General features: G+C 36.5%; 7 protein-coding genes across 18 annotated transcripts; 5 read left to right on the top strand and 2 right to left on the bottom strand.

Moving 5' to 3' along the window:
• The first annotated feature begins 1,321 nt into the window (after window positions 1-1,321).
• Window positions 1,322-8,214, top strand: LOC106091924 (solute carrier family 25 member 44). 3 transcript variants are annotated; one of them, XM_013258628.2, is made up of 4 exons: window positions 1,322-1,427; window positions 2,020-2,888; window positions 2,943-3,070; window positions 6,966-8,214. In XM_013258628.2, exons 2-4 carry the CDS (start codon window positions 2,204-2,206, stop codon window positions 7,155-7,157), a joined length of 1,005 nt encoding a protein of 334 aa, XP_013114082.1. In that variant the 5' UTR covers window positions 1,322-1,427; window positions 2,020-2,203; the 3' UTR covers window positions 7,158-8,214. The 3 variants fall into 3 exon arrangements, with proteins under 3 accessions (XP_013114082.1, XP_013114083.1, XP_013114081.1); XM_013258629.2 differs by lacking the exon at window positions 1,322-1,427 and adding an exon at window positions 1,449-1,614; XM_013258627.2 differs by lacking the exon at window positions 1,322-1,427 and adding an exon at window positions 1,631-1,822.
• A 5,120-nt stretch (window positions 8,215-13,334) lies between these two features.
• LOC106091923 (cytoplasmic aconitate hydratase) lies at window positions 13,335-30,451 on the bottom strand. Of its 5 annotated transcripts, none has more exons than XM_059362631.1 (13): window positions 30,387-30,451; window positions 29,964-30,049; window positions 29,750-29,842; window positions 20,842-21,011; window positions 20,554-20,769; window positions 20,285-20,489; window positions 20,090-20,160; window positions 19,790-20,021; window positions 19,519-19,736; window positions 14,945-15,599; window positions 14,219-14,651; window positions 13,864-14,149; window positions 13,335-13,614 (listed from the first exon to the last, which is right to left on the bottom strand). In XM_059362631.1, exons 2-13 carry the CDS (start codon window positions 29,968-29,970, stop codon window positions 13,504-13,506), a joined length of 2,697 nt encoding a protein of 898 aa, XP_059218614.1. In that variant the 5' UTR covers window positions 29,971-30,049; window positions 30,387-30,451; the 3' UTR covers window positions 13,335-13,503. The 5 variants fall into 5 exon arrangements, with proteins under 5 accessions (XP_059218614.1, XP_059218617.1, XP_059218618.1 ...); XM_059362634.1 differs by having other exon boundaries at window positions 30,339-30,390; XM_059362635.1 differs by lacking the exon at window positions 30,387-30,451 and adding an exon at window positions 30,339-30,354 and having other exon boundaries at window positions 29,964-30,052.
• Window positions 30,452-32,934: 2,483 nt separating this feature from the next.
• Window positions 32,935-78,801, top strand: LOC106083768 (putative uncharacterized protein DDB_G0279653). Of its 2 annotated transcripts, none has more exons than XM_013247017.2 (3): window positions 32,935-33,603; window positions 66,340-67,260; window positions 69,588-70,979. In XM_013247017.2, the coding sequence occupies exons 1-3, from the start codon at window positions 33,399-33,401 to the stop codon at window positions 70,556-70,558; spliced, it is 2,097 nt and encodes a 698-aa protein (XP_013102471.2). In that variant the 5' UTR covers window positions 32,935-33,398; the 3' UTR covers window positions 70,559-70,979. The 2 variants fall into 2 exon arrangements, with proteins under 2 accessions (XP_013102471.2, XP_013102472.2); XM_013247018.2 differs by lacking the exon at window positions 69,588-70,979 and adding an exon at window positions 76,489-78,801 and having other exon boundaries at window positions 32,940-33,603.
• On the bottom strand, window positions 78,754-80,145 carry LOC106083769 (26S proteasome non-ATPase regulatory subunit 6). The gene has a single exon (XM_013247020.2). It carries the CDS (start codon window positions 80,030-80,032, stop codon window positions 78,863-78,865), a length of 1,170 nt encoding a protein of 389 aa, XP_013102474.2. The 5' UTR covers window positions 80,033-80,145; the 3' UTR covers window positions 78,754-78,862.
• Window positions 80,146-82,318: 2,173 nt separating this feature from the next.
• Window positions 82,319-97,083, top strand: LOC106083776 (AP-2 complex subunit mu). The gene is made up of 4 exons (XM_013247028.2): window positions 82,319-82,709; window positions 82,816-83,094; window positions 94,890-95,049; window positions 95,427-97,083. The coding sequence occupies exons 1-4, from the start codon at window positions 82,533-82,535 to the stop codon at window positions 96,122-96,124; spliced, it is 1,314 nt and encodes a 437-aa protein (XP_013102482.1). The 5' UTR covers window positions 82,319-82,532; the 3' UTR covers window positions 96,125-97,083.
• Window positions 97,084-102,222: 5,139 nt separating this feature from the next.
• Window positions 102,223-103,566, top strand: LOC106083757 (protein D3). The gene is made up of 2 exons (XM_013246987.2): window positions 102,223-102,875; window positions 103,305-103,566. The coding sequence occupies exons 1-2, from the start codon at window positions 102,481-102,483 to the stop codon at window positions 103,438-103,440; spliced, it is 531 nt and encodes a 176-aa protein (XP_013102441.1). The 5' UTR covers window positions 102,223-102,480; the 3' UTR covers window positions 103,441-103,566.
• A 9,278-nt stretch (window positions 103,567-112,844) lies between these two features.
• On the top strand, window positions 112,845-139,332 carry LOC106083772 (valacyclovir hydrolase). Of its 5 annotated transcripts, XM_059363542.1 has the most exons (3): window positions 118,330-118,433; window positions 118,538-119,166; window positions 139,198-139,332. In XM_059363542.1, exons 2-3 carry the CDS (start codon window positions 118,568-118,570, stop codon window positions 139,301-139,303), a joined length of 705 nt encoding a protein of 234 aa, XP_059219525.1. In that variant the 5' UTR covers window positions 118,330-118,433; window positions 118,538-118,567; the 3' UTR covers window positions 139,304-139,332. The 5 variants fall into 5 exon arrangements, with proteins under 5 accessions (XP_059219522.1, XP_059219523.1, XP_059219524.1 ...); XM_059363539.1 differs by lacking the exons at window positions 118,330-118,433; window positions 118,538-119,166 and adding an exon at window positions 112,845-113,744 and having other exon boundaries at window positions 139,166-139,332; XM_059363540.1 differs by lacking the exons at window positions 118,330-118,433; window positions 118,538-119,166 and adding an exon at window positions 112,847-113,744.
• The last annotated feature ends 2,416 nt before the right edge of the window (window positions 139,333-141,748 follow it).

Here is a 141,748-nt window from a genome sequence, read left to right on the forward strand (position 1 = left end):
TCTTCCTCTTTTAGTTTTGTCATTCAAATTGAATGATGACACCGATTTAAGCGGCAATAAGATCAGGATGCACTAATAATAAGAAGCCATACGAGCAGCTGAGTACATTTTTTCATTTTTGTTTTGATTTTGCAGTACATATAAATGTACTTCTAAATGTAGCATCATAAGCACAACAACAAATGTCTACCCTCAAAGAAACTACCTTGAGTGGCAAATGCCGTAAATTGAAATGTCAAAGTGATTTTAGAAATAAACTTTAAAACAACTTATCTTCTTCAAATGTGTTTTATATTTTTATTTTCATCATTACAACACTGTTCTGTTGCTTATATGTGGAATGGTTCAAATAGAACATCTTTCTAAAATTTTAGAAAAAAAAAATCTACGGCTGTGTTATCATCCTATTGTGTTATTAAGGTTTACTTGAAATTTTGATTTAACAGAAATAAAAAATTTAACTAATGAGGTCATGCGAACAGCTGGCATGACCTCAACTTATTAGTGCAAGAAGTTAAAGGTATGGTCATGCGTACAGCTGAGTACAATTGTTTTAATTTGACCAATTTCCTAATGTCAAACATTGATGTGCATGCTTTCATGTGAATGTATGTTGATTACATGGAAACAAAATACTGAGCGATGGTTGTATTTTTTTATTTTATTCAGGTTTGGTTTTTGTAAATTAAAAAAGTTTCGAGAAATTGAAAATATTTCTTGATATGGTGTCTCATTTGTAAAAGGAAATGCTTCGCTTTTCACTCAACATTAAATTTGGCTCTCATAGGTGGGTGAACAAAACAATAATAATATGAATTTCTCTTGACCAGGAAAATTATTAAACTTTTTTCTTCTTCTATCCTCTGCAGACATACTGCTGCCCAGCCGGCATTTGACATTACGAGTTGTAAACAATCCACCAGGGTTGCACAGAAAAATGTTGTTGTTGGGCAAATGACCCTAACTTCTAAGTTATTGTACCATTATCCTAATGCACGTCATATACGAATAGAGCGCGCTCTAGTCGGCATGTATTCTCATATGTATTGTACTTTTTTTATAGACTTGTGTCTAAAAGTATATTCGATGACATAAAGTTGCATATTTACTCCAATATCCATTTGTCATATTATTTTTTTTTTACGTTCCACACGATGTGTACAACTTGCAGAGTTGCTATTTTGGAAATCATATGTAACATGTCTTATCATGTAATAGGAGCTTTAGAATGGACATTTAGATGTAAATGGCCCATAAGGCCCCTTATGTTAATACTCTCTCTCTCACTCTCACTAACGTTTTTTTGAACATATGATATTAAACTGTCAAAATACAAAGTATAAGTATTTTTGGCGTAGCTACTGGAAAATCTATCTCTTTTTTCTCTTTCTTAAATAAAAATAATATTCATACAAAACATTTTCAGTGTAAGTAATTGTTGTGTATAAATGCACCCTCAGGAAAAGTAAATCGGAGTGTTAATGCGTTATGCGATTCGAAAACAATATTTACATACTTTCGTTACAACATCTTCACACTGGGGATTCGCAAGATATGTCGTCATAGTGTTTACGCACTAAAGTCGGTAACTACAGTCGACATCGGGAATGGATGGTATGTGTTCGTTGTATTGGCGAAGGGGCGGGCGGTTTGGTATTTGTTTTGCTTTACTCATGATTTGAGCAACATCGTAAGGCGCTGATGCAAAATCCAAAAATCATTCGACATAACAGATATACCGGAGGAGATGTTTCTACGAATTATATAACCAGGAACGGCCGAAGGAGTTTTCGAAATTTACTCATTTTGAGGGACGCTTTGGGTAGTGTAATGTAGTGAATTAAGTGCAAAGTCCGCTGTTCATTTCAAACTTGTTTCTTGTTTTCCAATGTCAGGGTCGTTGGCTATTCACCTTGGAGTGTATTGTTGCTTTGTTTTTGGCCAAAAAAAAACCAAAACAATGCTACTACATATATGTTGTATGCACAGATAATAGATATTATTTCCTTCTATTTCTAGAGCTTTTGCAAATACATCTACGCATTGAACACGAAAAGGAATTGTCTGCTTTTCTCGTCACAATTCTACTGTCCATATGAACTCGTGACCAGAGTTGTACCAGCTGCAGGGTTGTTGTTGTAAGTGAAGGCACTATTTAGTGGAACCACTTTGTGAGAGATCGACACAATCATACACCCTGAAAATGAGTCGCAGTGCGATTTCGGTGCCTTCCGGTGACAGTTCACGCAGTAATATGGATAGTACCTTCATACGTACCATCGAATGGGATATGATGAACAAGGCCAAATTCTTTCCACTCTCCATGTTGAGTTCATTCTCTGTCCGCTGCTGCCTATTTCCGTTAACAGTGATAAAAACACAGCTTCAGGTGCAACACAAAAGCGATGTGTACAAGGGTATGTTTGATTGTGCCTATAAAATTTACCGTTCTGAAGGCATTCCCGGTTTGTATCGCGGTTTCTGGATATCCTCTGTTCAAATTGTTTCCGGCGTTTTTTACATCAGCACCTATGAGGGGGTGCGGCATATATTGAAAGACCTAGGAGCTAGTCACAATGTCAAAGCCCTTGTAGGTGGAGGTTGTGCGTCTTTAGTCGGGCAAACAATCATTGTACCTTTCGATGTAATCTCCCAACATGCCATGGTCTTGGGTATGGCTCAACATGCCGGTAATGCAAAAGCCGATTTAAATCCACTTGGCATTGACACAGGTCCAGGACGAAGCCGCATTAACATATCCGTCGACATTGCAAAGGAGATAATGAGGAGAGATGGATTTCGAGGATTTTACCGGGGGTATACGGCCAGTTTAATGGCCTATGTTCCGAATTCGGCAATGTGGTGGGCTTTTTATCACTTGTATCAGGGTAAGTGAAATAAATATGATCGGCAAAGAAAATACTATATCATGTTTTGTTTAGATGAACTATGTCGAATATGTCCTCCTTGGGTGTCACATCTTCTAATTCAATGCGTTGCTGGCAGCTTGGGTGGATTCACAACAACGATACTCACCAATCCATTAGATATAGTTAGAGCAAGATTACAGGTATGTAAAATAAGCAACTCACTTGAATACTTTAGGCGGTTATACCGCCGATTACTTGGTAAAAAGATATCAGCAGCACCACAAAAACAAATTAATCCCATGGCAGCCGGTTGTACGTACCGGATTGACCCGTTGGAATATTTCATCGGCAAGGGCTGCCGCCTCATTGTAGAACACACTGCTACAACTACAACAACAACAACAAATTAAATTAACCTGAATATATGAAAGTTCTTCGTCGTCGGAATGATGAATGAGAACTATTTTTTTCTACAAAATGACTTATAGTTGGTGAGCTTGACAAAAACAACAATTAATATCCCGATACGGTATAATTATGAGTACCACACAGGTTGGTACTTTCAGATCCGACCTTTGTGGTGCTCATCGTTGTTATAAGAAGCTCACCTGAAAGCTACCGGGCGGGTACATAGGTTCCGAATGGTGGTATATTATCGGGTGTTTTCAATCAGACAATTAGTTATGTATGTATATCGAGTGAATAGTCTCAGTGAGAAGCTGGGTTGCACCGGCTCTTGCTTAAATACTGAGTGCCTATGATATTCAATATGATAAGACGAGTTATTGGCGCCTTCAAAATAACTAAATACCATCACCTTCCCGCGGCTTGGTGACTTATAGGAGCTTCTTCCACATAAAAAAATATTGTTACAACAACTATTAAAGGCTCTATTACACGGCATGTAGTTGTCGTATGACATGCCAAATTTACCATGTGTAGAGTTGTACCTGTTGTGTGATACAAATGAAACTAACATATTAAAATCACTTTTCAAATAGCAAATGCAAATTTTTTCGATTAGAGCATGCTCTATTCCTTCTGACAAAAACAAAAAGAAATCAGCTGTTATTGTTGTCAGTCAAACGAAATCAAATAAAATTAATTTAACCAGCTTTCTCACAAATTTTAAAATTTTTACAAATTTTACTCACAAATTTTACAATTTTTAGGTTATGTCATACGAAAATATCATACATGTGTGATAGCAAAAACGATGAATCGTAGGTAAATTGATAATTTTGACATACATACAGGATTCACTGAATAAGGTTAAGCCAAGCGATCAGCCGATATACTTTTTTTTTAATATTTGGCAGTACTTGGCATTGAGGATGTCAACTTGTTCTCTTTTTACATTCATTCTTTGTTTACGTTTTCTCCTATATGATGACATTTTCAATCGTCAGATTTGACATCCTTAATGATGTTTATGGGGCCTATCCACTTTGTGTTTTGCATGTGACCTAACCTTCTATTAGTGAATCCTGACATACATACATACATGTGAATACAAAAGTGACATGCCATAAGAAATCTACATGCCGTGTAATAGAGCCTTTATATACCAACTTTCATTCATTAGTTTTCGATTGGGTATGTGTCCGTTGTCCCTTAGCAAACAAAAGCTTGCTATGTAAATAATCCTACATTTCTTTTTGTATTTTACAATATTGCAATATAGTTGAAATTGAGACATTGTTTCTTATCACATAAGTATGCATTTGTGCCAATCAGGATGCACTTATAAGGTGAGGTCATGCGAACAGCTGAGTATAATTTTTTTTATTTTTGTTTTAATTTTGCTGTAAATCTAAATGTCAAAGGCTGGACAGCAAAGCTGTGACTTTTCTAAAATCTTAAAACGATGTTTTATTTGATCTGGTATTCCATACATAAGCAAAAAAAGGGTGTTGTAATGATGAGAATACAAATATAAAACACATTTAAAGAAGATAAGTTGTAAAACAAATTTTATTTCTAGCACCACTGACATTTCATTACGACATTTGCCACTCAGGGTAGTTTCTTTGGGGTGCACTTTTATTGTTGTGTAATTTTATTGAATGGGCTCTTATTGGGCTTTAAAATTACAAAATACAGAAAATAACATAAATAATGACGCTTTTTATCTTTTAATTGTACCAAGAGACCACACAGATAATTCGTAAGCCAGCGTTTCAAGCCTGGCTGGAGGGACGTGTTAACGATGTCCTCAAATAGTTTGGTATGGCTGACCGTGTCGAGTTCTTTCGATAGATCTAATGCCACGAGGACCGTTCTATCGCATGGCCTGGGCTGATGGAAGCCACGGCCATTGTCTTGACTACTGGTGAGAGAGAGGAGATCGGTCTGTACGACTCACCCTTGCTCGGGTCGTTTCCAGGCTTCAGTACCGAGATCACACTGCCATTTTCCAGACATAAGAGTGTTCAGAGACAGAATGAAGACAGTTGTAAGGTACTCAACTCCAGGTCTATTCAGATTCTTTAACATCAGAGTAGAGATTCCTTCAAGGTCCAACGCCTTGGATGACTTGGCGCCACGGATGACATTTTTAACTTCGTCCACGGTCCACGGCTAAATTTCTTCTGCTATGAAAGATTGTTCCATAGAACTTAAAAATATTTGACGTCTATAAACTTCACATAACAGCATATAGCAAGCATACCGATTATTCTTTTTATGGCGTTAACCAAATGGATAAAATTGTTGATTCGACAATTACAGCTTCTCATTTCCACCACAAGCATTATGCGTTCGTGCCACATACTTAATGTTATCTCATTCTATTGCCCTTATTCAACAGCGTGCTCCACATTGAAGTTCTCGATACTGTGACAAACGCACGCTTGAAGTTGATTAGGTATTGGTGTGTATGAAATTCTTCAGACTGTTTTATGATTATGTGCAGGGAGTAATGTGGTCGGCACAAGAACGTCCTGGCCGAAAACCTGACTGTTCCTACGCTGCAGAAGAAGCCTTGCCATCAATTTATTTATTACGTTTAGCAATGTAATCCCCCTCCAGTTTTACACTGGGTGAGGTCATCCTTCTTTGGGATTATGACCATGATCCCTCTCTTCCATTCCGAGGAGACAGCGTTTGTATCCCAAGTATATCTGATTGTTGGGGTGGTATATTCGCGTATCTCTGTAAAATATGCGCTTGACCAGCGAGGTGGAGGCGCGATATTCATCCTGGCTGCGGTTTTAGTTACACTTGATTTTGCCCGTAGCAGAGTGTTGCGTAGACGTTTCTGGTGTTTTCTTTTCTCTATAGTTTCGTTGCTTACCCATGGTTTTTTTGGATCGTCGAGCAATGGCTATGATAGAGGTGGCCGTCTCCGTACATACTGCTATTATGTTGGCCCATGTATGGGTGTTATTTTTCAGCTTCTCCGTTATTGTTTTTTTGGAGTCGAGTTGGGAATATAATTTAACCTTGGTAAAGTCTCGATGCTTCTGAGTTTTCAATTATAAACCGTGTTTTGAATCCATATGTCGTCATCGGGGGGTTGTCAGTTCTATTATTTCTTGTTGATGTTTCTGTAGTCGTGATTTTAGATGGGTGGCAGATTGAAACATCGCATCGGTACCTAGTGCTGGGGCTTTATAAACTTTGTTTTTCATTTATTTTAATATATCATTTTACAAAGAGTTACTGCAACTTAATAAACTACAAAAAGGCAATGTAAATGTTAAATTTCCAATTAACACTCCATTACGGAACAGGGAAGAACGTCTCACACATCAATGAATGCTGTCCGATTTAAATTTAAGTTCAATAATAATTATGAGGGACTTCCTTTTTTTAGCCGAGTCCGAACGGAGCGCCGCAGTGCGACACCTCTTTGGGCAGAAGTTTTTACATGACATAGTATCTCAGAAATTTCGCCAGCATTAGGAGGGGATAACCACCGCTGAAAATTTCTTATGATATTTTCGAATTTTTTAATGACCTTTTTAAAAGCCAACAATACATCATTGTACAATAATAAATAAACACAAAATATATACCATACCGATTGGTCGCTACAATTGTGTTAGCATTTTTTTTTGTAATATTTGTCTTTTTCACTTGCTTTCTTTTCAGGTGCAACGTCTCGAAAGTATGAGAGTAGCTTTCCGAGAACTGTGGCGGGAAGAAGGACTAAATTGTTTCTTCAAAGGATTGTCAGCCCGTTTAGTTCAGTCGGCTGCCTTCTCCTTTAGCATAATTTTAGGCTACGAAACTATTAAACGCATTGCAGTGGATGAACGTTATAAACACCAAATACGTTGGTAAAAACTCTAGAGCCCAACGAGAGAACTATAAACTACAGGTCCGGACCCACCAACTTAGCCTGGAATGCACAAATCAACAGACGATAAATGAATAACCCATGTTAATAATTAATCAGCAGAATACGGAATGCATTTAAAGATATACAAAAAGAAAAAAATTTTACCAGAATGCAACAAAAGAAACAAAACGCTACAAAATATCTGTTCATATGGGGTAACGACAAAGTTCTCCAGTGTGAATTTCCCTTTGCTGTTTTAAATAGTGTCAATGGAACAAAGCTCACCAAAGAGGTTAATTGGTAAAATATAAAAAAACAACAACAAAAATGTAAACAAATACAACTGGAATCCAATCATTGCTAATTTCATCCATTTCCTTTTATAAATAACTTTAGCTTTAGGCACGATGGTGACGATGATGAATGAACACATCTTGTGACACACAAAAAAGAAACTTTTGAATGTTTTTTAATTTTTTATTTTTGTAAATAACTAAATGTTGATCATTTCTATCTAACTATAAAAGAGAAACCAATACACATGCATACTGCATAGCTTTATTATACACATCTTTATATTTATTAGTTTATTGTCAGCTTTATGTAGCCAATTATACTAGAATGACGCTAAAACAAGGGCCAAAAATCCTTATTATTTATTTGGACATTTCTTTTATAATTATTATTATTGTTATATTGTTAAGTTTAAAGGCAGAATGCGTCTACCAATCCTTTTTCAATGGCTCAAGTGTTTTGTAAACAATTTTACTTTATTTGTTGCTATACCAAAACCCCACACTATGCATACTCTCATAACCTACCTACATACATACATACATTTATCTCTTAGATTATTTGTTACATGAGAAGTGATGCAAAATTTTGAAAATTTTGTAATTATTGTTAACCTTAAGTCAATGTACTATAATAAAATAGATGCGATAATAATAATAATAATAATATTATAACATTTATGTAGATTTTCCGTTTAGACAAATTGAAGTGAAATGAAAATAAAACAATTACAAAATATGTACAATAATTTATTAAAGCAAAAAACTAATATACAAAAAGTTACAACAACAAGCAACAGCAAAACAAATATTGTAATAAAGTACAAAACAAAAACAATTCCTAAAAAACATCTTTTCATTATTATTCATACCGATATTTCTATAATATGTCCACCAAAAAACGTTATGAATGCCATTTTCATGTCTGATTTGAAAACATTTTAGAACAACAGCATTCAACACTGTTCAAAGAAAAAGAATATGACGAAAGCGGTGCATTGCATTGCATGTCTTTTCTTTATCTCAATTAACACTCTCAAAGGCAATGAATATACCGCGAATGGTGTGAATCATTTTAGTATTGATTGAATAAAGCATTATAGCATTTAAAGGGAATATTTTTTTATACTTCGTTAATTTCTGTTGTATCCACCACCATAAAATGGGGAAAGGTGTTGGGGAAGAGAATGCCAAAAGACTTTGAGAATGCCTTTACTTGGCCAATGTGAGATTTAAATAAAAGGGATTTGGGAGCGGGTTTGTAAATGTGTTTGTTCAGTATAGACTCAAAAACGGCTAAACCGATTTTCTTGAAATTTTCACAGATTATGTAGTTACTACATACTTTATTACATTTTATCTTAAGCTCTTTCATTTTTTTTCATTTATCCCAGCGTTTCGTCAATTTTTGTTGACATCTTCAGGGGACACGTCTATTTTATTAAAATATTACTTAAGCTTTTAAAGTGCATCTCTTTCTCTCTTTGTTTTCTTTATCTAATATTTTGACATTTTCTATGTCTGCCCTATGTTCATAGTGCAGACTTAGAAAATATCAAAATATTAGATAAAGAAAACAAAGAGAGAAAGAGATACACTTTAGAAAGCTTAAGAATACAACAACAAATAAATAGATAAGACGATGAACTTGAAAGAGGACATAAACAATTAAAGACTTTTTGGCATAAACTTAACCAAATTTTTCTTGAAAGAATGTTCTAACTTCTTATATTTTCCTCCAAAATAACCTTTGTAAAATATAAAGCATCCAGTCTCGAATAATGTGCATTTGTATATTCTGTTCTGATTTTCAAGCGAAATGCTGTCAAATTCAATATTAAAAACACGTTGGCTAAAAATAGGCGGAAAAGTAGTTGTTGTACATTGAGGCGGCAGCCCTTGCCAATGAAGGAATTCATCGGGTAAATCCGGTACGTACAACCGGCGGAAAAGAAGTACGCTTATAGTGAGGGAAATGACAAAAAAATTATTGTGGCAACACCATTACCGGCATCATTTTTGTGTGTTTTGTTGGTTTCATTGGTTCGGTATTCTTTGTTTATTTGCAAAAAAAAGAAACAATATATGACGAGAACACAATAAGTGCAGAAAAAACATGTTTTGGTATTTGTTTTTTATGTTCGATTTTGCGAAATTTTTTCATGATTATTTTTTTAGATAATATTGGGTTGCCCAAAAAGTAATTGCGGATTTTTTAAAAGAAAGTAAATGCATTTTTAATAAAACTTAGAATGAACTTTAATCAAATATAATCTTTTTACACTTTTTTTCTAAAGCAAGCTAAAAGTAACAGCTGATAACTGACAGGAGAAAGAATGCAATTACAGAGACACAAGCTGTGAAAAAATTTGTCGACGCCAACTATATGAAAAATCCGCAATTACTTTTTGGGCAACCCAATAGGTTTTGAAACAAAAAACTTGCTGATTTCATAAAGAACATTCCCTAATAACTTTTGAAACAATTTTCATCAAAGTATTAAGTTATCATATATTGGAGGTCACCGTAGTGCAAGTGTTAGCATGTCGTATGACGCCGAACGCCTGGCGAGAACATCAGAAAATAAATTTCAGCGGTGGTTATCCCCGCCTGATGCTGGCGACATCTGTGAAGTTCTCCCCAAAGTGGTGTCGCACTGCAGCTGCAAAAAGTGGACCTCTTATCATTGAGCTCAAAATTTGAATCGAAGAGCACTCAATGATATGTAAAAAGTTTGCCCCAGTGAATTAGTGGAATTTTCATGGACAAATTTGCATTTGCATTATGTTATCATTGAGATTTTTGTAGTGTTTTCAAAAACTATCCAAATCTACACCAAGTGTTGTGATTTCTACATCCTTTTCAGTGAATTTTATTCCTGTTTAGGTTCAATATTTCTTTGTTGAGAAATTTTACGTGGCGGAAATACTCACAATTGTTCCCAGCATTTGGTGAACGGATAACCACCGCTGAAAAATGTTTTAAGATGTTCTCTCCCCGGCAGCATTTAAACCCGAACGCTTGGATGTGATGTTGTTGTACCAGTTTGTTGTGTTCTAGCTTTCGTCTGCTTGATTCTGTTGAGTGTCAGGAACCCTGCGACTAAGATGGGGTGCGTGCACAGGTATCTGGGCCTGAGTTGAGTGCTCTTCGCTTCCCTTACATGTCAGTTCGTAGTTGCTCTGCTTTAGTTTGTTTGTCGTTGTTCTTCTTCTCGAAAATATTCCTCGAAGTATTTCAATTGATTTGTATTGTTGTCATTTATTTGAAAATTGCAGCAATTCCAATCACGCTGGGAATGACCGCCCCCATAACTACTATACAATACAAAAAATGGTTTATAAGTAAAAATAAGTGAAATACTCATCCATAAAAACCCTAAGATCAGCTTTTCTCATCTTCATGGTAGTCCTTAGAATTGCAAAGCCTCAATGATTGTCTTGTAAAGAATTCGTGTCACCTGACAGTACTCGATATCCGCTATAACATATCGATCGTTTGGCAGAACCTTGCGCACTACATACGGATCCTTATAGCTAGGCAACAACGTCGGGGTCTTATTGACCCCGACGGTAATGTTCACATTCCGAATGACCACAAAATCTTGTTCGAAAGAGCCAACTACCTTTATCTTTTCTACTTACTTTTCCTCATTATATCTCCGCAACCGCTCTATTCTCACCTCTGCTTATGCCTAACCTGCACAATACCCTCCCTCCGGCCTGAAAACTTATGGTCCAAGTATACCGTCACTGTATTTAGCCAACATACCAATTGGAGTTCGGCTAGCTCTGTTAACCCTTTCCACCAGAGATTTGCCTGAGGGGAGTGAACCGCCAACTTAACATGCATAACATTGCGCTGCGACAATGTTATCTTTTATACACCTAACAGGTCTGCTATAATAATCAAGGTATATAGTCAGGGCCGCATTAATCTCCTTGGTACTAGTAGTTTTACGAACTTGGTGAAAGCATCTATCACCACCAGAATATCTTTACTTTTCAGTCAGTCCTTTCAGGTAGTGGCCTCAAATGATCTAAGTGTATAGTATGAAATGGGGTCGATTTCTTCAAGTTACTATGTAAGATCCTATTATTCAGTTTAAGCGGAGCGGAATACATAATATACAGTGGTGGAAAAAATAATAGGGACAGCAGTTACGAAGAATAACATTGCACAAAATGAGTAAGAAAACATGATTACTTCTGTAAAAGGCTGAAACTGATTATTCGTTGACCTTGTGACCTTTGAACGGTGAACATAACCTTAATACTAAATCTCACAACTGAGTAGTCATTCATTCATTGTTATATATTTATACTTTTTTTTTTTTTTTTTTTTTTTTTTTTTTTTTTTTTTTTTTTATTATTAATTTTTCAAAAACGTTATAATACTATATATACAATATATTTTAAATGTAAGTATCAATATTTAAAATGTGTTTTGAAAATGTACGGCATGGTTTTTGTAAACCGTCTGCCGGAGAAGTGAGTTTTATTTTTTAGCTAGTAATTAAATTCATTTATAAGAGTTCTTCTATAATTCATTGCCTCTCGTAAGAAATTAAATAGTCTAATCCAACAATTATCTTCACCGCCGTTTAAAACAGATATAATTTCTGTGTCTGATAGAATGCTTTTTTTGAAATTCTTGCTTCTAATTCTACTAAATATTGGACATACCCCTATGAAATGTTGCGTGGTTTCTATTTCTCCTAGGTTACAGATGGAGCACATTCGAGCTTGTTCTTCTCTGTAACTAACACCATTTAGCCCCATCGCACCAGCTCTAGCTCTCATTATATAAGATATTTGTATTTGACTAAATTTGTCATTACAATAAGATGAACCTACTGTGGGGTCAAGTAATTTGTATATTCGGCTTTCACTTTCTTGTGATTTTTGGTTATGGTGGAGGTAGTTGCTGTTTTGAAGTTCGCATGTTAATAGTTGGCAGGCTTCGTACCAATAAATTTTATCTGTGTTGACATTTTGGTGTTCTATTCCGTAACATTGCAATCGGTCTTTAAAATCTTTATACCAGGAGGTATTGTTCTGCATATATTTATACTTAAGAAAAAAAAATAGTTTTCCCTTTTCACATGCGTTTCACCAAATAGATATTTAGCTGACCGGCAGTTCACACGAAATAAGTTTTTCGAAGTCACAGTTCGAAAAATTAAAACATATGTTTTATCTGCAAATTCATACAATTTGCAGAAACAAATGCAAACAAAAGATAGAAAGAAGAAAACCCTTTCTTGTTGGCTGTTTTGTTGAGACCAAATTGTAGATGTATTCTTAAATCTCAATTTAGCGCTTACTGAAGTGATTTTTTGATCGAAAAACTAATGACACAAATAAAAACCAAACCAAAAGTGGTTATTTAACAGTTGTTTTGTGATTTAAAGGTGTATTTTCAATATAAGGAGGAATTCACATTGCTTTCATCATAAAATTTTTAGTGAAATGGTTTAACAGTTTTGTTTTGGTAAAATCTATCATACGGGTTACCTCATTTCATAAATATTTCACATTAGCTTGCACTTAAACTAAAAATATTTAACACTGTGTATCTCTGAAAAAATGTTTAGATATGTTTTATTATTTCACAACATGTGTGTCCAAAACTTTTTTAAAAGCGGTTCAGATTTCAAACTTAGCTATAGCTTCCACATATCTATTTCATCCGATATGCTCACCTCTAAAAATAATAGTATGACCATTGAATAATAGAGTATTGTATAGTCTGTCGTTCCGGCCCCACTTTTGACTTCCCTGACATGTTTTTTTCCAAATAGTTTTTCATTTGGCACCATATGTGTAAGTTTATTCTGAACATTTTTTAAGCTATAAAATATTTCAAATGAAACACACAGAGAAATTGGTGGTTAAACCATATTCATCACCACAATGTAGTATTTTTTATTTAATATGTTATCCTTAAAATTCATAAAAAAATCTGTGTATAATTTTGCATACAAAAATTATTTTAATTTTGTAATCATTTAGAGGTTTTTCGATGTTACCTCATTGCCGCTATCTTTCAGAGCTTAATGTAGCATTTTACGTATCATGTAGTTTAAGATACCACCATTGCGATAATATTCAATATCAACTTCCGTATCGAAGCGTAAAATAGTTTCGAACACGTTGCCATCAGCCTAAAAGAGAAAAATAATTTGAGACTCTGTGTGTTGGTACTTAGTTACTTAAGCTATCATGTTGGAAATGCGTAACTGAGTTCTATAAACCCAATAGGTGAAATTACGAGACCGTGGGTAACATTTGCTCCATCCTTGCACTCGTGGCGAGCGTTAGATTATATATTAATAAAGTTGCAAAAATATTTAGGCAGTTTTGTTGCGCATTTCCCAAGAAAACCATATGTGAATTGAAATATTTATATCTACCTCGACTTGAATCTTTTGTCCCGGTTTAATGTTGTCAGTTGGAATGTTTATGTTGTACTGCTCGCGGCCATTTAAGTTCAGAGATTCGGCATTTTGACCGGGCAAAAATTGCAATGGGACAATACCCATTCCGACGAGGTTAGAACGATGAATACGTTCATATGATTCTGCAATAACAGCTTTAATACCCAGAAGGAAAGGCCCCTTGGCAGCCCAATCGCGACTGGAGCCACTGCCATAATCCTTGCCAACGACCAAGACTAAGGGGGTTCCCTCTTCGCGATATCTTCGAATGGCAATCAAAAATAATTACACAAGTTCAATAGAAATTTCAGAAGGGAAAGAAAGAACTTACCTTTCAGCACAGTCGAAAATGTCCATTTCCTCTTGACTTGGAATGTGTATGGTGCGGGGTCCCGTCTTGGTAATTAATTTATTGACCAAACGTATATTGGCAAATGTGCCGCGTGCCATAATAGCATCATTTCCACGACGTGAACCGTACGAGTTGAAATCTTTGGAGGTCAACTTGCGTTCCGACAGGAAACGAGCTGCTGGAGAGTTACGTGCAATAGACCCAGCTGGTGAAATGTGGTCGGTTGTTACACTGTCGCCCAAAAACAACAAACAGCGAGCACTTTTAATGCTGTTCAACTTTGGCAGCTCACGGGTCATTCCTTCAAAGAAGGGCGGACGTTTAATATAGGTGGATTCCTCATTCCAGGGATATAATTTATCTTCTGATACTTCTAATGTCTGCCAATCCTCGGAGCCAAGTTCAATTTTACCTGTAAAGAGGCAGAGGTTTGTACATTTTTGAAGAGCTCGTACAATTGTTTATGTCACAGGGTCACTTTATATGCAAGACAACGACACGTCAGAGTCAAGTTTTCGGCGTTTGTTTTTTATATGAAATAAGCCAATGATTATCGAGATCATTTCCTTATTGTTGTACATTAAATTTTCTGAGGGTAAAGTGTTTTTTTTATTCCCTACTTGTTTTTAGACTTTTTTCTTGAAGTTGTATAGGCATCTCGTTATTTTGCATTTAAGTACGCTATAAGTGTTTTGCGGAACTTACTGTAAACTTCTTGGAACATGGCTGGAATCACATGCTTATTCTCGACTTCCTGTATCTCCGAACGAGTGGGCCAAATATCCCGAAGGTAAACATTCTCGCCATTTGCATCGGTACCCAATGGTTCGGTTTCGAAATCAATATCTACTCGTCCAGCTATTGCATAAGCTATCACCAGAAGGGGGCTGGCCAAATAATTGGCACGTGTATTTGGATGAATGCGGCCCTCGAAGTTGCGGTTTCCGGACAAGACTCCGCAGCAAACCAAACCATTCTTTTCAATAGTGTTGACCACATTTTCATCCAAGGGTCCAGAGTTGCCAATGCACGTCATGCAACCATAACCCACAATGTTGAAACCTAGTTGCTCCAAGTACGGTATAACGCCCGATTCTTTCAGATAGTACGTAACCACCCCCGAACCGGGAGACAGGGACGTTTTGATGTAGGGCATAATGCTCAAACCCTTCTCAACGGCTTTCTTGGCCAACATTCCAGCGCCCAACATGACGGAGGGGTTTGAAGTGTTAGTACAACTTGTAATGGCTGCAATAACGACGGAGCCATGTTTGATGGTATAACTCTTTCCATCATCCCATTGGAATTGCCCAGAAGCTTCTAAGGCATCCGAAGGAATAGCAAAGCCTTTGAAACCAACCTAAAAGCAAAGAATCAAAGTGACACAAATTGTTTAGTTAGCAAAAATACCCATTATTTGTGCACAGAAGTGCATGGAGAAAACGGGTTCAATAACATTCTGTTTAATTGCCCAGAGAAACAAAAAAAAGTACTAGGTCAGTAAATTTTTTATTGTTGTTGTAATCATTTCCTAGATAGCATAGCGGAAGTTTGTGCAATTAATTAGAACGGCTAAAGGAAAATATATTTTTAATAATTTTTTCTTGTTTGGTTTATATAAAATTTCTCTTTAATATCAAGTAAATAAATATGTTTGTGCTTGTTAGATTGCCACGATTAACAGGATTAAAAATGTGAAGAAAACTGCTTGTAGAAACTACTAGTATGCACTCTATCTTAGTCGCAGAGTTCCTGGGTCTTGACACTCAACAGAATCAAGCAGACGAAAGATGGAAAACAATAAATTGCTACAACAACAACTAGTATGCCATATTTTAAGCGAAATCTTGTATCCACGTCAAGTTATACTTGTATCAAGAATCTAACGTCGACATTTTGAGTTAAGCCACCCCGCAAAATCCACAGGTGCGATCAAAATTTAATAGGTTTTAACAATATTAGATTACGATAATAGAAAATAGATACCAATAATAATTGTCTTTGTTGCCTAGGTGCATTCAAGATTATGCCTAAGCCAATAACACGGACGATTAACTGGATATTTGTCGAAGAATACCGCTGATGAAGGCATGCAATCCCGGAAACTACAGTCCGGTTAACTTTTCTACCGGTTTTAAAAACATTTTGATTTATTACCAAATGGAGATTTTATAAATAAATTAATAAAATCACTCACGGCTGCCTAATAATTAATAAGTTGGGCAACCAATGGTTTGGTAGTTACCCTGTGGTAGATGCCAAACCAAAAAAAACATGACGAACGCACATAGACAACTATGAAAAAAAACGTATCTACAAAAACAAAGAAAACGGGCATATAAATATTACATTTCCCAGGAAGCAGCAGAGATCATTGATAAAGTATTGTGAATACATTGTTAATTTGATAAGTTATAAATGAAATGTGAACCCGCAAAAGATCTATTGGTCGGTTGATCTTCCATTTATGATAATTAGCGAAAACTACGAAGGGACGGGAAAGGGATCACCAAGGATTTATAAATTAGGAAAAACACTTATAGTTAATAATAATATACGCACCAGAGAATTGAATAAGATCCTATATTTATCACTTAATCGCCAATGCGAAAGCAAGTCTATGTGGTGTATGCCAAATAAAAAACTCGTTAAAAACATGCTTAGAAGACAGTTGAATGAGCACGGGATAGCTGCGAGCACCACACAGTCTGGGCTTTGAGGTCCAATGTGTGTGGTGCTCATAGCTTTCGCGAGAAGCTTAGCTGCAAGCTAGCTTACGCGTCCACACGTTGCGGATAATGTAATGCTCCATACAGAGAAGCTGCAACAGTAGTCGTGCGGAGAGTCTCAAATAGACGCCCCGAAAGATTCAAAAACCGCAGAAGAACATTGTTTAAACGTACGTCAGTACAATGCCAGACATTAAATTTAAGACGATTAGGGGCCAACAAGCCTGACAAAACGGCCAGGCGGTCTGGAGAAGCTCCCTCCAATATGCGAATAAAAGCTACAGTAGTCAAGAATGGCGAAAGGACTTTTGCATGTAGATAATTTAGGTAGGAGAATAAAGCTTAAGTCCGCCATGTGATCAGGGTAAGGTCAAAGTTCTGACATTGCTGATTGTCTGTGACTGCCGTTGCAACTACTCCGTATGGAGCATTCCACTATCCGCAACCTGTAGACGCGACAAGTAGCTTGGAGCTAAGCTTCTCGTTGTTGTTGTTGTAGCAGTGTGTTATACACTGAGGCAGCAGCCCTTGCCGATGAAGAACTCCATCGAGTCAGTCCCTTTCGTACAACCGGCTGCCATGGAATTGAGTTAAAAATTCTGCCCGCCATATGCCTACAGAGGCAAATCGTGTGAGATAGGTTTGTATGAAAGCTTTATTTGTATGAACCATATTTGACTTTGTCCTCTACGTATCAAGACGTACAATCGGCACTTGGGAGCTATACCTAAACATGTACCGATTTGGCCCATTAACAATCCCCAGTGATCTACATCGATCCCATGGCAGCCGGTTTTACGTACCGCATTGACCCGATGGAGTCCTTCGTCGGCAAGGGCTGTCGTCTAAGGGTACAACACACTGCTACAACAACAGCAACCATCATTAATCCCGGCACGGGATGACAATGAACACCACACGGGTTACAACTCACAGTTCTGATTTGTGTGGTGTTCATTGTCATTACAAAAAGCTCAGCTGAGAGCTACCGAAGCGGGAGCGGAAAAAAGGTCCCACCTCCGGGTGCGTCCACAGATTGCTAATAATGGAATACTCCACAATTGCAGTTATAATTGCAGTTGCGGACAACCAGCGGCAACAAGTGGCGAACCTCAGAGAGTGGCTGGGCGGCACTGAGTGCCTATAATGCTCGATATAACAAGGCGAGAAATTGACGTCTTTAAATAACTTATGTTCATAATACTTTTCGGCGATCGAGCGATCCTATGGACCGAAACGACCTTGACGAGGATCGCAATCTCCACATGCAAGCATGCCGGTACCACAACAGCACCAAGAAAACTTATGATTTTGAAGAAGTTTGAAGCTAGTCGTAAAGCAATTTCACAACAGTTTAGTTTTATTCGTTTTAGGGAAAGATCTTTTAAAGACATCAAAAGATTAATGTTTAAATTTTGAAATGGGTAAAAAATAAAAACAGAGGGGTTGGTGAGAAAAGTTTTGCTAAAGTAATTTACAAGTTATGAGTTTCAAGTTCATGTTGCTAACTAAACGAACGTTTCTTTAATTAAAAAGGCAAAGCACAAAAAGTTCCAAGCAAAATTCAATTTTCTCCTCTCCTTGACTAAATACAACGTCGAGAAATTGTTAAGCAAGCATTCCAGCAAAAAAAAGCAGGTGATCTAAAAATTATAATCGAGAAGTGAAGAGACATGAAAAAATATACACGATATAGTGTTGAAGACCTGAATTGGATAAATTTCCATACCCAAGCAAGATTTTTGTCTGTTGATTTGTAATAACAATAAATGAAATTTAATGCCTACCTATGCATTAAAATGCTGGGGCTATTGGTTTTGCCCATTGGCAAGTGAAAAAAAAAAAAATGAAAATCATACCAACAAATTTGCCAACGGGTAACATGAGGCCACTAAATGGGTGCAAAAAACTGATGATGGCATTGAACGCGGAGTTTATAAGAAGGCATTCAATTTGCATATGGTGAACGTTTAGTTGAACCATGTCTGTAATAAGACACACTTCAAAGTCATTAGCTGCGGTTAAGGAGTGCGACCATACTTCATAGGAACACCAGGACTTGTGCAATATTAATTTCTATATAAATTATTTGGATATTTGGGAAGAATGAAGATCATAGAAGTTCGTGGTTGTCAGTGGAAAATGTGGTGTTCGACGTTGTCTTGGAGTTATTACAATTTCCCCCCCATTATATCGAGTTATCTAAGGAAATAGTAGCCGTGATTTTATGCCAACACCAAGAATCTGATATATCACAGTTGCTGTTTCTTTTGATAGCTCTGTGTTCTAAAGGCTCTTTTGTAAACCTCAAAGTGTGCGCAGTTAAAGTGAAATGTTTATCTAGAATCATAACGAGTGAATCAGTGAATACATGCAGTGTAACAAATTTCAAGTTATGGGATACACCAAGTTCAGTTTTGTCGAATTTCATGGAAAAAAGATTTTGTATACTGATTGAATGAATTGATAGCATCACTGGGCTTTGTTTATCTCATAATAACGGAATAAAAACAACGACCCGCGGTTGACAAGTGCATAATATTAACTTACGGGACTAACTAAACAGGATCGGAAGTCCTTCTTCATTTCGGACACAGAGACACGATCATGGGGTCGTTTAGGTCCCGACACTGAAGTTACCACAGTACTCAAATCAAGTGTAATGCTTTGGGTAAACTTGGGATCTTGTGATTCATTGGAGTAATCTCTCAATTGACGCGTGGCTTTTAAATATTGTCTAATGATGTCGATTTTCTTCTCCGAACGGTCTGAAAGAAAAAAAATCTAAATTGGCATTCAAATAAAAGTAAAGCTAGCATACTTGTCTGCTTCATATAGCTCAGAGTATTTTCATCGATTGGGAAATAACCCACTGTCGCACCGTATTCGGGACACATGTTGCTAATTGTAGCTCGATCGGCGATCGAAAGTTCAGCTACACCAGGACCATAGAATTCCACGAACTTTCCGACTACGCCTAGTTGACGTAAATGCTTGGTTATAGTCAAAACCAAGTCGGTGGATGTAACAAGCGGTCCCAATTTACCTACCAGCTGTATATATTAAAAAAAACTGTTCTCTCTCAGAATTCTAAATTTATTTTAGATATACTTTAACATACCTTGTACCCAATGACTTCAGGTAACAACATAGAAATCGATTGACCCAACATTACAGCCTCTGCTTCAATACCTAACATGAAAAGAAAAACAATAAAATTATTTTCAGTATGTCAATTTAATTTTTTTTTTTAAATTCCATGGATTAGTTGGTGGAAAACGATTAACTTGGTTAAGAGTTTAGTAAAATAACTCACCTCCAACTCCCCAACCCAATACGCCCAAGCCATTGATCATGGTGGTGTGCGAATCTGTGCCTACAACACTATCTGGATACAATATTTTGCCACCTTCAGCATCTGCTTCGAATACCACACGGGCCAAATACTCTAAGTTGACCTGATGAACAATGCCGGATCCAGGTGGAACAATTAACATGTTATTAAAAGCCCGTGCACCCCACTGTAAAAAAAAACAATCAGTTACACGATATTTTTGATTTAAACGCTTTTCTTGTTGCTTTAACCTTCAAGAATGTGAAACGCTCTTTGTTACGTTCGAATTCCAAATTTTGATTCTTAGACAATGCGTCGGCAGTTCGTGAGAAATCCACCTGCACTGAATGGTCGATAACCAAATCCGCAGGACATATGGGATTGATTTTCTCCGGATCACCGTTCAAGCCATATACAGCAGTGCGCATAGCCGCAAAGTCAACAACGGCAGGTACACCAGTGAAATCCTAAAAGTTGGAGAATATAAATTGGATAAACTCGAAACGGATGACTACAAATCGAAATAATTTGTTGCCTACCTGTAGAATCACACGAGCCGGCTTAAAAGATACTTCAACATCGTTTTGACCTTGCTTCAAATCCGGAGTCCAACTCAGTATACTTTGTACATCCTTCTCAAGCACATGGAAGTTATCACAATTTCGTACGGCAGATTCCAAAAGGATGCGGATAGAATACGGCAATTGATCTGCATGAATATTGATATATAGTTTTTTTAGTCTGTTTTTTCAGGATAACAAAAAAAAATAAAAAAGAACATTGTCGTTAAAAACCGAAAACTCGATTTTGATATTAGGGCTTTGGGTTTTGGAAAATGTTTCCTAGTATTCATCGTAGATTTCGATTTTGATGACCGCTTGATGGGTTTTTGTGGTCGTCACAAATTGACCCAGCGTCATGTACATGGCTGTCAGTAGTTGTGCCCTTGGTTATAAGTGAAGCGTTTCTTGATATTTTGGTAGCTACGGAGTCGTTGTCGTAACCGAATCATCACCTGTTGCATGCGCAACCACTCTCCAGAGACATCAGGCAAAAAGTTTTAGCTCGAAAGGCTCTTCGATATAAAAGGAGGCCTTAAGACCAATATATATCAATAAACAATACTTCCTCTTCCCCCTCCAACCCTTAACTCTCATAATTGCCAACGCAATGGTTGGTTACGTGAAAAAAAAATTGATTCGTACAGCACTCGTGAGGATAAGTTACCATGGACCACAGGGGCACGGCATCACGATCATTTCAAATGCAAAAATGGCTTGGCAACATCGTGGCTTCATTTCCTCATTTTGATGACATCTGAGGGGATGGACCGATCCGAAAGTAAAAATCATGTTTAAGTTTTCCAATATCAAAAAATGTGAACTACCAAAAAATGTCAACTACCAACGCCACATCCACCAACAACACAGGGTCATAAAATCAATTAAATTTTGCCACGAACACGAACCTTGTTTCAAATTTCGATATTTTGGCCACTGCTATAGAATCATTCAGGATATATAAACTGCGTTTCGAGAATTACATCCGTATGAAAAACATTAATACGAACCGAGGGTATTGCACAAACTTATTGCTCAACTCTAAAGGTGCAAAACAAATTCAAAATCGTCACAGCCTTAATAGGACCGAAAAGCGTAAGTGATCTTGGTTACGATGAACAACTGTTGCAGTCACAAAAACAAATTTCTGATTTTGCCGACATCGTTAGCAAAATTAGACTCAAAAGCAATGTCAAAAACAGATCAGTCGACATGTGGGGAAATTAACAAAATTTCATCAAAAATGTTAAACCATCAAAAGTAGTATAATCAAATCATGGCATGAAGCCAATCAATTTTAAAGCTTTGGGATTGGATGGACTGTGTCTAAAATGCGGTAAAAGCAGTCAATATGCTAAGGTTTTCCGCAGCAGTAAACTTAACCTCAAGTGCTCAGTATGTGGAAAAGGCGGTCACGTAGTCAAGATATGCATCAAAGCAAAAATGAATGAAAAGAGGGCCAATCAAGAGGAAGTAAGTAAAATTGAAAATGTTTAGCCTTATGGTGCATTAAGTGTTGTAGAAATATTGTAAATCAAAATGAATCAATAAAGAGCGATCAATTCTTCCTATACATTGAAATAAAAGGGAATTCAATCAAATTCGAAATCGATACTGGATCGGGTTTTACATTTATGCCCAGAGACAAATTTTTCAAATTAAATTTAAGCGTCCAACTTCTACCAACAAACATGGCAATTCGCTCATAGATGAGATTTATATTGTCCCAGAAGAGTGCACACCTATCCTTGGCCGAACTTGGATTCGGAAATTCAAACTTGATTTTAGCTCGATTATTTCCATTAACCTCGACCATAAAGATTATGAAGTTATCGACATCAATTTATTGAAAAGTAAATTTCAAGATATTTTCAAACTAAGATCGGATGTGTAAAAGAATTCACTTTTTCATTAAAGCTACGTGAAGGTGCTAAACTTATTTCTAACAGGGAACGGGACGTTCCATATGCCCTAGTTGAAAAAGTAAAGATAAAGTAATAAAGAACTTGACCAACTAGAAAAACCAGGCGTGATTTAAAAAACAGAAGTTTCTGTTTGGTGTTCACCACTGGTCGTAATTCCAAAAGCCGATGGAAATGTACGCTTGTGCATAGACTATAACTCGGTGTCGACGAAAGGTTTGTGGAAGCTCATAGCCCATTTTGGAAAATTGAGCACATATTTAACAGTCTAGGAGGTTCGCAATTTTTCTGTAGACTAGATTTGTACAAGGTATCACCACATACCTGTAGATGAACACTCATGCAAAGTACAAACTATGTCCACACATCGAGGTACATACAGAGTAAACCGTTTATCATTTGAAATAAAAACAGCGCCTTCTGAATTCAACAGAATAATTAATCAAATCTTACAAAGTATTCCTAAGACGGAAGCATACTTTGATGATATTATTATACACGCAGCCACTAAACATGAATATATATCGAACTTGTCTAAATGTTTGGAACAACTTTGTAAATATGATCTACATCTGAATCAACAAAAATTTTAATTGGGTCACACCATACAACAAAACAACATTTTAAAATAGAAAAGTAAAATTGTTTCAATTACCGACATGCCGAAGCCAATATCACCGAATGATGTACAGAAGTTCTTGGGAATGGTAACTTGTTATTACATAATATCGATAATATCCACAATTCCGTCGATCTTGCCACGGAGACCGTTGTAATTCAAATGATACACTCCCGGCACTGGCCTGTCAATATTGCGGCTGGGATGCTGCTTTTGCGTATGTTGCCGCACGGGAGAGGTCGGGGGCGTCACATATTCCGACGACGAGGACGCAGAAGCGACGACGACGACACTTGTGACCCTATGTTCGCACGGCACCTTTAGACTAGAGCAAAGTCGGAAATGTACCCACTCCATGCACCGATTACACCTCACCGACACCGACCGATGATGAAGTCGATTCTGGCAAATCGAACAGAACCAGGGTCCGGGGTTCTTTTCAATCCCGGCAGGGACCAGAGGCGTGCGGAGAAGGCACTCCGGGATGTGACTAACCCCTGACGAAAGAAGGACGAACGTGTACACTGAGGCGGCAGCCCTTGCCGATGAAGAAATGGTTGCAGGAAAATATTCACGAGTTAATTCCATTTTTTTTTGTCCAATTAATTTTTCAAACCACTGTAAACGACGCAAATGATAGTGAATACGATTATGCTAGAAATTGTCAAACGTTTAACGGAAACGTCAGATTGCTACTTGCAACACTTGGTGTTGCCTAGGCAGTAAACTTATATAGCAGCCTTAGTATCTATACGATTCTTAGAGAGTAGTCTAACATAAACTTGTAGTTCTAAATAAATCTTAAATCGTATGGCTTAAAGCAGCAAAATTGAGTCAATAAAAAAACAATTAACGCAGCCAGCGTAAACGCCAATATTTGGGCAAATTTCATAACATTTGTCAAAATTACCCAAATAACCATGTTTTGGTTCACCGACTTATTTTGGCAAACCCGACAAAAGAATAAAATTAATATTTGAACAAAAGTAATTTTCAAACATTTGCTTTAGAATATATTAACTAAATATACATAAACCAACAGGTTGAAGACAATGCCACATGAGCTCATTTATAGAGTAGAGGATAGTCGTTGTGAATTTTGAAAGATTAATAGCAACACAAAATGTGAATAAGCTCGATTTTCTGTACGTTGACTGAATATGGTGAGCTGTTGAAGAGTTACAAAACATTCTACATATTGTAGGAATTCTTCACCATTGACGCAACTAAGTTAATGAAAACAAAAAAGAGAAAATATATTTTTTTTAAAAAACTCGAAATTCCGGACTATTTTATGTTGGTAAAAACTATTACAGGTCGCCAAATATTTATAAAAATAATTTCAGATTCACGGATTCGAAAAAGCACAACACTTTTCCAATTTTGCATATGATGGCTGAAGGCTATATATACATATTTCTGACCTAGCCAACACTAAGTGTTGCCTGTTGCAATTTCACAATTCCATTGGAATAACCGTATTCAGAAAGTTTTAGTTAAAAAAAATTTATTTGGCAAAAAATGGAATTAACTCGTTAAGTTTTTTGTGCAATCATTTGTCACAACTTTCGACGTTGATTATCACGACAAGAACGCATTGATGAACTAAAATCTTTGAATGCCGATGAAGCACAGACCCATTGGATTGTGAAAAACGGATTTTGTGAATTCAATGGTGGCCTCCGCTTGCTCAAAGATTATTTCAGTATGCATCCGATATTGCATAAACGCCGGGTCCTTAAAAAAGGATTGATCTCGTTTGATCCCGCGTAGTTTGACAATAGCTCAAAAACTGGCTCGGGTCGATTGGTGCAAAAAATGATTGAAAAAATACAATGACGGTGATTCAAAATACGTTTATGTTGATGTAGCCACATTTACATGTGGAGGCAGCGATCCTTTTCAAGCTCCACAGGTGAGCAAGCTCGTAACGGCCCATAGGACCGATTGCCCTGTGAACGTTATGGCAATTGGTTATTTAAAGGCGCCAATAACTGGCCTTGTTATGATAGCATAGGCACTCAGTATTTATGCAAGAGCCGGTTTCCGGCTGGACTCACTTTATACCGCAGATTCTGCGCAACTGCATTTGTAGCTATTCCGTTTATTGAGCATCACACTATCTGCCACCAGTGGTAGCTCCCAATCCAGCTTCTCGTGATGCGTTGAAAACAGAAAACCATGAGATCCAATATTTGGCACTCAATCGCCACTTATGCCAAAGCAAGTTTATGTGTTGCATGCCACTTAAACATTAACAGCCGTATTCACAAAAATTAACTAATGAAGCTTTAAGGTGCACAATAGTTATTGAAAGGTTATTGTGCAATAAACCCACTTTAGAATTTCGCATTCAAAAACCAACAATAGTACGAACCTTCATTTTTCTTTGACAATCCTAAGCCATTTTAGTGCTAATGCCGAAGAAAAATGCTATTGCTTCGGTTTTGTGACGTTCGGTTCCAGATATTATCAAACTTATTTGTTAAACAATTATTGAAAAGAAGCTGTAATTCATAAAGAACACGGAACGCGATAGCTGTGAGCACCACACAGGCTGGAACATTGAGCTCCAATTTGTTGTCACGAGAAACTTGGCTGCGTGCTACCAAACACGTCTACGGGTTGCGGATAGTGGAATGCTCCATATGGAGTAGCTGTAATTGCAGTCGTGGACAATCAGCGGTCCCTTGGGCCGGAACGAGCTTGCTCACCTACAGAAGCTTAACAAGGATCGCCATCTCCACATGATAGAATAGTACGCTACATTTTTTCTTGCAGGATATTCGATCATATTTCCCCGTTTGTTGAAAGCTTTCTTGGTTGTTCAGTCAATGATGTAGAAATCTGATTATGTTCTACCAACCTTTATATTCCTTGATCCACAATTTCTGGTAAATGTGTTCTCATTTTCTCACTCTACTCGAGTTAATCAAATACTCATACCAAGAGTTCTACCCCATATGGATGGGAAGTTTTCTATAAGAGTAACACGTCAATTGAATGTACTTCCTAACTCTTTGCGTGTTTTCAATTGTACCAATGATACATATCGATAAAAACTTATTCGACACCTTGATGAGATGCAATAGGATGATTTCTCTTTTATTCATGTTTTTCTTTCCGTTTTTTCTTTTTGGTTCTGATTATAGTTATTTCAAATAAATAAATAAATCATAATAATAATAATAATAATAATAATAAAATTAAATAACTCCTTGTTGAAAATTAGTTTGATTGAATTTTACACAATCGTTGTTGAAAATTAGTAGATTTTGTAGAAATTTACACACTGAAAATTGTCATACAATTACGCTTAAGTTACCAATTTTTATATTTCATATAATTAATTTGAGAAGTTTTATGTTTAAGAGTAGTGTTTGTTGAAATTTTATTGAATGGGCTCCTATAGGGCTTTAAATGTTAAAAAAATTTTTGTGTTAATTAAAAACTTGGTATAAAATATATTTATCTACATATCGTAAGATCATTTTCCAAAGTCTCGGTTGAGCAACGTAGGAGGTCAATCCTGAATGGTACACTACTAAGTCTTTGGAGAACGGTTATTTAAAGGTGCTAATAACTCGGCTTGTCATATCGAGCAGCATAGGCACTCAGTATTTAAGCGAGAGTGAGAAGAGTGCCGGCCGGTCTCTCACTAAGACTATCCACTCGATAGCGCTGATCGCCCACGACTGCTCTTGCAGCTACTCCCTGTAGGGAGCTTCCCACCATCCGCAACCTGTGGATCAGCCCGTCAGCTCCCAGCAGCTACTTCTAATGACGATGTACATCACACAAATCGGAACTGAGAGTTCCATCCCGTATGGTGCTCATGGTCATTCAGTGCCTGGCCCTTGTATTGGTTTTCTAGTCTTCTAATGTTTAGTTTTAATTGAATATTCTTTACACTGTAAAATCTCAGACGTAAGATTTTTATTGCTTAATAGACAGCACGCCTACCCTGCAAACATTTTTCATAATTTTGGAACGGTGTTCGTTCTCGAGTTGAATTAAAGAATCTTCTGGAAGTTTTATATGCAATTTTTTTCTACTATATCTTTGGGCAATCTATTGTGTGAGTGGAAGTTTAAGTAACTCGTCGCGTCGATTATCAACTCATTGCGTTATAAACACTCTTCTAGGATATCATTGGACAATCCATAGCGGGTGCGAAAGTTTTAGCCACTCTTCGCGACGTTTCTATTACAACTCATTGCGCCATAATCCATTGAGTTTTAATTGTCCAGAGGATTTGTTTATCAATCGCCTGAGTTAACTTTTCGCGATTAGTGTTATTTTAATAACTGGCGTGTGTAGGATTTGTATTGAATTGTTATTCGATCTTTTGAGTGGACAACTTCCACAACTTCAAACACAATTTTTATTTGGTTTGTTTGACGATTGGTACTTAGTAAGCGTTTTTTTTTTTTTTTTAATTTTTTGTAGTAGTTACGTTTTCGACGAATTAACCTTAAAATATTAGGTTAGGTTGAAAAGAGCGTGCAGATATTAATCCGCCCCATGCCACTATGGACATATTCCTAAGCCAGTAATCGGCTTATTGTGCGCTCTAAAAACTATAAAGTAACCTCTAAAAAGAAATTTTTAAGTTAGGAATTCAGTGCTACTCACAAAATCCTTAATTGTTTTCAATACCACTCCCCTAAGTTGGTTCATGTCTGATATTGTGTCTCCACCTAGGTACCGGTATCTGTTTGGACGCAAAAGCCGGGCAATGACAAAGAAATGCTAAAACGTCTCATCATCTTCTCCGCATGCCCTACACATGCTATTACTTGCCGCACCTATTTTACTTAAGTGAGCTCGTAGTCCTATGTGTCCCGTTATGATACCAATAGCTATACTGATCTCCTTCTAGCTTCCTTTCAGCAATTGCCTCGTCTTCTCACGATCTGGATCCCCCATAGGATTTTCGCCGTCCTACCGACCGTTTCGCTGTTCCACAATATTGCATGCGCATTCGTCGCCCAATCCCTTAATTCGGTCTGCGTCGACCCGAAAGGCTTAACCGTCAGGTTAACCAAGTTTATTGACGCTAGTCCTCTGGCCTTCACCGCCAAATCGTCTGCTCTTTCATTTCCCCTTACTCCGTTATGGCCCGGCACCCAAACGATGCGGATTTTGCTATCCTCAGAGGCGTTAATCTGCTTTTTACACTGCAAGACTGTTCGAGATCTTACCGTCCTGGTTATTATTGCGCTTACGACAATTTTACTGTCGGTAAAGATGTTCACACTCGACGTCCTCGCGTTAGCACCACACCACTTCACGCATTCCAGATGGCAATACTAGGGTTCCGTCAATCCAAGACTGTGCCGATGGCATTAGTGCCTCGCACTCGACTTCAAGGTTCATCTCAGGTATCCGATCGGAAACCTCTTCCCTTCCCTCCAGGTTTCCTATCGTCGCCTCGATTATACCGCGATGGAATGAGCTGCTCCCATCCTCAGTCCATTCTCCCATCGCCTTAAGTCTCATAGCCGCAGTGGCTGCCTCACACTTATTTGTATGTCTATGGGTCGGACAAAATGAAAGATTCGCGGAAGGGGAATCGTCTACGACACTTAGATTAGTTTGGCCGCGATCATTATCTTCATCTGGAAGACTCACGAAAGATTATTTGGTAATCGAAAATGTTTGCAGTGTAGCGGTAGCTTACTATTCAAATTAGAATATTTCGACAAATATAACGCAATGAAAGCTTTAATTAGAATTGAGAGTGATTATATTACCTTATCACCTCATTCTCGATTTTCGCCCCATCATCTCTACTTTTGAAAGATTGCGAAAAAGTGGAAACATTTAAATTACTTTCACTTTTATTATTGTCATATAGGTATGTACATATTGGAAGGCTCTTTCTTAATAAATAGCGCATAACGACTATGATTTTTTCATATGGACATTGGTCTGATTTGTGGATTTGCTTGACATCAAGACTCCAAATATACTGATAAATATGTTTGGACAAAATCATTTTTTGACTTCGCAGACTTTTATGCGTGTGTACTGCTTTGTCAATTTATGCACCAAATGAAATTAATGAACTTCAATTTCTGTAAACAATTCGAATTTCCAAAAACGAGCAAAGTTCAGTAGGCTTTTTTCCAGGCATTCAGCACTTAGTTTTATGAATTCTTTGGCAATAAATTTCCCACCGCGTAGAAACCGATCAGTTACCCAAAGCAATATATCAAAATGCTGCCAAGCAGGAGGCTCATGCAACTTTAGCAATTCATGCTCTTATTACTGCGTATTTGATAAATATTTATAAGGCAACATGCCAGCTACATTAGCTAAACATCGCAGCCCATCTACTCACCATATTTTGGATCTATTGAGGCCAAATCAAAGTATTTGTATTCGACTCCGCCGTTTGCGAACGACTTTTGAAACTGAGCAAAAGGATTTAAACCTGAAAAACAATAAGTAAGATTATATAAGATCTTTTAATTTATTAGGCACCGATGACAATGATATCGCCCAGCCCTTTATAAAAAAAAAGGCAATGGCAGTGCTGGTAACTGGCAACTCACCGGCCATGATAAATTCCTAAACACCCCTTACTTTCACCGATTTATTTAAGTTTCAGCAATGTTCTAACAAACACAAACCAACGACACTACTTGATATATAGGACAATATTCAAAGCAGAAAATTGCCACGTTATTTGTAATTTAATATTTTTTGAATAATCAAAATAAAATAGTTAAAATAATGAATATGTTTATTAAGACTGGTACTATGTTCGTTTTTCACCGTTGAATACTTTTTTTGTAATTTAATTTTTAAACACTACACACAAAAAAAAACACTTTTATTAAAATTTTACCAAAAGAATGAAATTGGAGGTTTTTTGTCCTGAAATAAAAGTAATGGGCGAAAAATAACATGAAAAGCGAACGTAGTACCAGCCTTTAGATGTAAAAAAGAAGCGAGTGTCTGCGACGCGCTGTTACTTTGTTGAATGAATGAATTAAAATAGGCAAAAAGCTCTCGAAAAAATAGATGGAATGGAGGATTAACTTGTTAGTATTCTGCACTACATTTTAAAATTTATGCGGCGTCTGTCAGTTATCGTTACCGATAATCGATATCATGTCGAGTGGAAAAAACAAGCGAACTCTGCTGAGAGAACTTAAAGGGTGGTACTATATTCGCGCGAAATTTTTTCATGATTACTTTTTTTAGATAATAGATTTTGAAGCAAAAAAACTTGCTGATTTTATTCAGTAGGACATTTCTTCATTACTTATGACATGTCAGCTGTTTTGCTTTGCTTTATGAGAACACATGCAAACGATTACCGAACGTCTGTCGACCGTAACCGGAGAGTAGAATTCAGTGAAAACAAAATTTTACCTTCCGTTTCGGAAGGTAAAATTTTGAAGAAATTTCAAAACGAAAAATGTATATCTACAAAGTGTTATCTCCTTTTCTATGGTTTCTCAGTGAAATTTATTACAATTTATTGTTAATATTAAAGGTTGAAAGGGTAGCCCACCACAAAAGGTGGCCAGTATGACCTGTTGTGAAAATGTCAAGGGTATGGTATTCCAACACCTAGCAAAACGAAGGATAAAGGATCTTTCAAACGCAGGTCTATGAATTCGAGGTATTCTCAATTGCGCATTTTACTCGACCCAAAAAAATTGAACTTTACCGCCAAGGTGGATTTACAAAGGTAGTCTCACGCGAACAGCTGTTAACAGACGGCCAGGGCGAAACAATTAAAGGTGGTCTCATTTGTATAACAACCACAAATCATATGGTGCAATCCGCCATCTTGTCATCAAGCTTATCGTTCATTTCAGGTAGTGGCAGTTGCCCAACAACAAAATAATTGGTGAACTATCTGTCAAAATCAGTGGTTAGTGCAACTCTGATTTTGTGTATGTAACTAGTTCGCCCAATTTTTCGTTGTTTTGTGTGGTATGGTTCCTAACTATTGTATAATACACATACCCAACCAAAACTTATTGACAGATAGTGCACTTCGCAAGAAAAAATTGTTCTCAGCTGTTTACGGTACACTACCTGTATATTATGTCATGGTTTTTATTGTTGATTTCGTTGTTGTTGGATAAGTTCCTCAACATTCTTATTTAAAATATGAGAGCCGAAACTTTTGCTAGTGAAACGTACCGAGCTTTAAGTTGAAAAAGCAATCAAACAAATCCAGTTTTTCAAATCCTGGCGAGAAATTGTCAGCGGTTCAGTGGTTATCCCCTCCTAACGCTGGCGACACCTCTTCTCTCCAAAGAGGTGTCGCACTGCGGCACTCCGTTCGTGTTTCATGTTTCATTTACAATTTAAGGCTGGTACTACGTTTTTTTTTGCGGAAAAATTTCCGAAAATTGTTTTTTTTTTGTGGTTTTACAATGTTACCACATTGGATTTTTTTTAGGTTTCTTTGGTCAACATTTTGCCATTTACATTAAATGATAATATAGCATCAAACAATTTATCAGCTGCTTACACACAAATGTGAGTTTGTAGGTCGTATTCAATGTAGGTTGTTGTAATGAATTTAATGTATGTTGTTGTAATTTCAACCAAAACACACCCCTTCGTAATTAATAAATAATGAAAGAACAAATTTAAAAGAGACAAATGCAGCATTTTTTATAAAAATAATTAGATTTTGTAGTATTTTCACTATAATGGCTGCTTTAAAATCTATTATCTCAAAAAAGTAGTCAGTACCAGGCTTTATAAGTTAAATAAACACAACTTACCAAAAGCCTTTGACAGAATCTTCCACTTTTATCCAAATATTGTTGTTGTAATTGCAAGACCAAAAGCACAACACATTCTTTCACAAACCTTATTATCTGGTACAGATTGATTGAATTGCTTGTTATGAAAGAAATATTTATTTTTCTTTCGAGTATATTTATTTATATATAAAAAATACTTTCTTATAAATGCATCCACAAACACTTTTTTCCACCCAGAGTAAATACATGTGAGCAACATCACTAGCACTGACAAACACTCAGTTACAATTAGATGTTTAGCGATGACTTTTATTTTGCGTAAGAAATTGACTTGTTGCACAGCGACTGTGGTTGTGCTCTTAATGGGCGTCCCGAAATGTAAATTTTCCCCTGATGGAAAAACAAGTTATGACGAAACAAACACATTTCGGCAAATTTTTCCGTTTTTTTTAAGAGTTTCAACGCGAAAACCAAATGTAGTACCAGCCTTTATTTATGTGGAGTTTGAAAGTTGGTCACGTGGAAAGCCGAATAGAGTACCAACTGATCATGGAAAAGTTAACTTTTAGGTTTTAGACTTTTCCAGATCGACCGAGCAGTGACTCCAATTATTTCAATTTCAAAAAAGTGGACTTTTGAAAAGATTACCGTTTAAAAATGTTTCGTTTACACGAACCGTTATTACAAAAATTTGACGTGTCGGGCATTCACTGGAATTGAGAGCAAGGGCCATATCAACTAATCAATTTCTGTGAATGGATGGAAGCTAAAAACCAAAACAGAAACCTTTTTCTTCGGAAGAGTTTTTTTGAGTTTGGTTCATTCATCGGTTTCCATCTACCGTCATCATATCGTATTATTAACGGATTCTCCAATATTAAATAACTAAGGGCTAAATAAGAGAAAAAAATATTTTACATAATAAGATATTGAGATGTAAAAGTGGGAATATGAATCCATAATGAAGTGCAAAAAACCTTAATTAAATATAAATATTAAATATACAAAATAAAACAATAAAATTTAATAGCCATTGTACTCACAAATTTCGTGTTTTGTGCTGTGTTTGTTTATTTGTATATCATATGCGGCTCGAGATACTTTTCATTTTCCATACACACACAGTTTTTTTAGTCGTGTTCGCAAATTCCAAATGTCAGTGCAAAACGAAATAAGGCAAAACAATTAAAGTTACCACAAAGCGAAAGACCAAGAAGAAATTAGCTGCATTTAATACCAACACTCACTATCATGGATGACGAGTTCAAGCTGTGCTGGAAGAATTTCCAGGATAACATAGCTTCGGGGTTTCAAAGCTTATATGATCGAGGTGATTTGGTCGATGTTACACTGGCCTGTGATGGAAAACTACTGCAGGCGCACAAAATTGTCCTTGCCATATGCAGTCCATATTTTCAGGAGATATTTATAACGAATCCCTGCAAGCATCCAATAAGTAAGTCCATAAGAACTGCTCCATATTTTGATAAAATATATTACATTTAGCGGCGGTAAATGTATAAGCACGAAAAGCCCATAGAAGGCAAACTTTGTATGTATGTGATTCATTATTTCAGGGACCAGAATCAGGGTTAACTTTTCTTATGTTAATGATTACGGTTCAGACAAGGTTATGCCAATAATGAGGATTTCCCTTTTAATATAAGTGCCACAGAGAATGATGTAAACCATTTACCAAGTTTAAATGTTGTTACCAAGTTACCAAAGTTCGCAGAGCAATAAGTCGAATAATTGGTTGGTCCTCTGGTGACATCCCCTTGATCATTGTGAGTAAAAAGACCCTTTGTCTTCTTATGTTGATGGTCAAAGAGTAGCATTTGATGGAACTAAAGACTGTGTTTTGTAAAACCTACAGAAAATTTCAGAATTCGTAGATTGTGCAAATTTGCCCATGAACTTTCATTTAAGTAACGGCGGGGACACCAAGGGGAGCCGTTGGATTCAAGTTTAACCTCGTTGATAAGATACCTCCATTTTGTTACCGATTTTTAAGGACGTGCCGCAGGGCACTGCTTCGTAGATAAGTTTTGCACAACTGAATATCTCGCTCATGTCGCCAGCGTGAGTAAGGGGATGCCCAGGCCTTTAGCTTCCTCTCGTGAATCTAAAATTTCTGAGGATACATATTTACCTGTCAGTTCATACTATTGAAGCACGTGGGGTAGAAAAAACGAATAAAATATACCATTAGGTAATGTGTATGCATAGGTTAGATTACGTTAGAGAGCTAGTCTATTTTCCAAACAGGCTCAAACAATTTAAGTCCATTGTCCACAGAAGCAACAGACCAGGCATGGGATATCTTTGAGCGCCACAAAGGCTGAATATTTCAATTCAGATTCGTGTGGTGTTCACCGTTATCACGACAAGCTTAGCTAGGAGCTTCCAGGTGCGTCCACAGGTTGCGGAAAGTGGAATGCTTCGCGTACGGAGCAACTGCAATTGCAGTCACGGACAATCTACAGTATCAGTCGAAGAGTCTCAGTGAGAGGCCGGGCGTCAATAGCTCCTGCTTAGATACTGAGTGCGCATGAAGCTCGATATGGCAAGGCGAGTTATTGGCGTCTTTAAATAACCAATGGCCATAAATATCCCTCGCGATCGATCTTATTATGGTACCAGGTCTTTGGTTGGAATCGAACCCCGCGTCGACCTAAGTGACACTTGACAATGTTTAATAGTTAGAGGAGGAGGCGATTGTGGCACAGAGCTCAGCATGTCCGCCTGGGTTAAAACCCCGGTGTGAGCATCAGAAAAATTTCAGTGGTGGTAATCCCCTTACTAATGCTGGCTACATTTGTGAGGTATCCCCCTATGCTGCTCGCCGTTTGGAGAGACCTCTTATCATTGAGCTTAAACTTTAATCGAACATTCACTCATCGATATGAAAGAAGTATCCCCTGTTCGTTAGTGGAATTTGCATGGAAAATTTTAGAGCTGAGGTATAAAATATATGATGATGGTGCAAAATCTAAATGCCTTAGATGTGCTGGAGTTCTCTTGACAGGTTTTAAAAGTTTGTCAGTTGGACGGAAAATAGTTGGAGCTACCAAATTCTGATTTTTTATTCGATTTAATTGTTTTTTGTGCTCAAAATCCCCTTAAAAAAGTCTACAATATTTCTTCTGGCGACGGAGATATTCGACATTTCTTTTCGTGACTTGGATTGGTGACAATTTTTGCAGCTTGGCCGCAAGTAACGGAAAATAATTTTTGATCAAATTAAATTTCAAATTTCCGAATTGGACATTTTGATTTATGGGTTAATATTGTAAAAAAAGGAAGGAACACTAAAAAGAAATTAACTTCGTTATGAAACGAAACTTCCCGTTGCAGAATTGTTGTTTCTCTCATCATTCATGCTCTATAAAATTCACCTCGATATCTGAATTTCTTTTGAATAGGCATTATTTCTATTAAAACCTTAATTATAATATGAAGCACGGTTTCGACTTGAAGTGAATATTCTTGCAAGAAAACAAATCGTCATTGTCGTCGAATGCAATAACAATTTGTTTCTTTTGCATTCAATAAACACATTTGAGTGCATAAAACCAAAACAGTTTGGTATACAAATAGAATTATAATATTAGGTGACGTTGTAGACATATTCAATGTATGTAAATATGTATGGAATGGCATATCATGTTCACTAGAGCTTTGATAAGGCCTTTATTTTTGCAATTGATTGGATTCTATTTCAGGAAAATACAAATTCATTCTGTTGTCGGATAATATTGATAAAAATTTTGTAACTTTTTTCCGGTCACAATTTTTTCACATTTTCTCAACTGTGTACACATTTTTGAAGGTTTTGTTTTAATATAACGAAAGTAACATTTGTTTATTTTACACTCATTAGCAAACAAATCCATTGTAATAAAATGACATAAATTGACACACAATGGTCAGTCAAAAAAAAAAATAATTGAGAAGCCAGCCGGGTGATATTTCTAATATCCTCCTGATAATGTTTCAGTAAAAGCATGGAGCGATCGAAACAAGCTGCAACTTCACCCTTTTGCAAAACGACCATAAAAGCAAGCAATAATATAAGTAACGTTTCGAGATATTGAGGAGTTAGTGTGTTCCATATCATCAATTTCAATAGATTTGGTAAACTTAGAGTCCACTTTTCTCGAAAGAAAAATAAAGAGTAGGTAACAATGAATCGCTAGGCCGAGATTGTGTGCTTTACTATAGGTAAGGTGGGGTGGAATCCTATAGGCTTATCCTAGATAAATCGAATGAAACGTGTATAGAAGTTTTTACCAAATCTGAAGCGACATTCATATATTAGACGCATATATACAAACAACCCCGGAAATAGTTCACACCGAGTTTTGTTCAGATCGCTTGAAAATTGTGTTATATTATAAGTAAAATAACTTAGTCCTATGTAGGATTTATCTCTACAGGCAAATGCATGTTTTTTGTAGAGTCTTTAAGCACCATCCAAAAAAAAAACACCTAAAATTGGACCAAAGGAAGACTTCGCAAACTGAACAAATTTGGCGCCTCTCTAATTCCTTTGCCTTTTTTGGGTCCTGAAGCAACGAATGAACATGCGCAGAGGTATACGCATAGTTTTTGTGTTTTCTTTTAAAAGCAATGTATTGTAGTTTTCTGATTTAAGACAATATATAAAAGTAAAGATTAAGGACGAACACCGGCGGGCAAGACTGTATTTTACGGGGCAGTTCGCAAAATATCAAATATTTTGCATACCCCGCTATAACCACAAATATGAAGTCCGTGTTTGGGGCTCCGACCTGTGGAACCCCTAGGGGCCAAAACTAGCCCCCTCGGGGAGCTGTGTTCTAACCTAGGCAAAATGGGTGTCAAATGAAAGATGTTGATTACTAAATTACAAATATTTACGAAATTGGTATTGTTGTTTTTAATAAAACTCTATTTGCCTTCCAAATTTGGACAAATTAGCCTGCCTTTGACTGGGTTTGAAATTTATTCCTCTTCCAAAAGTCCAACAATGGGAAATAGCCAAAAGCATTTTAAATAAACCCCTATTTGCCTTCCAAAGTTGGAAAATTTTGCGACCCTTCGGCCGGGTTTGAGATTTTCTACTCCTCCTATTTTAAATAAAACTCTATTTGTCTTCCAAAGTTTTTTGTAAAAATGGGCGATTCTGTTCAAACATTTGTAATTTTTTATAGAAAAAAGCACCGCATGCAAAAATTCAATGTTTGTATGGAGTTTTTCAATTTAGAGTACTTTTAGAGATTAATTTTTTTCATATTCATAATCTACTCAAGACCCCTCAGGTTCGTAATCTTCTAATCATTACCTTTCATTTGATACCCATATTGTCTAGGTTAGAACGCAACTCCCCGAGGTGGGTTTTGGCCCCTAGGGGGTCTACGCACCCGAACCCCAAAAACGGACATCATATCCATGTCTAGAGGTCATTTTAGGGGGGTATGCAAAAAATTCGATTTCTTCGGGTGCAATGGGTGGCGGTCGTTCTCCAAGGACTACATTCACCCGGTAGCCAATTAACGCATCTGCTACCGTGTCTGCATGAATGTTGTTCAGGCCCGCTTGATATGCCGCTTGATCTAGAGGTTCTCTCTTGTAGCGCTGGACCTCACGCTCTAGATCGTGTAGATCTACCTTAAGGCTTCTGGGCGGTGGGTATCTATTCACAAGATGATGATTTGGATGATTTCTGCGATAACAGCCCAAAAGATATTGCTTAGACAGCATATAGTTATGTCTTCGCACTGGTAGGATCTTTGTCTCCTGATGGAGGTGGTCCACATGAGAACTGAGGAGACAGCCCGTCGCAGTTCGGAGGGCGGCATTCTGACAGATCTGAATATTATTCCACTGCGTGTCACAAAGTTGACGTGACCACACTGGCGCTGCATAACTTACCTCAGACCGGCCAATTGCTTTGTACGTGGTCAACAAGGTTTCTTTGTCTGCACCCCAAGTGCTGCCAGCGAGTGACTTGAGGACCTTGTTTCTACTTTCGACCGAATTGCAGATTGCTGTGGCATGTGGGGAGAAAGTGTAGGAGCTGTCAAATGTGACGCCAAGTATTTTGGGACACTTGATGGTCGGAATCATTACGTGTTCGTCTAATTTGGTTTTGTGTTTGCCGGTTGTTTGACTTATGTTACATTAGTATGAATGGCGCGCGTCTTGCAATCTCAATAGCTGTATTCCTTTCTTAGATCCTTTCCGATAGCCTTGGAAATTTTTAAATAAACGCAGAGACAGGTAAAATTAACAGCAGTGCGGTGCCAGACAGGAATGGATTCATTGCCTATAACCATTATGGGAGTCAATCGTACTGACGAAGTTATCTCCTATCAAATTTGTAACAAGCTTCCACAGTAGTCAATCAAGAACGGCGAGCAGACTATGTGCCTTTAGAGACTCCAATATGTAAATTAAGGAACAGGGCAAACTTCTCACATATCAATGAGTGCTGTACGATCCAAATTTAGGTTCAATGATCATTTGCCTCCTTTTTATAGCAGAGTCCAAAGGGCGTGCCACAGAGCGACACCAAGAACGGTGAGCAGACTATGTGCCTTTAGAGAATCCAAATTGCAAAGTAAGGAACAGGGCAAACTTCTCACATATCAATGAGTGCTGTACGATCCAAATTTAGGTTCTATGATAATTTGCCTCCTTTTTATAGCAGAGTCCGAAGGGCGTGCCACTGTGCGACACCTCTTTGGGGAGAAGTTTTTAAATGGCTTCTCAATTGCAAATACTCTTGACCGCCGTGGGAGGTTAACGGCTTTACCTATCTACCCTATCCTCGCGAAATAATGCTGCCTGATGCCTGTTGTTTCCTGTTATATTATTTTCATCTTGGAGATGGCAACGGGTTAAGCCTTTGGGAGTTGATGGCAAAGCGCACATATTTATTTTTTTATTAAGTGACACTAAAATTAAATAAAAATCTTGTTCTGATTGGTTGAAACACATTTGCCATGTTTACAAATTCGCCGATGCGGCCACCTTATTAATACGCCTTGAACAATTGCTTAGAACTTCTTGGGCAAAATAGGTTTTCATACTTTCCTCTATGAACTTACATATGTATTTATGCATATGCAATTATTTAACGCAAGGTTTTCTGATATGGAAATGCATAAATAAAAAAGAAAAAAAAAACAATTGAAAATAGTAAACCGAAAAAAAAATAGGAACAAGTACAGGTGATGACTCCACGTTGTCTATGTGAACTTTTGGCTTGTGAATATGCAATTGAATAATAATCTTAAAGACTTGGTAAAATGGTACCTCAAATCAATGCCTATAGTTTTGTGATTATTGTAATAGTTTATTATCAACTATCTATCGTTGGAACATATTAAAACGTAACATGGGTACATACAATATATTTTGACATTGATTAAACAACAGTCAGTTCTAAATTGAAGTGAAGGACGGACGGACGGACGGTCAGCGCACATTAATGATGTTTTTCTAGTATAGAAAGTATTAGACGTATTTTACACAGGAATAAATGCAGCACTCGTCTTTATTCTTACTTATTTGTCTAACTAACCCAACCGCCAACCACCTGTAGATACAGTGGCCGGCCATAAATATAGCATGTGCTTGCACGAACATTTGTGTGAGTGTGCGATAATTTGCTTTATCCACCGTTTGAAGGCTACTACACATCCAAACATCAACAACAATCGCCTTACGATTTATCAGCATAAGCCGTCAGTTAGTTACTACGATTTTACAACTAAGTGAGCTCCAACGTCTGCCCCTCTGTCAATACGCCAACTTTCCAATAAGCACATTCAGTGGTGGTATTGGTGGCGAGGCGATGATGGCAAGGCTCAACTTATGTCATTTCCAACAAAAACAAGAGACTGTTTGTTTGTTCTGCGAGTGATATTTGTGTCGAATTGTATGATATAAATCAACTTGGGTAATAAATTCAACTCTATCGAAAAACCCCTTAACTTAAAAACACAGTTTGCACTCGCTAAACAGTACGCGGTGTTGATAAATTTAAAAAATGGAACAAAATCAAGCAACGAATTTTACAATTTCATTTTCCGGCACGGAATAGCTGTGAGCACCACACTGGCTGGAACACTGAGGTCCGATCTGTGTGGTGTTCATTACTGTGATGAGAAGCTTAGCTGCGAGCTACCAGGCGTCTCCACAGGTTGCGGATAGTGGAATGCTCCATTAGGAGTAGCTGCAACGGCAACCGCGGACAATCAGCGGTATCAAGCGGAGAGTCTTAGTGAGAGGCCGGCGGCACCGGCTCTTGCGCAAATACTGAGTGTTATGATGCTTGATATGACAATGCGGGTTATTTGCTTCTTAAATAAAAAATGGCCATCCTGTTACAGCGGCGATCGGTCCGTTGGACCGGAATGAACTTGCTCGCCTGCAGGAGTTTGATGAGTATGCAAATGTGACTATGACAACGTCAGCAACAACAACAGGATAATCGAAATCAAATTAAATATATAATACGAAGGGGTATGGTATTTATAATGTGGTCTGCCATTATTCCGATTTGCTCTATATTACTGTCTAACATCCCATGGATAATTGCCAAACTGCATTGTTAGCCAGGTTAACCTGTGTCACGAAAATTCTACAATTATTGCTTGGTGTTGGAACTGATAAAACAGGCAACGAGACTCGGTCATAATAAACGGTTTTATTTGTTTATGCCCAATATTGTTTATAACATCAATTCAATAATTTTGCTACTTTATTTAATTTGAGAGATTTTCCGTAATAAACTTATATTTATCATTCATTGATTCTACTTTAGTTTTGTGATAGCAAAACTGATAATAGTCTTAAGAGTACAATATCGGCCAAATCTTTTCTTTACACAGCTAAGAATAGGTCACAGTTGCAAATGTATTAGTCAATAGTCGAAATAATGCTTAAGCTGGAAACAAGCGTCAATTGCAAAATGTGTTAATGGTCATTCTTCAATTAAATAAAAACGTTTTTCTAATTGTTTTTTTACATTTGAGTTGATTGTTCAATATTTTGGGGAATATAAGTTCGACGAGGATCGCTAACTCCACATGCAATATGGCTACAACAACAACAACTGTGAACATTCTATTAAGGAACAGGGGCAAAAAATATCATAATCAATTACAAATTATTGAAAATTTTCATATTTTTAATAATCGATTTTAAAATTATTGAATTTATTCCAAATTTTCAATTCAATTTTCAACTGATGCAATTAAAAAAAATTATTGAAACTTTGTTTTTTAAATATTAAATTAGTTTTTTAATTATCAATTAATTTTTTATGACCCAATAAAAAATTATTGATTTTTTTTTTAAATTTAAATAAATGTTTTAAATTAAAGACGATACAAATTTCAAACACATCCTTAAAAGAAAATTGGTTTTAAACATAGTCATAAGGAAAATACTTATGCGTTTTAATGTTGTTGTTGTTGTAGCAGTTTGTTGTGTTCTATTTTTCGTCTGTTTGATTCTGTTGAGAATCAGGACCCAGGAACTCTGCGACTAAGATGGGGTGCGTCCAGAAGGATCTGGGTTTGAGTCGATTGGGTCTGGCTGGGCAGTTAAAAAGGGGAAGTGTATCGTATGGTCCCTGGTTAGGGTATAGGTTAAGTTAGGTCTCGGATTAAGTGGCATTCTGCCAGTAGACGCAATCAGATGTTTTCCATCATTGTAATACAACAGAAACAGGAGAAGGAAGATGCCTTCAATTTACAATGGTTGAACCATCTAAAGCGCTTTAAAAACCCCATCAACTTGCGAACATCCGCTAAATCAGACAGGTTCTCAAAGAAATGAGAACCTAAGGTGGAATTCGCTCTACCGTAGCCTAAGAGTGCTTGGAAACTTTCCCTTACACATTTTTGTTCCAGAGATCAAACGTCGTAATAACGTATCGCCTCTTGTCTTAAAAAATTCATCTGGTGGTTCATCAATTCCAGCTCATTTGAATTCTGTCCGGATTACATCTGTGTGGAGGAAAATACTATATCCCCTTGCTTTTTGTAGAAACAGATACATACCGTTTATGCTATTCAATAACAATTTTAATTCATGCAATCTCTTTTACCAATCACATGTCATGAGTCAATACACAATAGAATTTCAATGTAAAAAATTATCAAAGCAGTTATTCACTTTTTTTAAAATGTTATTATTAGTTGATTGGTAAAAATAAGTCAATATTTTTTCTGTGTAGTAACCCTGTTGCAACAAGCCCATTCACAAATACGACCAATAGCAGAATCTAAATTTTATACACAACTTTCTGTAGAAATATTTGCACTAGTGCTAAATAATTGAAAATCATTGGCATATATAGTTAAGTCGACATTTTTGTATACAACGATACACATCGATTACATACAACATGAAAAAGATGGCCCCAAATAGATCCTTGGGGTACAGTTGCTTTACTTAAGTTGATAGTTGAGCTATGACCACGGCATAAAACAAACTGCCTACGATCACAAAGAAAATATGACATATGCTTATACGAATAATGCGAAACATTAAATTCATGTTCATGTTTGTGGTAAAGAAGATTATGATCGAAAGAACCAAATGCCTTCCTTAAATCAAGTACAGCAATAACAGCAGTATTCCAAGTATTGTAAGTGTCGTAGTGTTATGAATTTTCCTGAAGCCTGAGGCAGGAGGCAACTATAGCGATTATGGTGATCAATTAAAGGATAATTAATTAAAATTTCAAAGATCTTAGACAGCGCAGGTAGAATGGGTATTGGCCGATAATCTGAAAAGTTAAAAACGGAAGTATTCTTTTTTCTTAGCGGTGTTACCCGTGCTAGTTCTAGCCAAAAGAAATTTACATGTCATTATAATGGTATTAAAAAGGTATATAAATAAATAATATTTTCACGTAAATCAGTATTGTATTTCCCTGTAGTCATACCACGCCGGTCTATCAAATCTAATCAAGTTTGTTCTTTCAGAAACATGAGCATGAACAACCTATATACAATGTTATTGAGAAGCTGCAATTGCGAATAGGTGTTCGTTAGTTTCGTAAATTGGCCAAAAGTGGTTAAAACAGAAGAGTCACATATTCTGGTATATCATGAGCGGGTGGTATTAGATATTTCACCAACATAAAGGCATAGTTACACTTTAGTGCAGAAAATTGAATTGGTTACTACTAATAAAAGCAACGGAATCACTAACCAGGGTATAGTCTATTAAAGAAAATTATTTCCGTGAAAGGTAGTAGTATGTGGGAATATTGTGGTGTAGAACAGATAAATAAAATTGAATCAAATTTGTTTGAGAACTGAGTATTTTCTGGGGTTTAAAATATCATAGTTGAAATAACCAATAAAAACAATTTTTGAGAATCTAGATCACCAAGAGCTGCTTCAAGAGCGTCAATGTTGCCATTAGGTAAGCAAATAATCCCAATGACAATAGAAGGAAACTGTCCAGAAGTAATGTTAACAAATAAGGTTTCACAGGGCACGTGGCTCGGAAACAGCTAATAACACCTTGAGTTTCAGATTTTTCGAGAAATGAAGTCCAACACCAACACTGGTGTGCGTACCGCATCGGTCATTCCGAAAAAAAAAATTATCCGGATATAGTGGGTACATATGGCTTAAGCCATGTGTCAGAAATACCTACAATATTAAGTTGATCACTACTTAATAAGTTTTTGATATCTAATAAGTGTTTTATTATATATCTAATAATAATAAAATTGTATTCGGATATAGTGGGAACATATGGCTTAAGCCATGTGTCAGAAATACCTACAATATTAAGTTGACCACTACTTAATAAGTTATTTATATCTTAATAAGTATTTTATATCTATCTATATATCTAATCAAATTTAGTTGGTGAATGTCTAGGTTTTATATTGATATGCAATTTATGTTAAAACACAAACTTCATATCCTAACCCACCCTAACTTATCTAGATTTAATTTGCTATAATGCTAAAATCAATGTGCAACAGGCGTTCCAAATCGCAGAATCCCCATCACAGCTGACTGTGGTACAGTGTTTGTCGACCTGCGCGACGATGAGTCGTTGAATCTGATTCTCAACGTTATTGAATGATTTGGAAACTTATTATATGTTACATTGGCAGCTGGCATAAAGGAAATAAAGCGAAAGCCTTTGACGTGCATTTGTTTAATTAAATTTCAAATTTTAGGTTACCCTTTGTCATTAAAATCTTATTTATTTGAAATGTATACGACAATTCAGTGGGGTGTTGCAACTCTGAAATTTCCCAATATTTAATCAGCTTAGTTTAAGTCTTTAGCGAAGGTCATCCATATTGCAACAATGCTGACTCTTTTACTCAGTGTCGTATTAGTTGTCTCCTCTCAATTTTCCAAACATTGTTATAGTTCTCAGTGTTTTAACACAGTAAAAATGATAAAGATATGGACGATTGACAGATGATATATGAATATGCTTTTCAAAATGGTCAATAATACACAGTAACACGGCAAGAGGCTACTGCTAAATTCAGAATATTCAAGAATAGACTTGACCAGCTAAAGTCCATGCACATAAATACATACATATTTAGTAGTACCTCCAAAGATAAATGATATTTTCATTTTTGATTTTATAAATAATAATATGTAATACAAACTCTAACACATTATAGTTGTATATGTATTTGTGGAGTGTGTGTGCGTGTACAAGTCACAATAAGTATTTATTTGTTTACCACATGGACTATGGAATGGATATCATATCACACACATTCGTTCGCACTCGACGACTTTATCTGATCGAAATGCAATAAAAAATGTTATTTTATCTTTCAAGTGTAGTAGCAAAGGTGCGGATGGATTGTTAGCCACCAGTAGAGCTACTACCATTACCAATTTCCAATTTTTGTTGTTTTTTTTTTGTTCTATTCGAAGATAAAGAATATTAATAAACCTTATAAATAACATTAAGTAAAACACAAATACAACAAATTTATTAACAATACAAACTCAAAATCGAAGCAACTTGATTTGGCTCTGTTCTTAGCCTCTTCAGCACTACACTACACTACCCTAATGAACAACTATAAAACATCCTCATGAAGATGTGTTATTATTTGCAGTTGGTCCGTTGAAAAGAACTTGAAAAAGGAATAGAAAAACAAGAACACAAGCTTCAAATCGGAAAAGATTGTGAATGTATTAGGGCTTTGGACATTATTATCAAAGATAAATGCTAACTGTCCCCTTGTCCTTTAAGCTCAACTTTAGATGACAGATTTGTGTTTGTAAATTAGACTTGATGTTAAAGCAGTTATTAACTCTAAAAAAATAGCGGTTTTGAGTATCATATTTTGTATAACTTCGACCTCTATTCGAGTAAGCATAGAATCCATAGATACTGGATGATTTCAACGATAATGCATCACACATTTTTCACAATTCAATTGGGAGTTTATGCGAATGCATTACGGGCTGAAATTGAATGTTTGCGTCAATAATTATTTACAATCAAACCATCGTTCCCAAACTTTGCAAATTGGTATTTCTTATCAAAAAAATTTTACAAATGATTTGTAACATTCAGATTTAGGTATATATATATATATATATATATATATATATATATATATATATATATATATATATATATATATATATGAATGTTACAAATCATTTGTAAAATTTTTTTGATAAGAAATACCGATTTGCAAAGTTTGGGAACGATGGTTTGATTGTACTGTTATGGCTATATTAACTATAATTTGGATCCGATTGTTGTTTTTGATATTTGAAGTTGCATCCAAATCGAATCAGCTTTAGATATAGCATCCATATATATATTTTATCCGATTTACGGGTTTTTACCTACTGTAGCCACAATTTTGGTCCGATCATTACAAAATTTGGTATGCGTGTGCAAATTTCGGTTCAGATATAGATACAGTTCCCATATATATCTTTCCTCCAATATGCCCTTTTTCGGCCATTAAATAACAATTTGCAGGTATGTGCAGGCAAATTTTACACCACGCAAAAGTAACTCTCACACGAACAATAAATAGTAAAGGCCCTATTCACAAAACTTAATCAATCCTTAAAATAGTTTTATTTCACGTTTCTATAAAGGAAATCTCTACATAAAGTGTAAAGTGTAGTGTAAAGTGTATGAAATTGTCAATAGCTCTTGTCAACAACTCTAGTTCTATTCCAAATAAAATAGGAAAAGTGTTGATATTTTCACAAACCAACATCACTGTTTAAACCCCAAACGCAACTATTAAAACAAAAATATAATAAAAATGTTTACCATATTTTTACATTTTTAATCATCTCTGCTTTTAGAATCCATATAAAAAAATGTCTTAAATAATATATAACCAACCACCTGTTGTTTAAATTTTGTAAACATTAATTAGCAGCTGTTTAGTTATAATCACAGTTGCCAAATTTTATAATTACTTGTGATTGTTACTATCCAAGAACAATCCCATAACAGCCGATGGAGTCTTTCATCGGCAAGCGCTGTGTACAACACACTGCTACAACAACAACGCCTCTCCAGGTGTCAATTTCGACCGGTATCTCAGTAACAAATGCTTCAATGTTGTCATCCAATGCGTCAATTGAAGCCGTCTTGTCTGTATAGACATGATCTTTAACATAGCCCCACAAAAAATAATCTAATCTTGAGCAGTCCCGAACGTGAAATAAAATGTTCACTAAACTGGCCTTTCAATAAGTCCATTGTTATGCTGTGTGGCATGTGGCACCGTCTTGTTGATACCATTTGTTATGCAAGTCAAGTGTTGTATTAGTACTAGTTTTGGATCCCTCAACATCCTTACCCGATAGAGACCGATTCTCGAAAAAAATTATTTTGTTCACAAATGTTAATATAATTTTGGATAAAATGTGGGTATCTACAGCTCTGTGCAGGGAATTTGTTAGGTTTTTTGGTCGCAAAACTTTTTGTGCAGTAGCAACGCTGCTCGTGAGTCATGTGTGAGTAAAATTTTTGTCTGGTGAGCGTACATAATCGTGAGCCGACATAAAAATTCGTGCGTGAGCGTGAATGAAAAATTAGTAACGTGCACATCTCTACTATATCGCATGTTTGAAGTTCTTATGCGTCCTGTTCGGCTTGTATTTTAGCGAAAACCTTTGCAGATAGTATGTCATATAGTACGTCAATGGTATTCAAATCGGGACTCATCACTGGTCGTTCTAATAATGGTATGTTTCTTGATTTAAAAAATGCCTTTGTCAACCATTGAACATGGAGGGAACACTGTTTTATGGATAAGTCCACACAAAATTCTTATCAGTTATCATTTAGAAGGTCTTTATATAATTCTACATTCATTTTAGTTAGAATCATATTTGTAAGATTGCAAGTGTTACAGATGCAGCAAACAACATAAGGGATGTGTGGCCATGGTTTTGCTTGTAGTACTCTTGTAGGGAACACCGAGAATCTCCTCCAATACTTATTCATTATATCGGCTCCTTGAGTTATGCATTTTTCAGTATTCAAAATTTGTTCGTCTTTAGAACGTCGATTTATGGAATGTTCATGAACTTTGCAAATTGCAAATTTACCCTTGAACATTCCATTAAGGAACGGAAAGGAGTCCTATTCGATTCAAGTTTAAGCTCAATGATAAGGGGCGTCGTTTTTATAGCCGAGTCCGAACGGCGTACAGTAGTGCAACTATACGACTATATTTAGATGAGTCGCGTATAGAAAAGAGAACTATGCCAAATAATTGAAAATAAATAATGTAAGTGCAACGATTAAGTATGGTTTGCGCTTGTATGTCGGCATTAGGATTATGAAATATAGTATTTATTGATGGAACAATAGACGCCAAAAATATTTAAACATTGTTACGATAAACCTTCCCTCGAGCACTGGTAAAATAGATTTCCAATATAAAGAATTTATGTTCCGCAAAGATAACGATCCCACCAACACAGCATCGTACGTCAAAATGTGGTTTCTTTACGACACAAATTATCCCAAAACACCACCGCAAATTCCAGAAACAAACTCGATAGAAAATCTGTGATCACATTTGGAATCCCCGATAGGAAAACTCCAAATTTCATCCAGGCCAACCCTTAAATAAATACCGCAGGAGGAAGAATGGGACAAATTCACTCCTTAAATGTGTTGAAAGTCGATAGCATCGATACCAAGACGATTGGGGCCATCTGTACTTTGATAAATTTACCGACGAATACTTTTGTGGACAAGATTTTTTTCTATTGGTCATTAGAAATAATAAAATGAAGATATCTCTTTCAATTTTTTGGCATAGTTCGCTTTATCTCGATAAACATATATTTACAAAAATATTCATAGGTTTACAAAAAATCTAATGTATTTGAAGAAAATAGAAAAACCAAAACTTATGTGAGTTTGCATATTCAATTAAAAATTTTGCTGAAATCGGACCTATAAACAAATTTGTATTATTAATAAACGATTTTGCAATTTGGATTTCTCAAAAGCTGAATAATTCAATTAAAATAAATTGGTATAATAATTGGTATTTTTCCCATAAATAAACCAGTTTTTACATCACTCGATTAATTGCAAATACAAAATGAAATGTACTGCATTAAGGTATTGGTGTTTTTATTAAAAACAAAAAATAATTAATGGTGCAACTATATGGTTAGCAAAATCTTTTAGTTGCGTGGCCACCATGTAGATGAGGAAAAAGTCCAAGTCAACTTTTTCAACTGTGATTGTCATTTTGATTGCTGTCAATGAGGCTTCAAACTAAAATTATTAAAATCGCAATATGCAGGTAGGTGGAATATTAGGGAAGGGATTGGACTGCACGTTGTTTTCTCGGGTATTTACTTCCTTTTCTTCTCATAAGTTTTACATCGCCGGCGCCATATTTGTAAAGTGTTAAACAAAGTAATTATTTTTATATTGAAATAATTCGTAATGACAACCACCAACCTTAGTATTTCGTATATAATATCTCAAAGTATTGAACCACATGAAGGGATGTAGTTGTGTTTCTGTAAGTCAATATTAAGAAGCCTAAATGATATATAAAAAATTTAATATTCCAATACAAAATTGTAAAATTAATGCGCATAGACAAATACCCATTTAATTCCTGTAAGATTCTCCTATTTTAGGCCCGTTTCGCATGTATAATTATTCCATTTATATTTCACCTTCTCGATTTTTCTGCTTTGCACTCTTCCAATTCAATTTATTTAAAGATTATGAAATTTTATGAAGCTGTAAAAAATCTTTCACTTTCTCGGTGTTTGCAAAATTTTTAAATCTAGGCACGCCAATTGTTTGTTGTCTTCGCTTGAATTACATCAGGAATACACAAAACGACAATATGATTGTGTGTGAGAGAAGCAAGAAATTTAGTGGTGCATGCGTATAAATATTTGGCCCATTTGCACTTCTATTCACATAACATGTGTGTGAAAGAGAAGACAATATTAAATTGCTTTTTGTAAAAACAGATACATACTGCCATTAAATAACATTTTTAATTCGCCCAATTAAAAATTTGTTAAACATTAGTCTTTTGTACCAATCACTGTCATGATTCAATGGAAAATAGAATTTCAAAACAATTATCAAAGCAATAAATCACGTTGTTACAAATGTTTTTTTAAATCAATACCATTCTTAATTGGTCAAATTTAAGTTAATATTTTTTCTGTGTGTATATCTAAACCTGAATTGAATGTATATCTAAAACTGAACTGATTAACGAATTAGAATAAAAATTTAAATTGAGCCGATTCTGATGAAATAGAATAGAGATATACAAAAAAGTAAAGAAATTAATAGTCATTAAATTTCGTAAAGATGTGTCGTTAAATGTGGATACCTTATAAGTGAAAATCCATTTGGACTTAATTCATAGAAATAAGTTATGTGCAAGATTTTGATAAGATCTGCTAAAAAATTTGCTATACATATACTTTGGTAGAAATTTCAATAGAAACCTATAAGCTAAAGTTATCTTTATGACATTATATATGGTCTAGGTCTCAAAAAGTATTTTGTTTATTTATTTTGATTTTTTTGAATGCATATAATTTAAAGCCATCAGATATCCATATATTTCCCCATGAACATTCCATTAAGGAACATGGGTTACCCACATGGATGGCCCATATAAATATAAATTACACAATTACGTACATAAATATTTAAGCTACTCTCTTATAAATTCTTAAATTTTAATTGTAATTAATAAACATTGATTTATTTTATTATTTTTTACAATAGAAGAGATTTTACAGATCAAGATTTCATAGTTACTCCTTAAATAATTTTAGTTATACAGAATTTTTTAGTTCTATCATCTGTTGCAAATTAAATGAAAATCAGATAAAAAACAGCCTATTTCGTGTGTCTAAAAGTTGAAACCGTTTTCTTAAAAAGTTTAAAATTTTATTTTAGTTACCGCAGCGCAGATTTTGGCATGTCCGCCTATGACGCTGAGCGCCTGGGTTCGAATACTGGCGAGAACATCGGACAAAATGCTCTGCTATTTTTTCCCCTCCTAATTCGGACGACATTTGTAAGGTACTATGTCATGTAAAAACTTCTCTCTAAAGCGGTGTCCCTTATCATTGAGCTTGAACTTTTATCGGTCCCATTGATATGTGCGAATTTTGTCCGTGTTCTTTAATGGAATGTTCATGGGCAAATTTGCAATTAGCATTGACAGACAATGTTAACTGATAATAGCAAACATAATCCTTTGGATATATATATATATTAGGGATTTGGATTGCTTATACATCTTTGGAGTTGAGAATTCGTTAGGTGAAACATTGAGGATACATAGCTCAAATTGTCAGTACTTTAAATATTCTCGTTTGAAATCTGAAATTAAACAGACGACACTGATGAAGGACTGCTCCCCCGGGACGCAATAACATAGGCTGGAATGTTGAGCTTCGATCTGTGACAAGATAGCGGAATGCTCCATACGGAGTAGTTGCAACTGTAGTCGTGGTGAAACAGCTGTGAGGGATGAGTTATTGGCACTTTCCAATAACCAACTGCCATTACGTTCCCTCGCTGAAAAGTCCTACAGAACTAGCTTGCTCACCTATAGGAGCTTGACGAAGATGGTTACCTACACATCCAAATATGTGGCTACTACAATAAAAACAAGGACCTCCCCTGTCTTTCTTGATAAACAATTTGTGGGTAAACGTAGCGTAACCAATCAAAAGCATTATGACTTCCTTTCGATTTTACCCTGCATCTTTGCTCTGTGACTGCATGGTTTCTTTAGAATATCGTTTTAATTTTTTTCTACTTACATATTGGCATACTTTTCTCTTAATAAGATCTTTAAGTTGAATAGAACTATGCAATACAGTCGACTGCTACCGTTTCCTCTTATGACGATTTGATATTTGTCCGGGGGAACGAATGTTATTTGCGTGAGTTTGGGTACGTACACTTCAAAACACTTTTTATCTTTTTATCGCATAGTAAAAATCGAATTTATTGCTCCATCACTGGGGACACTCATTCACTGAATGTGCTACGTTGTGCTACTGATATTGAGCTAGAATTTTGTTCTGAACCTTCTAGGGTTGGGTTCTCAAGTGTTTTTCTGTCCAATTTTTGTTGTTGTTTGTTTTTGTATTAATATCAATGAAGTCATTTATGGCATTAATGGAAGTCAATCAATCTCATATACAAACAAAAGGTTTGGAAACGGTAAGGGAGAAGGAGAGCAAGGAAATTATCTAAGGACCAATTGAAGAATATCCTTATTGCTTACCTTTTTTCAATATTCTAATCTAATTATATATTAATATTATTTGTCTTCACACGTTTTAACCTTTACCGAAATAGAAAAACTTAAAATCAATGTCGATTATGTCGACTGATAGTTGATAACAAAGTGGATTTTAACAATTTGGTTTTAGGTTACTGCAATGCTCCATGAATTTTCTTGGCAATATTTTACAGAATATTGCTTATAAAAAGAAAAATTGCAATCGCTTACAAAAGTTGTAGTCAAAAAATCAGTTATAATAAAGTATCATATATTTACATAGATGCTCATAGCATCTTTTTACAAATAGATGCTATGAGCATGAGTGTCAAGCTATATATATATACAGCGGTCAAAAAAAGTATTCATTATTAGCAAAATTGATAATAAATTCACTTATTTTGGGTAATTGAAGAAAATTTAAAGTAAACAAATAATGCAGTTTTATGCAATAGTTTATTTTTCGTAATATGTTTTAAAATAAATTCAAAAAATAAATTTAATTAGCGCAAAAAATTCAATTTTATATAATAACACCAAAAACAGAACAAAAAAAGTATTCATCATTGATGTGCTATCATCAAAGTCAAATTCAAATATTATTTGGGAATCTCCCTTTTCTGTTTTATTTAGTAAAGGAGGCTTTGCCCTTGACAGCAAATATTTAATTTCATTGAAAATATAGTTTTTGTCAAAATGGGTCGTAAGCAAAACGAGGTTTCTGATGAGGTAAAAGTTTTGATAATAAAACACCACAGGAATGGTTTAACTCAAAAAACTATCAGTGAAATATTAAATAGACCACGATCTACTATACAATCCATCATCAGAAAGTGGACAGAAACGAAAACTGTTGACAATAAACCAAGATCTGGTCGACCAAAAGCACTTTCAGTTGGAGATGTGCGTTGGCTAGTGCGGCAAGTTCAAAAAACTCCGAAGACAAATGCGACCATTCTTCGTAAAAACACTATGGAATATTTAGGGAAGGAAGTTACTACACAAACAATTCGAAATACACTCAAAAGGCATAGTTACAGAGGAAGAACTGCACGTAAGAAGCCCTTTATAAATAAAATAAACCGAGTGAAAAGGCTAAACTTCGCAAAAATGTATGTAAAACAGCCCGAATCATTTTGGAAAACAGTCATTTTTGCAGACGAGAGCAAGTTTAATCTTTTTGGGTGCGATGGAAAGGTCATAGTGTACAGAAAACCAAATACAGAGCTTGAAGAACGAAACACAGTTGCTACTGTAAAACATGGTGGAGGTGGTTTAATGGTTTGGGGGTGTATGGCGGCTTCAGGAGCGGGAAATCTTGAAATTATTAATGGAGTAATGGATCATAAGTATTACATTGACATTTTAAAGAGGAATTTAAAAGATAGTGCTGTAAAACTTGGGCTTGGTAATAACTTTCAATATTATCAAGATAATGACCCCAAACATTCTGCTTTAAATACCAAGATGTGGATGCTGTATAACTGCCCCAAAGTCATTAAAACTCCTCCTCAAAGTCCCGACTTGAACCCAATTGAACATCTTTGGGAACATCTCGAACGCAAATTGAGAACGCGCAATTTTTCGAGCAAGAGTCAAATGCAACAGGTGATAATGGAGGAATGGACTAATATAGACCAAAATATAACCGCTAAATTAGTCCAATCGATGTCAAACCGTTTAAAAGAAGTTATAAGACGCGGTGGTCGAATAACAAAGTATTAATTTTTTTAAATTATGTTATTTATTTTTTTGTTTTTTTGCAATGATGAATACTTTTTTTGTTTAATTTTTTGTGTTCAGCTGTAAAATTGCCCTTTTTGTTCCAATAAATACTATTTTTTTCTTTAAAAACAATGAAATTGTGTACATATATATCACACAAGCACTACTGCATCATTAGTTTAATATGTTTTTATTCCAATTGTCTTTTGTAGACTTATTAAAAAAAAACATTGAATGATGAATACTTTTTTTGACCGCTGTATATATATATATATATATATATATACATATATATATACTGAAAAAATATAGACTTTAATTTGACCGATTATATATGGTTTTGATTATTAAAAATTTTTTAAACAAAGTTTTAATTGCTTTAACGCTCGATTTTCTTTTGTATCACGGCAATTGATTGATAAACAAGCCATATGTACGTTGAACGCATTTTTAATTGTACAAATTAAATTGTTATTTATAGTATAAATTGAGCGGTGAAAAATAATATATTGTACATATGTTATGCGAAAAGAAGAGAGAGAATGAGTTAAATATACGTCTCGCTTCCACCTGTATATGGTAGGGCTAGAAAAACAAAATATATACTAACTTGGAAAACGGCGCTGTGGACGGAAGATAATATATGTGTATCTAGATGTCGTGGTATTGTGCGCAAAATGATGAGATTGGTATATATTTCGATTTATTTTAAATATGTATATAAATTAATTTGGAACGCATATTTATTATCTACTCTTTAAGACCATGTTCGACCATTTACAAGTCAGCCAGGTGGAACATTCAACGTAGAAAAAAAATTGTTAACTGTGTAAACATCACCATTATAATCCAATGTGTCACCATTACAACAACCCGAACCCTTAATAACGCCTCAAAAACTCTTGGCATCTAAACTGTCAAAATGTTTTGGGTAATGTTTACGCCTTACGGCTCATCTTAAAATCCAGCCATATTTAAAGATTACTTTGTAATATGTGTAGATAGTTTTTTTTTCACCATTTCATCGATCTGTACTAAAGGCCCAAGATGGAACCAAGTAAAACATTCTGAAACTATCAAGCTATTTTTGTGTTCTTTGGAAAATTTGAGACGTACCTTTAAATTGTTATCTCATAGTGCTGGTTTCTTTAGCTTAAAGGACGATACCAAACCTATTCTTCGAAGATCTATTCTTGCCGCCCACTCACTGACACTCTTTTTCTGGCTGCAACTTGATTTGTTATTGTAATCATTTTGATGGCCAGTAAACGTTCCTAAGTACAATTTTTTTAATTAGACAAATTTCCTAATGTCAAACATTGATGTGTGTGCTTTCATGTGTATGTGTGTTGCTGCCCAGCCGGCATTTGACACTACGAGTTGTAAACAAGCCACCAGGGTTGCACAGAAAAATGTTGTTGTTGCGCAAATGACCCTACCTTCCAAGTTCTTGTACCATGGCTCCAACTATGGACAACAAATGCTTACTCTCTTTGGGACACGAGAGAAAGATATTTACGACCTTTCGTTCCCCATATCGTAACAGATCTCCATAAATTGTTGGACGGTAGGTTCGAGCGCCAGATATTTTGATACTTTGATACAAATACTTTCAATTTATCCCAACCGTCCAACATGTCCAGAGGGCCTTGTCAAATTCATATCATGAGGTGCCATATCAGACACAATAAGTTTAAAGGCCTAATGGTACTTCCTGGGCCAGGGTTTCTACTCTATTTCCAAAGTGTTACTTGATTGCTAATATTAATGTCCAATTCGTACTGACCCGATCGGCCTACATGCACCAAATTTTTATATCACATTCATACATTACTTTCAAATACCTTTTCGATTGGTTTGATACACATATACTCCCAACAAACATGTCTGTTTGTGTAGGTTTTGGGGTGGGGCGTTGCCCCAGGTTGCTTGATCTCAGATTAATATCAACGAACATTCCGTTTAAGAGTAGGGGGCAAACTTCTCACCTCAAGCCGATTTTTTGTAGGGATTTTTGGAAGTCGGACCACAAGCGGAGTTTTGGTAGGCCCAGCAAATTTTTTGAATACCGAGGTGACCAACTTTAGGGGCCTGCCAAAAGACATATAATCTAGTGTTCGCCCAATATATTTTCAACTCCAAAGCAAGTATCCGTGGCAATCTGTGTGATCCTAAATGCATTAATGTGATGAACTTCAAATTATCAAGACTACAAAATCAATGGTAATAAGCTTCAGTAAAAATATGCAACAAAATCTTTTTCCCTTCCAAAAAAAAATTTTTTTGGTATTGTCACAGATTACAATTAAGGATGTAATTCCCTTCCTGGTTGTAAGGAATTTTCTTAGAAAATTTCCATCCCCTTTTAGTGGCAAATGTTCATAACAGAAGACAAAATTTTCATAGGGCGTAATTTGTATACCAATTTTGGGTATATTTTTTACAACATAATACGATACCCTTTTTTCAGTGTATAATAAAAGAGTGACAATTGAGGTATGATACCACAATTTGCAGAATCCCAACCATAAAAGAGTAAATTGTTTTTATCGAAGCTCTACTGTGTTAATACACCGCCACTATCTGCTATCACTTGTTCACGCATGTATTAATATTGATTTTCTTTTATTGTTGTTGTTGTAGTAGTGGTTGCTGGTCTGCCTCATTGATAAGACGATTGTCAAAATTTGTTAACGTCCATAAATTCACATAAAGAAAGAACTACTCCGATTCGATAAACATTTATCGTAATCGTAATGAAATGTTTTATTGGATCGCTATTGTTGGTAGCTTGTCTCTGATTGGCTAATTCTACAAAAAAAAATCCTATGGGGCGTGTTTAATTACAAAATTCATTAATAAAAATGCAGACGATCGCCTAAAGTGGTACAGCGATAATGCTGCAGAACGGTAACACATTTATTTTCAATTATTAAACTTATTTCTTATGAGTTTTCACATCAATTTTTTTCTAAATGGTGTATTTCTAAAAAAATTTGGTTAAATGTGATTTTTCAAAATTATTGTAATAAAGTTTTATAATTATTTTTGTGATATTTTTCAGATTCGATTTAGGAATATTCATTAAAATATATTCTTATACATATTCAAATTCAATTGAAATTCAGCGTTTATAGCTCATGCCAAATAGTAGCTTCCAGAAATATTTGTCAACATTTCGTTTTTCAAAACAAAAAATGTTATCTATATTTTGAAAAAATTATTATTTTTTACAAAATTCGGATACTTTAGTACAGACCACGTATTACCGCGTCTACAAAAATTGCAAATTTAGGGAAAATCATTTTGGAATCGTATATTTAAAAAAGTCTTTTGGCATTGCAAAAAAATTTAAAATAATATTAAAAGTTACAGAAAGATTAAATCAAGCTTCAATTGTCATTCAGTTTTAGTTTTTTGTTCTCATGCAGATTTGAGCATTTATTTTGAATTGAGAAAATACAACCCACACCATGACTGAAAGCGTCTTAAAAGTTAGAGTCGTTAGAATGTTGTGGCTATCTAGTATCTTGAGTGGCTGACGCCATTCTCTATTGGGTCCATCATTGTAATAATACATTATCCCTCCAATCATTTGGAATTTACTTTTTCACTCCCTCCCAGAATAGTCACTTTTTGGGTCCTTTTGTATGATAGTTTGTAGAGATTTCATGATTAAAACAACAAAATACATTGCTGTCGGAATTCTATCATTCATGTTGCCCTAATTAGTTTATCATTATAAACTGTTATTGGTACAAATTAGATTTTTTGTTGTTGTTTGGACGCTAACTCAGAAAACCCCATACAAGAGAATATATGTTTACTTATCCTTCTGTAAGGAAGAAAGGCGCGTAGCACAGAGGGATAGCATACGCCTCACAATCGTAAGGTTGGCTGTTCAAATCCCAGTCAGGGAGAATCATTTCAAATAAAATCTTCGACTATTAATCTCGATTTGAAAAAGAAATAAATTAGAAAGAGAAATAAAATAAAGATTCACTTTACCAGGTAAAAAACACATTGGCAAAAAAAAAAATATTTATTTTTATTAATCACGTGGATAATCGAATTTTTAACTTTTTAGTCCCTATTTAGTCACTCATGGGTATATATCGCCATGTGGCACGTTTTCTCCCGTACCGAGGTACTAATTAGATTAAAAAATTTTATCGCCTGAGATTGTATTCAACTTCGTTGAGTGCAAATTTAGTGACTCGCACGATAGAAAATGTTTGCAGAGATTTTGGTTATGTCTATGTATGTATATTTTTTCACATTAAGGACTAAAAGTAATGTTTTTTCGGACTATTCTGGGCGTGCATTGGTTTCTCCTCAATAATTGTCTTATTTTTTCGTGTAAAACAATAATTTTTCATTCATCCTTAAGCTCACTTGACAGGGTTCTTGACGCGCAGTCCGCTCAGACTTTTTGCTCTAGTCTACCCTCTTTTTAAATGCGGCCTAAAATATTATAAATTGATTGTGTGGATAACGGAACATGTCGGACAATTCTTGGGCGCTTTTCACTTATTACAATATGATTATAATACCCCAACTGGACCATGCCGAATGGAAATCTTATTCCAAGCATCACTCATCTATATAGTTGCTCCAAAAACAGCTCTATTTGAATGCAAAAAAATTACTACGACATTCGCGTATACCGATATAATAACGGTTCATATAACTTTATTCCAACTTAGGGCTGGTACTATGTTTGTTTTTCATCGTTGAAAACCCTCGCGATTACTTTTTTGAAAAATTACGAGAATAACATTTTTATTAAAATTTTACCATAAGTAATGAGGGAATGTCCTTCTGATTGAAATCAGCTAGTTTTTTTGCTTTGTAATTTATTGTTTCAAAAAAGTAATCGGCGAAAAACGAATATAGTACCAGCTTTAAGGGAAAGAGGGATGAATAATAGAGTGTACAACACTGTCTTGTCAAACACATTTATGGAAGTTTGTTGCTTTTGCTATTAGGATTTATTTGTTTGCGTTAAAAATGTGTTTTTGTTTTTTTAAAAGCAATGTAGTGAACATTATATATTGTGTAAAATACAGAAGAAATATGTTTTAAAATTTCATTTAATATAAATTTCGAAGAAAATAATTGTCAAAACACTTTCTTGACATACTGTACAGCCCACATTGCATTTTGAATTCTTAGAGTCATATTACATTCCTATAGCGAACTTTTTGCCAACTATTTCATAGAGAAAGAAACAAAGTCCCAATCTGGAAGATATTTGACCTGAAAATAAATTTTCATGTGTGTAGAATAATCTTTTTAAAAGTATGAGAGCGTGTCTAGGAAAGGTTGACTACTGAACCATGTCTTAAAAATAAATACTTGCTCCAATTCCAATGCTATGTTTTAGTTTTGTATCGTACTCTGCTACACACATTGATGTGGCATGTCTGTATTTAGTACATTTAAAATGAATGAGTGAATGGATGGATGAGTACTGGAGGGAGGAAGCATGACTCGCTTTGGATTTTCGTTGTAGTAAACTAAAAATTCGAGACACTCATTCACTAACAGTGATAATCAATCGGTGAACAAGAACGAGAGAGCGTTCTATAAAGACGAGGATGATGCTACCAGATTTATCAATGATTTCAATGAACTTTAGACAAAGTTTATCTTCAACAAAACACCCAAGAAAAATAAATAAAATGTAGAGTAAAGAGAAGATGTTAATATACGTGATTTTTCATTTTGTTATTTTTTTCTTTTTGGGTAATAAACAATCTGTTGGTGATGCTGTGACGCCGCAGCTGATGTCTTTTTCGGTTCTTCACAATAACATGTATTGCTTTAATCGGTTATGTTTGTATGTATAATTATCGATACAATGTGCGTATGTGTGTTCAATTGTATTTCCTAGGCCAGCGCTTGGCAAAGCGTTTGTAATTCATAAATATCTCCAGTCACAAAGACCGATACGCACACGCACACGTACATCATGGACGATTATAAGCATATCTTAGGTGCAAGTTTATCTGGAAAGCCATAAAATAATTATTTGACATCTTTTTGGGCAGATTTATTTGTTCTATGTTCTGTATATTCATCGAAACATTGATTTCCTATGCTTATCGAATAAAATCGGAATACTCTAAGATTAATTGATAGCTTATCCCTATCAAAACAAAAACTTGTCGTGGTCCAATTTTTAACACAAACAGAAAATTACTTAAAATCCTTATAACAATTTAACTTAATGTGATCACCAACAGATAGAGATGGGTTTCTACCGGGAAAATACCCAACGCTTGGGTATTTGTTGGGTAAATACCTAATAAATACTTTTTTTTTTGGGTATTTATTTCGGAATTTATAATTTTGCAGATATTTTGGGTATAAAAAAAATTTTCTAAACAATTTTTGATGAGTTCGTATTCTTTCTGAAGTGCGGTTTAGATTGGACTATATTTGGATAAAGCTGCTCGATATAGAGTATTGAGCCCATAAAAGGAGAATTTTTCATCCGATTTTGGTGAAATCTGAAACAGTGATTTCTGATAGACCCTACCTATTTTTGATATACCAACGTGGCGCTGAGTTTAGTGTGTCCGCCTATGACGATGAACGTCTAGCTTCCTAATAATTCCTTTCAAATTAATTTCGAAACTTTTATTGTTTCAGCATACCCAGAAAAAATGTCACCGATTAAATATGGTAAAATTAGGAGGTGAACAAAGAGAATGAATGCATTTCAAACGCAATAATTTGAGGTCAATGTAGAATGCAAACATGGTAGTAATAAATATTATTACATATTTATCTTATTTTAATAGTTTATTATCCATATATAGAGATTATATTAACTTGGAAAATGGGGCTGAGGACGAAAGATAGCGTATGTGGATCTAGATTTCGTGGTATTGTGCGCAAAATGCTAAGATTTGTAATTATTACGATTTATTTTAAATATGCGCATAAATTAATTTGTTTGTAGTACTCTTTACAGACCATGTCCCCGATAACGAAAAGAGGCTCATAATAGAGACGGCAATTTTTCTTCTTTTTTCACAGCCTGGGATCATTAAATGTATATATATACATAAAATGTAGGCAGGGTTTCTCGTAGGAAAAAAATTACTTTATTTTTGTTACCATTTGCACGAGAAACACTTTTAAAGTAATTAAGAAGATATGGCAATAGATGTTCGCGTACTAAAAATTTGCATACATTTTTACTGAAAGTCATTCGTTTTGCTAGTAAGAGATATTGTGGAGACTGAAAAAGATTTGGAGAGTTTTGTAAACGAGAGGTTGCAAATCTCTGCAGTTGGTTTTTTTTTGTGAAATTGAAATTTCTAACGCTCCTGCACATTTTTACTGACATATGTATTGTTACTGGATAAGTACGCACACACATAAGGTCTGTTCGCGTACTTTAAAAAATATTTTACTCGCTTTCACGCGCTCTTCCGCAAATTTTCGAGTACACGAACACAATTAAAACTCTACTGATATGCTTTTTTCTGAATGGCATAGTTCAGGGAGTGCCAGAGAAACTTACTTATTTCAAAGGTCAATAAAAACTAAAGTAATTCAGTTATAGTTTTAAATTTTCGAACCCAGGCGTTCAGTGTCATAGGCGGATATGCTAACCTCTGTGCTACGGTGGCCGCCCTTGGAATTTGATCGCGATCGCGGAAGGCACGTTGCGTAGCAACAAGTGAATGACCGTTAGAAAAGAATCTGTCGACGGCGAAGGCCCTCAGCTGCCTAGACCAGAGCGTTATGGCAAGTGACTGAAGGGAGAAACAAATTTGAGGACTTCGTCATAGATGCGCCCACTCTCGACCTCCTCCCCGCCCAATTCACTGCACGGGAGTTTTTTCATAAAAATACGTTTGTCTGGCGCACCCTGTACATAGTATAAATGTCGCCAGCATTAGGAGTGGAAAACCAACGCAAAAAATGTTTTTCTGGTGTTTCTCCGGAATTCGAAAATAGCTAAAGTTCGAGTCATATGTGGACATGCCAACCTCTGCGTCACGGTGGCCTCCGTACGATTTGTACCTAATATTAACCCTAAAAAAGTCACATTCCTATATTAATGTGGAGTCAAGTACCAGGGGAGCACATTAAAACCACTCACCTTTTAAGAGAATTTCCAATACCTACGACTTTTTTATTTTGGCTACCTTTTAAATAACAAAATTCGTTCGGCCTTCCGTTTACTATCTGCAATGAATGATAGATATTGAAGATAACATAGAATTGCGAAATCTTGTCAAGAACCTTTAACATCTCATCGTATGTTGTTATTCAGAGGTAATTGAGATTAATCTCTAGACCGAGAATCATTTCAATTGGGGTCGTATTGGTGTGTAAATCTATTATCTTAACACTTTGATTTCGTACATTTGGACGACGGAGGCTGTCTATAACGATCGATACTCGTTCAAAATATAATTTATGTTTTTTTTTTTTTATTTAGAATACATTTTATATAAATAGGACTAATTACATATGTACGTACAAACATCGATATATACATATGTATATGGCGTTTCTTACTGAGAGATCATGATGTTGCTGACGCTGCTGATCAACGGGCCCAGTGAGCGCACAAAAAAGAGGTCAGCCATATTCCTATAAGATGTTATCGCTAGAAGTAAAGTAATAACAAGTACAAATACTAAATCAATACATAAAATTATTTACGATAAGACACAATATAACGAAAAAAACAACATACAATCATTTGTACACATGGACACACGGACAAACAGACAGACACTTTTAAATACTGAAATCTTAAAAAACAACTTAAAGGCAAAGGCGAAAAAACGAGTGGAACAGCATCAGAGACTCACATCTACTTAAAAACAATATTATCACTTGTTCTCAATAATCACACACCATTACTAATAATTTTTTTTTAACGCCGCGACCGACTGATAGATAGATAGTCAAAGGGACGAATGGACAACAGATCGACCAATCAGAAAAAAATACGGACTCAGCGACAGATAAGTCGAGATGCATACATTAACAGACGAGCAAAGGAAGGAACGGATAGAGATAGATACGAACGAGAGATCAATCGAGATCAGTAAATGCTTGCATTGCTTGATTGCTGGCACTGCTGCTTACAGACTGACTACAGGCTACTGCTGGCTGTGGTCTCCATTTTAATCTCGGCAATGTATCATTATCTGCATCACCCTTAGTACCCAGTTAAACATGCCCAGCATGACTATAATGAACTCTTCCAATTGATGGCGCCAACAACTAGTCAGCACACACTGCTAACCCAAATTCCCTCAAATATGAATGCGCCTTTTTTTAATCTATAACTAATTTTGATAACCATAAAAATCATCATCATTAAACTAAACATAATATTTCAAAATTTTAAACTAAACTCAGTACCTAATACCAATCGAAAAGTTTACTTTTTTAGCACCACAGCATCGCTTGGACTGTGATGAAAACTGCATACGAAAACAAAGCTTTAAATTTTCTTAAAAAAACTTTTCATTGAGCCGAATTGATAGTGTGCCCGTATTATCAGTGTGGAGGCCGAGGGTTCGATTTCCATCCCAATGGAAAGGAGTCTGATCAGAGAATAGCCTGTCACAGTAACATAATCTAGAGTGCCCATGTAATCTGACACTTATTTACTTGCTATGACTCCTTTCAAATCAATCATTAAACACGGAATAAAATATTTATGTTCGTCAAACGTGCGTCTCGTTACGGGATAGCTGCGAGCACCACACAGGCTGGAACATTGGTTAAGGCTCTATTACACGGCATGTATTGGGTTGCCCAAAAAGTAATTGTGGGTAATATAGTAGTAATATAGCAGTAATATAGTCGGCGTTGACAAATTTTTTCAACGGCTTGTGACTCTGTAATTGAATTTTTTCTTCTGTCAGTTATCAGCTGTTACTTTTAGCTTGCTTTAGAAAAAAAGTGCGCGAAATTTTGTTTACATTTGTTTGTTTGGCGTCAATTTTAATATGGGTACCACATGTATTGAATTCGATCCGTTTTTAAAACGAATCATAACTGGAGATGAAAAATGGGTTGTTTACAACAACGTTAGTCGAAAACGATCATGGTCCAAGCATGGTGAACCAGCTCAAACCACTTCAAAGGCTGATATCCACCAAAAGAAGGTTATGCTGTCTGTTTCGTGGGATTGAAAGGGTGTGGTATATTTTGAGCTGCTTCCAAGTAACTAAACGTTTACTTCGGATGTTTACTGTCAACAATTGGACAAATTGTATACAGCCATCAAGGAGAAGCGACCAGAATTGGTCAATCGTAAAGGTGTCATATTCCACCAGGACAACGCTAGACCGCACACATCTTTGGTCACTCGCCAAAAACTGAGTGAGCTTGGCTGAGAACTTTTGATGCATCCACCATATAGCCCTGACTTTGCACCATAAGACTATCATTTATTTCGATCTTTGCAGAACTCCTTAAATGGTAAAACTTTCGGCAATGATGAGGCTATAAAATCGCACTTGGATCAGTTTTTTGCAGATAAAGGCCAGAAGTTCTATGAGCGTGGAATACTAAATTTTCCAGGAAGATGGCAAAAGGTTATCGAACAAAATGCCAATTATATATTTGATTAAAGTTCATTCTAAGTTTTATTAAAAATGCATTTACTTTCTTTCAAAAAATTCGCAATTACTTTTTAGGCAGCCCAATAGTTGTCTTAGACATGCCAAATTTATCACATGTAAGTTGCACATGTCAAACGAAACTAACATATGAAAATCACTTTTCAAAAAAGCACATGTAATATTTTTCGATTAGAGCATGCTCTATTCCTTCTGACAAAAACTTAATGAAATCAGCTCTTTTTGTTGTCAGTCGAATGAAAGCAAGCCCAAATTAAATTGTTTTCACACATTTATGATTTTACCATCTTTCTCACAACTTTAACAATTTTTACGCATAAAAAAAATTAGCTTTTGGTCAAATTTTTAGGTTATGTCATAGCGAAAATAACCTACAGTGGTGATAGTAAAAATAGTGCATCGTATGTAAATTGACAATTTTGATAAACATTACATGTGAATAGAAAAAGTGAAAGGTTACTTTCTCATAGAGGCACAACAAGAAGCACAAATATTGTCTTGATTGTAGAATAATTGGTGGGTTTTTACTGATTATTTCTTGAGTATAATTCAGTTTTTGGGTTTTTATCTATATATATATATATTGTATATTGGGTTGCCCAAAAGGAAATTGCGGATTTTTTAAAAGAAAGTAAATGCATTTTTAGTAAAACTTAGAATGAACTTTAATCAAATATATAATTGCCATTTTGTTCGATAACCTTTTGCCATCTTCCTGGCAAATTTAGTATTCCACGCTCATAGAACTTCTGGCCTTTATCTGCAAAAAATTGAACCAAGTGCGATTTTATAGCCTCGTCATTGCCGAAAGTTTTACCATTTAAGGAGTTCTGCAAAGATCAAAATAAATGGTAGTCTGATGGTGCAAGGTCAGGACTATATGGTGGATGCATCCAAAGTTCCCAGCCAAGCTCACTCAGTTTTTGGCAAGAGACCAAAGATGTGTGCGGTCTAGCGTTGTCCTGGTGGAATATGACACCTTTACGATTGACCAATTCTGGTCGCTTCTCCTTGATGGCTGTATTCAATTTGTCCAATTGTTGACAGTACACATCCGAATTAAACGTTTGGTTCCTTGAAAGCAGCTCAAAATATACCACACCCTTCCAATCCCACCAAACAGACAGCATAACCTTCTTTTGGTGGATATCAGCCTTTGAAGTGGTTTGAGCTGGTTCACCATGCTTAGACCATGATCGTTTTCGACTAACGTTGTTGTAAACAATCCATTTTTCATCTCCAGTTATGATTCGTTTTAAAAACGGATCGAATTCATTGCGTTTAAGGTGCATATCACAAGCGTTGATTCGGTTTGTTAAATGAATTTCTTTCAATACATGTGGTACCCAAATATCAAGCTTTTTCACCAGTCCAAGACTTTTTATGTGATAATGAACGCTAGATTTTGGTATATTTAACTTCTCTCCTATCTCACGCTCAGTTACTGACGATCCAATTCGATTAATGCTTTGATTTGGTCATCATCAACTTCATTTGGCCGACCTGAACGTGGCTCATCTTTGAGTGAAAAATCTCCAGAACGGAATTTGCGAAACCTATTTTGACACTGTCTTCCTTTTAAGGCTTTATCACCATACACATCTCGTAACTTTTTAGCAACCTGCTCCGCGTTTTTTCCTTTACGGAAATAATAAAGTAAAATATGACGAAAATGCTTCTTAGTGGGCTCCATATTAAAATTGACGCCGAACAAACAAATGTAAACAAAATTTCGCGCACTTTTTTTCTAAAGCAAGCTAAAAGTAACAGCTGATAATTGACAGAAGAAAGAATGCAATTACAGAGTCACAAGCCGTTGAAAAAAATTGTCAACGCCGTATATATATATAACGAAAGAGAGTACACATATCTCTCTTTTGTTATTACATGTCTCTCCTTAACAGTGCACAATGTTATAGGTTTTTTGGTTCAATGGAATTATTATTTCTTCGATATCATTTTTATCTTCCTGTTTTCTGTTATAATTTTCATGAATTTATATTATAAAACTTTTAATTTTGAATATTTTCAGTTATCCTTAAAGACGTCTCTTACACCATCATGTGCGAACTCTTAGAGTTTATGTATCAAGGGGTAGTAAATGTTAAACACACCGAACTGCAAGCATTCATGAAAATCGGACAATTGTTGCAAATCAAAGGCCTGGCTACAAATTCATCCTCTTCGACGTCGTCATCAATGTCGGAGAAATTGACCACAAATCAAAATACAAACGCTGACAGTGAATCGCCATTACAACGTTCTGTCAGCCCAACCAAAAGGGATATTTCTCCTCCAAGTAATGAGACGGAGGCGAACAATGAAAGTTCCAATAATGCTGAAAAACTAAACCTCACAAACGCTGACTCAAATACTCCACAAAGAACGCAGTCCCCAGCAATGTCTCCTGCGTCGCCTTCTCTGAATATATCCAGTGTGAACCAAAAACAAGGCGAAAGCCAAATGCAACACAACTTTCACTTGGGAGCAAGTGGAGTCGGTCACAAGCGCCACTTAGCCGAGTTTAATTCAGACTCCTTGTCAATATATTCCAGAAATAAAAGCCGACGTTTCACCACGCCCACGGACCAGAGCAGTGATAACAATGAAGGCTCCGAAGTTGGCGGCAACAATAGCATGGACCAAATGAATGCGGAAGACTTCTTCTTGCCTCACATGTCTATGGTGGAGGGACGTTATGACCTAAACAGTGTGAAGAGGGAAAGCTCTGATCATCATTTACATCCCAATAGTACAAGTGCAGCAGCTGCTGCTGCGGCGGCAGCATCTTTAAGAAGTTCCTTCAACCCAGCAGCTTTTGGCCTAGACTATACATTCTATAAGAATAATAACAGTGGTTCTGTCTCCAGCGGCCAAGAATATCCAAATGATTTGAACATATCCAGCAGTGATTTCTCCAAAAGTTTTGCCAATCACATGGATATTCCGCCAAGTAAGATATATTTTTTGTCACCTTGGCATTTGCCGCATTACTGCTGTATGTTTGTTTTCCTTTGTTTTTCATTATTTGTAATGGGTGTCTATCTCTCTGGGGCTTTCTATAACCATTTCAAGTACATTCGCCATGACCATCTAACATTTCATTAAAACTATTTTAACTACTAAACAATTTTATTAATTTTTTTAATAACGTATTCTGCATTTAAGATTCTATTCCCAATCCTTCCACAAGGCCTAAAATGTTACATTATTTCAACGAATCAAAATGATATTGTGAGCGTTTTTCCCAAAAAGTCTATTCGATATTTTAGATTATATAACCACTTTAAAGTTATGTTTAATGCTAATCCGACCAAAATCTCTTTTTGTACATGACACTTTGATTGTTTTATTTTCGAGCCAATACCAATTGTTTTTCAAAAAAAATTGATTTTGATAGCATAATTACTCAAAATTCGATTTGAGCAGAAAATTTCAAAAACAAAAAATTATAAAAATTTGATGCTTGTAAAAATAAATACAAAAAATATTCTTTACAAATAGTGCGACTGAAAATATTTTTTTTTTCGTGAATTTGTACAAAACTTTTTTACAAAGTTTGATTTTCATGAAAAAGTTTAACAAAATCAATTTTTTTGGATTTTTTTAAGTCTACTGTGGTAGTGGGTGCAGCACGACAGGCTCGTATTCTATGATCGAAGATATTTTTGTGCCTCACATTGCTCTTATCTATATATATATATGTATGTTCGCTCGATTAGATTTTCTTGGATGGGACCTTTCACAAGCACTTCTCCAAATGTTGACATTGAATTCTTACTCTACTTCCAAAAAAATCATTTCATTGAAATCTATATTGTCCTCATCGGCCAGCTTGAGGCCAAATTAGTATTTCAGATGCGTACTCACAATAACTTTCTTTTGAGTCTCTTATTTATGTTGTTGTTGTAGCTACATTTCCCTATGTAGGTGAGCAAGCTCGTTGCGGTCTAAAGGACCGATTGCCGCGGGAACAGTCTGGCAATTGGTTATTTAGTATTTGTGCAAGAGCCGGTGCCGCCCGGCCTCTCACTGAGACTCTCCACTCGATAATGCTGATTGTCGGCGACTGCCGATGCAGATACTCCGTATGGAGCATTCAACTATCCGCAGTCTGTGTGGTACTCACAGCTATCCCGTGCCTCTTATTTATATTCCATGTGCATGATCCAATACGCCGATCGGTATATATGGTCGCTCGTGTCATATTTCCGGGTGGGTTTCGTACTCTACTTCCAAAAAGAATTCTCATTCAAACCTATCTTGTCCCCATTGGCCAACTTGGGGACACCTAGATTCACACACTCGTTGGACAAAAATAGTAAGAGTTCTAACATGAACTCTAACATTTTGCACAGATATTTGAGCCTAATATTGGAAGAAGTAATTTCATAGTAAATTTATGTTCGAATTTTGAATTTTTGTCCGCCGGGGCAACACTGTGGGACGTCCCTCGGACAACATCCAAATAACTTTCGTATGAGTTCCACAATGTACTGTTCGATATTCGTCAGAGGGGTACTTTAATCCCAAATAATTCGTCAGACGCGTACTGCAATCTCAACAATATGGAGACATATTGTTCAGATCAATACACTTAGATACCTGACACTAAATTTTTATTTCAGATTCACTTTTTTGGAGGGGTAACATATCGGTTCAAGCAAAAATTCACTTACACGATCTATTTTTTTGCGGGGATAAGAACACATTATTTCGCCCCTGCCACCCCTGTTTATCTGGGGGACATTCTAAAGTAGTTAAAACAAGTCAGATCGGTGTTGAAGTGAAGTGAGATTTTCAATGTTGTGTATCTCTTGTTCTCTACGGTTATTCGTATTTTGCCTTCCGCTTTTTGGCTTGTCTCGTAGTAAGTAGTCGCATAAGTGGTCATTAATGAGAGTAGGATCAGCATATAATGGATTCCGCCCGTAAAGTGTAGTAGGTTTGTTAGCATTGTTTAATATGTATCGCAATTTCAATACATCTACCGTAATCACTGCACAACGCTCCTATGAACGACACAACTGAAGCACCTTTTGTATTAATTTATTTTTAAGCTAGCATTTTAAAGTAAAATGCCATAGTCTCGGTTGTACATAAATTTTGATTTTGTAAATAACAAAATTGCTATATTAGCATTAAATGTATGCGTATAATTAGATAAACTCGTTGAAAAGTCTATAAAATAACGAAATGTATTGTTTTTCCAATGAAATTTCTCTCTCTTCGTTTACATGCTGCTCTAACTGTTGTTAATACACCGCATTCCGTTTTAAGATTGCCCCAATGTGGTGATGCTAAGTTCAACATCCCTACTACATGGACACTGTGTGTTCAACCGTAACAACACGGTGGCCACGCAACAGGGCATGAAAACGTATTGGTTGTGCAAGTCCTATAGGATAAGTATGTGCCGTGCCCGGTGTATAACCCATCAGGGGAAGATAATATCGGCTACTGGGGTTCATAATCACCCACCTCATATGCGAGGCAATAATAATGGCAGCGGAGGGCCGCCCGTTACAACCGGTCCACACAGCGATGTCAATATGACGCACAGTAATGGTCTTCCCCCACCTACACCAACTTCGCTGCCGACATCTGCTAGATTCTCCCAGAATATGGGATCACCCAGTGCGAATATATATCAGCCCAACTATCATGGACCACCAACACACCATGGGCATCCAATATCACCAGCCACGCCGCCCTCCTCAATACAGCATGCCACTATTTCAAGTGTTGATGCCCCGGGCTTGAATCCAACTTCTTCGCATCACTATATACAATCGGTAGTATCAAACCAAGGCCATCAGCATGGTGGAGGCGTCGCCAATCAAATATCACCCCCACAACTGCACCCACCCACAGCGGCACCAAACTTACAATTACCGCACAATAATGTTAATCCAGTATTGATGTACCCGCCAATTTCCAGTCATGGAGCATATGAAATGTCCCCCTCAACCATCAGCACAGATCACAATCGCTGCTCAAACCAAGAAATGTACGATGTAAGTGGGAAAGCGCTCAAGGCTCATGTAAATGACGAACATATTTCGGTGCAAAATGCAGCTGCTTTATCCCCCTCAAATCTGCAAAACGAGAGTGATGGTGGCCAGCAAACAATAAAAACATCAGCCGAGCAACTATCGCAGCATCACCAACATCAACCAGTACAAGTGATAGATTCCATTACAATATCGCCTGGTGGAAATGCACATAACTTTAAAATGGAGCCATTGTAAAATCAATCAGAACCGATGAAATGGTATGGAGGACATGGCATCCTTTCCTAGTTGGAAATCTGTATTTACCACTTGTATTCACCATCTATGGCCATTTGTACATAATAAACCTACATGCATTTGTGTAAATATATCTACATTTATAGAAAAACCCTAATTAAAATCAAAAAAAAAAAAACTTAAGATCACTAGCTAATAAATAACGAAATTCATTACCTAGTTCTAGTATTGTTCTTACATTAGGCAACTTACCCTTACATATTGATTATTATACATGCATATATGTGTTCAGCAGGACCCGAGTTATCCCATCGATTTCGCTTTAATACCGCATGACACGTTATCTGGTATTTGAAGTGAATTTTGCATTTGTATTAATAAAATTGAAAAATTCTAAGAAATACATAACCCCTAAAATGAATGATTTTGAACGTTTTAATAGTTCACGCATGTGGTGATTCGGACTCAGTAAAACTTATAGATTTACACACATATTCCTGGAATATAATTGCCCTGTTTTATTTTTCTACTGGATGTATGGCTTACGGAAGACAAACCTCAAAACTAAAAAAAAATAATTCGATGCAAGTCCGTTTGCCAACCAGCTACAACAATTCGCAATAAAAGTGAATAAGGAAACTAAAATTCAAACTTGCAGAACATTGCAATAACATAACGATTTATTTATATTTGTACAATAGATAAATTTAAAAATAATTTGTTTCAACTTAGCTTTGTCATTCACAACGGATGTATTTCTCCAGTTTCCCAATGATAATTTTGTTAAAGTACAGCTAGAATGCGTTGCTCTGCATTCTAGCTGTACTTTAACAAGTAAAAAAAAAACTTTTCTACCACCTGGTAGACAAGTTTTTAGGGGGAGAGTAGGTTAGGTTAAAGTGGTAGTCTGCCATTAGACTTAGACGTTTTCGTCCATTGTGATAGCACAGGAACAGGAGAAGGAAAGGAAGAGAAGAAATAAGAACCTAAAGTGGAATTCCTACTGACTGCCAGTGCGGGGCACAGCCTTTACAAGTGGGGGAGAAACCACCGCTGAAAAATGTGACCGATATTCTCGCCAGGATTCTAGCTCAAGCATTCAAGGTCATAGGAGGATATGCTAGTCTCTGAAATCACTCCTCCAGAAACGTTGCATGACAATCCTATGCACATAGTTAGGTCAATACATAAGCCTGCTATATATCCAGAACATAGTTGTTCTGAGCAGTTTTGCATACAATTTTCATTACGCCGAATAGTACTTAAAATACAAGGGGATAGTAGTTGTGCAACATATACGGTTATCCATCCGAATATAGGCCGTTGCATGACCGCAAAGTTTGGACGAGCCGATCTACTTATAAACATTTCGGGTCGTTATTTAGTGTGGGTTTTACAAAAACCTTAAACTGTTGTTATTGTAGCAGTGTGTTGTGCACTGAGGCGGCAGGCCTTGCCGATGAAGGACTTCTTCGGGTCAATCCGGTACGTACAACCGGCTGCCTTAGAATTGCCTTAAACTGTGATTTGAATTTGTACTGATTTTTCATGCCACATTTTTGCACATCGTAACCATTGCTACAAGTACACCCGGGTCTCCCACAATGGAATAGGTTCATGTCAAAATAACAAAAAATTCCCAAGATACGATTATTCCCGTCAAAATGTTATAATTTGCATGATATTGTTTTTGTTGCCGCCAGCTTCTGTCTGGCTTAAAAATGGGATACAAATGTCTTGGTGTCGGAAAAATCCCACTTAATGCTAATACCTATTTGATGACCAGCAATTCTAGGGGAATATCTACAGTGTTATAAGCCATATTTTTAAAGTTTTCTTTTTTTCACAAAAAGTCTCCGCCATTGAGTCGCCTGAAGCTCAAAATGTTCCATTAGGTTCTTTTTAGCTTAATTTTAGCGTCACCAAATGTCTTCATTCTAATAGTTTGTAGATTCTTAGCCTATATTAAAAATACAGTCGAATTTTTTATAACGAAGTTCTCTATAACAAATTGTTCTTTGGCTGTGTGTCGAATGGTAGCAAAGTTGTCGGGATAGTAAAAATATGATGTTAAGTGTGGTGAATAATTTTTGAGTAGCCCAGGGTCTAGTACTATTTTTGACAGCATAGCAAATTTTGACGTTTCATTGAGCAAAGTCCCGTGCCAGTAATTGTAAATTCATTTGCGTTTTGGTAACCACATGCGGCGGCATAACTTAGCCATCTACATTGTGGGCAGACGTCACTAAATTTAAACGACTTTTTTTGGCATAAAATAAGTAAAATTATTGTTTATATGGCAACGAGATTCTAAAAGGCTGTTTAATAACAATAATGGAAAAAAGTACAGTTTTATGTTTGTAGTTTATGGAAATGATGGCGCCGCCGTTAAGTGTGCCGCCATGAGTAGTTTGTGTGTGGTACGGTTCTTAACTATAATACACACACAACCAAAACTCGTTGGCAGAAAAAATTGTACTCAGCTGTTTACGGTACACTACCTGGTAGTTGTGTCATGATTCATTTACAGGTATTGGCAGTTGCTTAACAACAAAATATTGAGTGCAATGTCTGTCAAAATCAGTGATTAGTGCAACTATGATTTTGTGTATGTTACTAGTGCGCGCCATTTTTGTTGGGTGTGCGGGTTATGGTTCTTAATTATAATACACACACACAACCAAAACTCGCACTTCGCGAAAAAATTGTACTCAGCTGTTTACGATACACTACCTGGTAATTATGTCATGATCATTTTCATGTAAACAATGGAAAAAATAGAAGCAAATTTGCATTTGCATTAATTTTTCGTAAAGTAATGGTTCGTGAAGAAGGTTCCATGTACAAAATTTCCTAAATTGAAAATTTCCTAAATTGAAAACACAACTTTTTTCAGCCATTTTCACCTGTTTTAACCTCTCTATAACGAACACTTCTCTTATCTCTCAATAAAGATACAACAGATAAAGGACAACAGACAAAAAATATGCAAAACGTTAAGGTTTATCTACTGAAGAAAAGTGACATATCATATCCAAAGTTGATGAAGGCTCAAAAAAAAGAAGGAATATCGGCTGGACACTCCCCAAAAAGAAATGCCATCCGTTACTGTATCCAGTACATTTCAGCACGTTAGGATGCCTGAGTAGTCAGATATTTTACATTGGTTTAGCATAAAAAAACTAATAAAAGAATCAGCCGTTTGAAAACGGGTAGAGATTTAACGGGCAAAATTTCATCTGGCGGCCACACAGCAGGCTACTTAAATCAGCACCACGGTATTTTAAAAACTTTTTTGGGACTGTCAAATCTTAATTTATGATACGATTTCCTAAATTTTTGCTGGAAATTGCTCAAAAATCCCCACAAAAAGTCCGCCCGAGGTCTACAATATCTCTTCTGGTCTCGGGGATTTTCGACTGTTCAATTCATTGTACATTTGCTGAGACAGGCTTCCTAAACATTTTTTCTCCAAACAATTTTTTAGCCTCTTCCCCAGTCAATTTACTAAAGAATGACGATTCTGAAGCCATCTTTGCCCGAAATAGGTATTTTTGTGTTTTAGTGAAAAAATTCGGGTAGTTTTTATTTTTTGTTTTTTAAAGAGAGTTTCATCTGCAAAATTCAAAATTTTCGTTTCCAAAAAGTTGAACATTTTTAAATCGGACCACAAATATAGATTTGATTTAGGGATTTGTCAAGAGCTGCCCGCACCACATTTCGAAGAGTTATCTCTACCCGGCAGATTTTTTACAATTTTTTCAATTCTGTCCCACTAATTATATCTATAACCTAATTTTGATCCTTTTCTCTATAACGTAGCATTTAGTCGGTTCCCAACTGCTACGTTATAGAGAAGTTCGGCTGCAAAAATGCAAAATCTTGTTTTAAGAAGAAATTGTGTATATCGAGCCCTTCCATCCACATTTGTTCGTATTCGTTTTTTTTATGGATATCGAATTACGTCTCCTCAATCGGAGCTGAACCATGTACCGTTATGTATTGGGAGCGAAAATGATTTTGCATTTTTGCGTGACCGCTATATGTCGCTTACAAAATCGCACATTTAAGAAGAAATTGGCTTTTATCTAAGAAATTTTGTAACAAATTATTGCTAATAATGTAAGTTATACCTTTTCTGTTTGTATTTTTATATGTAAAACAATGGGCGAAATATGAGATAGAAAGGGAAATAATAGTGTAGGTGTACAGTATAAGTTTGAAGTAGGCCATAACATCTTTTAACTGCACCAATTTTGATGGGTTTTGAGGGAGGTTTTTTAGAACGGTGCCTATATAATGGGAGCAATATGTAAAGCTGGACCGATTTTCATGATATATGGTGATAAGTAAAAAATCAATTCTCACTAAATATTGTGCAGATAGTTCGTAAATTGTACGACCTTATAAATGAAAACCGAATGACACATTCATATATTGGGAGTTATATCCTAGTCCGATTTCATCAAGACATAGTGGCATTGGTAGAAGAAAATATTGTACAGAATTTTCAGATCGTTAAAGGCTCTAGAAGTGAAAATAGGACGATGCATATAGAAGGGTGTATATCCAAAATTCTGACCAATCTCTGATTTCGACCAATCTCTATACACTAAGTAGGAATCATGGAAGAAGACATTGTGCAACATTTGATGAAGGTCGGTTGCTAAATGTGCTTGCAAAGGATCTAGAAGTGAAAATTGGTCAAAGATTATATATGAGAGCTGTGTATAAAACTGAACTGATTTCTGTAAAATTCATTAGTAATCTTAATTTTCGTGAAGATCAGTTGACAAATAACCAAATTATTGCAACATTAGTCCAAATCGAACAAAAATATGCATTTATGGGAGCTATTTCTAAATCTGAACCGATTTCAAGCAGTTTGAGTATGTTCTGTCTTTAGACCTCAAAATTCATCTGTGCCAAATTACAAGAAAATCGGATTAAAAATGCTATCTGGACTTTAATGTAGAGAACTAGCCTTCCAGGGCACCCGCGAAAAATGATGTAAACGACATCAAATTCCGTTATGCAGCAAATATTAAATAAATTATTTTTCATTTTCGCGAGTATGCTTTAGTAGAAGTTCAAAACCAAATTTTAATGGTCAATCATGAATATATCACAAGTTATTCAATAAAAGGTTATAGTTATACTATTTAGAGCACACAACAATCCGATTACTGGTTTTGGTGTATGTCCATAGTGGCATGGGGCGGATTAACATCTGCACCCTCTCTTTTTAACCTAACTTATTCAATGAAAACAGTCTCCTGCAAATTTTGGATTTTGTCGCATACATCATTTTTGCGGGAAGGGTTCAATATACACCCACCTTAGGGTGAAGTTGGGCCTTTTTGCATTTTTTTTTTGTTGGAAAAAAAACTATTGTGTATGCGGGCGAGTTCTAGGTTTCCTCTCCTTTTTACCCAAAACAACATGTTATTATTTCAGCTTCTTATTTACGTGAAAACGTATAACAAATTATTTTTAAGGGAATACGAAGTTAAATTTAAACCCAAAACGCACCCAGTAATCTACATGCCAATTTCATACAGGACTTGCAAAATCATTTGCTGCACTTAATCTTAGGCCTTGGTAAGTACTATAAAACTATTTTAGATCCAATTAATTTCAAGCAAGCACGAACTGATAAATGTCAATTTATTGGAATATGGTCATCATCGTAAAATTTTTTATCACAATGAACCCATTGCATGTTAACTGATCGAAAGAGAGAAATCTGTGATTGTATTCCATTTATAGTAAATCATCGTTATCACCAACCTGGTGCATCCATCAAATGCATTATTACCTTCATCACTAGTAACACCATAACATAACAGTGTCGTTAGAACTGCTTTCCTCCATTTACCCTTAAGATATGTGCAACTTGATTTTAAAATAAACCTTTTAATTCTCTTCAGTTGGTCCTGGCGAACATTGGTTCCAGGGGAAATTAGAATTCATGCTGAGTCAGCGTGGCAAACCTCTACTGGTGCACGATGGTCACACATTTGGAATACAATACGTTCGCAAGGACAAAAAATATTGGCAATGTAATTTGTCGCGAAAATTCAATTGCAAGGCTCGCGTCACCACCACAGATACGGGCGAGATCATAGTTACCAATAACGAGCACTGTCACACCGAAATCCGGCAGCATCTACGAAAAGACTACCAACGCAACAAGGTTATGATGAATGCGCTCATCAACCTAAGTACCAATCGCTTGGCAGTGGAGAATCTTCGAAGGCATAACGTCAACAGTATAGCCAACAATTTAAGCAATCTGGTTGCAGCGAACAGTTCTCCGTTGGCGCTGCAGTCTCACATGGAAGCCGCAAATGCAATGGCAGGGACTTTATTAGACCTGGGCAAAAGGACAATGTCAATGGACAATAATGAAGAACATGTAAAAATCAATCACCATCAGCACCTCCACCCGCACTCGCACTCGCACCCGCATCCGCAGCCACAAGCACAACAGGAACAAAGAAACTTGGAGCGCAACGATGAAAGAGAGTTGAGCGATGAGCAGCCATTAGATTGTGGAATACGTTCTGCAGATCTTAATCGCTATGATCGGGATGGTAGGAATTTTAAGCAGGAATCATTGGAAATTTATAATAACCCACAGACACATCAACAGCCAACCTCTCCAACTAATAATAATAATAGTAGTAATAACAGCAACAACAATGAAAACACTGATTGGCAATGTAAAAACGAGTCAATTCAACAATGATTGACTTTGAAGCTGAAGTTGATCTTAATTTTATTTTGCATCATTGCAATCGTATAGGAATGCTTTTTTCCTTAGAAGTATTTTTGCTTCATCCCATACCACTTGATCGCAATGCTATCACTAGTAGCAATTTCTAGTGAAAAAGCTTGATTTTGACCAAAAGTAACATATTCCTGAAAAATATATATCGCGGTATTTTTCTGGTACTTTTTCTCATTCCCATGGCGTCTTTAAAGATCACAACCTCCTATGGAAGACTTCAGTGCTAAAAATTCCAAAAACAAAGAACCAGTTTGAACTTAACGGGTACTTTAAAATGTCACTTAGAAATACAACACTGAGTGGTGTTGGTAAGTGGCATTTGTGGTGGTCTTTATCGATATGCCAGAAATCTTAAGCTGCTATCACACGATATGTGCGTTACATGTGGCTGTCACTTTCTGTATTCATAAAACTTTTCTTATGTACGTCAAATATGAATAGAATGGGCTCTTATCGGCATGTATTCTTATATGTATTGTATCTTTTAGCCATTTGTCTACACATACATATATTCGATGAAATAAGGGTTGCATATTTATTCGAAAATTCATTTTCATGTTAAATTTTTCTTACATAACACACGATGTCTACAACTTTCAGATACCTTGTGATATCAGTGCAGTACAGTTAGCTCTTCATTCTATGAATTGTTCTACAACACGCGAACCAATATTGCTATAGTTCTGTAGATATCCATCTTGAATTCGAAACGTATATTCAGAGTGTTCTAAAACACGTTATAAAATTTTTATTAGAATTCAAGCAAATACAAATTTCGATTTTCATCTTGACATGCAAAACTGAGATTAACTTCCAATCGTTGCCATCAAAAAATCGTCCACATGAAACCGAACCTATGCATTTTTTTCAACTGATTACAACTTGTGTAATGTCTAATGTTCCACTTAAGCTGTCAACTGTTTTTAATACTCTTTCAAAGCTCCAAATATTACATTTAAGGTCATTCCAAAGAAACTTCCAAAGAATTTGTTATTTTACTATTAGATAAATAAGTTACATTTCTATTACCGATGACTTTTCACTGTCACTTTCTATGGGTTGGTACTCTGTTCGTTTTTTCAGGTGAACAACTGTCAAACTCTATATAAGAAATTAGAAATGAAAAATGTGTGCAAAATTAATTGCCTTTTTAGGTAAATGACTTAAAAATAAAAAGTAGATACAATTTATTCTAGTGTAATATGATGGCAGGATTGTGTTGGTGGCGAATATCTGCTATAAGTTTAATTAAATTATGATATTTTGTTGAAGTTCTTCACAACTCTTCTGAAATTTGAACAGAGTACCTTGCTTATGATAAAAATAAATTGTTTAATATATTATATAGTGCAATTTAAAGAAAAAACTTTTTACAATTTTACAATTAAGCGTTGCAGTTAAATAAATGTTAAGACTTTTTTTATTTGGGGTAAATAATTATGTATTTATACATCTGGTGTTTTGTTTCTGCATTAATGGTTGATGGTGAGTACAGGGAAAATAAATGATTCTTAAATGTTAATAACGCGGCTTAATTTCTGTATGCGATTGAGCAACAAATCGCCCTGTTTGATAGTTGCCTGATACTGCCAGTTCTTGCTGTCAGGACGGTTTGTTTCAACTATGCCACCTACACGATCGACTTTAGCATGTAGCCGGCCGGCAGCTATGAAACGAGATAGTTCTTGGTCGATGTAGTCCACATTGACGCCGAATGCCTCGGCCATGTATTGAAGGGTCAACGAGCGATACGACTCCAAAAGTTGCGTGTAGGCCAAGATACGCATTTCGCGGACGTAGAAACGATAGTGAGGATGGGCTAGGTAATCTGTTCGCAGAATAACTTCCACTTCTGCCAAGTGTTTAAAAAAGTCCGCATATTGACATTTGTACAAGGAGAAAAGATAACGTTTGACATCTGTTAGGCCATGCAACACCTCTTGAATTTCAGCACCCTTTATAACCTTATCGCGAAGCTCATTGCGCGGCAAAGCTATCATAGCAACGTAAACGGTGTAACGAACGAAGGTAGGATAGTCCATTAACTCGTAAGATGTAAACGTACTGACTGTGTCCAGAAAGAAGGTGGCGGCGGCCTTGAAGTCTCGCACAGCAACGGAATACACTCCTTGGTATACCTTGAGACGATTACGTCTATCCCAGTCACCCCCCTCCTCTATCAAATACTTTGCCTTTTCTATGTTTCTGGTTATAAGATCGTGATCCAAGTAAAAAAGACCCAAACGAATCAAATGGAATACGATGTCCAACCGATGCCCCAGCGACACGGTCTTTTCGTATGTTTTGCGGAAAGCTGTTTCAGCAGCTGCTTTATCTCCAATGCGGCACAAGTATTCAGACTTTTTCAAATTTGCCTCTCGAACCTCCATTTCGCCTAGATTTTTCTCTGCGTCATCTATGGCCTCATCCAATTTGTCCAAATCTTTTGTATTTTGTTCTTTCATTTTAGCAAGCATATCCTTATCAACCGTCCACCCCAGCTCGGTGCAAAGGTATTCGTAATACGGGGCCATATTGTCTGCTTTAACGGCTTCCACCAGTTTATTTTTTAAGGAGGCATCTTGTTTGTGTTCAGAAAGAGTAAGCAAAAACTTGTACTGGGCCAATTCCAAGTTGGGGTTTTTTTCCAAGCCTTGTTCTTCCAAGTTTTCTACAGGCATTTTGTATTAGTTCTTTTTTGCTTTTAGGTGCGTTGTAATTAATTAATTATTATTCTTAGATAGATTTGCCCTTACAAGTTTTCAATTTATTAATCGTTCGAAAATGACAAAACTATGTCTCGATGAAGTAAATTGCAAATCATTCACTGTCAAAGTTTCCGTTATCGGTTAACCGGTTAGCAAATAGTATACCGATAATAGCGAATAAAAATCGATAAGCAAAAACGAAATAGGGAGTTTAAATGGCACATCATATGCTTATTCAACTTGTGCACATATTAACAGTTTTTCCTAAACGCTGTACACCGATTTCTTTGCCTTGCTTTTCTTTATGTGGATTCATGGCAAAACAATTAAAGGTGTTCTCATTTGTACAACAGTCATAAATCATATGATGCAATCGCCTTCTTGTCATCAAGCTGATCGACATTTTGCCAACACACACAAATATATATGTGTGTGCGTATATGTAATATAATTGTTGAAAATTAAGGTATATGTGTTACATGCACGCATGAAAATCAGTCATGGATAAAAAATCAAAAACGTTCGATTTTTCGATGATTGCCGTCTATCGATTACCATTTCCACAGATATGTTTAATCATTACTTGACAAATATTGAAAAGCGCGTTGTGTACAAAGTAAAAAGAAGAAAGAAAAGAAAATATCTACCATTTTTGGCAAAAGTTGTAATTAACAAATACACATAATGATGTGCTCGAAAATGAGACGAAATTATGCCTTGAAGTAAACAGCATATCATCAACTAAGTGTCAAAGTTTTTGTTGTAGCCACATTTTCATATGGTGGTGGCGATCCTCGTCAAGTTCCTGCAGCTGAGCAAGCTCGTTCCGGTCCAATGGACCGATTTCCGCGAGAACAGGGTGGCCATTGGTTATTTAAAGGCGCCAATAATCCGCCTTGTCATATCGAGCATCATAAGCCCTCAGTATTTGTGCAAGAGCCGGTGCCGCCCGACACCGCTAATTGTCCGCGACTGCCGTTACAGCTAATGCGTATGGAGCATTCCACTATCCGCAACTTGTGGACTCGCCCGGCAGCTCACAGCTCAGCTTCTCATGAATGCAATGAATACCACACAGATCGGTAGTGGCAGTTGCCCAGCAACAAAATATTGAGTACACTATCTGTGATTAGTGCAACTCTGAGTTTGAGTATGTGTACAATAGTTTGCGCTATTTTTCATTGTTTGTGTGTTATAGTTCTTAACTATAAAACACACACAACCAAAACTCGTTGACAGATAGTGCACTTCGAGAGAAAAAATTGTACTCAGCTGTTTGCTGTACACTACCTGGGTCAATATGTCTTGGATCGAATCTCAATGTTCCAGTCTGTGTGGTGCTCACAGCTATCCAGTATAAATTGAACGGATAATGGCCAGATTACATGGCACATCATGGTGTGCGGTCATTGTAATATTATTGGTGAAAACAAGGGTATATGCGTCACATTTACAAATGACAACTGCCCTACGGTGGCGCAGAGGATAAATAAGAAAAAGAACAAAATGAGAAAAAATTTAAATCCAAACAAAGCATTCGACGTTGTAGTGGTATTTGGATATAGTTCTGGAGTTGGAAAATTCCATCAGCTGGGCAAGTGACTTAACCCTCTTATTGAAATATGAGTACAACAATCAGCCAATATTTTACTTAGAACATCTGTCTTGCATAAAAAACAGCAAATATACAAATATTTGTATATTTTCCTTTAAATTAAATTGTATATATTACTAGTAATTTTATTATTTATTTTACTTTATATTAAATTTTTCGGCCCTATTCACAAAACTTAATGAAGCCTTAAAATAGGCGGTCTCACGCGAACGGCTGTTAGCAGCCGGCCGGGTTTGCAGGTATTAACATGTCAGATTTTTGTTTGCATTCTCTTTGTTGTTATCTTGCATTCTCTCTGTTGTTTGTGTGTGTTAGCAAAACATTCCGCCATGTTGTCATCAAGCTGATCGACGTTTTGCCAACACACACAATGAATTTTGTGTGCGTGTGCGTACATGAGCAGAGAATATGCGAGAAAGAAATCTGTCATCTTAACATTGTCAAAACAGGTCGGCTTTTAACACCTATTCACGTGAGACCATCTTGTTATATCGGCCTTGGGTTTGCATGTACATTCATAAGGCAAAACAAAACAGCTGACACGTTTTCCTACATTTACGATATAATTACAATAGCCTTTTTACTTGACGTATCAAAGTTAGTTAAAAGTTTGGCAACCCAGTACCCAGTAACTTCAGCACCGAGTACTTGCTCTGTCATCAAAGGAAAAAAGGGGAGTAGATCCGAAAGAAGAAATTGAAAATTATAGAGAAATTTGTGCAACCACCAACAACCATCTTAATTAGACAAATTTTAATTAAGATATTAGATAAAAACTGGAGCATATTACTCCACCAACCAAGGAGTTTGAACAAAGAGATTATTGGCTTTGCGAATTCACACTAAATCAAGTGAAAAATGATTGGTGGTTTGTTTGTATACAACCACAAAGGCGAGGTGCTCATCAGCCGTGTCTATCGCGATGACATTGGTCGCAATGCCGTGGATGCCTTTAGGGTCAACGTTATCCATGCTCGTCAGCAGGTTCGTTCGCCCGTCACCAACATTGCACGTACCAGCTTTTTCCATATAAAGGTCAGTGAGCTACCAACTCCCACATCAATTATGATTTCGACATTCTAGATTCTTTATCGGTATTTTCTTTTTTTTTTTTTACAAAACTTTTATGTCGGTTTTTTAGCGTGCCAATATTTGGTTGGCTGCTGTGACCAAACAAAATGTTAACGCTGCCATGGTCTTTGAGTTTTTGCTGAAAATCATAGAGGTCATGCAATCGTATTTTGGCAAAATATCCGAGGAAAATATTAAGAATAACTTCGTCTTGATCTACGAGCTGCTCGATGAGATTCTGGATTTTGGTTATCCCCAAAACACAGACCCGGGCACATTGAAAACGTTCATTACTCAGCAGGGCATCAAGTCGGCAACGAAGGAAGAACAGATGCAAATCACATCTCAAGTAAGTATGATGAATGTATGTGTGGCAATTATGTTGTTTATATTTCCACTGTCATGATAAGTAAAAATGCGGGCGTTTGAAATTGGGAAACGTATTGAGGCTGAGTTCATACAGTTTTAAACAAGTAAGGGCGGGCTAAAGTCGGGAGAAGCCAGAGTGTGCAGACTAAGTCGTGGCAATTTAAATTAGTTTGAAATGTATAATTTTATTTATTTATTTTCGAAAAATTGTATTACGGATTAGTTCGCAAAACTAATTTTTTGGATACCCCACTAAAATGACCCCAGGAACATGAATATGAAGTCCGGTTTTCCCCCCTAGGGAAGTTGTGTTCTAACCTACGCAATATGGATATCAAATGAAAGGTATTGATTGGTAGATTACAAATATGATATGATATGATATGATTACAAATTTGGAAAATTTACGAGATTGTTTTTCTTATTTTAAATAAAATTCTATTTGCCTTCCACACTTGGAGGAATTTGGGGGCCTTTGACCGGGTTGAAGATTTTCTCCTGCTCCATAAGTCCAATAGTTGGAAATAGTCAAAAGTGTTTAAAATAAAACTGTTTGCCTTCCAAAGTGGGAAAAAATGATATATTCTCCTCCTCCATATGTCCAACAGCGGGAATGGGCTAAAGGGATTTAAAAAAATCCATTTATTTTTATTTAATTATTGCATATAACTCGTGTTTAAAAATTTGTAATTATTTTTTAAAAAGGGACGCAGGTTTAAATTTTTCTAAAAGCCCCTAGGGGGTCCACGACGCCGAGCCCCAAAGATTGGATGATAAATGCTATTGCAGAGGACTTAAAATTCATAATCGAGAACTACATTTATAAGGGAGCAGCGATCTGAACAGCCATAGGAAAACACTTCGTGCCAAATTTTATTAAAATCGGCTAACATATGACCAAACTGTTGTAGTATTAGTCAAAATCGGACGAAAATATATATGGGAGCTTTATCTAAATCTGAACCGACTTTAACCCAATAGGCACACATAGTGAAAGTCATAAAAGAAGATATACAATTTAAAGTAAATCTGTTTAGAATATGAAAAACAATATGGGAGCTATATCTAAATCTGATCCGCTTTCTGTCGGGATTTATAAGGGAAACAATTTTTGGTAAATTTTTTGAGAATCGGTTAAAAAATGATCAAATTATTGTAATATTAGTTCAAATCTGGCGAACATATACGTGGAAGCTTTATACAAAAGAAAGCGTTATGTAAAATTTTGAGAAGATCGGCTGATAAATGCAGTTGCAAAGGCTCTAGAAATGGGAAAATGAAAATGGGACGATTAATATAAAAGGGAGCTATATCTAAATCTGAACCGGTTTCTGAAAAATTCTAGAGTAATAAAATAAATCTAGGTAAAAAAATGAGGACGTTATTGCAATATTAGTCAAAATCGGACGTACATATGTATGGCATCTATATCCAAATCTGAACCGATTTTTTCCAATTTCAATATGCCTCGTCTCCAAAAAACGATGCCCCTAAAAAATTTGAAGACGATCGGATAAAAATTGCGACCTGTAGTTTGTACACAAACTAACAAGGACAGACGGACAAAAAACACGACAGATAGACAGACGGACATAGCTAAATCGAATCAGAAAGTGATTCTTAGTCGATCGGTATACTTATCAATGGGTCTATCTCTCTTTCTTCTGGGTGTTACAAACAAATGCACTAAGTTATAATACCCTGTACCACAGTAGTGGTGTAGGGTATAAAAAGTCTAAAAGAAATATGGGGAACAATTAAAATAAAAAAATTAATAACAATTTTCCAATATCTAGGTACCTATAAGTTTAAAATCCTTGTCATTGCTTTGGAGCAGTAACATGCAACGTAACTATGCCATTATGTAATAATAAAAATGAAGTTCGAAATGTTTCTTAGTTTTTTTTTTTAACAAACGTAGAGTTTACTAATATCTTTCCAAATCGCCAAATGGTTCTTTTCGGTCTGTTGGTAATTCTTATTATGTTGTTGTTGTTGTAGTAGCAGTGTGTGGTACACTGAGGCGGCAGCCCTTGCCGAAGAAGGAATTATCGGGTCAATCCGGTACATAAAACCGGCTGCCATGATTGATTTCTTATTATAAAATGACATAGCACCATAAGTACACAAACATTTTACGTATTACGTTCAAATAGAAGTGTTATGGCCATGAAAACTTCTCTAAAATGTGTCTCGAAAATTTCCATGTTTGCAGATAATCTATAGATATACAGCAAGCAACATTTTTAACATCTGAAGTAAATTTATTATTGTTAAACCGTAATATAGACGAAAATTACTAGAGCAGTACTGTACCAATAGGGGATTGTATCTCTACAATATGTATCCCACTTTGTAGCTATGTTGGCTCTTAGATATAAAATTAATTGCAATTAGTGGCAAAATGAATGTGCAAAATAAAAGCAAAGTTTTACACTTTTGCTATAGGCGAGGCAACCTTAAATAATTAAAAGCGTTTTTATTGACAATTTTGTTCTTTGGATTGTGGAGCAAGGAAATTCAACAAAATAAAACAGTATTTATTTACTTTTGGCAAAGAATCATGACCCTCGATGAAAAGATTGAATTCCGTCTTTGGGGGTGTGCTATTCGGTAGCAATTTCCTATGGTGAGATGTAAAATGACGTGGGGTGTGTTTTTTACACTGGTGAGAAAAAGTTTACATTTTGCTGTGCCGACCGGTTACTTTCTTATTATACAAATCTTTGACATTTCTGTCTGAGCAAAAACAAGCCAAGCTATTTTAAATAATAAAAATTTATTGAAAACAACCCCAGACTTGCTTAAAAACAATTGTTTAGTAAGCTTGCAATATGGACAATTAAATACTTGTGCATTGTTTACAGATAGAAGTATCTTTGGATTAATTATTTAATTCTAAAATGCAAATTCTGCCCGTGAACATTCCACTAAGGAACAGGGGCAAACATTACACATATTAAATTTATAGCCGAGACCGAACGGCGTGCCGCAGTGCGACACCTCTTTGGAGAGATGTTTCACATGGCATAGTACCTCACAAATGTTGCCAGCATTAGGAGGGGAAAACCACAGCTGAAAATTTTTTCTGATGGTCTCGCCAGGATTCGAACCCAAGCTTTCAGCGTCATAGGCGGACATGCTAACCCCCTTTGGCCTGATTTAATTGTACCAAGTTTTTATTAACATGTAAAAGCCGAATGATTACTGATGCCGACGCCGTCCAACAAATATTAGACATAGAAGTTGCAAATGTCTCAAATCAAAATATTTGTTTTGCCAATTTCTTTCGACATTAATTTTCCAATGGCAATGTGACAATATGATATATTTAACAAAATCATCAATAAATCATATACAAATGCCTGTATGCAGCTCGTTATTGCCGCTCGCAAATTAAATTAAACCTGCATATCTTTTCACAACTAGCAACATGGAAGTCTGTTTTATAAACTTCAAAATTTTCTTTGCTTCTGTCGAAATTGGGACAATCCGGTTCGTACAATCGGCTGCCATGGGATTGATGATTAAGTCCTTTATCGAAAAGAAATTCGATAAAGGACTTTCAATGAAACATTTTTTAAAGACAAAATTTTAATGAAATTTGTTCTTAAGACAAAATTTTAATAAAACTTTGATTTTTTTTTTTAAATTTTAATGACATTTTTGTGAAAAAGATAAGTGCGAGGCTCGCTTTGCTGCGACAAGGCTAGCTGGACACAAGTCGGACCAAGAGGCCACCGATAGGCTCGTCCCTTAGAACAAAAGACGGCTCTTGCAGCTCACGGTTCGGTAACAGGCCACAAACCGAATTTGAAAGATGTGGATATCGTGACGAAAGAAAACAACCAAAAAAGTAGATCCAACGTATAATGTTACACACTATAAAAGACAGAATAAACTACAAAACAGATACAGAACACTGTGCACACAAGCAAATACAAGCTTTTAGTTGTGAAGTAACTCCATGGTGAATAAGTAATCATTTGCAATTCCTTTAGTAAATGTTGTTAGTAAAGTTTGTTAATTATTTTTTTTCTGTTTTTTTCTAAAAGAGCAAAACCCTGAGGACGAACATCGGCGATGTTTCGAAATATCGGAAAATGGAAAGATATAATTAAGTATTAAACAAGTAAGAGCGTGCTAAGTTCGGCCGGGCCGAATCTTATATACCCTCCACCATTGTTCGCATATGTCGAGTTCTATGCGCGGTATCTCTTTTTAGACAAACATAGAGTATTGAATAATAACTGTTATGCTATTGGACCATAAATGAATGCTGAACATTGTAGAAGTCATTGTGTAATATTTCAGTTCATTCGAATAAGAATTGCGCCTTGTAGGGGCTCAAGAAGCAAAATCGGGAGATAGGTTTGTATGGGAGCTGTATCAAGCTATTGATCGATTCAGACCATATTAGACACGATGTTGAAGGTCATGAGGGAAGCCGTTGTACAAAATTTCAGTCAAATCGGATGAGAATTGCGCCCTCTAGAGGTTCAAGAAGTCAAGATCCCAGATCGGTTTATATGGCAGCTATATCAGTTTCTATACCGATTTACGCCATACTTAGCACAGTTATTGAAAGTCATAACAAAAGACCTCATGCAAAATTTCAGCCAAATCGGATGAGATTTGCCCGCTCTATTGGCTCAAGATGTCAAGTTCCAAGATCGGTTTATATGACAGCTATACCAGATTATGAACCGATTTGATTCATACTTAGCACATTTGTGAGTGATACCAAAACACTACTTGCAAAATTTCAGTTAAATCGGACGAGAATTGCGCCCTCTAGAGGCTCAAGAAGTCAAGACCCAAGATCGGTTTATATGGGAGCTATATCAAAACATGGACCAATATAAACCGTACTTAGCGTGATTGTTGGAAGTGATACCACAACACTACATGCAAAATTTCAGTTTAATCGGAAGAGAATTGCGCCCTCTAGGGGCTCAAGAAGTCAAGACCCAAGATCGGTTTATATGGCGCTATATCAAAACATAGTCCAATTTAAACCATACTTAGCGTAGTTGTTGAAATTGCCACCAAAACACTTTGTGCAAAATTTCAATAAAATCGGACGAGAATAGCGCCTTGTAGGGGCTCAAGAAGCAAAATCGGGAGATCGGTTTATATGGCAGCTGTATCAAAACATGGACCGATTTGGCCCATTTACAGTACCAACCGACCTACACTAATAAAAAGTATTTGTGCAAAATTTCAAGCGGCTAGTTTAACTCCTTCGAAAGTTAACGTGCTTTTGACGGACAGACGGACGGACGGACATGGTTAGATGGACTTAAAATCAAGATCAAGAATATATATACTTTATGGGGTCTTAGACGCATACTTCGAGATGTTACAAACAGAATGACGAAATTAGTAAACCCCCATCCTATGGTGGAGGGTATAAAAACAACAACATATGTTTTTTTAAAATTTTTTGCACCTATGACCTCAAGCCAACAAATATAGTTTTTTGTAATTTCAACTACTTGTCAGTTTAAAAGAAACCCTTATATTAAATAAACGAATATTTTTTTTTGACTATTCAAGTCCAACAATTTTCTACAAATAAATTCGTGCGACCTCAGCCTTTGGATGAAAAAGCCCTTACATTACCTGTTCAATGAAACCCATTATGGTGCAGAAGTTATCTTGCATAATCTCTTGTATGAAGTGCTTAATTTGAAAGGAAAGGTTTCCTTTGTCAATTATTATCCGTTAAATAAAATCTAGGCTCTTAGATGTATAACCATGGTAAAAATAGTGCATCTGATATTGGACCATTAAAAAGCTACTTTTGTTTTATATACATGAAAATGCACCATCGTTGTCAAAACCCCGATTTCTCTATATATCTACATCTTTGCCTTGTCATACTGTTGAATTATTTACGATGGCCACTTTGGTGGCTTAATATTTTCAAAATTCCAAAATTCCAAAATTTCCTTTACTATAATACAATGTATTTGACCATGTGTTGATTCGATTCAATACAATTTTGATTAATCAAACATTAACCAAGCGGGTTTTACATTGATAGACTTAAAATTATAAAAAATTTTAAAATACATAAATTTATATTAAAATATAGTATAAAACTACCACTAAAAATAAATAATTGACAATATAAGCACCGTTACAAGTTTTTTTTTTGAGAATGATCCCTAAAATTCCATAAACATTTTCCCCTATTAAAATGTTTCCCCTAATATAATCCCCTCAAGTTAAAGATTTACTAATTAAATTTTTTTTATAAAAAAATTAAGTGTGATGCCCGCAACTAAAGGATTGGTGCATTTTATTTTGTCATTATAAGTAATAAAACAAACACTACGTGAGAATTTCAGCCAAATCTGATATCAATTACGGATTTCAGGGGCTCAGGATATGAAATCGGGAGATAGATTTATAAGGAAGCTATGTTGGGTTATATTTTTGGAAGCCGTAAAAAAAATAATGTGGGCACATATTGTTTTTTTTACGGCTTCCATATATAAAAAATTCAGCTTCTATGGGCTCTGGAGTCAAGTCGAAATACTAATTAACTAATGGGAGATATATCGAAATCTGAACAGATATGGTCCATTTGATAATGGCCGGCCCAAAATTTCAAGGAGAAAGCTCTATTCGTTTGACCGCCATCGTTATTTCGACAGACGGACAGAAGAACGGATAAATAATATATATAATTTATGGGATCGCAGATCAATGTGTTACGAACGGAATGACAAGATTAGTATACCCCCCACCCCGGCAAATGTTCTGCGCTAACATAATTCTGTCATTTTATTACGCTAGGATTAATTGTGCCAAATTTTTACCTTTAAGCCATTAGCCTAAAAAAAGCATTTACATTTTCCATACATTTTTCATTTCACATGTTAATTTTTTATATTCAATTCGAATAGAGTACCAACTCTTAGGTGCAAAAAAGAGGGTTCTCCATTCTCTTGCAAATTTTTTTGTCGCTTTTTATTTAAAAGTTTTTTATTTTATTAGTTGCCAAGACCTTATTTAAATCCAATTTTATAACCCGAAATTGAAAAACATTGAAAACATTAAATCTACACTACACTAAAAAAGGGAGTAAAATACGATGAAATGGTGTTGGAAAAAAGTTGAATTTTTTGGCGACAGCCCTTTGTTAAAATCACACCATTTGGTGCAGTTTTAGAGTTCATCCAGATCCCCAAAACTTAATTCTTTTACACCTTCGAAGCAAAAACTTTGCTGAGAAGTTTTCGATATTGATTTATACGAATTTATCACGAAAGGATTTATAAAAATTATTACTTCTACATAGCTGAAAACCGACATTGTACAAGCATGATACCAGTTGACAACCGATATTGTACAAGCATGAATGAATGAAATATTGAGTGCCTACGGTGCTCGATGTGATAAGGCGAGTTATTGGTGCATTTAAATAGCCAATGGCCATCAAGGCCAACATCATGTCATGTGGCTACAACAAAAACAACAACAAGGGCTGAAAAGTTGAACTGACTGCTCTGAGTCACAGCATTGGTGCTGCTGGCAAGAGTGTAGTCTACAAGAGATAGTGAATTTCGAGCAGTCGTAATGTGTCAGTTAATTGTTATGAAGTACAGAAAGTTTACAGCGGGTTAATTAGTAATTTAAGACCTGAGTACTTTCTAGAATCTAAAATATCACAATAAAATTCTCATGGAATCATCATTTTTGAGTATCTAGCAACTATATCAGAAATCCAATTTTAGAAGGCAAATAAACGAATTCATCCACTACAGAATAGGTTTTTTTGAAACAGTACCACACAACGATAAGAACCTTACACCACCGTTGCCTATTCCATTTCGAACTTAAAATCCGCCTTGATAGTCACAAAAGGCTTCAGCCACTCTGATTGTGTTGAGATAACCGCAGCATAAACAATTATTTATTTCATCAAATTTCGAGGAGTAATTGTAAAGACCAAAAGATTGTGCATTGAAAAAGCCAATGTTTAAGAGGTTTCGATTTGAACAAAATTGTCTTAAAAGAAAGCCGCGATCATAGTGTCCATTTAAAAAAATTGAGCAATTATTTTAAAACTTTAAAGACAACAATATTAAAATGACGTTTAACTTACACGCATGGGCAAAATAATAAGTACATCTTAGTTAGGGTTAACGTTGTAACGCACGTTTAGTTTTTTACGTGGCGACTTTGTCTCATTTCCAAACTTCTATTTGACAAATTTCGTTGCTTCCGCTTTCGAATAGTCGCGGAAATTTTTAATTGTTCCGCGAGCGGAATTTGACAGCAATCAAATGTTTTTGTTTCCATACCAAAAGACGTTTTTTATACCCTCCACCATAGGATGGGGGTATACTAATTTCGTCATTCTGTTTGTAACATCTCGAAATATGCGTCTAAGACCCCATAAAGTATATATATTTTTGATCCTCATGTCATTCTAAGTCGATTTAGCCATGTCCGTCTGTCTGTCGAAAGCACGCTAACTTCCGAAGGAGTAAAGCTAGCCGCTTGAAATTTTGCACAAATACTTTTTATTAGTGTAGGTCGGTTGGTATTGTAAATGGGCCAAATCGGTCCATGTTTTGATATAGCTGCCATATAAACTGATCTTGGGTCTTGACTTCTTGAGCCTCTAGAGGGCGCAATTCTTATCCGATTTAACTGAAATTGCGCGTATTGTTTTAGTAGCACTTCCAACAACTACGCTAAGTATGGTTTAAATCGGTCCATCTTTTAATATAGCTGCCATATAAACCGATCTTGGGTATTGACTTCTTGAGCCTCTAGAGGGCGCAATTCTCATCCGATTTAACTGAAATTTTGCACGTAGTGTTTTGGTATCACTTCCAACAACTGTGTTAAGTAAGATTCAAATCGGTCCATAATCTGGTATAGCTGTCATATAAACCGATCTTGGATCTTGACTTCGTGAGCCAATAGAGCGCGTAATTCTCATCCGATTTGGCTGAAATTTTTCATGATGTGTTTTGTTATAAGTATGGCGTAAATCGGTATAAAACCTGATATAGCTGCCATATAAACCGATCTGGGATTTTGACTTCTTGAGCCTCTAGAGGGCGGAATTCTCATCCGATTTTGCGGAAATTTTGTACAACGGCTTCTCTTATGACTTTCAACATACGTATCTAATATGGTCAGATTCGATCAATAGCTTCATACAGCTTCCATATAAACTTATCTCTCGATTTTGCTTCTTGTTTTTATCTGCACTTATTGTGTTCTCTATTTAATTTATTTTTTTGCAAATAAATTAAGAAAAACGTACCATTGAAATCAATAAAACATACAAAAATGATACCGGCAATAGTTTCAAGTGTTACCACTTTACTTTTTTTTGTCATTTTCATCACGATAAGGAGAGTACCGCTTTTCCGCCTATTTTTAGCCGACGTTTTCTTATAATGACTTTGCAGTAATCTGCTTAAAAAGCTGAACAGAATACGCAGCTTAAAGGGATGAAAAAACCCCGTTATTTTTGTTTTTGTGTTATATTTGTGCCAAAATTTGTGTGGGGAAAAAATTAGGAAAATTTTTGATTTCACTATATTTACCACTTGCCGAGTGCTTTTAAATCAAAGAACACGGACAGTGTAAACTACTTCGTGTTGTGGACGTTCGTATTTTAAAGCTATTTCATATATGGGTTGTTTTATTTACTAGTATAGCGGATTCGCTAGCTTATGGATAAATAATAAGCTCTTCCCGCTAATTGCTTTGTACTTTAACGTTGGCAGCACTGACACACATACAATAATACTCACATAAACATAATTTGGTCTTTCCATCACTGGTTGGTCATTTTATTAAAGTTGGTTATTTTATTAACTATGCTTACGAAATATAAAACAAGTTAAATCAATTTATTGATAAATGGGTTGAGCATTGTTAGCATTGTTACCCAGAAGAGGGCAGCTTAGTGTCACCTTTTAAAACGAGGGAGAAGAAGAACAATAGCAATATCTTTGGGTAGATCTGTGTGTTTTGTACAAAATGCTTTGAAACCTTAAAAGAAGTTAAGAAACACGCGGTAAACCAAAAGAGACAACGCCAACAATTAATTGCTATATTGTCACCCTTGGCAAAAGGGTTCTTTTTAAATCATATCGGGAAATTTCTGCTGACATAGGCAATGTAATATCTGCTCGAACGGTTCGGAGGAGATTTGGTCAATTAGCCACTGCTTCGAAAAGAATTTGACGAGGCTTTCTTTTGATGATGAACATTTGAATCCGGAACCACACATGAAAAAAATGGCGAAATATCTTGTGGAGCGATGAAACCAAAATAAATTTATTTGACAATGATTATCGGAGGAATGTTCGTCGCCCCAAGGGAATGAAATTTAATGTTAAGACAGTTAAAAACGGTGGTGCCAACAAAATGGCAAGGTGCTGATCCTCTTGGTATGGTGATTGGTCCAATATATCATATTTGTGACACTATGACACGATTTGTATACAAAAACTATTTAGAACATACAAATGCTACCATTTGCCGAGGAAAACGAGGAAAGCCCCTTCAATTAATGTTTTAAGGATCCAAACATACCGGTATGTCAAAGTTTTGTACCAGGAAAATAGGATAAAGCTGCTTGACTGGCCTAGACAGTCGCCCGACCTGAATATAATAGAAAACCTTTGGGGTGCACTTAAATGCGCAATTTTGGAATTTTGTAAAGAAATTTTGGTATGAAATCTCTATTGAAACCTGTCGTAAATCTGTAGTCATGTGCCGGTGTGTACACCGGATATTAATAATATAAAAAGGACAAATAAGAATTTATCCTAAAAATATTGAATGTACTTATTTTAGTTGACAGTTTGCTGAATGCGCTTATTATTTTGTCCACCTATTTTTAAAACATTTTTATTTATCTCGAAAAGGCATGCAAGATTTCTTTATTTCTTGTAAAGTGTAGTTTTTTTTTCTGTCGAGAGGTGAATTTGCTTCTCATCTGCTTGTTCAGTCCAAAATAGCATCTTTTAGCCAATATTATCCTTCGTTTTATTTCAAAACTGGTGTCAATTAAAATAGGAAAGAAGCTCTCCGAACAAAGAGACAGGCTATCGTAGGTGTGAATACTAGTCACAAGAGAATATATGCTTCTTGCCTATGCCGGCGACATCGATGTTATAGGTCTGTCGCCGGAAGAAGCAATCGCAGCCTTTGAAAGCATCGAAAGGTAATCAACGAAAGTGGGCTTGGCAATAAATGAAGATAAGACAAAGTGCATAATATTAACTCACACAAAGCCCTGTAAATCCGATCAGATAAAGAAAATTGGATAAGGTTGGGAACTACAACTTTGAGATAGCAACTTTATCTACCTCACATCAAAAATAGCCGACCAAAACATATTTACAATAGATGAAAGGCCAAAATCTAGACAATAATGGTCGGTCCTACCTAGCTTTTTAAAGAATTTTGTATATATGTTCAACGAAATAAGATACCAGTTTGAATCGCCAACCTAATCTTAAAAATTACGAAAAATACAATTAAATCTTACAATACCTTCGCCTTAGATAACGTAGAAAGTCCTTTATTGCGTGTATTGTGTGGCGCAGACAATGAAAAATTATATAAGATGTGCTGCTTTTATTTTTCTATATATAATCTTTTTTTACCTCTGTGGTTTGGATCGGCATCCCATTTCACAGTCCGCACAAAAACACAATTTATTTAAAATTGTTTTAATAATTTATATATATATATATTTATTTTTTATTTTTTTTATTTTTGAAGGTAACTGGTCAAATCGGTTGGAGACGTGAGGGTATAAAATACCGACGAAACGAATTATTCTTGGATGTATTGGAATATGTTAATTTATTAATGAGTCCTCAAGGGCAAGTGCTTTCAGCTCACGTAGCTGGTCGGGTAGTAATGAAATCGTATCTGTCGGGTAAGTAAATCCTTCTCTAGATTTTTATTTCACAGGAACAGTGCCGCCAACGTTAATTTCAGACCTTTAACTGCCGCTTTGGCTAATCTTCGCATAATATAATAGAATCCATTGGTTGTGAAAATCGGGGCAAAAAAAAAAGAAACAAATTTGGGAAAACTTTTAGTGGACTGTAGTTGAGAAGAACAGTTACGGGGGGGGTACTTAACAATTTCTAGTGTAGGTATCGAAACGCTTTAAGGAATGCATAGCCAAATCATTTTCAAATGTATTCCTCAAAGCGATTCGATAGCTGTGACCGGGGCTAGACACAACGAAGCACACACCAACAGCAGCGACATGTGGAATAATTTTCGATCTTTAAATTCCATTTCTAGGTATGCCTGAATGCAAATTCGGTATTAATGACAAAATTGTTATGGAATCTAGAGGTCGTGGATTATCTGGTAACACTGAGGCGGATACTTCACGTTCCGGCAAACCGGTGGTGGTTATTGACGACTGTCAATTCCATCAATGCGTTAAACTTAGTAAATTTGAAACGGAGCATTCAATTAGCTTTATACCGCCGGACGGTGAATTCGAATTGATGCGCTATCGTACAACCAAAGATATTTCGCTGCCATTCCGTGTTATACCACTGGTGCGTGAAGTCGGACGCACCAAAATGGAAGTAAAAGTGGTCTTGAAATCCAATTTCAAGCCCTCTCTATTGGGACAAAAGATTGAGGTTAAAATTCCCACACCCCTTAACACTTCGGGGGTACAACTGATCTGTTTGAAGGGCAAAGCCAAGTATAAGGCATCCGAAAATGCCATAGTCTGGAAGATCAAACGTATGGCCGGCATGAAAGAAACTCAACTCTCGGCAGAAATAGAACTTCTTGAGACCGATACGAAAAAGAAGTGGACCCGTCCACCCATCTCTATGAACTTTGAAGTACCTTTTGCACCATCCGGCTTTAAAGTGCGCTATTTGAAAGTATTCGAGCCCAAACTGAATTACTCCGACCACGATGTGGTCAAATGGGTGCGCTACATTGGACGTAGTGGTCTCTATGAAACACGTTGCTAAATTATATCTGCGTCCGTTTCGATTTATGCAATCCGGAATGAGTTGAACAACAGCAAGCAATGTTGCGCACGAAAAAAAAAAGAAGAAAGACCTATTACAAGATCCTATGTTGTTTTTGTTAATTCCTCGTTGACACATCAAACAAGTTTCAATCGATTCGAGCAATTGAACAAATGTTTGCAAAATTATTAAAATAATTCCAATAAATATAAACAAAATATATATATTTAATTTAGACTACACACACACACACATGTATTCCTAAAACACAAAGTTATTTAAAAAATACCCTTTATTCATTCATTACAATGCTTTATATAATGTATTGGTTTTTATATATATATATATATATATATATATTTATCTTTGTAACCCTTATTGTGTAATGTACCATATTATTTTGTTTCCTATTTTCTTACTTTGAAAAGTTAAAAACACTTTTTAAGACAAATAATCTCTCTTTTCGAAAAACAAAATACAATTTATAGTTAGTTGTAGCAAAAGAAAGATACGCGAATGAGCTATGTTGGCCCCGGACCACATGAGCAAGTGATCGTGTTCATTGTTACGAACCACAAGCCATACGATTTGAGTTGGAAAAGGATGAACTATCAAACCATTCTTCTCAAGCATAAACAACAAATTAATAATGCATATAAGTATAGAGTGTTACCACCACAAAAGCAAACAATAATTACTCAAAATTACTACAATGTTTTTCTTTACTGTGAATGAAATTCATAAACAATTTTATCTCAGCCACCCTTCTCTACTGCTCCCACACATAGACCTTAGCAACCACTACAATCATTCAGAAAGACACATCAATTGGGTATTCTTTAGATCCGTAAATTGTAATAATCATTATAAATGTATGTATATTCTCTGCGGGGAGCAACCTAACCAAGTTAAAACATTCAAGAATACATTAATAAATACCAATGCAGCAAGTTACAATACATATTTGTTATCGATTATTTCCATCAAAGACCCGGAAAACCAACCAGCCGCAACCATCGCAAATCGTCTCATACATCTGTATCGTTATTTAGATAAAATATACACAGACATAAACACAAAAGAAAATATTAATAACAACAATAGAAATACATAATATATTCTCGAATAGTATTAAACAATAATGGTGTTCATTTTATTTTTTTTTTTTGGTACAATTTAGATTGGTTTTTCTATTAAAAAATATCATATCTTTTTCGAAAAAGACCTTTAATTCAGACTTGTAGTTGTCGGATTGTCAGATTTGTAGTTCAACGTAGAACAGGAGAAAACTTAGTTGCCAAATAAAACCGCCAGCAAAACTACTAACACCTTGCAGAACAGTCAAACGTACACTCGACCATTAGTTAAAAAAGGGCAGAAAACTCTCCGAACCAATCAGAGACCGTTCATCGCGTTATTTATTTAATACCCTGCTTGAGGTTATACAAATCGCAGAACTAGCATACTATTCAACGGCAATCGGTTGTACTATTTCATTTAACAAAAATTTTCCCACAAACATTCTATTAAGGAACAGGGCATACTTCTTTCATATTAATGCGTGAAGTCCTATTAAAGTTTTAGTCCAATAATCAGGGACCATTTTTTTGCCTAGTCCGAGCGCCGTGCTGCTAACAACACCTATATGTAGAATAGTTTTGTATGCATGAATATACACAAATGTCGCCAGCATCAAAGACGGGATAGTCACCACTAAAAAAATGTTCTATGGTTATATCCCGGATTTGGATTAGCTAACTCGACAGCTTGGCGAAACATTCGAGGGCGACACCCCATTAGTTTGCGTCAATTCGTACGTTCGTTTTGAATTTCTTGATATTTTGACTCTTTCTATTAAGTTAGATTGGAAATCGGAAATCACCTAAGCCAGTAATCGGCTTTTTGAGCGCTCTAAATACTTAAAAAGTAACCTCGAAAAAGAAAATTTAAGTTAGGAATTCTGTGGTACTTACAAAATCCTTGTTTCCATGCCTTGTCCCTAAGATGGTTCATGTCTGGTATTGTGACCCCACCTAAGTCCCGGTATCTGTTAGACGCGATAGTCGGGCAATGACATAGGAAATACTCCAACGTCTCACCATCTTCCCCGCATGCCCTACACATGCTATCACCTGCAGCACCTATTTTACATAAGTGAACTTGTGGTTCTATGCCTGGATCTCCCCATAGGATTTTCGCCGTTCTACCGACCGTTTCGCTGTGTTACAGGATAACATGCGTATTCGTCGCCCACGCCCTTAACACGGACTACGTCGACCCGAAAGGCTTCGGGTTAACCATGTTTATTGACGACAGTTCTCTAGTCTTCACTGCCAAATCGTCTACTTTCTCGGTCTGTTCGTGATCTTACTGTCCTGGTTGTTATTGTCTTTATGGCGTGTTTGCTGTTCGTAAAGATATTCATAGTCGACATCCTCGCGTAAACACTACACCACTTCACGCATTCCGTGATCGCCCGGATCTCCGCCTGCAGGACCATGTTATGGTCAGGTATCTGCCATCTTCTAGATGGCAATAATAGGTTTCCGTCAGTCCAAGACTGTGCCGGTGGAAGCAGTGCCTCGCACTCGACCCCAAGTGTCGTCTGAGGTATACGATCAGAAACCTCTTCCATTTCTTCCATGTTTCCTATCGTCGTCTCGATTGCACCTAGAATAGTCTCCAGTGCCCTAGTGAGCGTGGTCTTCAGCCTTTCGTTGAAGTATACACATATTCTTTGTTTTTATTGAATATTATTCTTAGTGACTATTGTGCCTATTATTTTTTCCGCCCCTGTATGTAAAAGCTTCTCTACGTAAAAGCTTCGCTAAGCGGCACTACCAAGTGCATCATGGTAATAAGGCCAAAACAGAATGAGCGCGTTGAGCTTTGTTTGAGTGTCGCCTTGGTACAATTAAAAGTAAAAGTCATAAGCCTAGCTGATTAAATTTTCCAATTTCAGAGTTTTATCCAAACCCCACTAGAACGTTAAATGCTTTGTTTGGATTTTTAAGACTTTTTACATATTGTTTCTTTTTGAATTGATAATGAATGGAGCGAATTTGCGCCACCATCCCCATAAGGTGGTATCGTTAATTTCGTTGTTGTTGGGCTTATGACTTTACCTCCTAATTGTACCAAGAGTGTCGCGCTGCAAAAATGCCACTCTACACACAAACTCGCTTGAAAACGAGCGACATTCTGTATTGCCACACTTCAAGTAGTGGTTGTGGTCGTCAAAGTTAAAAATTATTTAACTTTTGAGAGATCCTTTTTTATCTTTTGTTTGCAGAGTTGCATTTTCAACGCGACGAAGTTGAGGTCATGCGAACAGCTGAGTACAAATATTTTTTATTTTTACACAGTGTATTTTATTTTTTTTTTTAGATTTTGCAATAAATCTAATGGGTTCGATTATGGATTGCAAATCAACTGCAGTTGCGTTGCCAGAGTGCAGTCAATATCAGTGTTTTGGACATTTAATTACTATGTAAATTGTAAAAAAGTATGCAATTCTAAACAGAAATGGAAATTTTTATTACAAATTTGCCCGTGGGTAACGCAACTGAAGTTGGGTTGCTATTCACAATCGAACCCTAAATGTCAAATGCTTATTAACACAGAAGTGATTTTTTAAGATCGTTAAACGATGTTTTATTTGATTCGATATCCCCGACATAAGCAACAAAACAGTGTTATAAATGCAGCTAAATCTCCAAAAGAAGCTGTGCAAATTTTCTGATCAGACAAAGATACAGGGGAGTTCTCGATATGAACTATCGGATCGATTCGTATGAGATAATACGGATAAGAGGTTTCAGCTAAATTGGTTAGGGATTAGAGGAAAACCACGGGGCCACGGAGGGCCAATACTCTTTGTAATTAAGATCTATAATTTTGCATGTATGTATGTTTAGGTATGAAGCGGAAGGGTTCCATAACGACACCTGTCACTTTCAGCAAAACCAAAAGGGGTATCCGTTCCAAGATATATAACACATATTATGGTCACTCATGCAAGATGGTGCAGCAAAATGTTATTCCCGCTAGTCCATGCTCAAATATTAATCAAGACGTATGACCGTATTTGACGAATGGACAACATTTAAGCTTAGCATTTTTTAAATTGTTTTATTAAGTACAAGTAATTAATAAAGGCTGTCTTTCTTTTCGGTTGAGTTGCAGTTGAACGAACATTAAATTTAACTAAATAGGTAAAATTTTGGACAAGAGGGTAAGTACATATTAAAAGAAATTTGTAGAAACATGCAAGAAAATTCTCTTGTTCTATATTTCAATTTTCTATCATTATAATTAACTCATGTCCATAAATTTGTGGTAACAGATACAAAGTCCAATTTCCCATTCCCTTGCGAGTCATCAAAATCACTTTGTCATAGCAAAAACTGTTTTCGTTAGCCAGCATTGCATAGAATCCATTTGTGAAGGTAAGTAAGCTGAAATGGCAAGAAGCCAGGTGCAAGCGGTGGAATGGGAATAATGAAATGATAACTGGGTGTTTTGATAAACAAATTTCTATACAATCTGATTTAATAATTGATCATACGTGGACAAAAAAAACACAAAAGAGATAAAGTAATTTCCAAAAACATACACAGGGGACTGTATGGTAGTGAGTTTCGCAGACTAGAAATACACTTGAAAAAACCCGGCACGGGATAGCTGTGAGCACCACACAGGCTGGAATATTGAGGTTCGATCTATGTGGTGTTCATTGTTGTCACGAGAAGTTTAACTGCGAGCTACCGGGCGCGTCCACAGGTTGCGGCTAGAGGAATCCTCTATACGGAGTAGCTGCAACGGCTGTTGTGGACAATCAGCGGTATCGAACGGAGAGTCTTAGTGAGAGTCCGTGCGGCACGGACTCTTGCATAAATACTGGGTGTCTTTGATGCTCGATATGACAAGGCGTGTTATTAGCGCCTTTAAATAACCAATTGCCACCCTGTTTTCGAGGCGATGGGTCCTTTGGACCGGAACGAGCTTACTCACCTACAGGAGCTTGGTGAGGATCGCCACCTCCTCATGAAAATGTGGCTACAACAACAACAACACTTGAAAAAAAGATTGATTGGGATATTCTGAATTCAAAACAACAATTCAAGGGTAAAATATAAATTATGTAGCCAGTATGTAAGGAAGCTTCCACACCAGCATTACTACAAATTCAATCTCCTTATCAAATAAATATTCGAAAGAACGTAATTGGTAAAAGAAAATTGCAAATTTTTGTAATTGAAACACAAAGTCCGTACAAAAAGTAATGCGAATTTTGTATTTCTTAAGAAAGAATTTATTGATGAATATCTATTTTGTACCACTGATAAAAGCTGTTTTGTGGTTATTTCTTTATGGTGGCTAAAATAGCAATAGTATGTTTTGGGAATTATTCTGTCTCATGTTCCAACGATAAACGTTTTTTTTACCCAAAATAGCTTCATCAGATGCGAGAGTCAATATTCAAACCCATGGCAGCCGGTTGTACGAACCGGATTGACCCGATGGAATCCTTCATCGGCAAGGGCTCCCGCCTCGGTGTACGACACAGGGCAACAACAACAACAACATAAATAAATAGTTATGAAAATATGTATGTATGTAGATTAATATTTTTTCCCAAAAACTAAATTAATTATCCTATATGGTTACTTCTTACTAATTATTCTTATATTTAGAATGATAAAAACCACAGGCGCATATGATCTATGTTATGCGACGCCTTGTAACCATATTTTGTTGTTGTTTTTACTGGCGATTACTGGCTTAGATGTGTGTCCATAGTGGCATGGGGCGGATTAATATCTGCACCCTCTTTTCAGCCGAACCTGTTGTAGCCACATTGCATGTGTAGGTGAGCAAGCTCGTTCGGGTCCAAAGGACCGATCGCCGCGAGAACAGGGTGGGCATTGGTTACTTAAAGGCGCCAATAATTCGCCTTGTCATATCGGGCATCATAGGCACTCAGTATTTGTGCAAGAGTCGGTGCCGCCCGACCCCTCACTGAGACTATCCCGTCGATACCGCTGATTATCCGCGACTGCCGTTGCAGTATATTAAATAGATAAAACAATAAATTGTTATAGGTATTTTTCCATTATTTTGGTTAAGTGTATTACCATTTGTACTCCTTTTCCTATCTACAATTAAACATGTTATCTATTTTGTGTAATGCCGATGAAAGTATTTCTCTGTGGGCGATGAGATTAAAAAGACTGAGTGCTTTTTCCATGTACATACACCTCGAAAATTGATAAATAGCCAAGGCTTGGTGAACACACAGTGCAGTTTGCGTAAACAGTGCTCTAGTAAGGAAATATTAGTTTACTTTCCGAAAAATGGATACTGGCGGTATAATTCCCGATATTATCGACACCAAACCGGGCGCAATCGCTAAGATAACATATGGCGGCGGTGTTACAGTTGAATTGGGTAAAGAACTTACGCCAACACAGGTTAAGGATCAGCCTGAAGTCACCTGGGAGGCAGAGGAAGGAGCTTTATACACTCTTTTAATGGTTGATCCCGACGCACCATCACGTCAGGAGCCAACATATCGTGAAGTTTTACACTGGCTTATAATTAATGTGCCCGGAAATAAAGTGGCCAATGGCCAAGTTGTTGCAGAGTACATTGGTTCCGGACCACCAGAGGGAACTGGCTTGCATCGTTACGTATTTCTCGTTTTCAAGCAAAGTGAAAAAATCACCACCGACAAATTCATCTCAAAAACGTAAGTTTATACGCAAAGAACAATTAAACCCTTTCTTCGTACTCAAGTTCAATAATACATCACGCCAAATTAATTGATGAACTAGTTAATTCTAAGTAAACGCAAAGTAGGTAGGAAATGCGTCCAACTTATAAAGTTTTGTGCAATCCGTCTTGTCTTTTTAGCAAATCTGCATAACTTTTAAGTAAAAGGGACTTTTCCTGCAGTTGCAAATGCAAATTATCAAAGAATTTTTTTTCCTGAAAAGTACCAGACAGGTTGCCCATTAAGTTTTATTACATTCCTGCACCTTTAAAGTAAAAATATTGCATATTTATATTTTGTACGTAAAAACTCATAGCTCGAGTTTTTTTTTCATTTTAGCTTGAATTTTCGTATTATGAAAATCATACACCTACAATTGTTAAAAAAAAAACTGTTTATTTTCAGTGCTCGTGAAGGCCGTCTAAGCATTAAGACCCGTGATTACATCGCCAAATTCAAATTGGGTAACCCCATTGCTGGTAATTATTACCAAGCCCAGTATGACGATTACGTTCCTATTTTGAAGGCCCAATTGAAGTAAATATCTCAAATTGAATATAATAAAAGCAGCTAGACGCCATATAAGGATACTGTTTCATGTACATATGCATATACATATATTAGAATAAAAAACAAATAAGAACGTACAACAGTAATTACTCTTTCTTTACATTACACGTAATAGAATATGTAATGAGTTTGTTGTTGTTGTACTTGTATGCTGAGGCATCAGCCCTTGCCGATGAAGGATTACACCGGGTCAATCCGGCACGTACAACCGTCTGCCATGGGACTGTGTAGCAGTACTAAATTAATCTTTCTTTACTGCAGTTAACTTACCGCCGAAATACGTAAGTAACAAAATTTTAACTTATCACGAGAAGCTTTTCATGAATTGAATGCTATGGAAATGCAAAAATTGCTTGCATTATAAAATCGTTACGGTTTACATTATTGGCTACATGTGCGACAGAAGATGGATATGGTCATACATTTCATTGAGAGAGTGGGAGAGACAGTACAGCTACTTGAGGAGACAGAATGTATATTGCCAGGAAGTATGTACTTATAGCGACGTTATAGCAACGAAGGTATTTGGACGGATGCCATTCCTTCAACCCCTGCTATTGAATTTTAACAGCCCATTTTCATAAAACCGATGTTCAGTGTTGCAAATTGCCGCTGACAACAAAGTCCATCAAAATTTCCCTGTTATCAATGCCAATTTAAAAAAATTCCTCTGCCAGCAGAATAAAGTGTGAAAAAGATTTTCAATAAGTAATTGACACATATTGGCTAGGACAATTTTCAAGAAACATGGCTGCGTTTACGAGGGTTTTCTTTTATATATATCGGGATTAGAGAATACAAAAACAAATTCCCCCAAGGCGTATTTAATAAGGTGGCCGCATCGGCGAATTGCTACAACTCTTGGGAACTGTGGGAACTTGATAGGTAAAAATTTGTAAACAGGGCGAAGAATGTTCGAATTCGCCTTGACATTTAAACTTTTCGGCAAGTTTGCTTCCACCAATCAGAGCAAGAAGAAAAGTTTTTTAATTTTTGAGTGTCAAGCTAGAAAAAAAATTTAAAAATCTTTTAAATTCCAATTAGCTCTAGAGGTTTTACCCACAAAACCACCAAGATGGCAGACTTCAATAGTTTTCATTAGGTTATTGTAGCCGTGCATAGCATTTTGTAGCCGGTATGCATTTTTGACGAAAGGTGATTTACATATATACCCGAGGTGGTTGGTATCCAAATTTCGGCCCGGCTGAATTTAACGCCTTTTTACTTGCTATATAAGAAGATGTGTTGCAAGTTACAAAGGCAATTGCTTTCGTAGAAGTCTTGTCTTACCCTGTTTCATCCATTACTGTTCAGTTGTTGTAGCTGTGTGTTGTACACTGATGCAGCAGCCCTTGCCGATGAAGGACTTCATCGGGTCAATCCGGTATGTACAACCGGCTGTCATGGGACTGTTAAGCTTTCAATGCTGCAATTTATTGAGTGAGCCGGTTGAAAGAGGAAGGAAATGCAAATAAGTAAACGTAGATGCCAAGCATGTGTCTATCCACCTATTCATATGTATCTTTGGATATTTGCTAATGAAAAAAGCATTTCAACATATGGATAACATAGATTTCCGATAACCATTGAATAGTACGAAAAGGTGTAAGGAAAAGAGATAAGAGTGTATTGGGTATTGTAGGGGCGCTGGTCCAACATTCTTGCAAAATGTATTTTCAACTGGAGATTTGCTAAAATTTTACATTTTGACTAATACTTAAATTGAATTTTAATAAATTCTTTATTACCGAGCAATATTTTGCTTTGTAGGCATCTGGGTAGGGGATTTCAAATAACACAATATTGATTGGGAAGAAAGAAACTTACAGCCTTAAGCCTAGTACTGACTTCGACTTTTGACCGAACAATTGTCCAAACGCACTATAAAAAAAAATTGTGACACAAAAAAAAAATGCGAACACATTGCTTGACTTGTGTCTGTGTTCTGGCTAAGAATGAGTCCGTCGGATGTTGATAGGCGGGATAACTAACGTATGGATCAAATACGAAGATTTTGGTAAGAGCTCAATTACCACATGGTGGGGTTGTGAACCCCTTTTTGACTCTTGGATACCTGTGGTATTTTCAGGTCATTAAAAAAGACGGTTAAAGTCTGTTGGCTACGAGGATGACGTTGTCATCATGGTGTGTGGCCTTTCGGAGTTTACATGAAGCCTATATGCGCTTCATGTAAACCCTGAAAAGATCAAGTTGGTACTATTAACCAATCCTAGGTAAGTTGGTATGTTCAGGGGACCTCTCCCAGATGTAATGGAGCTGCCCCCTAACTACTGAAAGTCCTGAAAAGCCATTGCAATGCCAGGATTTTGACCTTGCGTTGGACACATGGCGGACTTAAGCTTCATCTGTTGGGATTAGGAGGAGTCATAGACGGTTGAACACCTATTATGGGATTACCATAAATTGCCTCAGTGTACCACACACTGCTACTACAACAACAATAACCATAAATTGCGACAGTAGGTGCAGGATTATGGCTACGCAAACACTTATTTTCCTGCCTAAATTATCTTCGTGCAATAGTCATTTCGCCATTCTTGACTACTAGCTTTAAATGGCATTTTGGAGGGAAATTCTCCAGACCGCCTGGACGTTTTGTCATGCATGTTGGCTCCTAATCTTCTTCCTTCTTATGTCTCGTATTGTACTGACGTAACTTTTATCAGTATTCTTCTGCGCTTTTTGTATATTTCGGGTGCGACACAATAGACCTAAGTTCCTTGAGTGAAACTGATATTGAATGTGGTTGCTAGACGCAAAAATGAGTGACATATCTCAGCTCGTTTGATGCGGCCACCTGATAAATACACCTTGATTCTCCCTTATTCCGGTTGGCGATGGCGTAGTCGAATTTTGAAATTTTTACAAAATGAAAATTCTTTTACATTTCAGGTATCACGTAAGTCGAATTCGACTGTCAAATTTGGCGAATACGTTCGATATATAAGTTAATTGCATTCTAAAATACATCACGCCTGTTTGTCGCAACAGTATGGAACGTACTTTTATATTATTATTTTTATATACCACAATATTTTTCTATCATCAAACGAAGGCGAATAAGTTATAGAATACCACGAAATGTGAAATTCGCATTCGACTACGACTGCTGTCGATTTTCGCAGTCGACAACGGGAATAAGGGTGAATTATCATCGAAAATAGCTTTATAGTTTTTCAAACTATTCCCGATTTAGATCTATACATTTTTGCATGCGCTTGAACCAATTGTCAATGTACTTTTGACACTCTGATTGAGGTATCTCCAAAACATGCATTCTGAACGCATCAACCGCTTTTTCAGGTATCTAAAAACGTTGACCTTTCACTTTATTTTAACGTACGGGAATAAAACGAAGTCATTGGGTGCCAATTCAGGACTATGCGGCGGACGACTCATGAAATCGACGTTTTGAATGCTCAAAAATGCAATTGTTTCGCATTTTTGGAGTATTTCTTTCGACCAATCGACACGAGCCTGTTTTTGAGGGATTTACAAATTGTTTGGGATCCAACGCGAACAATAGACAGCCCGTCGCAGTTCGGTGAGCGGCATTCTGGCAGATCTGAATATTATTCCACAGCGTGTCACAAAGCTGACGAGACCGCTCTGGCGCTGCATAACTCACCACAGACCGGCCAATTGCATGGTACGTGGTCATCAAGGTTTCTTTGTCTGCACCCCAAGTGCTGCCAGCAAGTGACCTGAGGACCTTGTTTCTGTTTTTGACTTTATCGCAAATTGCTGTGGCATGTGGGGAGAATGTGTAAGAGCTGTCAGTATTTTGGGACACTTGATGGTCGGAATCATTTCTCCATCGACCATCACAGTCAGCTCAGTATACACCTCACGCGAATTTGTTGTGAACAATGTGGTTGAAGATTTGGTAGCAGATATCTTGTAGCGAAATATTAGGCAAGTTCGTTGAGGTAGACGTTCAAATGTTCATGCAATATTCAATGTATGCTGGTCCCACTAATGCCTAAGGTTGTCTCAATCTCACATGACAATCTTGCAATATCAGCTGGCGCACAGCATCAATGGTTTTTGGAACAACTGATTTTGGACGACCTTCACGAAATTCGTCTTGGAGTGAATTACGACCTTGGTTGAATTCCCCATACCATCGATAATGGAGCTTCATGGCCAAAAATGTAATTAAATTCATCGATGCAATGTTGTTGAGTTAATCCCCGTCGAAAGTTGTAAAAAATAATCGCACGAAAATGTTGGAGGCCACCGCAGCGCAGATGTTAGCATGTCCTCCTATGACGCTGAACGCCTGGGTATGAATCCTGGCGAGACCATCAGAAAAAATTTTCAGCGATGGTTTTCCCCTCCTAATGCTGGCGACATTTGTGAGGTACTATGCCATGCAAAACTTATGTCCAAAAAGGTGTCGCACTGCGGCACGCCGTTCGGACTCGTCTATAAAAAGGAGACCCTTATTATTGAGCTTAAACTTGAATCGAACTGCACTCATTGATATGTGAGAAGTTTGCCCCTGTTACTTAGTGAAATGTTCATGGGCAAAATTTGCATTTGCACGAAAATGTTCACGATTAAATTCCATTTTTTGGGCGAGATGAATCTTTTAAGTTACTGTAAACAACACAAATCTGAGTACGTATAACCTCAAAAATGTCAAGCTTTACGATAGAGCTGTCAGTTGGCAGATTGCAACATAAGGGTTGTCCAGTCCCGAAATATAAGAGGCAACCCAAAAATTGTCAGTAAACATTTCCGGTTGGACAATTCCCATTCGCCGAGCATAAACATACATTTCGAAGGCTGCATAGCACTACAACTGCTTTACATGCCAGTACCGTACTGTCCCACTTTGTGCACTTGTTTGTTTATTTGTTTTAGCTACACACACAACAAGATTTTTAGTCTTATAATTATAGTATGTGAATTTTACTGGTTGTTGTTGTTGTAGCAGTTTGTTGTGTTTTATCTTTCGTCTGCCTGATTCTGTTGAGCGTCAAGAGTGCCAGGAACTCTGCGACGGAGGTGGGTCACATGTGAACTGAGTAGACAGCCCGTCGCAGTTCGGTGAGCGGCATTCTGGCAGATCTGAATATTATTTCACAGCGTGTCACAAAGCTGACGAGACCGCTCTGGCGCTGCATAACTCACCACAGACCGGTCAATTGCATGGTACGTGGTCATCAAGGTTTCTTTGTCTGCACCCCAAGTGCTGCCAGCAAGTGACTTGAGGACCTTGTTTCTACTTTTGACTTGTGACAAATTGTTGTGGCATGTGGGGAGAATGTGTAGGAGCTGTCAAATGTGACGCCAAGTATTTTGGGACACTTGATGGTCGGAATCATTTCTCCATCGACCATCACTGAGCTGACTCAGTATTCACTTCACGCGTATTTGTTGTGAACAATTTGGTTGAAGATTTAGTAGCAGATATCTTGTAGCGAAATATGAGGCAAGTTCGTTGAGGTAGACGTTCAACCTATCGCAGATGTCATCAATGGGTGGGGGCCTGATGCCAAGATCGTACAATCGTCCGCATATGATACGATCTCTATGACGTTTGGAGGGGGTGGAATGCCGGAGATATCACGCCACCTTGGGGAACTCCCTGTTCCACTCTACGGAGATTAAACTTCTTATCCCTAAATTTCACAAGTGACTGGCGACCACACAGATAATACGCGACGCGTTTCAGGCCTGGCTGAAGGGACGTGTTGGCGATGTCCTCGTTTTATATGGGAACTGACCAGACCAAAAACCGATTCAGACCATATTTCACATGTATGTTGACAAAATTTCGGCCAAATCGGATAATAATTGCGCCGTCTAGTGGCTCAAGAAGACAACATCCCAGATCAATTTATATGGCAGCTATATCAGGTTATGGACCGATTTAACCCATATTTGGCACAGTTGTTGGAAGCCATAACCAAACACCTCATGCAAAATTTCAGCCAAATTGGGTAAGAATTGCGGCCTCTAGTGCCTCAAGAAGTCAAGATCCAATATCGGTTTAAATGGCGGCTCTATCAAAACATGGACCGATATGGCTTATTTACAATCCCAACCGGAAATTTCAAGTGGCTAGCTTTACTTCTTCCAAAGTTAGCGTGCTTTCGGCAGACAGACGAATGGATACGGCTAGATCGACTTAAAGTGACATGACGATCAAGAATAGATATACTTCATGGGTTCTAAGACAAATATTTCGAGGAGTTACAAACGGAATTACGAAATTAGTATACCTCCATCCTATGGTGGAGGTATAAAAAGAAAAGTATGGAGAATTAAATAAAATCAAAAAAGAAAAGAAAAATCAACGTAATCAACACTCGATGAGTACGATCAAGATGTGCCGTATAAATGGCCCACTATACAGTGCGTAAACAATGATTTTGGATAACTTTAACGCTCTACTCGATTCTGCATCTTTCCATGGTTCAATTTGAGATAGTCGAAAATTAAGAAATTTCACATGAAATGCAGCAAACACTGGCGTTTAGATGTTCACATTCAACATTGAACCATCCTTTACATAGGTATTGATGTTATCTGTGCAGAGTAGAACATTGGTCAATCTGGCTGTATTAATGTCTTAAGGCTGGTACTATATTCGCTTTTCCCGATATTTTTCGCCGATTACTTTTTTTTATATAAAAGACTTTAAAAGAGAAAAAATTTCTGATTTCATTCAGTAGGACATCCTTTATTACTTATGGCAAAATTTTAATAAAACTGTTGATTTATCATTGTTTTTTTTGATAATGTTTCAAAAAAGTAATCGTGAAAATGTTATGCAAATGTACAGGGTGTGCCAGAGGCCGTCGTAGCGCAGAGGTTAGCATGTCCGCCTATGATGCTGAACGCCTAGTTTCGAATCCCGGCAAGACCATCAGAAAAAATTTGCAACGGTGGTTTTCCCCTCCTAATGCTGGCAACATTTGTGAGGTACTATGCCATGTATAACTTCTCTCCAAAGAGGTGTCGCACTGCGGCACGCCGTTCGGACTCGGCTATAAAAAGGAGGCCCCTTATCATTGAGCTTAAAACTTGAATCGCACTGCATTCATAGATATGTGAGAAGTTTGCCCCTGTTCCTTAGTGGAATGTTCATGGGTAAAATTTTCAAATTTTACAGGGTGTGTCAAAGAAACTTACGTTGTTATTGTTTTGATTCTTTTTTATTGGAGAATACAATAACCCAAATTTTTTTGAAGCAGTCTTGAAAACTACTTCCGGTAATTGGCGTCCCCCATTGCGCATACACCGATTAAGTCCATTCTGAATTTCGTGTCCACTCTATGCAGCATATCAATCAGTATGTTGGCAATGGCGTCGCGAATTGCTTTTTTTAGGATTTACACCACTCCAACAATATTTTCTTGTTGACGCAGCGGGAAATGTGAAAATGAGAATCGTCAGTGGAAAAAACTACCACTTATTCAGGCATGTTGTCAATCAGCATTTCACATGCATTTGGATGGGCAATAAATTCCCATAGCAGCTGCGTGTTTACTAGCCGAACACCAGGAAGAACGCACAATTGACTGCCTCAGTTGTGCGTTCTGGGTTAACCCACGAAAGAATCGAATTACGATGAGGAGGAATTTCAAAGCGCTCGCGGAGGGCTTGTTGCGTAGCAACGAGTGAGCGACCATTAGAAAAGAAGCTCTTGACGGCAAAGGCCCGCCGTTCCCTAGACCAGAATATGATGGCAACTGACTAGAGAGAGAGAGAGAGAGAAACTTGGGGACTTCCCCTTCCAGATGCACCCGAGAGTTTTTTTTTTCAAATAAGTAGGTTTTTTGGCGTGCCCTGTAGTGCCAAGAAGGCCTAATAAATAACAGCAACTTTGTCTTTTATTAGTACTACATTCAAGCAATTCAGTCATTATTCTTCTGCTGTTACTATGCTATATAGTCATGGAGTTTTATCTATCCACGATAACGTATACATATGTGTCTTCTTTTTCGTCAATAGAGTCATGTCCGCCTGCCGAACCCTCTATAGCCATAGAAGGAATACATCGTTCGCTTAAATACCTCTAATTGATGAAGTTTGTTTGGGATAGCATATGAGCCATATAACTTCATATTTCAAGATATGTTCATAAATATTCATAGTAGTTTTCATTTAAAATATATCCTCCGATTCCTTAATGCAAAATTTAATTTATTTCATACAATGTAATACAAAGTGAAAAAAAATATTAGACCTATTATCGTATTACAATTCGCTAACAATATCAAAAATATGCTACTAATAATCAAGAGCGTGATAAGTTCGGCCGGGCCGAATCAACGAATTTCCAATCATCTTCACAATCGTCAAACACAGGATTAGTGAGGACAAGGTGTTAGTACAGCCACTCGGGCGTAGGCCATTCTAAATTTGAGCGTCAGTCATACCACTGAATGGTGATGCGTAATGCCTTCGGCACTCTTTTCGTATTGCAGCCTTCACCCTATTGCGATGTTGACAAAAAATGCAAACAGTTCGCATCAGTAGGATTTCGCTGAAAATCTTTATACGCAATATCCCGTAGAGACCTAGACATCACTATAGAATTGGACTATAGCCAAGCATCATTCCTACTGCGTATTTCACGCCGAACAATCGGGACAAAACTAAATAAAGAAGTAAAAAGTTCTTCCGAATACTCAAGTTGTGTGTTAACTTCGGATGTCATGAAGAACCGACTGTCAGGAGATGACAAGCATCTGAAGAAACCTTTCCAATCAATATTTTTATAATCCCGAAACTCTACAAATTTGATTGCACCCAATGTATTTACATCAGCTACCCCAAAAACCCAGAACGCCTCGACACTCCTGGACATTGACCCTGTTCATGGAACCTTAAGAGAGAAGGGCAACTAAAAAGTGCATAGTCTATCAGCGATGATGATATATGGGTGACATCATAGTGTGTAGACAACGAATTGCGAACAACAGAATAAGTTAAATTTAATACCTGATGTATACTGAGGGCCACTGCATCCAAAAGATTTAATTTTCATACAATTTGCCATTTGCATTTGAAATAATACGACCATGGGCATTTGTCCTCATATAAACACAATTTTAGTATTTGAAGTAAACTTATGACCCGCGACACTCGTACCAAATATAATTTAGAGCTATTTTCGTCAGAGTTGTCCGAAAAAAAGTAGTCACGTTCCTGAAAGAAATTCACTTAAAAATAGAATTCGTCTCATTAGCCCATTAATGGAGTTTCTATATGATTTTTAAAAATTCATCAGTCAATTTTTCCATGTGTTACAAATCGATTATCAAATTAAGTATACATGTTGTCCGGCGAGTAGAGCAATAAAGCTGATCGCACAATCTTGCATAGCAAATTCATATGTTTCTTATCAACAAATGTATGTCTGTATGACAAACGTCCCAAAGAAATGTGTAATCTCGTCTGTGTTCCGTCTCACCCATAATTAAAAGTACTTATTTCCATTGCAACTTAATTGAATACATATAGCCCCTAAATTACAATGCAACAATCGTACTATTCAAAAACTACGTCGATATTGAATATTCTAAAGGCCACGAGAGTGACGAGTAGACGGTCGCATATGGAACGAAAAGTGAAAGTAAATAATCTTGATGTTAACATTGTGGAGTGTGGGGCAGGTCCCAAGAGTGTTTTGCTTATGCCTGGTGTTATGGGGTCTATTTGGACAGATTTTGCACCACAAATAAAACAGCTGCCGGGGCTATTGCCAAATCACACAATAATCGCATGCGATCCTCCAGGCTGTGGTAAATCGATGCCACTCGATAGAAAGTGGACAATTAATGCAGTGCAAGAAGATGGGCAGTTTGCAATGGATCTCATGCTCACATTGGAAAGGCCAAAGTTTTCCATTCTAGGTTGGAGTGCAGGAGGGAACGCTGCGATAGTAGCCGCCAGTCGCTATCAGAACAATATTGAAAAACTTGTCATTTGGGGCACTGGAGCCTATGTGACACCCGAAGAAGTTAAACTTTTCGAAGGAATGCGTGATGTTGGCAAATGGCCCGTCCCAATGCGGGAGCCCATGGAGACTGTATATGGAGCAGAGAGATTTCATAGGATGTGGAATGGGTTCATTGATGCCGTTCAGTTACTTTATTCGGAACGAAATGGGGATATGTGCAAAAGTGAAGTAGACATGGTAAAAGCGCCCACATTCATTTTGCATGGCAAAAAAGACTTTATGAAAGATCCAGTACATGTTCCATATCTGAGAGAACACATTAAAAACACCAGGTAAGTTTAATGAACGAAAGCCTTTCATTTTAATTAGCAACAGCGAACAAAGTAAATTGCTTCAATATATTACAAATTCCAACTTTTTAAATAAGAAAAAGTACAGTGTTTCCAAAACATCGATTACAGTAAAATCTCCATATATTAATAGTTGACTGACTGGCTTACTGATCACTGCCCACCTAAAACGGCTAACGTTGATGGCATATACCTATATATCTTTTATCCAATATGACCTTTTGTGGCCTTTGAATAACATTAAGTAATTTTAAAACGTGCAGTGACATCTATCTAGGACAACGAAGTTCTGGATAAATTACCAGTGCAAGCTTATGTCAAGAACATCTGTCGTCAGGATTGCCATGATATGTTTTTCCCAAATAAGTGTGGACCCTCGCAGAAATCCTCTATGGTGAATGGTAAAATAAAATTAATGGAATCTATTGGGTTGCCCAAAAAGTAATTGCGGATTTTTTAAAAGAAAGTAAATGTATTTTTAATAAAACTTAGAATGAACATTAATCAAATATACTTTTTTTACACTTTTTTTCTAAAGCAAGCTAAAAGTAACAGCTGATAACTGACAGAACAAAGAATGCAATTACAGAGTCACAAGCTGTGAAAAAATTTGTCAACGCCGACTATATGAAAAATCCGCAATTACTTTTTGGGCAACCCAATATTTAAAATTGCGTTCAAAAATCTTAATACAACTTGTTTTTTTTAATTTTTTGTTTACGTTTTCTCTTATATGATGACATACATTTTCAATCGACAGATGTGAGATCCTTAGTGATGTCCATGGGGCCTATCCACTTTATGTTTTCGTATGTGACCTAACCTTCTATTAGTGGATCCTGAAGGTGTTTTCTCAATTAGAACACTGGGGCACCCCGTTCAGAATCGCCTACATTTTAAGTTTTAACTCAATGATTAGGGGCATTGAACTAAAACTTGAGTCGGAAGAACTCATTAATATGTGAGAAGTTTGCTCCTGTACCTTAATGGAATGTTCATGGGCAAATTTACATTTTTTACATGATGAATTCCAAAGTGACATGTGATAAGATATGTATAGTAGCACATTACCAAACTAGGTATCACAATTGCATTAAGCAGAGTATTCTGTTCAGCTTTCGGAATTGTTGATAAAAAACAAAATATAACATTTTTAAAACAAAATTATATGAAAATTTTTCCAGAAACTCAATCTTACATTCATATTACTCTAGGATTAACTGTTTTTAAGTGCTTTTTTAAACATTAGCGTAAAAAAGGCATTTATTATTTTACATGTTTTTAGCTTATTATTTTTTAAAAAAGGAGTTTGACAGTTGTTCACTTGAAAAGCCGAATAGAGTTCCAACCCTTTGTCCTTGTTTTTGACGGATAGTGCACCAAATTTTTTGTTACCTGTCTTGGGATTGAGGTAGAGCTCTGAAATTTGAATTTTTTGCACCATGGCAACCTAACTGGGTACTAAAAAGTACGAAATAGCTGTGCTTCTGATAGGGCGAACGGATTCAACTTAAAACCTGAAATTTTAATTAAATGACTGCTGCAAGGCGGATTTAAAAAGGTGGTCTCACGCGAACATCTGTTAACCGCCGGCCACAGATTTGACGGTATTAAGATGTCAGTTGTCACGCACACACATTTCTTTGTTTGTGTAGGAAAAATCAAATAAGACAATCTTTAAAATAACTAAAGGCAGATTTAAAAAGATGGTCTCACGCGGACAGCTGTTAACAACCGGCCAGGTTTGACGGTATTATTTTTTTGCATTCTCTTTGTTGTTATCTTCTTTCTCGCATATTCTCTGCTCATGTACGCACGCGTATACACGCCCGCATACAAATTTCTTTGTGTGTGTTGGTAAAAGGTCGATCAGCTTGATGGCAAGGACGCGGATTGAACCATATGATTTGTGGTTGTTGTACAAATGAGACCACTTTTAATTATTTCGCCATGGTCTTTAAAGAGTATGATAAATAAATCAATTTAAATACATATTGAAAATGAATCGTAATAAAAAACAATCTTGGTATTTTCCGTTTTTCCACATGGTAAACTAAGAGGTAGCGTCATTCGCACAACAACAAAAACCTACCCCCAACGAAACTAATTTGAGTAGAAAATGTCGTAAATTGGAATGTCAAAGTGGTTTTGGAAACAAACTTTTACAACTTATCTTTTACATGTATTTATGTGTTTTATATTTGTATTTTCATCATTATAACACAGGATTCACTAATAGAAGGTTAGGTCACATGCAAAACACAAAGTGGATAGGCCCCATAAACATCATTAAGGATGTCAAATCTGACGATTGAAAATGTCATCATATAGGAGAAAACGTAAACAAAGAATGAATGTAAAAGGAGAACAAGTTGACATCCTCAATGCCAAGTACTGCCAAATATTAAAAAAAGTATATCGGCTGATCGCTTGGCTTAACCTTATTCAGTGAATCCTGATTATAACACTGTTAATGTGTGAAATATCGGATCAAATAGAACATATTTTTAAGATTTTAGAAAAATATCACAGCTGTGTTATCAAGCCTTTGACATTTAAATTTATTGCAAAATCAAAAAATTAAAGGACTCAACTGTTCGCATGACCTCACCTTATTAGTGACTCCTGGTACACATCCTAAAATTTTCCGTTTCATTCTCACTTATTTTCGCAACGGATATGAGTGAAAGGGAACGCAATATAATCTTGATCAATGCACAATTTATACAGTTGAATCTCGAATATCCTGCTCGCTCGGGACCGAGATGAGAACGGAAAATCGAAAATATGGTTAATAGAGGTTTTTTTTTAAATTTCATTATTTATGTGTTTTTATTGATTTTCGGTAGTACCATACAGGGTTTCATTGATTTTATTATAAATTGGTATATAAAAAGCTTCTTAAAATATATATACATATATATTTAAAGTACTCTTATGCGATATTGTTTGTTTTTGCGCGTGTATTCATAATTTTTTGGTTAGTTTGCATGCGATGTGCCTGCATTAAATCTTTCTTTGAAATTTTTTGACTACTATTGTTCTTAAGACATTTAAATAGAACATTATATGCCTGTATTCCTTAAGCTAATGGGGTATTTCTAGTTTTTTGAGTTTCCTTCGTCTGATTCGTCGGAATCCTAAATAGTCTTGTATTCTTTGCTTTCGCAGGATGTAACATCACCACTGACTTCCATCTATTTTGAGGGGTCATTAATTGAACATCCAGGAGTTATTGCAATGTAATTTGATACTCAACTTTAAATCAAAATAAAAAGGGGAATCCCAGAATTTAACATAAAAAAATGGGAGTGGAGCAAGGATAATAGAGGAAAGCACGGCTAATAGAGGTAGCATTTCTGAAGCACGGAGAATAGAGTTAAACCATGTTTAATAGAGGTACAAAACCAAAAGCACAGCATGCCGGTTAAAAGGGGTAACCGGATAATAAAGGCCCGGGTAGTCGAGGTTCAACTGTAAATTATTGGTTTTAATTTTACTTAATCATTCACAATAGAGGCACAAGTGGCCACACTTATTTGTGAAAAACATATGATGACAATCCTCACAACAGATGTTCCACATAAGCTGGATAGATGTCATTTTCATACAAATTTCATTGCACTGCACTATATACAGTACTAAAATAAAACACATCTATTAAATAACAATTTAATTCGTACAATTAAAAATATGTTCAACGTATGCCTTGTTTACCAATCACTTGATGCGATACAAAAGAAAATCGAATTTCTATGTCAAAAATTACTAAAGCAATTAACACCTTGTTTGAAAAGTTTTTAATAAGTCAATACCATATTTAATCGGCCAAACTTGCAGGCAATGAGGCCTTTAGGTTAAATGTCTTATTTACACGCATAACAAGGCCAAGAAAAAAAATAACACTAAATACGTTCGCTGATAAAAAAGGAAGTATTTAATGTATTAACTTTTCTGTTTAAATCAAACATCAATGATTTATGTAGTTCAGCCAAATGAAGTATAATTAAATTAATTATGAATGAAAATATCTAAATAAATGTATTTGTTTAGTTAATTTTTTAAAAATATTTACAGTCATAATCAACTACGAAAATAAATAACAAGAAAATAATTTTAGGTGCTAACTACAGAGTTTGTCGATCTTTAATAATGTTATAAGTATTTATTAGGGTGCTTATATTAAATGGCTGGTGTACAATGGCATGTAGTACGTATGCAAGCATATCATGTATTGAATTTTTAGACCAAACATCGGAGTTTAAATTCTTATCAGATTGATGCTATTTTGTATTTAATGTTCCGTTATGACTCCGATACATATCTATGTCAATGGACCAAGCAAAAATGTTTTGAAGGTCAGATACATACTGGTCTAGATGCCATTGGGGTTTCATTTAAATAGTATTTCCACAAATAAATGACCAATGTAGGTTTTCTTTCTATTGAATTTTAATAATAATAATTATGCACACATCTTTAGGTAGGTTGGCATCTATCTTCGCAAAACAACAAGTAAACGTTACACCCTATTCCACATTAAAATTCATGTGACACACCGCTTCATATATAAATATGCCTGTCTTCCGCTAATTCACATTAGTTAAATATATCGAAAGTCAGAAACTTACTCATCTTTTGCGCTTCAGATGCAGTCTGTCAAATTGATAGGTAAACTTCCATTGGAAATCCCAACTGCAATTGTTATGAGGCGCTTTTGCAAACACATTGAACACAAAGTGAAAGTGAATAATGTCAACCTTAACATTGTACAGTGCGGTTCGGGTCCCAAGAGTGTCCTGCTAATGCCAGGCATTTTGGGATCAATTTGGACTGATTTTGCACCACAAGTGGAACAACTACCAAAATTATTGCCAAATCATACAATAATTGCTTGGGATCCACCTGGCTATGGGAAATCTATACCACCTCAAAGAAATTGGCAAGGGTACGTCTTCGATGATGATGCTCAATTGGCGATGGATTTAATGAGCGCTTTGGGTAGGCCAACATTTTCATTCGTTGCATGGAGTGCAGGAACCATGTCTGCTATGATAGCGGCCAGTCGCTATCCACACAATATTGAGAAACTTATCATGTGGGGTGGAGCTGCCTATCTCACTCCAAGCGAAATAAAATTCTACAAAAGTTCCCGAGATGTTAGTAAATGGCCAGAGCAAATGAGGAAAAGTATGGAGATGATATATGGTGCCGATAATTTCGCCCTTACATGGAATAACATGGTGGATTATATTTGTGTTTTGGAAAAAGAACGTGGCGGGGACTTTTGTAAGAGTCACTTGAAAAATATAAAGGCGCCTATTTTTCTGCTACATGGTAGACGGGACCCCGTAAAAGATCCTGAACATGTTCCATATTTGAAGAAACATTTAAAAATTGAAAGGTAGGTACGATACAGTACACATCGCATTTTTATACCTACCACCACAGGGTTTACTGTGGCGCTTAGTTTAGCAGGTTTGCTCACTGAACGTAGTTTAAAACCCTGAGGTTTTATACCTTCCAACAACTGTGCTAAGTATGATTCAAATCAGTCCATGTTTTGATATAGCTGCCATATAAACCGATTTTGGGTCATGACGTAGTGTTTTGGTATCACTTCCAACAACTTTGCTAAGTATGATTCAAATCGGTACATAACCTGATATAGCTGCCATATAAACCGATCTGGGATCTTGACTTCTTGAGCCTTTAGAGGGCGCAATTCTCATCCGATTTGGCAGAAATTTTGTACAACGGCTTCTCTCATGACTGTCAACATGCGTGTCTAATATGGTCTGAATCGATCAATAGCTTGATACAGCTCCCATATAAAACTATCTCTCGATTTTGCTCCTTGAGCCCCTACAGACGCAAGTTTTATCCGAATGAACTGAAATATTACACAATGACTTCTACAATGTTCGGCATTCATTTATGGTCCGAATCGGATTATAACTCGACAAATGCGGTTCATGGTGGAGGGTATATAAGAATCGGCCCGGCTGGACATAGCACGCTCTTACTTGTTATTTATTCGTATCATTGGAATACTAAGCCTATTTGGACAAAAATTTCGTATTGCATTCGTAACAATATGTGGAATTTATTACACTTTATTGTTGATAGGTAAGGGTTCGGTTGAATGGGTAGCCCACCATGAAAAGGTGAGTTCGCTCGGTGGCCAGTCTGACCTGTGGTGAAAAGGAAATGATAAAATTAGAAATATATGATAAGAAGAAATTACAAGAAGAGAGTAGAGGATAAGCACCAATACGGCGCCGTCATATGCGCTACTCCATTCAGGGATTCCACACACTCCGCCACTCACTTCGACATCATTGTGTTAGAACCCATGGCCTTGAGGGCCGCCATTCCTATTGCGTCTATCTTTAAGGCACAGAGTTCTGTCTGAAATGTTGTGTGTGTCGTAGTATTTTCACAATCCAGTCCCTGTCTCCATCTTATAGTCATCTATAAAGACCGAGGTATCATTCTCTACAAACACAGTATTCGCTTCCTACTATTTCCTCCCAGAAAAGCGAATCTCGAAATTCCAAGTAGTCTAAAACTCTTCTCAGTCTACCCACCACATCCAACAGAAATTCTTTTACCACCATGATCCAGAGAATTGACGAGAATACCCCCCCATGAGGCGTTCCCCTTATCTCCGCCTTCTGACTACACTATCTCCGAAGTCCGCGTTGATATTGCTGCCACGTAGCATATAGCCCGTCCACAGGGAGAAACTCGTTTGGAATCCGGGCGGCTCAGAGAGGTGACTGTCGACCCAACTTCTCGTTGTTAAATGCCCTCTCAATATTCAGGAAGGCACCTTCAAGTCTTTGTTGTTAATAAAATCGTTTTGTTTGGAGTTTCACATTTAAAAAAATTAAATTACTAATTATCCTTATTACAAAAGGAAATTGGTCTTATAGATTCCCCGACCAATTTACAATTGTGAAGGAAATAATAAAAAGTGCCCAATGATGATGGCAAAAACATGGTTGACAACATATTGCTTGCGTAGGATAAGGCCCATAGTCAGAAGCAAAAGCAGAAGTCCCGATTTATCAGAGCTAAAAAAATTCGAAATTTTCAATCTAAAAGCACTATTAAAAATTAATTAGAAAATTCAAGGGTAATTTCTGGCTTTTACGTAAACAGCTTATAAGTTATAGAAATGAAAAATTTTCATTCCCATTTTCCCGGGAATAAAAAAACCCGCAAATGCAAAGCCCTACTTTGAAGGCATTAGTAACAGTCCACTGACTAACTTGACACAAACAACCATCAGATCTTATCTTCGAAGCATCGGGATACTCACGTTGGCTTTTAAAATGAAGACGAACATCATCTGCATTCAAATCATTTATAGGTCTGTTCGCGTACTTTTTCAGTAAAAATTTGCAGGTGGGCAAGAGCCATTTTATTCTCTTGAAAAATTTGCAAGCAAAAGTTCGCGAACGACTTCCAGTGAAAATTTGCAGAAAAACAGCTGATTTTTGTTTTGGTTAGGCCGCTGGATAGCCATCACAAATTACCTTGCAATCCTATGGCAGCCCGCTATACATACCGCATTGGCCCGATGGAGACTTTAATTGGCCCGATGGAGCCTTTCAGTGTACAACACACTGCTACAACAACAACGACCGTGCATCATCAGTGGCGCCAAATCGCTGATTTCAGACAGAATCTCTGCACTGGTGCTGAATAATCTGGATCTGCCTGGAGTCGATTACTTTACAACTGTCCTCAGCATATTTGAACACAATTTTGTACACGATGTTTGGAAGATTGGCAGTCTGATCCCGCTACTGAAAAGGACACGAGCAAGGGGGAGTCCTACAGACCGATCTGCCTTCTCTTATTAGTAGCCAAGACGCATGAGGGTCTACTCCTCCCGCTCCTCTCGTTGGACAATTTCCATTCGCCGAGCATCGGCATGCATTTCGAAGGCTGCATAGGACTACAACTGCTTTACATGCCATCACCGTATACAAAAGTTCACTTGTTGTGATGACAAAGATACCTTGGACTAACCATCTGATGATGTGAGGCTAAGGAAACTTTCTATTTAGTCATGTGGCAGCTACGGACACTTTGTTAACATTGAAGATATCTGTATCCGTTCATAATTGGCAGACTAATATGATTTAATCTTTTCTAATCCCACTGTGCGTCACTTGTTTGACTGCCCAGCTAGACCCACTCAATCCCATGGCAACATCTTCTCTACTTAACAACTTCAAAGGAACGGTGTTGGTTTCGTCGTAGTTGGATGATGAGGATGATACCATCTAAACACTTAAGAAACCGATAATTGCGTTTTTCTTGTTGTCTGGAAGGATAAAATGTTTCAATTTTTCAAGATTTTCCAAATAATTCTGCAAATTTTGCTCTTACCTTCTAATGTAGAACAACCGATTTCAGTAAAATTATAACTTCATTTAACGAGTTTTCTGTAACTGAACACTAGCTGCTGCCATGAATCTGCATTAAAAATGAAACAAACTTAATAATTACCAATAAAGAATATTCATATTTTTTACTTACCTCTGCCTTTTTGATCCATTTTGCCGTTAGCTTTTGTATTTTCATGTAACGACTGTTTTTCATAAAACAGCTGACCTTTACATAACATCTGTTCAATGTTGCAAATTTCTGCTGGCAAAAAAAGTCCCAGTAGAAATTTGCAGTTTCTCTATTTTCTAACTGTCAAAATTTGCTCTCTCGCGCTCTCTTCTGCTGGCAAATAAAGTACACAACCGACTTCCAGTAGAAATTTGTGCAAATTCGCAAAACTTTTTGAGTTCCCGAACACAGCTTTTATTTGAAATAACCTTGGGAAACGCCACAACAACAAAAATCTACCCCCACCGAAACTACCTTGAGTGGCAAATGCCGTAAATTGATATGTCAAAGTGGTTTTATATATAAATTTTGTTTTACAACTTATTTTATTCAAATGTGTTTTTTATTTGTATTTTCATCATTATAACACTGTTTTGTCGCTTATGTGTGGAATATTGGATCAAATGGAACATCTTTTTATAATTTTAGAAAAAAATCACAACTGTGTTATCAAGACTTTGACATTTAGAATTACTGCAAAATCAAAACACAGATTAAAAAAATTGTACTCAGCTGTTCGTCTGATCCACGCATTCGTAGCCCACGCACTTAACGCGAACTGCGTCGAACTGAAAAGCTTCGGGTTAACTAAGTTTATTGACGGCAGTCCTCTGTCCTTCACTGCCAAATCGTCTGCTGTTTCATTTTCTCTTACTCTGCTATGGCCCGGCACCCAAACGATGCTATCCTTAGAGAATGTGTTAATCTCCTTCTAACACTTTAAGACGGTTAGTGACCTAACCGTCCTGGTTGTTATTGCACTGATGGCAATAAAGATGTTTACACTTAACGTCCTCCCTGCCTGCAGGACCGTATTATGGTCAGGCTGTCTAAAACAGACCTCAGTCCCTGGGTTCTCAATGTAAAGGCTTTCGAATGATCGAGGAGGACTAGGAATGAAATATTAGTATTATTAATGGTAGAGCGAAAATTCTCCACAACATCTTGTAGGACAATCGCACAGCTCCGTGTAGCCCAAAAACCACTCTGCCTATCAGTGAGCAAATAGTTTCAAAAAAAATAATTAATTTATCTGCCTTTGAAGGATCGTCTCGAACGCCTTTGACAAAACAGATAGTATCGCAATCGGCCCTTATGAATCTCCCTGTTTCGGTAAAGGTACGATTCTAGAGCGCTTTCAGCTTGTCGGGAAAGTAGATGTCATCAGAATTTGATTAAAGATGTGTGTAATAAATAGAATAATGTTTGGAATAGGTAGTTTTAAAACCGTGGGTGTATGTTATCTAATCCAGAGGCCGAAGATTTTACACTATTTACAGCCTGCATTACCTCACCCTGTGTAATTTCCCGAAGTTCGAAGGATTCGACTTCGTAAATAGGTACAGTATCGCCGTAGGAATCGAGGTATTGACTGAAGCTGGAATCCAAAACGTCAATGTTAGTAAAATGACAATTAGGCTCATCGGGGTCACAGAAGTACGCGGCATTAACCCTGGCTTTGCCAAGTCCAATACTTTTTATCGCATGTTTGGAACTCAAAGCAGAGCTGAATTTCTCTTTATAGTAGTTGTTTTTCAACATCCGTGAAGTACACACAACTTGCCTCCTCAAATCGCGATATTCCTCCTTTGTGTCATCAGGTTTCAAATCTGAGCGTATATCCATGGATGGTTTTGCGGTTTTAAAATTTTAGTCCTCAGAGGCACATGACAATCAAACAGTTCTACAATCTTGCGCTCAAGATAGTGTCTTTTCAGTTGAAGCGGCCCAATTAGTATTTTATAATTGTATGGCGTAAGGTATTCGTTTATATAGTATGGAACATCAGCGTCTCCATCAAATCTGATTCTCCACAAGCTCAGTTGTGTCTTGTTTGCCTTTCTGAACTTCGCAACAGAACGAATGAAGAAATTTTTCTCATAAGGCGAATTCGCTTTCGACGCTATTTTAGATAAATCGTTACACCCTATTTTAGTTCTCATAGATGGAATTGCATTTAAATATTTCTCGTTCTACATATTCAAATCAGTTTGGTGTACTTCATAGCCCGATACATATCTTGAACTTTTGTGCTCAAATGCAATCTCTAAAGTTGATAGTTAAACATCAATTACAATATTCGGCTGCGATTGCTACGCGGAGCTTATGCTCGCATATCGAACGTAAAGTAAAAGTGAATAATGTCGATCTAAATGTTGTACAGTCCGGTTCGGGTCCCAAAAGTGTCCTGCTTATGCCTGGTGTTCTGGGATCAATTTGGCCCGATTTCGCACCGCAGATAGAACAACTACCGAAATTATTGCCAAATCATACAATCATTGCTTGGGATCCACCTGGCTATGGGAAATCTATACCACATCGAAGAAATTGGCACTTGTACATCTTCGATGAAGATGCTCAGTTCGCGATGGATTTAATGAAAACTTTGGGTAGGCCTAAATTTTCTTTGGTTGCGTGGAGTGCCGGCACTATGTCTGCTATGATGGCGGCCAGCCGACATCCAGACAATATTGAAAAACTTGTCATGTGGGGTGCAGCTGCCTACTTGGCTGCAAGTGAAATAGAATTCTACAAAAACTCCCGAGATGTTAGTAAATGGCCAGAGCAAATGAGGAAGTCCATGGAGGTGATTTATGGCATTGAAAAATTCCCACTCTATTGGAATGATCTGGTGGATTATATTTGTGCTATGGAAAAACATCGAGGTGGGGACTTTTGCAAAAATGACTTGAAAAATATAAAGGCGCCTATTTTTCTGCTTAATGGTGCACATGACCCTGTAAAAGATCCTGAGCACATTCCATACTTAAAAGAACGTTTGAATATTGCAAGGTATGCACGATATTGCTGAAGCATTCTATTTATTTATATTTCTTAATAATAAGTTATTAGTACTTAAACTCCTCAAAGAATATGCTGGCCAGAATCTATACCGCATTTTTGATAGCAATTTGGTCACCTATTGAGTTTTAAGGAGGCCTTTGCACCCAAAATAACATAATGGATGTGTAAAAGAAACAGTTCATCTGAGATGAGATGAGGCAAACGTCAGGTCGGAAAGGAATCGGACAGGAACTAGCTGACAGAGCTCATGGATAACGGCAACTCAAAGGTTTATGGGTATAAAATGGGGCTCAAAATATATGGCATTTGATCTTAAGGGTCACGTCGATCATGGTCTTAGTGGCAACCCTGTCTATCAAATCTAGCTATCCTCGGTAAATGGGAACTATGAAACTATAGATCGAGCTATCAGAAACATTCTGAAGATCGCGGAAGGATTCCCCAAATGGGTTGGCTGTTGATGACCTTGGTCTTTAGAGCACTTTGTTGAATATTGCAGAACGTTGCTGTTACGCTTAAGGGTTGCATATATTTCTGTTCAATTTGTATCATAGCCACTACACACACCGAATCACCCAAGAGAGATGAAATAGGCCTTTGACAGAAAGTGGCACGACAGAGGCAATCTATTGTTTATAGTAAAATTGGCTGCAACAATTACCTACCCATAGATTATATGTATTAAATGTGACATTTGCTCTTTCTGTTATAAAAATTGTATTACTTAAGAGTAATATTACTTAATTCGTACGAGTATTATGTCTACTTGTTCTAAGTCTAATGTAACATGTTGCTTGGCCACCAGATACGCAGTGTATTGTTACAAAAAGCAATAATTATATATTTTATTAACTAATAAACTGTTTAGGGTTAGAAAGATCAAACTTGAACCCAGATTTTGGTACTGCATTCACCACGTTAAAGGGGTAGCAAACAAATAGAGCTGGCAAACTATCGATAATCGCAACATAATATATATCGATAGTATCGGTATAGCAAACACCCATTAACGGAATGGAATTAGAATGTGCCACATCTTTGTGCATAAAAAAGTTAGTAAGGAACTACGTCTAGCTGGATATTTGTAGTTAGTCGGACCTCTAAACAACTTAGTCGGCCCTTCTAAACAAACGTCAAAATCAGCCGATCCGAACTGTGGGTAACCGGGGATGCCAACTTAGTGCTTTTCGCACTAGGTTTGGTGCTTTTTAGGTTACCAAAAACCCGAAAAGGTACCATCTAGTGCCAAACGAAAAAAAGCACTAGGTGGACGCTTTTTGCATTTCTAGTTAGTGCTTTTTACGCTTTTTTTGTAAGTTTAAGTTTTGCTGCTGTCGCTTTTTGCCACTGGGAACATTTACTATCCTAATTCATTTAACATAAATTTTCCCACAAATCAATGAGTGAAGTCCGATTATAGTTTTAGTTTAAGGATTAGCAACCACTTTTTGCCGAGTCCGAATGAAGCGCTGCCTAAAGGAACCTTTTCGAAGAAAAGTCTGATAAGGCTAAATGCATCACAAATGTTGTCAACCAAATCAAGAGCTGGACCATTAACATACAAACATTCGATGGCGCCGCCCCATTATCTTTCGTCAATTGGTTCACTCGTACTGATTTTCTTGGTTTTTTCTACTTATTCCAAGATTTCTAAGCTCAAAAAGCAGACTTTTCCTTCAAAATTATTCACATATTTGGAAATTTTCTACTATTTTTTACCCTTTTTATTACGCTCTTTGCTGATAAATTGTTGGCATCACTGTGGGTAACTACCAACGATTTTTTGTACCCACCACCGTAGGATAGGATACATTTAGTCATTCCGTTTGCAACACATCGAAATATAAATTTCCCACCCTACAAAGTATATATATATTTTGGATCGTCGCAGAATTCAAAGACGATTTTAAGATGTCCGTGTGTCTGTTCGTCTATCCGTCTGTCCGCCCATCTGTTGTAATCATTCTACAGCCTTCAAAAATTGAGATATTGAGCTGAAATTTTGCACAGATACGTCTTTTTGATGCAGGCTGGTTTAGTTCTTGAACTACCCAAATCGGACCATATTTTTATATAGCTGCTATATAGACCGATTTTCCGATAAAGGATCTAATGCCCATAAATGCTTTATTTTTCATCCGATTTCGAAATTTGAAACAGTGAGTAGTTTTAGACCTCCCGACATCAGACATATTTGGGTCTGATATCGGACTTTATTTATATATAGCTTCCATATATACCGATCTGCCGATAAAGGATCTGGAGCACATAAAAGCTTTATTTATTACTCGATTTAAACAGAGGTTTATCTTAAGCCTCCTTATATCCGAGTAAAATATGGATCAAATCGGACTTTATTTAGGTATAGCTGCCATATAGACCGATCTCCAGATAAAGGGTCTTAAAAGCATTATTTTTTAACCGATTTCGCTGAAATTTAAAACATTGAGTAGTTTTAGCCTGCTAACATAGGACCCAAATATGGTTCAGATCGGACTATATTTAGATACAGCTGCCATATAGACCGATGTGTTGATAAAGTGTCTGAAACCCATAAATGCTTTATTTTTTTAACCGATTTCGATTTTGAAACAGTAAGTAGTTTTACGCCTCCTAACATAGGACCCAAATATGGTTCGGGTCGGACTATATTTAGATATAGCTGTCATATAGACCGATCTGGCGATAAAGGGTCTGAAGCCCATAAAAGCTTTATTTATTACCCGATTTCGATGAAATTTAAAATAGAGGGTTATCTTAAGCCTCCTGATATCCGACTATAATATAGATCAAATCGGACTATATTTAGGTAAAGCTGCCATAAAGACCGATCTCCAGATAAAGGGTCTAAAGTTCATAAAAATTTTATTTTTTAACCGATTTCGCTGAAATTTGAAACACTAAGTAGTTTTGCGCCTCCTAACATAGGACCCAAATATGGTTCAGATCGGACTATATTAAGATATAGCTGCCATATAGACCGATCTGCTGATAAAGGGTCTGAAACCCATAAAAGCTTTATTTTTTTTACCGATTTCGCTGAAATTTTAAACTGTGGGTAGTCTTAGTTCTCTCGTTATCCATCCAAATACAGACATCCCAATTAAGGGTCTCAAGCTCACAAAAGTTTTATTTATTACGAGATTTTGTTGAAATTTTATATACAAAATTCAACAGTGACTTATATTTACTAGCTCACTTAATCTCCGTGTCAAATTTGGGTGCATAAGTTATCCAATTTTCACCGGATTGTGCCGAAAGGGCACAACCCGAGGTGGTGGGTATCCAAAGTTCGGCTCGGCCGAACTTAGTGCCGTTTTACTTGTTTATATTTTAATTTCTCATTTAAACACGACCGTTTTTACACTGTACAGGCTTTGTCGAAATACATATTGTTACTAGCTGGCCCGATGCGTGCACTGATGTCGTTTTTTGAAAATAAAAATTTCTTTAAATATTATGAATCCGGTGCCCAGGGACATGGATCCTTCAACATCACTGTATTTTTTGTACAAATACATGTTCTATAGATACCATATATGACACGATAGCTATAAATCCCACAGATCCTTCCTCGATTAACCTAATACCCTATTTCTATGTATGATTCGTACACTACTCTCACAGTTTCTTCGTTTGAGTCCCATATTGTCCCGATATGCCTGCATATCCGTGCCTTTTGATACTTGACATAGAATTCGGAAATTCTATTCATACTTTATTCTCAAATTACTTAAATTTTAGGCCCATTTTTCAGGTCGTTCTGTTTATCCCTTTGGGGGATTTTTGTCGGCCCTCTTACACTCAGTCTCAAATATTATCGGTTTCGATCTCTACTTGTAATGAACTTTAGAGTCCAATACTGCCTCGGTCGTCCTACATGTTTCTTTGGGGGTGAGGCGTAACAAAAAATTGTTATGAAATTGTTTACCAATCTTTTAAAAACCTTTCAAAGTAGAAGATTAAAAAAATATATTTATATTTGAGGTCCCCCTTTAACTAAACGATAGGTTTTTAATAAATGAATGCTACATATTTTTCCCAAAAATTAAAAATCTTGCTAATATACATAGCCAAAATAAATTTTTTTCAATTCGGATACCAAAATAAAATACGATCTTAAAGAAGACATAACTGAAAGCTCATTTGCCAACGACAGGTGTCACAGACATGAACATATGGTTAGTACAGTTAGTTTTAAATAAGAGACAAAACTAAAGCAATGACCAAGACGGATTTAAAAAGGTGGTCACACGCGAACAGCTGTTAACAGCCGGCCGGGTTTGACGGTATTAAGATGTCAGATTTTTGTTTACATTTTCTTTGTTGTTATCTCCTTTTTCGGATATTCTCCGCTTATGCACGTATATGTATACACATACGCACACAAATCGTTTGCGTGTGTTAGCAAAACGACAATCACCTTGATGGCAAGATGGCGGATTGCACCATATGATTTGTGGTTGTTGTACAAATGAGATCACCTTTATTTGTTTCGCCATAAGCAATGACTGTCAAATTGGAATTTTCAGCGGAGTGGTTCTTAAAAGGAACTTGGGCCGCCCTAATTCTTTTTCATTTTTCAGTGTTCTTCAGTGAAGTGTCATGAACCCAAAAAACTAAATTTTAGCTGCACGAATTTGCACCTATTCAATATTTTGGATTATTTTGTAAAAATTGATTTTTCGGCCACTTTTTGGAAACAGGTTTAAAAACTTCCTTAAATTAAGATTCAAGCTTCAACAGAATACACCAAAACCCAAAACCAACAAAAACACAGGAAATCAGTAAAACGGAAAACACAATCCAGGGATAAGGTCGTAAGTAAAGGGAAATCTCTTCTATAGAGCTCAAATCAAGAGATTTGTTTATATGCAAGCCACAAGCGTAAGCGTGGGGGATGGGCTAAGCACCCCCCAGAAAAGTTTTTTGCCATTCAAAGGATTAAATCGAATCAGAAAGTGATTCTGAGTGTTCTGGTATGACTTCCAACAACTGTGCCAAGAAGGCATACTATCCATAAATTCACTTCAAGAGTCATATTTTAAATGTGCTTTCTTCTTTTTTCCTTAATTTAAATAACTTTATGCGCTATTTTTTATCTTTTGCCGTTCAAGTCATGTTTGAACAATCACCTTGAGCAGCCAACTTTCAATTACAGACAAAATGTAATTGATACTTTACTTAAACTCAATATAAAATGGGGAATTCCAGAATTTTACATCGAAAAATCATGTGTGTGGTGCACGGTTAATAGAGGCAGCAATTCTAAAGCACGGATAATAGAGGTAAACCACGGTTAATAAAGACCTGAAACCAAAAGCACAGCATGCCGGTTAACAGGAGTTACCGGTTAATAGAGAACCGGATAATCGAGGTTCAAGTGTTCTTTAAAAATTATATGAAAATCCTTTATGGTATTCCATATTTTCAAAAACCCTCAGGTCCTTCCTTCATAAACATTGCACTTTACTGCCGAAGAGCTTTCATGGGAGTTTAATTGTCCCAATGGGCCTACATATATGTTTAGGTTTTTTTGGTGGGCTGTCCCAATAAATCTTTAATTTGTCCCGGTACCCTTACCTATTGTCTGGGTTTATTTAAGTTGGGCGAACAGACACTTGCTGCTCTAATGCCTCTCGTTTGAGCTCCATATAGTCTCCGCCGACCAACATGTCCACTTGGAGATACTTTGTTTTAGTGGTGGTGGAGGGGTTGGAAAATAATACCATACAATTTTTACTATACTTTTTTTTTTCGTGATGGGTCTAATTGTTCCTGTTGTGAGTGTGGGTGTTCATCCAGATTCGTACCCTACTGTCACAGAGTTTCCTGTAAATTTGCAATTAGTGTATATATGTTATTTGACGGACTATATAAAAGTCGGATCGATACCATTCACTAGCAAACTCGTCATCATTGTTGTTAGTCATATTGCCTATAACAAATATCAAAATTTTTATATATGATACCAACTAAATACAAAACATTATTCCTTATCGAATAGAATTACAGAATTTTGTAATAATAATTATATTCAATTGGTGTTACGTATGTTATATCCATTTCTTCTTGGTCTAGGGTCTTAGATGGAAACCACAAGTTACATCAAAGTCAGACACTGAAGCCCTATTTTACTTTAACTAACTGGTAATTTGAAGTTCAGAAGATCAAATTGTAATTGGCCAACGATTGTATATAAGAGTAAGCTGGCAAAACCAAATTTTAATCTTTGAACAATTCAAGTCCTTGGTTACAATTCCCACAATGTTAGATATTTTTTAGGGAAGTTTCAATAAACAAAAATAATAATATGTGCATCAAAACGTAATTACTGCTTGCAGAGATAGGGGCTTAATAACCATTTACAACGGTAATATTATTGACAAAAAAAAAGAAAAAAATATTATTATCTATCAGTAAAGCTGCCATTACAAGATCGGACATGTCGTATGTAATTTGAAAAATAGCAACTCTAAAAATTGTACACATCGGGTGACACGTACGAAAAATTTCATATGATAAATGTATATTGGAATAAATATGCAACATTTTCGATTGAATCGCGGTTTTATTTGTAGACACATGTCTATGAAAACAAGTAAAAAGGCATTAAATTCGGCCGGGCCGAACTTTGGTTGTCCATCACTGTTGAATTTTGTATTTCAAATTTCAGCGAAATCGTGTAATAAATAAAGCTTTTATGGGCTTCAGACCCTTTATCGGCAGATCGGTATATATGACAGTTATATCAAAATACAGTCTATTCTGAACCATATCTTCAATTTCAGCGAAATCGGTTAAAAAAAAAAGCATTTATGGGGTTAAGACTATTTATCGGGAGTTCGATCTGTATGGCAGCTATTTCTAAATATAGTCCGATCTTAACCATATTTGAGATGGATGTCGGGAGACCTAAAAGTTCCAAGTTTAAAATTTCAGCGAAATCGGGTAGCATATAGAGCTTTTATTGGCTTCAGACCCTTTATCGGTAGATCGGCTATATCTAAATATAGTCTGATCTGAACCATATTTGGGTCCTATGTTATGAGGCGTAAAACTACTGATTGTTTAAAATTTCAGCGAAATCGGTTAAAAAATAAAGCTTTCATGGGCTTCAGACCCTTTATCGCCAGATCGGTCTATATGGCAGCTATATCTAAATATAGCCCCATGTGAATCATATTTAGGTCAGATGTCGGTTGGCTTCAAATAACCCACAGTTTGCAATTTCAGCGAAATCGTGTAATAAATAAAGCTTTTATGGGCTTCAGACCCTTTATCGGCAGATCGGTATATATGGCAGCTTTATATAAATATAGTCTTTATATAAATATACTCAGATGTCGGGAGGCCAAAAACTACCCACTGTTAAAAATTTCAGCGAAATCGTATAAAAAATTAAGCATTTATAGGCAGATCGGTCTATGTAGCAGTTATATCCAAATATGGTACGATTTGGCCCTTTCAAGAACTTTACCAGACGTATCTGTGGCAAATTTCAGCTCAATATCTAAATTTTTGAAGGCTGTAGAGTGATTATAACACACGGACGGACAGACACACGGACATCGTTAAATCGTCTTAGAATTTTACAACGATCCGAAATATATATACTTTGTAGGGTCGGAAATTGATATTTCGAAGTGTTACAAACGGAATGACTAAATGAATATACCCCCTATCCTACGGTGGTGGCTATAAAAAGTACCATACATATGAGAATACATGGCGATTAGAGCGCGCTCCATTCGTATTGGACGTACATAAGGAATGTCGTATGAATACAGAAAGTGACAGCTCTCATGACATGTGTGATCGTCTAATAGGAGCTTAATTAAAGAAAGTAGCATGCAAAAGTGTTAATTAATTCATCTTAGTTTCATTACACCCTTATCTATGTACCTCAAGTACTATATCTATAGCCATTGGCTTACGATTTCCAACAGTTCACAGCAGTTGAGCAAAGGCAACTATTATTCCGTAATCGGCTTTACATTTCCTTCCGCTATTAAAAATGTTGTCTCCAAGAATTTTGCATCGCGTATCCTCGCTTGTTGAACGTAAGGTGAATGTGAATAATATCAGCCTCAATATTGTAGAGGGCGGTTCGGGCTCCAAGAGTGTTCTACTAATGCCCGGTCTAATGGGATCTATCTGGTCGGATTTCAAACATCAAGTACAACAACTACCTGAGCTGCTTCCAAATCATAAAATTATAGCTTGGGACCCACCGGGTTATGGGAAGTCCACACCTCCCCAAAGAAACTGGCATGTGAACAGCTTACACGAAGATGCTGAGCTAGCTGTAGATTTGATGAGAAATTTGGGAAGGCCCAAATTTTCCATGGTGGCCTGGAGTTCCGGTGCCATGACAGCTATAATCGCTGCCAGTCGTCATCAGCAAAATGTCGATAAGATTGTGATGTGGGGTGGATCTGCCTATTTGACTCAAAGGGAAATAAAATCGTACAAACAATCCAGAGATGTTAGCAAATGGCCGGTTCATATGCTGGAACCTATGGAGAGAATATATGGTGCCGACAAATTCCCTCAGCTTTGGAGTGAATTTGTGGATGCAATTTGTGCATTAGATTCAGAACGTGGTGGAGATTTTTGTAAAGATGATTTAAAGAATGTAACGGCTCCCATTTTCTTATTGCATGGCAAGCGAGATTTCGTTAAAGACCCCGAACATGTTCACTACTTCAAACAACGATTGAACGTTAAGAGGTAATTCTATATGACTTTTAAACATTAATTATTAAGTTGAGATTCCATTGCAGGATATTGTCCGTCTTTAGACCATAGTTTAATGCTTTCTATTCAAAGAATAGTAAAGCAAAAAATATATATAAGAGTCAGCAAAAGTAATGATTAAGGGTGATATATGGGTCACCGGTCATAACCCTCAAAATTTGTTAGGACTGTATATCCGCCTTGGAGGAGGTCATAAAGCCCAATTTTTCTTCGGGAGTTGTGATCGGTATATAGGCGGACATAACGCCCACTAAAAAAGAAGACAGAAAGCTCAAAAAAAATTCAGAGTTGTGAATTTTCTATTTTATTGTGGAATAATACCCAAATAAACAAATGTATTAAATAATACCAAAAAAAATTGAACAACATTCAATTTTGAATTTAATTGATGATAGTCCCCGCTTTTTAATTGTTACAACGTTTTCAATTGCTCCTGCCTGTGGTTATAAACAGTTGCTTTTATGCACACTATATTTTGTATATGGCAAACATACCTCCACCATGTTTTACAGTAGCAACTGTGTTTCGTTCTTCAAGCTCTGTATTTGGTTTTCTGTACACTATGACCTTTCCATCGCACCCAAAAAGATTAAACTTGCTCTCGTCTGCAAAAATGACTGTTTTCCAAAATGATTCGGGCTGTTTTACATACATTTTTGCGAGGTTTAGCCTTTTCACTCGGTTTATTTTATTTATAAAGGGCTTCTTACGTGCAGTTCTTCCTCTGTAACTATGCCTTTTGAGTGTATTTCGAATTGTTTGTGTAGTAACTTCCTTCCCTAAATATTCCATAGTGTTTTTACGAAGAATGGTCGCATTTGTCTTCGGAGTTTTCTGAACTTGCCGCACTAGCCAACGCACATCTCCAACTGAAAGTGCTTTTGGTCGACCAGATCTTGGTTTATTGTCAACAGTTTTCGTTTCTGTCCACTTTCTGATGATGGATTGTATAGTAGATCGTGGTCTATTTAATATTTCACTGATAGTTTTTTGAGTTAAACCATTCCTGTGGTGTTTTATTATCAAAACTTTTACCTCATCAGAAACCTCGTTTTGCTTACGACCCATTTTGACAAAAACTATATTTTCAATGAAATTAAATATTTGCTGTCAAGGGCAAAGCCTCCTTTACTAAATAAAACAGAAAAGGGGGATTCCCAAATAATATTTGAATTTGACTTTGATGATAGCACATCAATGATGAATACTTTTTTTGTTCTGTTTTTAGTGTTATTATATAAAATTGCATTTTTTGCGCTATTTAAATTTATTTTTTGAATTTATTTTAAAACATATTACGAAAAATAAACTATTGCATAAAACTGCATTATTTGTTTACTTTAAATTTTCTTCAATTACCCAAAATAAGTGAATTTATTATCAATTTTGCTAATGATGAATACTTTTTTTGACCGCTGTAAGTACTAAAATTATAGAAACAATGCAGTCAACTAGAACACGCTGTGCCAAATTTCATAGAATTCGGGTAATAAATGGATTTTTTTAGGGCTATATCCATAAGAGCATAAGAGCTATAAGAGCAGCTATATCCAAAAATAGTGGAGTCTACCAGTACTCACTCGTGCCAAATTTCATTGAAATCGGATAAAAATTAAGAACTATTTATTGGGTATTTACCCAATAAATACCATAGCGTTTAATATTTACCCGGTAGAAACCCATATCTACCCATTTGCAATCCCCAAAAAACCTACATCGATAGCAAGTCTCTGTGAATAATTTCAAGCGGCTAGCTTTATGCATTCGACCGCTATCGTGATTTCGACAGACGGACGGACGAACCGTATGTCAATGCATTTCTTTTGTTTGAGGTGCGTACCTCCCTTAAAGGTAAAGACGTGTGAAACAACATTGCTATAGCATACCTTTAGGTGGTGATCGTTATTTTGAAAATATAACTGCTTGTCGCACTAATTCTGTGCCATTCAATCTCGACTAACTCATTTGGAAATCAGTATCTGTTCCACCGTTTTCAGTTACACACAATTAGTTGGACAGGCTGTAACAATGGGATATACTTAATACTATAATATTAATTGCATGCAGATATTGCTGTGCAGGTGGCTAGATTCCCACCTGAGGCTTTGGTCTGTCACAACTTTGGTATCACAATGGACAAACATTGTTTATGTGCGCCTAATTTTAGATTGCCACTTCAACCTAACCTAAAGGAGTAAAATGTGCTTAAATATTAAAAACCATTAGTCTATATCAGGCATGAGCACCAACAAAGTTGAAAAGATTAAACTAATGTTGAATGAGTATCATTGTGACCTCAAGAAGTCTAAACAACTGGCTGAATTAGAGGTTATACTTAATATTATAAATTTTGCGCATGAAACTTCCACAGGGGAAAACTTCTCATATATCAATGAATGCAGTCCGATTCAAGTTTAAGCTTAATGTTAAGGGCCCTCTTTTTTATAGCCGAGTCTGAACGGTGGGCCGCAGTGCGACACCTCTTTGGAAAGAAGTTTTATATGGCATAGTACCTCACAAATATTGCCAGGATTTGAACCCAGGCGTTCAGCGTCATAGGCGGACATGCTAATCTCTGCTCTACGGTGGCCTTAATATACACTGGCAAAACCACTAAAATGTTCGCATTCGGTTAATATCCTTGCACCTAAGTCCTCGAATGCGGCCTTTTGAGGGAGGAAGTTTCCTTCCCAAATTTTCAATTGTGCTGCATGAGGTTGGAGGGGGGATGAGAATTGGAATTCTTTAAGAAGATATTACATAGAAAACTGACTCTGATGCGATTGGTGGCGTGCGTAGATTTCACATAAGGATTAATGCTAGAAATCTAAGCTTAGAAAGGACAATTAAACTGTAGTGAAGGTCAGACAGACAGATATGATGCAGAAGGCACTGATGAGGGTCTTACTAGCAAAGAAACGACAATGGTGTAAAATCTATGCCTGATAGCTGGCAATTTCTTTTTTTTTCAAATCTCTCCTTCTTGAGACACACTCTCGTGGTCATTTAAGCTCGACTAACGCAGAGTAGGAAAATGTTAAAATTTAAAAAAATTATTGATATTTTTAAAATCTATTTTAGAATAATTCCGGAAGAAGGTTTACCGACTCAGGAATTCCATTTGCCAAACTCTAGATATAACGCTGTACTTCATGCAATTGCAATATTATAGTATGCTGTGTTGTTTTTTGTTACATCACTTGAACTAATGGTAATAAAGTTTAATTAGGGAGTGTACCTTTTTACGTCGACGCCTAGACTGGCGTTTATTGTTTATTAGAGTTGACAGATATGAAACTTTTTTTAACAATGCACAGTTTAAATGATTTTTAGACTCGTCATTTTGAGTTCAGAAAAGTCTCCTTAGTTTACTTTAGGAACCAATCTGGAATGTAGATTTGTTTTCGGTTTAAATCTTTCGGATGTTAGTTGTTGACTAATTAATAACGGTAGTATTCATAAAATTGAATGCATCTTAAAAGTTGGTTTATTTGACAGTTCTATAAAGGATATCTGTCAAACTAATCTACTCTAAAGCTGCATTAAGTTTTTTGATATGCCGATTGTGGGAATATCTGGATTACTTTTCTCGTTAGTTTTTTCTGTACTTCGTGATTTTTTTTAACGGTACACCCTATTGTATTTTTCGAATATATTTAAACCTACCTGCTATGCATTTCTGTTCCATTGCAAGAGTAGTTTTTGATAGAAGAAAAGTTATACTGCCCTATATGATGCAGTCGGCCGCATTGAAAATAGTTCCGCAATTGAACATGCTGGGCAATACAGTTATTAGACAACTATCCATGCATGCCGAACGCCAAGTGAAAGTGAACGATGTCAATATCAATGTCATGGAGTGTGGCTCGGGCCCCAAGAGCATCTTACTCATGCCCGGTGTTTTGGGATCAATTTGGACCGATTTTGCCCCCCAAATACAGCAATTGCCCAAGCTGCTTCCAAATCATAGGATTATAGCATGGGATCCCCCAGGTTATGGCAAATCCGTAGAACAAAGTAGGAGGTGGCATCTGTACAGCTTGGACGATGATGCCAGATTCGCGGTGGACTTAATGAAGGCGTTGAATATAAACAAGTTCTCCCTTCTAGCGTGGAGTGCTGGTGCCATAAGCGGTATGATCGCGGCCAGCCGCCATTAAGAGAATATCGAAAAACTAATCATGTGGGGTGGTGCTGCGTACTTGACAACTAGTGAAATAAATTTCTACAAAAACTCGCGCGATGTAAGCAAATGGCCTACACAAATGAGAACAACTATGGAGATCGTATATGGTGCTGATAAATTTCCTCAGCTCTGGAATGATATGGTGGATTATATTTGTGCATTGGAAACAGAAAGGGACGGGGACTTTTGTAAAAACTGTTTGGATAATATAAATGCACCCATTTTCCTGCTGCATGGCAAAGTTGATCCTTTAAAAGATCCCGTGCATGTCCCCTACTTAAAAGAACGTTTGAAAATCTCAAGGTATTTAAAGTTTAAAGAAGTGGAAAAATCATATGCCCCAAAATAGATGAATAAAAATTAAATTTTTTGCATCTCTTTTTGTTGTGTGACTGCCTTAAACTAATAATCAGTCGAATCAATCGAAACCGCAGTGAAACCTGAAAATCTTGAAACCGCTACTTATACAGTGAACAATAATTATCCAAGTGGGTCTGATCTCAGACTGTCATAATTACTAACCTAAACTTAATAATAGAATGCATAGAAGAAAACGGAATTTAGATCATAACAGTAGGCAATTGGATGTTTCACATATAGTTATACAAACAGTCTTATTGACAGTATAGAACTTTGGAATTAGAAATGCCACAGATCAAAGTGGAGTATAAAAAGCATGCGGGCGCACGTGCTGGACGCCTACATGGTTGTAAAAAATAGTAAAATTAAGTAGGTTTGTACTGTGTGAGTTACGTAACCAACTGCGTTCAAGGCGCAAAACATATGATTTGGGTTTTATTATTATTAGATCAAGGAAATGTATGACACTCAATTTAAATTGAAATAAACATTGTGAATGAGATACATTTGGAAAAAAGTATGCAACTCAACCGAAAAAAACGCATTTGAGCGTAAGGCTTTAAGAAGACTACATGACTTTATCTTTTATACTTATTATGTAGTTATAAGTGAAATTTTTAAATAAACATATCAAAACTACAATTCTAGCACTTTTTAGCGTTTTTTTTGTCTTTTTCTTTCTTTTACCAGATATCACGAATTTCCGGAGGGCAAACATAATATACATCTACGCTACCCAGACGAATTCAATAGATTGGTTGCCGACTTTCTTTTAGACCAATCGGAGAAAAGCTAAAAAAAAATAAAATAGACTAAACTCGATAACATTGTAGTGTTTTATTTAAATTTAATTTCATGTTTCAGGATTTGTATAGGTTCAAGTTTAATTATAGTATCCAAACAATTCTTTAGCTATTGAAATGTTCTTATACCCACCACCATAGGATAAGGGGTATATTCATCTAGTCATTTCATTTGCATCACAGCGAAGTTTCCATTTCCGATCTTACACAGTAGGTTAGGTAAGGTAAGGTAAGTTAGGTAATCACGATACAGCCTTCAAAAATTGAGATATTGAGCTGAAATTAGGCAAAGATCCGTATTTGTTTCTAAAAGTTCTTGAACGGGTTTTGCCTTTTTTGTCTGCCGTCCGATCTCCAACTAACTTTTTTAAACTGATATTTTTACTTTATTTGTTCGTAAATTTTCAATCAGTCTTCAGGCCATTACAAAATTTATTTTAAACTTATACTATTTTACACATCACTGTGTTGACCATACGCATTACGCAACATTACGCCATATTTCCTTCACGGGAAAGGAAATAATGCATATTTAGAAAATGCAAACGAAGCAATCTACAGGCCATTCATAGCAGAATTCTGCAAGCGCCACCAGCCAGTCTATGTGCGAAGTTCAAATTCTTCATCTATATATAATTTATCTGTGGATGTGTGTCAGTGCTGCCAACGTTAAAGAACCAAACATTTAGCGGGAAACGCCTTTTATGTATCCATGGGAGTGAGAGCAGAGACAACGGAGACATGTTGAGGCTTTTGACGAAAACCAATTTTTCACAGGATACGACGGGACTCACGGAGCCACCGGAATCTTGGAATAATGATGTTGATCGAAGGTTCATAATTACGGAATTTATGGAGAAGGAATCCTTGAGGAGCTTCAAACCATTTAAGTCACCCGGACCTGATGGAATATTTCCGGTGTTACTTCAGAAAGAGTCAGACTATCTGGCGCCTCATCTGGCCAATATTTTCACAACGTGCCTAGGACGTGCATATACTCCGAAAGCTTGGCGGGAGGCAAGGGTGGTGTTTATACCCAAGTTTGGCAAGGCAAGTTATGCGACACCAAAGGCCTACAGACCCATAAGCCTTATATTCTTTCTACTCAAAACCACAATCCGTTGTGGACACCATGATAAAGAGTAGGACATCCAGCGAATTGCTCAAATACAATCAGCATGCTTATGTCAAGGGAAGATCGGTGGAGACCGCCCTGCACGAAGTTGTGCATAAAATAGAAGAATCCTTCGATGACAAAACGTACAACCTGGCGGTATGCATTGACATGGAGGGCGCTTTTAACAATGTGCGGATCGACACATTGATCCAATCCTTAGACCAGTATCGGGTGGTCCCAGTCCTTAGAGACTGGATAAACCATATGCTAAAGAACAGGTGGATAAATTGTGTGTCCCATGACATAAATATAAGGGAGAAAGTGGCACAAGGCACGCCATTCCTATGGGTGACCACCATAAATGACATATTACGACCTATGACTGAGGAGGGATTTGAACCCATCTGCTATGCAGACGATGTTATAATACTTCTAACGGTCTATGCAGGGCCGAAAGGATCTTGCTTATGGCATACGACTGGGCTAGTCCCTGAGGTCTCAATGCTAACCCTGTTAAGGAAGAAGACGAAGGTGGGTCAATTTAACGCACCACGTTTCCTCAATAAGACTATTTCGATATCTGACAAGGTCAAATACTTTGGTGTGATCTTGGACAGGAAACTAAATTGGAAGTGTCACACTCAGGTGCGTACTGAGAAGGCTCACAGATGTTGGGCACTATGTAGACGGGTCGTAGGCTCGAAATGGGGCATGAATCCGAGGATACTCCACTGGCTCTACAGGAGCGTGACTAGACCAATACTTAGTTATGCCGCAGTAGTTTGGTGGACTGCGATAGAGATAAAGTTCAACATTAGGATTATACAACAGGTTCAGAGATATATGGATAGTGGACAGGAGTAGGTCATACCATCGCGGTATAATCGAGGCGACGATAGGAAACCTGGAAGGAATGAAAGAGGTTTCTGATCGGATACCTGAGACGACACTAAAGGTCAAGTGCGAGGCACTGCTGCCAGCGGTACAGTCTTTGATTGACGGAACCCTATTATTGCCATCCGGAAGAACATGTAACACGGATGGATAAAAGTTAGAGGACAGAGTGGGCCTGGGTGTTTACATTTAGAACCCAGAGACTGAGATCTTTTTTAGACTGCCTGACAATAAAACGATCCTGCAGTCGGTGATCCGGGCAATCACGCAATGCGTGAAGTGGTGTGGTGCTAACACGGACCTTCGAGTGCGAATATCTTTACTTGTTATTGCCATGAGGGCAATAACAACCAGGACTGTAGGGCCACGAACAGTCTTGCAGTGTAAGAAGGAGATTAACACATTCTTTGAGAATGGCAAAATCCGC

Source organism: Stomoxys calcitrans, chromosome 2 (genome assembly GCF_963082655.1).
Source record: "Stomoxys calcitrans chromosome 2, idStoCalc2.1, whole genome shotgun sequence".
Lineage (NCBI taxonomy): Eukaryota > Metazoa > Arthropoda > Insecta > Diptera > Muscidae > Stomoxys > Stomoxys calcitrans.

What these genes read in the sequence shown, in the direction of transcription:
- LOC106091924 (XM_013258628.2), top strand. Translation starts at nt 2,204, where the DNA reads ATGAGTCGCAGTGCGATTTCGGTGCCTTCCGGTGACAGTTCACGCAGT. An exon ending in TTTTTATCACTTGTATCAGG is followed by an intron (nt 2,889 to 2,942) that starts GTAAGTGAAATA and finishes TGTTTTGTTTAG; the next exon opens with ATGAACTATGTCGAATATGT. An exon ending in TAGTTAGAGCAAGATTACAG is followed by an intron (nt 3,071 to 6,965) that starts GTATGTAAAATA and finishes CTTTCTTTTCAG; the next exon opens with GTGCAACGTCTCGAAAGTAT.
- LOC106091923 (XM_059362631.1), bottom strand. An exon ending in GAGCTATATGAAGCAGACAA is followed by an intron (nt 19,737 to 19,789) that starts GTATGCTAGCTT and finishes TTTTTCTTTCAG; the next exon opens with ACCGTTCGGAGAAGAAAATC. An exon ending in ATTTTCGACTGTGCTGAAAG is followed by an intron (nt 14,150 to 14,218) that starts GTAAGTTCTTTC and finishes TGCCATTCGAAG; the next exon opens with ATATCGCGAAGAGGGAACCC.
- LOC106083768 (XM_013247017.2), top strand. Translation starts at nt 33,399, where the DNA reads ATGGATGACGAGTTCAAGCTGTGCTGGAAGAATTTCCAGGATAACATA. An exon ending in TCCCTGCAAGCATCCAATAA is followed by an intron (nt 33,604 to 66,339) that starts GTAAGTCCATAA and finishes GAATATTTTCAG; the next exon opens with TTATCCTTAAAGACGTCTCT. An exon ending in TCACATGGATATTCCGCCAA is followed by an intron (nt 67,261 to 69,587) that starts GTAAGATATATT and finishes TTCCGTTTTAAG; the next exon opens with ATTGCCCCAATGTGGTGATG.
- LOC106083769 (XM_013247020.2), bottom strand. Translation starts at nt 80,032, where the DNA reads ATGCCTGTAGAAAACTTGGAAGAACAAGGCTTGGAAAAAAACCCCAAC.
- LOC106083776 (XM_013247028.2), top strand. Translation starts at nt 82,533, where the DNA reads ATGATTGGTGGTTTGTTTGTATACAACCACAAAGGCGAGGTGCTCATC. An exon ending in AGATGCAAATCACATCTCAA is followed by an intron (nt 83,095 to 94,889) that starts GTAAGTATGATG and finishes TTATTTTTGAAG; the next exon opens with GTAACTGGTCAAATCGGTTG. An exon ending in AATGAAATCGTATCTGTCGG is followed by an intron (nt 95,050 to 95,426) that starts GTAAGTAAATCC and finishes TTCCATTTCTAG; the next exon opens with GTATGCCTGAATGCAAATTC.
- LOC106083757 (XM_013246987.2), top strand. Translation starts at nt 102,481, where the DNA reads ATGGATACTGGCGGTATAATTCCCGATATTATCGACACCAAACCGGGC. An exon ending in GACAAATTCATCTCAAAAAC is followed by an intron (nt 102,876 to 103,304) that starts GTAAGTTTATAC and finishes GTTTATTTTCAG; the next exon opens with TGCTCGTGAAGGCCGTCTAA.
- LOC106083772 (XM_059363539.1), top strand. Translation starts at nt 112,987, where the DNA reads ATGCAACAATCGTACTATTCAAAAACTACGTCGATATTGAATATTCTA. An exon ending in GAACACATTAAAAACACCAG is followed by an intron (nt 113,745 to 139,165) that starts GTAAGTTTAATG and finishes AGCACTTTTTAG; the next exon opens with CGTTTTTTTTGTCTTTTTCT.